The sequence below is a fragment of the Arvicanthis niloticus genome, chromosome 7, assembly GCF_011762505.2.
Source record: "Arvicanthis niloticus isolate mArvNil1 chromosome 7, mArvNil1.pat.X, whole genome shotgun sequence".
Classification (NCBI taxonomy): Eukaryota; Metazoa; Chordata; class Mammalia; order Rodentia; family Muridae; genus Arvicanthis; species Arvicanthis niloticus.
In genome coordinates this window covers 25153767-25275662 of record NC_047664.1, presented here as the reverse complement: position 1 = coordinate 25275662, position 121896 = coordinate 25153767, and the positions used below count along the sequence as shown (strand labels likewise).

General features: G+C 40.2%; 2 protein-coding genes across 6 annotated transcripts; one reads left to right on the top strand and one right to left on the bottom strand.

The window, feature by feature from the left end:
• Positions 1-205: 205 nt before the first annotated feature.
• Plek (pleckstrin) lies at positions 206-79230 on the bottom strand. Of its 5 annotated transcripts, none has more exons than XM_076938099.1 (11): positions 79093-79229; positions 55666-55803; positions 23609-23764; positions 23115-23296; positions 21299-21390; positions 18338-18522; positions 16153-16257; positions 14077-14160; positions 12582-12651; positions 11152-11284; positions 206-2738 (listed from the first exon to the last, which is right to left on the bottom strand). In XM_076938099.1, the coding sequence occupies exons 3-11, from the start codon at positions 23735-23737 to the stop codon at positions 2735-2737; spliced, it is 984 nt and encodes a 327-aa protein (XP_076794214.1). In that variant the 5' UTR covers positions 23738-23764; positions 55666-55803; positions 79093-79229; the 3' UTR covers positions 206-2734. The 5 variants fall into 5 exon arrangements, with proteins under 5 accessions (XP_076794214.1, XP_076794211.1, XP_076794215.1 ...); XM_076938096.1 differs by lacking the exons at positions 55666-55803; positions 79093-79229 and adding exons at positions 28468-28860; positions 35996-36401; XM_076938100.1 differs by lacking the exon at positions 55666-55803 and having other exon boundaries at positions 79093-79230.
• On the top strand, positions 78674-105521 carry Cnrip1 (cannabinoid receptor interacting protein 1). The gene is made up of 3 exons (XM_034509503.2): positions 78674-79258; positions 81501-81651; positions 104564-105521. Exons 1-3 carry the CDS (start codon positions 79080-79082, stop codon positions 104726-104728), a joined length of 495 nt encoding a protein of 164 aa, XP_034365394.1. The 5' UTR covers positions 78674-79079; the 3' UTR covers positions 104729-105521.
• The last annotated feature ends 16375 nt before the right edge of the window (positions 105522-121896 follow it).

Genomic DNA, 121896 nt, shown 5'->3' with positions numbered 1-121896 from the left:
CAAACCACGAGTTAATATAGAATCTCAAATTAAGGGCATAATCTCACAAGAATGTATTACAAAACCCAGAAAGTGACTTCTGTACAAATGCCAGTTTATTATAAAAGATTCTATTCAAGAACACCAAGATGGAGACATACACAGTACATAGGGAGAGGACTTGGGGGCTTCCACACGATTGACACAAAAAAAGACAGCTCTTACCTTCAAAGGAATAAAAGTTTAGAGTTTATTCTAGAGCAAAATATGAGTGACTATGTCTTAGGAAAGTACATTGAGGTTTCCCAAAAACACTACTACAGTGTTGTATCACTTACATGAATTTTCAGAGTAACAGAACAAAGTCCTAAATCAAGGCATTTTTTTTCAAATACATTTGTAGAAACATCAGATAGATTATAAGGATTACAACAATGTAGGCATTGCATTTTGTCTGAGGACATTCTTAGCTTTGGGACTCATGAGATGAGGTCTTTTCAAGGGCAATTTAATAGGCACAACGTGTGTATTTCACAAAACAATAGTAACAGCCTCCCTGGTAGGGCTTATGTCCTCCCCAGACACAGGCATCTGACCAATAGTACTAGACATGAATTGTCTTCTGTGGAGTGGGCCTTAGATTCAATCAGAAAGCCATTGGTTATCCTGCCCCCCACCACCAGTCATGTCTCTACAGCACCAGTGGACACTACTTGCCTGCCCAGCTAGTTGTTTACTTTTTGGTTTTAATATAAGATCTTATTAAGTTTTCCATCTTACTCCTGAATTTTATGGAAATTAATGTTTGACAAAACAAGGACACCTCCTTGTTTATGTGCTCCACTTGATGCTGGGACAAAATGCCCATCATTTTGTTTAGAAGAAGGAGTCATTTTTAGATCATAAATTTAAGAGTTTCAGTCCACCAGGGTCACTGAGTGTGGTGAACCAGGAAAGGGCACATTATAATAGGGAGGAGTCATTGCAGAGTGATAACAGGAGTGACCATGATATAGCTCCTTAAGGATACACCCACATTGGCCTTCTTCCTCCACCTTGCAGAGGTCTACCTCCTCCCAATAGACTTGAATCTACCAATGGATTAAACTGTCCACTCACTTGGTCAGAGCTATCATGAATTGATTATGGTATGGTACAAACAATGGAACAGTTGGAGATGAGCTGAGGTTTAGAAGATAAACAACATTAGATATTTAAGGGTTCTTCATTTCATATGGAGTTTAGTGATAAATATATGTAAAGTAGATTGGAGCGTAGTTGTGGGGTATGGAAGCCCATTTGGAGACTTTTAAAATGAACCCAGACAATAAATGGTAGGGTTCTGGTCTAAACACAGAAATATGGCTATATAAGAAGGATGATTTTAACATGAATTAAGAATTGATAACTAGTGAGCCAGGCAGAGGCTCAAGGAAATATGACTGAGGGATGTACTAGACCCACAAAATGGATCTATTTCCTTCTCCCAACTACAATAGCTATCTAACTAGACATTATAGTATATGGACCCTTTGTCTATAAATAGAGTACTCTGAATAAGAAAGAGAAATTCACAGCTAGATTCAGCATCTGTTCTTGCAAGGACAAAACATTCAGAATGAAATATAGCCAACTTATCAGAGAACTTGTTAATTCCCTTGAAGAATACCACACAGTGTTCAGCACTCGTCTTCACTGCTCACATGCTGGACATGTGAGCACATGGTGGCAATAGCTAAATGAAGTTGAAAAGTTGAAGCCAATGCTGTTGTCCTTGTATGTGGCCTCTATAGCTACCACTGTGGCCACCCATTCATTTGTCCTTTGTTCTAAGGCTTTGGTGATTGCAGGCCAAGTGATTTGGGGATGGAAGCTTCTGGGATTTAGAATATGGCATATATATCCTCACACTTTACACCCACTCCCAGATGTCCATCCTTATGCTTCTTCCCAAGAGTTCCTTGTCTCTGATCTTTCAGTCTTTTTTCCTTGTAAGATTCTGTGTAATTAGAGAAACCATGCAGTACTGTTCATTAGTCCATAAAAATATTGTCACTTTGGGTCACTTCTCCACATAAGACAGAGGACCTGATATACTGCTCAGTCAGGCGAAGATGGTCCCTTGCTATTCTTTCTAGGCCAACCCTGTTGTTAGATTTTTGTTGGTTTCCTTACCCAATTTCTACTTCCTTTCACTTTTGTCTGTTTTAATATCATTCTTTTCCCTTCTTAATATGTTTCTTTCACTCCTTGTTCTATCTCAGGCTCAGCTTTTCTAAGGACCCAGCTGACATCCTTGTACATTGAAGAAATGACATTGAGCAAGGGACACAAGTAGGCTGAGGCCTTCTGTATTGTGTGGAGTATCATGGCAATTGTTTTATTCAACTGAGAAAAAACAGTAGGGAGAACTCAGAATACAAAGGGATGAAAGGCCTCGTCCTCCTCCAGCCTTGATATTTTCTGGACTATCTGTGAGGTCTCCAGACTTCCCGTGGCAAGGCATACAGACACAATATTGTTTTCTTTGAGTGCTGGGGTCGGGGGAACAGACCTACAAAGCTTGAGAACTCTTGCTAAAGTGAATATTAAATAAACAATACATTAGAATGATACACCCCAGAAGCATGTGAGGAAGGTGAGGACAAAACAGAATGCCAACTAAAAGTTCAAAGTCTGGCCTTGATGTCCATCTCCATTATCCTGGTTGTAGAATCTTGGCCAATCAGATTCACCTTGATGATTCTTGACGTCCTTATCTGTACAACCATAGTAAAGAAGATTTGGTGTGTTTAGAGTTTGAAATAAAACAACACTTGTAACAACATAATTGATATGGTTCCTGGTCTGGGATACATATCATATAAATGGCCATTGGCAAATCTCAGGAAACTTGTCATTCCTCAAGTAATAATAATAATGCCCAAACAAACTATATCATCATTAACCTTTCAAACAAATTATTCATTCCACAAGATAACTCCAGCACCATACCAATCCCCCAAAGAAGACAAATGATTCTTAAGAAGGCAGATTGGATTCGTCTCTATTCTCTCACACAGAGATACAGCATTGTTATATTTCAAGTACAACCTACAGATAAACATTGAAAAAAGAATATGTTTACCAAATGCGTAAGTGAGTATGCAGTATTTCTACCCTATGTGTGCTTGCCACCTGACACATTAATGCTGATCATTTTGGACAGCATTCTCCAGTGTTCATTTAAGTCTGTGCCTGTGTCACAATCAGAAAAAGGAGGATCTCAAAGTCGTTTAGCTCCTATTAAAGTGCAGTTGGGGAAACTTGCATTTGCATCCTTGATTTGGGGGCTTATATGCACAGTGTATTATAGCAACTGTCATCATATTGGTGCTGTAAACACATGTGACAAAGAGAAAAACTGTATAATGTAAGTAACAAGTATGAGACTCTGGTAGATTCTTGTATTTTACCTCAGAACCTGGGCATTTGCCCTACAGCTTTCTAATTACCCATATATAAGTACATCTTATTCCTCTCTGCTGAGATCACAGCTTTCATTCTTCAAATGGCAATTTGAGGTTGGGGTATCTCTTACTGACTTCAAAATCAGCACACCCCTACATTGGATCCAGATATACTCAGTTCTCCACTAGAAGAGGCATTTTTCACTTGGTCCTTACCATTTCTCTGAACCTACCCTCTAATTAAATGGCTCAAAGCATGTCATATGTAAGAAAGCTAGCCCCTCAGCCCTAAATGCTACCTCTCTATATAGAAATATTATGAGAAACAGATGAATAATTTGCTTAAGAAACAACAGTGACTTAGACTAGTCGAGGTAGCCCTGCATATGTAAGAAGTCTCATTTGAAATACGTATAGGTGGTAGTCTTCATAAGATGTAATAAGTAGTCTGAATCTCTGCATCTTCCTACCTCAGCAAACAGTTCCACTTTTTATACAATACTCAAGGTAATGTGTGTCACTCTTCCTTTGTCTTTCTTCTTACCCATCCTTCCCACATTACTTAGTATGTCCTATTAATGAGATTGCAAACAATATGTAGCCCAAATGGGACAATGTTCATATGCAAGGCTTCCTTGTCTGGCCTAAGTCAGTGTTGTTTCTTGAGTGAATTATTCATCATCGTATTTCTAGCTTCAGCTTTTACCCTCTTCAGTCTATTCTTTACAGCCAGATAAGGAAAAAGAGCACAGTGGGTGGACAGATACACAGCCAACCATCTAGGTCAGTCAGCGAGACAAGAAATAAACGAGCAAACTAGGCCCTGAGTCCTCTGGTTTTACACTACCTCCAATGAAATCCACAAATAAGACAACCAGGTGTTACTTCCCTTGTACGTCAAGACATTGACAATAAAGGAAAGATCCACAGGGACATGAGACATGGCACTTTCATTCTGACATGACACTGGACCCTTAACAAGGTGGTAAAATGAGCTTCTGTCTGACCATTCTGCTTATATTTGTCAGACTTGAAGATGCAGAATCTAAAAATGAAACATAGCCGTTCAGTGCAATGTCAAAGAGTAAGATCACAAGTTGGTTTCTGCTCTCTTCTTGCAAGGTAGACAAATCAGTAATTTACAATACATGATGCCAACCAGAGAAGTCAGATATGGGTTGTCTTTAAAAGTAACCGTTTTGGGTGGTGCCAAGAATTGAACCCAGGCTCCTGCACTCTATATAAAGTACTTTATCACTGAACCACACATATAGTCCCAGAAAACCACCCCCTTCTCCGTTCTTTTGTGTCCTTTCCTGTGTAAAAGAAATAACCAGTCCCTACTGCAGTAAAATCTTTAGTAGGTAAAGGAGACCCTCAAATGTCTTTATAACAGACAAGAAATCTTGAAAAGGCAAGAAATTTCAGGCTGAACACCATGCTTCCAAAGCACCCTGGTTTTTGCACATCTAATCCTCAGATACATCCTACCACACCAAAGATAAGGGATGGGGCTATATATGCTGTGGCCTTCCCCCAAACCACTCCCAAAGGAATGCCAAGTGGGACATGGCAGGCTCACAAGGCAACTACTCTTGCTGAACCCAAATACAGAGCGTCTACTGTGCAAAGCCTCCTGGCACACAACACATAGCATCTGCAATGCACAACTTAGCAGGTATTAATATACTTATGTACCCGTAACACTAATGCAACCTTCTAGACAAAGGTTTTTATCCCTCTCAAATGCTTTCTCCTTCCTTTGTGTTTCCTTCTGCCCACTTCTTTTCGGGCTCTTTCCAATGCCCAAATACCCACTGATCTCTTTTTTATCACTACAGATTAGTGTGCAGTTTCTAGAATCTCATGTCATTACAGTTACACAGCATATACAACTTTTTGCCAAGCCTATTTGTCCTGTTGTACATACAAAGAGTTTACTCCTTTATTGTGTGAAGTATGTCATTGTATGAATACATATGATTTGCTTTTTTACTACTGTATTTTTAAAAAATATCTGGATCATCTTTCTTGTTCTAACAACTACAAATGATGAACACTCATGAAAGTTCTGTATGGACATGTGCTGTTATTTCTCTTGGATATGGATCAAGGAATGGAGTAGATAGTATATATTTAATGCTTTAAGTCTTCCCACAGGTTGTTATTCAAAGTGGCTGGCTAATACCACTGTACTTTTCACAGAACATTGTACTGTACCACTGCAAAGGTTCAGGTGTTCCATTCCCTGGTTGAAACTCAGGACGTTATTCTATGTTGGTTCAGGGAGCCCCCCAATTCTATGGAGATGTCCTGCTGTGACCTCAATTAGCACTTCCCTGATGACTGATGACACTCCACACATGTTTTTTTTTATCTAGTTATTTATGTGTGTATTGATTTCTCACACGTTTGGGTAAGTTTTCTGATTGTTGGCAAACCATGGGTTTTATTCATGCAGCAGGGTTTTCCTGTGTATGTGTGAATGCTTCTTGCTGCTCATCCACAGAGGGAAGTTTAAAACAAATGAGTACTCAGTGTGTGTGTGTACAAATACATCCTAATCGGTCCAAAAAAATGTCTGCAAAAACATATCACAAAACCTCAAAACCAGTGCCCTTTGCTGAGCTATATTTGACCATAGAGGTTTCCCTTAGGCCACGGAAAGCTCAGAACCCAGAGTCAGGGCTAGCTGTGTGCTAACAGGAAATGCTGCTGTAGCTGATAGGACAGGAGCCAGGGCACAGTTAACAGGGTTCCAATGGAAACAAGATATATACCAAAAGCTAGGACGGTGAGCTTAAGAACATAGATTCCGAAGTCAGGTAAGCTGGGCTTTGAATATCCTACAATGAAAGGGCAAGGGGTCTTGAACAAGTTTTATACACCAATGGCCAACAAAAGAATTCTAGGCAATTGTGATTAAGGTTTAGAAAATTGAAAACCATTGCCCACTACCTTAGATTACCATGAATGCCTTTGATGGAAGAAGAGACAAAGGAAGGGAAGCTAGGGTTTGTGGTGTGTCCACACATGCCAAGTAGTTCATACATGTTGCTCTGTTTGGTCCTAACAGCAACACCAATTTTATTTTAATAACCAAGAGGCTGCCAAAATCGTATGTGGATAGAAAGGCTCTCGTGGCTACAGCTTGGGCTCCCATGTAGCTCTGTTAGGAGGCAGGAGAACCTCTCAGAGGTCCAGTAGTAACTCTTTTAGTCGCTGGGAACATGTGCTTGAAGAGGATGTGAGTGTCTCAGAATATTTTCCATTCCTAACCACAGCCACAACCAGAACCTGCTCTCTGCTGGTATAAGATAGTCACCAGAAGCCCCAAACTAGAGGCCAGCCAACCGTTAATGGAAACTGCGAGCCAAAATAAACCTTTCTCTCTCTAAGTTGGTTTATCTGAGACATTTGTTGCAGTGATGGAATGCTGACTAACACAGACGCTGATACTAAGGAAGGCTGTAACTATGTAAGTCATGAGTTTGCATCTGAGCCCCAATCTCAGGCTCCAGCAGTGCCTTCCCCACCATATCGAAGCCTTGCCACAAGCATCCCTGTGTATTTCTCCTCAGAAGAGCAACCCCCACCTGCTTTGTCTCCTCCAGTGACCTCTAAATTTTATGTTCATTTTGCCCTGAAACTAGACCAAACACAGCAAGGGTATAATTTCACTCTATTTTTAAGCAACTTTTTAACTTTTTGAACTTCCCCCACTATTTTCTTTTTTCGTTACTATCTTCTGTACTGCTAACGCATCCTGCATGGCTTTAAACCCTGTATTTAAAGAACACAGAATACAATCTGAACTGTTGTGCGATTACCCTTCCTGTCTTCTTTTTGTCCTAAAAATGGGGGCCAGAGGTGTTTACATCATTCTCCAAAGAGTCCATAGGCAATGGGCTCTAAGCCTTTGTTTAGCTTTCTTTACTATCTTCTGACCAGCACCAAATGGTTATCTATGTCTTCATTTAAGTAACTTCCACATTCTGCTTTGAAAGTCACTTGCTGTGGTGTAGTGTGCGTGTGTGTGTGTGGGGGGGTGTGTATGTGTGTCTGTGTATGTGTGTGTATGTGTGTGTGTCCCTGTCTGTGTGTGTGTATGTGTGTGTATATGTGTGTGTGTCTGTGTGGAAGGGGTGTGCATCTGTGTGTGTATGTGTGTATGTGTGCATATGTGTGCATATGTGTGCATCTGTGTGTGTATGTGTGTATGTGTGCACATGTGTGCATATGTGTGCATATGTGTGTGTCTGTATGTATGCATGTGTGTGTATGTGTGTGTATGTGTATATGTATGTGTCTGTGTGTGTATATGTGTGTGTCTGTCTGTGTGTCTGTGTGTGTGTGTGTGTGTGTCTGTCTGTGTGTCTGTGTGTGTATGTGTGTGTGTCTGTGTATGCGTATCTGTGTGTGTGTGTCTGTGTATGTGTGTGTGTGTGTCTGTGTGTGTGTATGTGTGTGTCTGTGTGTGTCTGTGTGTCTGTGTGCATATGTGTGCATATGTGTGTGTCTGTGTGTATGCATGTGTGTGTATGTATATATGTATGTGTCTGTGTGTGTATATATGTGTGTCTGTGTGTGTGTATGTGTGTGTCTGTGTGTATGCATGTGTGTATGTATATATGTATGTGTCTGTGTGTGTATATATGTGTGTCTGTGTGTGTGTATGTGTGTGTCTGTGTATGTGTATGTGTATCTGTGTGTGTGTGTCTGTGTGTGTGTGTTTATTAGAAACCAAATGCTGCATTTCATGCTGTGAGATTTCACTATCTCGACTTCTAGCGAGTGTTTCGGTTTTCAGACTGATGTTTTATTTGTCTGACTTATGTGAGTTGTATAAGGCAAGAAGATCTTTGCCTCCTTTTATCACCTTGTCTTCTGCTCCTTCCTTATTTTTTTTCTTATTTCCATGGTCTCACTGTGTCGCTAAACTTGCCCTAAACTTGCCATCCTCCTACGTACCTACCATGACTCACAAGCTTTGGCCTTGCATGTGTATGCCACTATACATGGCTTATATATTATTTCTTAAACCTCTGTGGTTGGTAATTAAGCAACCTGTTTCCTTCCCACTTTAAGTTTGAATACTGAGGGAAAAAAAATGGCCAGTCTTTCTTGACAGCAACAGCCGCCCTGCAAGAAGATCAGCTTCCACACACTTCACATACATCCTGAGGGTGGTGGCTACCATGACAGTGTCCAAATCATGTCTGTTATCTTATTGTGGTGCCCAACAGGATCTGAGTTTTATTTGTAGGCCAAGAAATTTTTCAGATATAAATAGCACATTTAAATATTCCCTACATACTTGTTTTGTCGAGAGACAGCTTCTACCAAAGAGAAGGCAACTGTTTACATTAGAAAGCCTTCACAATGCTACAAGCCGCTGTGCCCACCTGCATTACTATGTACCTGAAGTCCCAGGGGAAAACAGTCACTAGGCTGTAGCAGAGATGAGATTACAGCATCCTTAGCAGCTCAAAGAAGAAAGCTTAGGTGTATACCTAATGTGTATGTACTTAATGGGTCTTTTCATTTGTCTAAGGATTATAGTTGAAGTGATATGTGTTAAAAACAAGAAGTATACTCCACCTTATCCATAACCATGTCTTCAGTGTGAGTGTATTTTATTAGACCCTAAAGTAAACTGGCTTTAAAAGATTTATTTAATTTTGCTTTATGTATGTGAGTACTTGCCTGTATGTATGCACTCATGTATTCCACATGTCTCCAGTACCTTTGGAGGCCAGAAAAAAGGTGTTAGATCCCCTGGAACTGGAATTACAGACAACTGGGAGCCACCATGTGGACCTGGGAACAGAATCCCAGTCCTCTGCAAAAACAGCAAGTGCTCTTAACTGCTGAGCCACCTCTTCAGCCCATGGTGTTTGTTTTGTTTTAAATGACAAGTATATGCAAATGATTTGAGAAATAAAATAAAACTATTCAGAACATAAAAGCGAATCATATAAAGGGAAAGCCATTTCAAAGTCGGCGTGCCCAAACAACGCGAAGCTAAACCCTACCTATTCCAAAACATAATGCTGACTCCATGTTAATAATTATTTGAAGACTAACTGTAAATAAAATGTTGTGTGCATTCGATAAAGACAGTGTGCTGAAGAATCAAAGAAAGGATAGTCGTTGGCCTCTTGGCCATCAATAAAATAACCGTAGCCAGAGCCGCATGACTGGCACAAGGGAATTAACACATGAGTACAGGGGCTATGTGATCAGGGAAATGTTCGCTCCTTCCTTTACCAGCACCACAGAACTAAATATGGAGTTAGAAAAATATTCATAGTGCTGACAATATAACTCAGAGCTAAGAACACTGGCTGTTCCTCCAGAGGATCTGGGTGCAGTTCCCACCACACACACACATAGTGGCTCAGTCACCCTTAATTCCAACTGGAGGAGATCCAGTGGCCTCTTTTGGCTTTCATGGACCAGGTGTAGCACATGGTACATACATACAGGCCAAACAACCATACACACAAAAATAATAATATTTTAAAAAATATACTCCGTTGCATGAATACCTGGTTTTATACTTTGGGACACGAGTAATTAGACTGAAAAATTATAGACAAGTTCCTATTTCGAAGCAGCTCCCACTAATAACCAGACCAGAAAGCCCTCAGAGCCCAAATGGGAGCTGCTTACTCTTAAGACCAGAGAATTGCATGGCACTGAGATCAGAAGACTTAAAGGAGATTCATGGCTTTGATATCCTTCATCAAACACTCTGTATAGATTCCAGGCCCTCGGTGTTGACCCTGGAGAGGTCTATCATCTATCTATTCAGCTTGCCCCTCAATCCAGTCCTGTCCTCTCCCTGCAGATCGGGGAGACATGCTAGCCAGGCCACTGCCCATGGCCTTCACACATGCAATGAACTAATTTTCTGTAAAACTTAAGAGAAACTCAAGAACTTAGGGATAACCCTATAATTTGTAAGAAATGATACATCATATTCCAGAAAAGACCAAAGGGATGACCCCATCCCACCTCAGATCTTGATCTAAGCAGCTTTGGCATCTAGCAAGACCCTCAGCTGCCCCTGGTTTCCTTGGGTCTGCTTCTCAGGAACTACAACCGCAAAAGCTGAAGGCTGAAATCTCCTCTTGAGAAATGCCTGCATGAACTACATGACCATGAAGTTGTGAACAACAGCTACAAGATCAGAGACCAAAGGAGAATTCTTAGTATTCTCAGAACACTTTGGCAACCGTTTCAAAGACAGGTGATGTCTAAAAGAAACCAGGCACATGTGAGGAGAGGCAAGAGCCCACTTGCTGACCCAAAAGAGACACCAGCAGAATAGCTGGACACAGTTTCGCTTACATGGGGATTATAATCACAGAGCATTATAACCACAGAGATTTGCTGTTTGGCTTTTTAACCTATATAGGACCTCAGAGATATCCTAGTTCATGACTTCATTTTCCACAAGAGTCCCTAAGGCCTGGAAAGGCTATGTAGCCTACCGACATAGCTCATTATATGGCTTATGGACACAGATAGGGTGGCGAGACCAGAGTGAGTGGAAGGGCACAGGCAACATTATGTGGCACCTAGTTGGTTACATGCAGGCAAATGCCTCCTAGTCCTACGTTCTTCTTGGTTGAATTACCACAGATAAGTCACTCACTGAGCTTATCTACACATGGGCTTCCCTCGGGAGGGATGAGGACTTGAACATTGTCCTTACTTCCCAGTCCGTGAGGCCACCTGGATGGCTTTGATCCACTCAGTCCGCTCCTTGGAAGTGGCCGCCTGCAAGTAATAGTGAACTTCATCTGCTGTGATGATCTCAAAGAGGTTCTCTTCATCACTCTTCCTCCCTGGTGAGAGAGAAAGTGAAATACCCTGTGGGTACCAGAAGCTCACCTGTCCCTTTTCCTTCCCCAGATCATGAAACGCCTGTCTCACAGTGTCATATTGCAAACATGCATACATGCATATTCCTTGTCTAAGGATACATGCAATGTTTGTAAAGATAGCTACATAGTATGATTATTAAAAAGCATGCATAATACTCAAGGAGAAACATTTTCTTTCATCATTAGTAAGTGTGCCAAATTTCTTGCCTTTGCACACCAATAGCATCTACTAAGTAACTTCTGATGGTGTTTAAGGAGCTCCTTTCTTTTGCTCGTAATATAAACCTAGAGCCAACCTCCATATGCATTGCATTAAAAGGTACATATATTTTTATCTGCAAGCATGAATATATAATAAACCCAAACCATATCTAACATCAGTCTTGTAAGTATAGTCTAAACTAAGACCTAATTCTGAGCTCTTAATAAAAGATGAAAAGGCAACTAAACCCAAAATGTAAAGCCAGAGTGATTCCATGGTTTGTTCCCCTTTAAATGGTATGTCTTCATTTGATTCAAGATAAATTATCAAGAGATGAAGACGGACACGCATGCATCAAACAAAACAAATTGTATGGTTACTTCTGTTGAAATTTGGTCATTGTTACATAGTTTTCTGTATGATTTTATGCTCAAAAATATGATTTTAAAAAAAAAATAAATAAAACAACACAGAAAGAAAAAGTCTAGCAAATGACAGGGAAGAAAAATTAGAGCAGGCTGTTAATGTCACATCTCAGTGACTCCATGTGTCCTCTGGCCTGACAAGATACTCAACAGCCTCATGGTTAATCCATGTGTCAGTAAAAGGCATCTGGTGCAGCCCCTTATTTTCAGAGCAGGAACTGAGATCCAGCAGGGTGGCATGGCTCACGGTGGGTTTTGTGGCAGACTAAGTAGCACAGACCCACCAGTCGTGCCTTGTGATCTTCCCACTGAGTATTCGGCATCACTGCATTGGTGTTCCCTTTATTGCAGAGCATTTCTTTATATGGATAAGTACATGATCTCCTTTAAGGAAAGCCACAGCATCAGAAGTTGTGGTCAAGCTCTCTGTAGAAGCCAGTTTGGAGGTAATAGGCTTTTCTATCATTATTTAGTGGCATACTCAAGGCATGCACAAAAACACCTCTTTTCCCAAGTTCTGAAAGGTGGATCAGCTCATGGGAAGAGATGGCACTTAAATACCTCCAAAGTTTTCAGACAGTTAATGTATGCATGTCATAAATATACAAGCTATAAAGAAGTTCATTCTTACCATCAGGATTACTCTCTACCGAAGTCACCACACAGCCTCTCAAGTGGACTGCTCCCAGGGGATCTTCACCCTAGAAGAGAGAGGGGCTACCATGTCTCCAAAATATGTGGTGCTAGACCTGCCTGGTCTAGCACAGGGTCAGTCTGTCTGGTAAGAGCAGAGAGAGATGGAAGAAAATCCTTTTCAGGATGTCTACCCCCCCTTTCAAGATGATGTTTAAGAATGGGCTTCTTGGAAAGGACTCCAGCAGCAAAGGAAATAACAAAATTGACAAGTGGTGTGGAGGACATTGAAACCCTTCTCCACATTGGTGGAGTAAAATCAGCAGAGTGAAGAGATGCCTGCAGAACAGGAGGAAACCTTGACCAATTCTACACCAAACATGATATTCGTTAGTATCTGGAATATATTAAGAACTCCTAAATAAAATACCAAGAAAAACAAAGCAACAAATTAAACATTGGGCTAATGAAATGGATAGACAGTTCTCAAAATAAGAGCCACAAGCAGTCAGTACATTTGAAGTACAAATCAAAATCACATTGAGGGTCTATTTCACCCCAGCCAGAATGGCTGTCACAGAAATAAAATAGTAAATATTGGCAAGGATACAGAGAAAAATGAACCCTTACACACTGCTGACGGGAAAGTAAACTGTGCTGGCCACTACATAAAACAAATGTGGAGGCTTCTCAAAAGGATAGAAGGAGGAAATACACTGCCTGGTCTAGCACAGGGTCAGTCTGGCAAGAGCAGAGAGAAGTGGAAGAAAATTCATTCCAGTTCAACCTGGAAGTTGGATTGGATGGATGGGTAATGAAAATGTGTAACATACACAGCGGTAAAAATAGAAAACTATTGACACGTGTAGAAAAATGGTTGGGACTATAGACCATTTTGGTGAAGCAAGATAAACCAAACTCAGAAAGTTGACTGTTCCTCATGTTTTCTCCTGGGAAGCCCTTAGAAAGTAGACTGGGGACTACAAATGAGGAGAAAGTGTATAAAAAGAAGAAGAGTAAGGGTGTAAAGACTGTATGGTACATGAGAGCAGAAAGACTTTCTCAAGGGAGGAAGAATGGAATGGGAGTGGAGAAGATGGTACACGAGAGAGCATTGAGGCAGAGGAATGACAACAAAGAAGGCAGATGTGTGTGGAAGTGTCACAATGAAACCTATTATTTGAATGCTAAAAGAAATTAAAATGGTGTGTGTGTGTGTGTGTGTGTGTGTGTGTGTGTGTGTGTGTAATTAAAATGGGACAAAATAGCTTCTACTGAGTTAACCAAATACATATAATATGTATGTTGATATTGTCTTCAACTCCTGGAGGCACAAGAACTCATACATTGCCATGGGAAATGGTAGAAAAAAAGTAACAGACTTAGAAGAAACCTGAGAATGGAAACAGAAGTGATCTAACAGCAGGAGTGGCCCCAGCTCATGCACACTGCAAAGCTTCTATTTGGATAGACTTATCTACACAAAACCTCACCCCAGCAGGGTCATAATAGTGCAGGTAGGCTGGGTCTTCTCTCAGAATGAACTTTCTCACTTTCCAGTTTTTTCTCCGGTGCCCCTGTACCAAGAAACAGCATAGAGAATGGAAGGGTGAGTTGGTAGCATCACTCTGTACACAGTGCGTACAAAAGAAGTGTACTGAGATGCAAGGTAAAAGGAGGTCATGGTGAATTACTGGGTCCTGAACCATGTCTTTCTCGGGGAGCCAGCACCAAGACCAGTTATAAGCTAGATGTTATTGAATCATGTGGATAAGTTAAAATATTGCTCTGCAGTCTTCTGGCTGTAGAATTATGTGAAATGGCACACTACTGTACATGACATGTTGAGTAGTGTTAGGCATATAACTCAGTTCAAGACATGGCCCTATTCTTTGAAGAGTTAACAATCCATAAGGAAAGAGACTGACAGAACGCAAATAAAATACTAGATATATGTGAACTTCAAAAGAATTAAATGAGGGATATGTTATAATAAAAAAAAATTATACAGAAAGGATTAGACCAAATATAAGCCACAGCTGTTCATTCATCCCTGTACTGGTTCCGTTTATCTAGTATGACTATTTCTCTTGAAATAAAATTGAGAAGCAGGAAGAACACAGCTCTCCAATTAGACGCAGCTTCTTCCCACCTGTGGAGTGTGCAACACGGGTATCCTTTTTCACGAAAGTGTAAACCTTCTTGGCAGGTTAACCCTGGTGAACTCCCAGCAGCAATGGAAGGAAAGCTGATCTTTTGAAGAACATAAAGAACATTTTTACATTTGCCCCCAAGTAGTTCTGATACGGACCAGGGTTGCTCGTGGGGTAAAGGATTGAGGCAGGCATGCACGCAAAAGGGAAACTCAGTAACTCGGGCCTCTGCTTGGCTTCGGCTACAAACACACCTCTTCCTTTACAATGGATGCACTTGGCAACCTGGATTCTCACCTCCCTAAAGCTGCACAAACATACTCTTCCAAGCAATAAAATAGGACCCGCCTCCCCTAGCAGCCCCTTGGTAATTTCCTTTTTGTGGCTGCCTTCTGCCCAAAACGTACTGAAACGCATGTGGGAACTAGAGACCAGACAAACGCAACTTGAGCAGATTCTGGGTTCATATGCCATAAAGTGAACTTTTAGGCAAAAATCTCCTATCATCATATCTTTGAATTAATGTGATTAAATTCAGAGGTTATAGCAAAACCACATGCAACAAAGAAAAACTTAGGTAACCCAAGATCTAAGCTTGTCAGTTAAAACGGAACCACCCAAACTATGCCCCCTAGAAATTAATACTTCCTCCTTCTGAACTCCTGGAAAAGAAGCTACATTGTACCTGAAATTGCACAAAACACCCCCACACACCTGCACACATACCACACATTTGTACTGTGCCTGTCCCCATGCCCTTGAACAGGACCTGACTTTAGCCTACTGTTGCTATAGAGTTGGTCTCACGCCATTGCTTTAGGTCTGACCAGGCTTCTCCAGTATGGAATGGCACCTTTTTGCTCTTAAAGGTTACCAGAGAATGTGGCCTGTTCCTATTTTCTGGTCACTTTGAAGTACTTTATCATGAACTATCTTGATCTCTTTAATGGCAACTCTTGGCCAACTTCCTTCTCCCTATTAAAAAAGAAAGGGCAATATTTTCTTAAATCACCTTTCATCATTATGAGATTGTCAAAAGAAGCGGTTCACTGTCTCTTGGGGCATTTTCTGCCCTGCCTGTCCCAGTCCTAACCCAACATTATCTTCATCATCTACTTAATGTTTCGTCTTTCACTCTGTGGGTTTCATTTTCCGTTTATTATTGGTCAAACAAACTAAATCCTATTTAACAACTTGACTTTTCTCATTTGTTACTTGTGCTTTGTCTTTTTAAGCTAAAGTCTCACTGTTTAGTCTAGGCTGGCCTTGAGTTCACAGACATCTCTTTAGCTTTATGAGTCCTGGAATTATGAACATGCATTACCATCCTCTGCTCATGTTAATTATTTAGAAGAAAAAATATTAGAAGGCTTGAAGAGTGAGGAAGGCTGGGGTGAAATCATGGCAGTCACTCACCTGCTTCAGTAAACATCCCTGCTTGATGATAACCCCTCTGAATTCTTCTCTCAGAATGACGTCATCATCACTGGAGTTTTCCTCACAGAAGAATCCACTGTCTGGCTGTTGGGAAACCACACAGCAGGTTCTTACTGGTCTTAAGCACATTGTTGTACTGATATCACATCCCTCCTGCCAGCCTCTGTGCCTCTCTGCTGTTGCACATACCCTGACCTGAAACTTCAAGGTTACTCTAGATTTGCTGTCTAAGCCTCTGCCACCCTCTTGTACCTAGTTGCTGCTCCTTATGTGCCTCTAGTCAAGTGGGATCTGACCTTTCATTTTCTGTGAGTCTCCAGGTAATGTCCTAAGTCTGGCTCATCAACGTCTCCTTTCTCATGGGACGTCGTGGCCACATCTTTGAAATCAGACAGCACTCCGACACAACACTCTCCACCATGATTTGTCACCCAGCTCTACCCATCTGTCGCCTTGAGAGAAGCAAGGGCATGTTTACCATCTCAGCCCCTGAGGTCAGTATAAGTGGGTGGATTTTCTGAGCTCTAAGAGAGTGACAAACCACACAGGGGAGGAGGGAGCTGCTTTGGGGAGTTAATTTAGCACCCTTCATTTAAATGGCTATAAAAAGCTAGACACAAGGGCTGAAGCAGAAAAAGTACTGGTAGTGGAACTTCCCCAAAAGTGAAATGAACCCTGTCTGGGATGTTGTCTTCATTTTTACAAGTTGGATGGTTCTCAACAGAGCTTTCTTAACTTCTACATTCTGATCCAAAATAGAAACAAAACTGTCTAAAATCCCCCTAGAAGTCCACAGTTGCTGAAATTGTCATGTGATCGCTAGTTAGGCTCATGTTACATAACGTGGGTTTAGCAATCTCCATAAACAGCATAAGAAACATACAAGGTGATGGGTGGAACAAAAGCACAGTGAATATTTTCTTGTATCTTCGAACACAGACAGACAGCCCATCACACTGAGGTTTCAGGGACAGCCCTCTGAAAAGGACAGACGCTGTTGTCTTTCCACTGCTGTGTTCCCTTTGTCTGGGACAACATGTGCTAAGCAGTGGCACACAATTTAATTTTAATTAAAATATTAATTAAATGATTGCTTAGAACATTGGTTCTCAACCTGTAGGTCCTGACCCCTGTGGGGGTCAAACAACACTTTTACAGGGGTCACCTAAGACCACTGGAAAACACGGCTATTTATGTTAGATTAATAACAGTAGCAAAATTAGAGTTATAAAGTACCAACAAAATAGTTTTGTGGTCAGGAATCCCCGAATCAAGGAGAACTGTATTAAAGTGTCACAGCAATAGGAAGGTTGAGCACCACTGACTTAGAACAAAAATAAGATTTCAAAGGTGAGTGACAGAAAACTATTCAGATAAACAATCATTTCCTTTAAACTATTACAGCTCTGCTCCAAAACATATCCTGGCAGTTGAGAGCCAAGTAATGCCACATTCACAGGGCACAACAAACCTCACATAAGAGATTTATCGGGAGGTAAAAACCCAGAAGGGTGACTACCTCTGCTAGGGAGGAAGCAGCAGAAAACTGGGCAGAACACAGAGTTTCTATAGGGTTCCTTGCCAGGGTGAGAGGGTGGCTTGCATAGGAGGGATTATGTGGCCTGATCCTTGGGGTAAACTCAGGGGTTGGTGGGATTTTTTTTTTTTCTAATTGGGTGTGACTTGGCCTCTGGGCTGGGAATGGCCATTACAACTCTTAGAAAATAACCCTGATGGCTGTTGAGGGAAGTGTGGAGGTGGAGTCTGGTCACCAGAGCTCATTAGCTCTGAACGCCTAGCCATTTTCCTTACAAAAGTATACAAAGTTTACAACATTCAGGAGGGGAGTTCATAGCAGGAGAAAGCTTAAGTTAGTGAGAAGAGCCAACAATTGAAGGACAACATGCAGGAGTTGGTTCTCCCTTCTACCATACAAGTTCTGGGGACTGAACTCAGGTTATCAGGCTTGGCGGCAAGCCTCTGTACCCTCTGAGCCATCTCACCAGCTTGTTATTAACTTCTCTTCTCCATCCAGCCTCCCCATCCGTCAATTCTTTTTCCGACTAGACATTCTGTTTGCACGTGTGGCTATGAACTAGTTACCCTTAGAAAACCTACCCCGATCCTATGTCAGGACCACAAGTGGGTAGCTTTTCACACTTACAAAGTAATAGAAAGCATCAGGGTTGTCCAGAAAAGGGTTTTCAGCTATTCCATCGGCTGCATTCTTGGACAGATCACCAGCAGGCTGTAGGTACCCTTCACTGAGCAGGGAGGCAGAGATCATGAGGCCTTCCTGGCGATTCCGAACTTGCTTGTTAGAAACCAGCCAGTCAATGACACCATTACCTGGATGAGAACATCAGAGGGAAAGCTAATTCTCTTTACCAAGCCACGAGCCACTGACTACCAACCACACACTGGCTCCAGTGGACACAAGAGTCCATCTGGTCTCATCTTCCCCGTGACTCCAAGAGGAAAAAAGAAAATCAGTGAGACAGATATTTGGAAACAAAAGAAATCATGCAAAAGTTAAAGCACACCTTGACACACAGGCACACACACACACACAAATATTTATGTATATATGCATATATATATACTTATACAATACTTTTAAAATTATTTTTACTACCTCACATATTAACTGAGCTTGTACAAGATACTAAATTACTAGAAAAAAGATAGTAGTGGGCAGATTGACTAGTGAAACTGTAAACGTTAAAGTTAAAGAATTTTTCTATAAGTGGTATATTGTGGTATTGATGAATGACTGCATCAAATCAGAAACTGATTTATAGAGAAAGTAACTGGACTGTGATCTAAAATATAAGAAGGTTTTGCAAGTGTTTGAGATAGGAGCTGAGGATCCAGAATAGTCAAGGAGCGGCCATGTGGACAAGTTCAGAAGCCCATCACAGTCCTTGAGACCAGAGATGGAGCTGGTGAAAAGGTACAAGATGTCGAGAGGAGGAGAAAGATGTGGGTCAGTGAGGAAAGTCTGATGCTACATTTAAAAGCATCTGTCAACAAAGGACACTTCAAGTTATTAATTATGAAATAGCACAATGGGATATGTATCCTAAATTGAAATTGGAGTATATTACTTGTGTTTATCATCATGCCTTTTAAAGGCTCAGGCAGGGACACTGAATAGTCATGTTACTTAGCTTTTTTCTTAAGAGAACATTGCACAGGCAATGAAATGAAAAAAAATTATCATTTTTTACATCTTATTCTCAAGCTAAAAATGAAGCTTCACGTTCATAAAGTGTGTTCTTTATGACATCACACAGTGACACTCAACATAGCAGCCTACTCTTCCTGAGTCACTGGAACTGGAACATTGAGTGTGGCACCCCTGAGAAACCCATGACCCCTTTCAGAAAGTGAGCACCTCATGAGTGTCACACGTGGAAATTTTTACCCCCATTTCCTTCTCTGAGAAGATAAGCACTCCTCCCTTCAGTCCTCACAGCCTCACAAATGAGGTACCAATTGCTAGCTCCCTTTGAAAAATAAAAAGCTTAAGACTCAGCGAGTTGAAGTAACCTTGGACCTCAGTTGAGTCTGTCATGGACCTTCATTTTGTATGTCTCACATTTGAGTGGTGCTTGTTTGACTGGGTGTGTTGGGGTCTGAAAGACAACCTCAGCCCAGGTTCCCTGTCATGAGGTAGTCAAGGCACTCCATTGCATGTGAGCACTGAGTGCTTCCTAATCTCTGCCTCTCATCTGACTCACATGAAGACTCCACTCATGGAGAGTTCTAGAACCTATGGTGACCATCCATAGGAAGGACTTGAATCTTAGTGAATACTCTGAGACTTTAGGGACATATTCAACAGAAAATAAGTCTAAGCCAAGTCTACATAGGGACCCCTTCTTATTCCTTTGGCCTGGGGTTCTCTCATAGTGACCCCAGTCCTACAGCCTTAGAGTCCTGCCTTGCTTTTGCTGTGTCCCTTAGTAGCTAGATGCCGTGGCTTATTCCTCACTTGATGCTAAAGGGCTATGGCCTTCATTTCCTGAAGCCCATTCTGTGAGATACCACCCCATGGTGCAAATTCTCATCCTCTCCTCTTCACCTTCCTGACTCTGACCTAAGCCATTTTCATGGATTTTCTGTGGACCAAATATCTTATCAGATGCTTAAACTGTTATAATTTCAACAAGCTGTATCTGTGCCGTCTGGTGCAAGCATGCTTACTATGTGGAGTGTCTGACAGACTCCCAAACAATACATCCCATTTTGCTTCCTATAATGAACCATCAGATTTTCCAGGTGGTCAGTTTATTCTTCCAGATTATATTTTTGCACATTTCCACCATAACTGATCATCATAAATCTTCCCCACAAACTCCCTCTGCTTTGAGGTCAAATTGAGGCACCACCTCCTGTTCACCTGAGGCACCGCCCCCCGTTTACCTCAGCAATTCTCTTGGTTCTTCACCTTTTCCCAATTCATGGTGCTGTTACTTAGATATATAACCTCTTTAATCATAGTAACTATTTGAAAGCTTAGCACTCAAAACGCTTTGTCTGGGTCAGGTACTGTTCCACTATAAAACAACAAGCCTGGGAAGTAGGTGCACTCTGCTTTTCCCCACTGTATAGATGGAAAGCACAGAATGACTGACTATTGCCTGGGGGTTTGTGGGTAGTACGCTGCAGATCTAGGCTTTGAAACCAGGCACTGTGTTTTTAGTGAATGTGTTTTCACAGCTAAGCCACACGGCATAAACACCTAATACCTTACCATGTACAGTGTCTGACACTCTAACGTTACTATTTAGATTTTTATACTATGTATCCGAATTCTTGTTTATCACAGCATGGGTTGCAGTACATCAAGTTGTGCCCTTTTCCAATACTTTTTCAACATTATGCCAAATATTAGAGAAAAGAGATGCTGGGTCGATATAGCTGTGATTCTGGAGTCTTGAATGAAAACAAAGGCTTTTTCTCCCATTGTTACTCTTTCAACACAGGCAGAATCCTTTTCTCTTGTTCACAGGTCTGCACTCCTCAGTCGTGTGCACCTCACCCCACTGCACATAGATGGCCAAGGGAGAATGCCACATCCCCTCCTAGCTGCCCACTTTGGGAGGGCACATCATTTTACCTGTGAAGCAGTGATTAAAAACCTTCTTGTCCTTCTCCAGATTCAGTTCCTTTATTCCTTTTTCAGGGTCTTTCATAGACAGATACAAAGCCCTGCGCAGATAAAACAGAGATGAAGGCGTAGGCTTTCAGAACCATGAATCACATTAGATAGGCCTTCACAAGCTAAGTTTCCCCACTCAGGAGCATAGCCCTTAGCCTACTGTGTCAGAAGAGCAGTAGTTAAAAGGCGGTGTTCCAACTTGCATAATCAGGTGGCCTACAAAACCAAAACATTTAACAGATGTGCTTAATATCCCTGAAATTCGTTAATCTGCTTGTTGAGTTCATCCCGGTGCCTGAGATGAAGAGTTGCCCTATTATTTGCTAAAGGTTGGGAGTTCCCAGGGCCATGTCTGCAGGAACAAAGATCTTTAAAGGCCCTGCAATAGTCTGGATCTGGCATGTCCTGCAAACACCCATGCCTGAAAGGCTTGTGACCCAGCTTGGTGCTGTTCAGAGGTGGTTGAAGCTTCAAGAAATGTGGCCAGGGAAGGGGTGGCTCTTTTAGTAAAGTGCTTTCCAGGGAAGCAGGAAGACCTGAGTTTGGATCCCCAGCTCCCATAGAGGAAGTGGGACACAGTACCTTGTAATATCAGCACTGTGGGGATGGAGACAGGAGGATCACTGTGTCAGCTAATCTAACTGAGTGAGCCAGTGGTCTCCAGGTTTAGTGAAAGATCTTGGCTCAATAGTCAAGAGGAGAGCACTTGAGAAAGGTGTCTGAAATCAGCATCCAGCCTCCAAATACACCTGTATATTTTTTATGCACATGGACCCACATACAGGTGCACACACATGTACACACACATACACACACAGTGAGAGCTTTTTAAGTTATTTGTGAACATTCTCCCAAAGGAGATATAGGAATCCAAATACTTTCTTTCATACCTCAGCTACAAAGTAGACAGATTCACTATATTAATTATGTATGCCATGACGCTGGCCCCAACCACCACTATGGAACTAAAGGCAAAAGTCAAATGAGATACTTTGACCGGCATAAATCTCTCCCTTTCCTAAATTGGTTCTTTTAGATATTTGTTAAAGCAATGGAAAGATAAGTCTCCCAATTCCTCACAAGCTATTCAGCAGGCCATTGGTTACCCTACAGTTGCCTTTAAGAAGATGATTTTTTTAAAAAGCTTATCTTTTTTTTTCCCCTGAAAGTGGTAAGGTAAGAGCGGCCTCTTACTTTTTGTCCTCAGAATAATAAACTAAAAGTACCCTCATTGGAATAATTCTAAGTCTCCATGTTCCCTTGTAGTTTGAGCATCTTTTCCTCCTTAATTCTGACAGTGCCAGCCAATCACATGATGTCTGAAACCAGCAGCTATGACCAGGCCAGATTTCTTCTCTTGGGACCTTACCTAAGTGAGAGAAGTGCTAGGTCTCATGAAGCTTTATATGACTCTATTCCTGTGACATGCCAACTCTTACATTAGTTGTACAGAAAGTATGTGTTTTGTCCCCTCTCAGAGACCGCTTTCAACTCCACCCTACATGAACTAAATTCTTATCAGACATTTAAGCAGCCAACGTGAAATTCTTTCTAATGAGTCTCTTGTTTCAGGCCATGCTTAACACAAAAAGAAAATATACCAAGAGGAATGTCTGTCCTGGAGAAAGAAACACTTGTGATTAGAGCAGATGTAAAGAACACTGCAAAGAACCCATTTCCCAGTCTCTATTGGGGCCTAGGATTACCCGTGCTTCCCTCCCATCTCTCTATTTCTACTATCAAAGAGTGGAGAAAGCCAAACTCAGAAAATTACCCCAAGTCGATTGTCTCTGGCAGACGAATGGACCGCCTTGTGGATTTTCTTGCAAACTTTTGGCCTCCTTCAATGCATTTAATGGCTTTCTTGATGTCCCGAACCCAAGCATCCCTCTCCTCCAAGAAGGCTGCCTGGAAGAAGTGGTCCTGTTGTTTGGTTGTAGTGATTTTTAACACAAACTGAAAATCAAAAGATATTCCATTAGAAATGACCCCCTTCAAGGTCTAAGGATCTTCATGAAACAGCAGTTCATACAAACCTGTTCTAGCAAAAAGAGAGCCCAATGACAGGATAACAAATGGATGCTGACAAGAGGGAATACACTGCTAACATCAGACAGACTCCAAGGTCAGCAGGTGACACAGCTAGGACCGTAAACTGAGCTTTAAGAATGGAGAAAGGAGCAGAGAGCTAGGAGAGGCAGAATTTGAAAAGAGCATCCAAGGTAACAGGTGACACAAGGGTCTTGGTGGCTCATGGTATCAACTTACCATCCGTTTGCCAAAGTCTTGACAGGGGCTAGTGAGAGTGCTTCCTTTCAGTGGGATCATCCCCTTGGGGCTGTTGTCACTTTTCTTCTTATAAAATTCAATTCCGTCTTCTAACAGTACAACCCACATGGGTTTCCAGGTGTTAAACACGCTTCCCTGTAACAACAAGAAAGAGATGAGAAGCTGGCATAGACAGGAAAATTTGTGACTTGTACTTTCCACTCAACAGGACAGAGTCATGCCTTCCTGGAGTTGACTTTGAACGTGTTTTGTGACAATTCCTGTGGTTACAACATGAATCCTCCCAAGGTGCCGACTTCTTGGGACACCATTAAATCTCTTACCTGTTGCCATTTGCTTCAAGCTGGCCACTCTGACTGCCCCTCCCAAACTCTGCCTCCCTTAGCTCTCTCCTCCCCATCTCTGTCTTTCCAAACTACCCTTTGTGGCCTTGATCTGAAGGTCATCTCCCTCTTTTCTCACTGACTGTTCTTTGCATCCTAAAACCTGGCTGTATGGTTCCATGTAGAGTCAGTCCAGGTAAACTTTCTACTACTGTCATAAAAACACTGATCCAAAGCAATCTGGGGGTGAAAGTGTATATTTTACGATCTATCATGGAGAAAAGTCAGGGCAGGAGCTTAAGGCAGGAGCCTGGAGGCAGGAATTGAAACAAAGATTATAAAGGAATGCTGGTTATTGGCTTGCTTTCCCTATCGTGTCTAGCTACTTGTCTTACATCCTTCTACTTTTTCAGACTGAGACCTTCTATATCAATTGCCCACAGGCCAATCTGATGGTGGCTGTTACTCGACTGAGATTCCCTCTTCCTAGACATGTCTAGATTTGTTGACAAAGCCTAAACAACACCTACAGTTCTGTTGCCATCATGGGGTTGTATTTTCTTGCCAGAGATTGACATTATAGGTCCTTTCACTCCTTCATGTCATTGAGTACATAGCTCATGTTCTTTAAAATGATGACAGAGAAGACTATTTCAAAAATGCCAAGTTACTGAGAAATATGACTGGCCCTTCTCATTGTCTACCCATTACCCAGAGCCTTTGCCTTCCACCACCCTTTTCTAAAACCACACTCTTCTTACCTAACTGCTATGAGGAGGAACTATCCTCAAGCCTCTCTCTCTCTCTCTCTCTCTCTCTCTCTCTCTCTCTCTCTCTCTCTCTCTCTCTCCCTCTGTGTGTGTGTATATATGTGTGTGTGTCATTGTGTGTGTATGTGTGTGTACATGTGTGCACATATACTGTCACAACATTTGTATTGTGGAGATTGGTTCTCTCAAAAAGAAAAAGAAAATATTTTCAATACTTATGGTTGCCTTTTTTTTCTTTCTTTTTTTTTTTCTTTCCATGACATGGGCAGAAAGTAGCATCATTTGTATTTACTTTGTATATTCTATAAAGTAGAGTTTTTGAGATTGCTCAGCTGAAAGGCTCTTGCTTCCAAGACTGATGACCAGAATTCAAACACATGATAGGAGAGAACTAACCAACGACTGCCTGATTGGACTTTAAGATTCACTCTTAGGAGCAAAGGCATGTCTGGCACTGTAATCAGATCAAAAACCTATGTTTGGGGAACTCACAGGCTCCAGGGTTGAACCTACTACTGTTAGTCTACTAAATGAACAAAGTATCAAAGTATCAAACTGCCTCTTAATTTGTGTCTCTCTTCCTGTAGATCAGTAAACTTTTGTGCAGTGGGCAGTGGTTAATAAGAAACACACAACTAGTTAAAGTGCAGAGACCAAGTGTGCAGAGAAAAGTCACACATTTGTCTAGCCACAAATGGAACATTGATGTCACACACCCCCTACCCCGGGCTTAAGCACCCCTGTAGAAATGGAAGTTCAAAGATTATAAGAGTCTGAGGCCAGGGAGGACCAGAGGAAACAGTGGCCTCTGGACATTCCAGGGACACGGAACTCACAAATTCACAGCAGCTATGGTTGCCTGCAGAAGATCTTCAAGGGATCGAGCCAGTCAGTGTTCTAGCATAGAGTAGAAAGAGTTGACAAGCCTCTATTTATCACTGCGGAGCTATAGACATCCATTACCTCTCAGGAGGGAACAGTCAGTCTTCCTTTAAAATGTGGCTCCTGGTGGGTGAACCCCACTTTGGTGGAAGGGTAGAATAAATTTGAGTTAATGAACTACAAAAAAAAAAAAAAAAAAAAAAAAAAGGACAGGGCAAAGATGTGGAGACAGATGTGGAATGGCCCAAGGAAGGAGTAGGGAGTGAATATAATGAAAATATATTATATAAAATTGTCAAAAATTTAATAAAACTATGTTTTTAAATTAATCATTGTGCTAGACCAAGGAAGCCCTTTCTGGTCTCTATGCTCAGAGGGTTTAGAAAGTAAGGTAGTTGGTTCTTAGCCTCTATCCTTTGACTGACAGTGACACCCTTTTGTAACTTCCAAAAATAGAATTATCCACCATTACACAGGATATCCTGGGAAATGCACATCGTGAAACACAAGGCCCCGTTATCAAGGTCTGTTTGTCAAAAGGAAAACTACATATGCCAAGAGGATATACACTGACGGGATGGGCACTTCCTTTATTTGAGGCCTAAAATAAATTTTTCTGCTAAAATGTGCTATCTTTTTCCACCCTGGAAGAAAAGCTGACCCGACAAGCAATGATTAGGCTTTTCCAAAAATGAACACTATGACAATACATGAAATAATTGTAATTAAATTTTCTCCTGGCTTACAACTTCAATTATTTTAATTTACAAACCATACATTCTGCAAACTAATAAGTAAAACAGTCCTTTTTTTTAATGGACCACAGCATTAAATAGTTATGCTAGTCAACAAGACACACAAAAATCCGACAAAAAAAAAATGTCCAACATCATTATTTATCAGGGGAAGTGGGATTCGAGCACAGTGAGAAGTACCTAATGCTTATAAAGGGTGGGGACCTCCTCACTGAACAATGAGGTGAAATAGTTGGAACACATGCCTGGGGCCAATAGAGAAATGTCTGGCAGTTCATGTGAAAGCTAATACGAGGTCATTATGACAAAGAGAAGGCAGTGCTTTGTACAAAAAGAGTTACACTGTCACCTATAAAAATTTAACTTTCTTCCAAGCTCAAAAGTGATGTGATGAGTTATGATGAAGGGATTTGGGGTAGCTTCTGTCTGCTTGCAATTGCTACAAGCCACCAGTTTGTCACTCAGACAGCCTACTCTTGTTGATGCCCTATACCTTTCTGTCCTCAACTTTCTGTTCACGCAAAGAATAAGCCTGAAACAGAAGTGACTTGTCCTAGCACCCTTGCCCAGGTAATGTGAAATTGCAAGTAGAATCCTTGTCTCTCAGTTCCTTGTTCATGCTCTTTCCCTTCCCCTCATATGTCATCTTCATTTTGGTTCATGAGTAGCTGCTTAATTCTGGAATCTGGGTCAATTTCTTAATACACTTTAGCAAGATTTTGCAGTTTAATATAGATGAAAGATGAATGGATAAGTAGGTAGGTAAGTAGGTAGGTAGGTAGGTAGGTAGGTAGGTAGAAATTAGAGAGAAATGATAGATAGTACTCTTCAAAAATGATGTCTTGCTCCAGATTTTCTATTTTTTAGATTTTAAAATACATATGATATATTTTGAGGATAAGAACTAAGTCAAAACATAAAATCGATTTGTGAGCCATATACACACAGCTAGGAAGAAATCTCATATAATATTTTAATCATTTTAGGTTTTAGGTGATGAACAGTATTTAAAGTTCTCACTGGATAACCAGTCATCCTCATAGGACCTAGTATAATGTATCTCGGTGCATTACATGACACAAAAAAGAAATGAAAGATGAGACATATGATCGTATTTAAAATGAATTTTTGTGAAATAATTATCAAAACTGAAAACAAACTGAAAGCTCGTGATATTTATAATATACCATTATTGAGCCATTTATATAGAACAATAAAATTCATTAGAATACAAAAGCCAAGCCAAAGAACCAGCCTAGATGTCCACTACCAGCTGAATGACACATATATAATTTATTGAAGCTACAAAGAAAAATGAAATTATGGCATCTGTAAGTATGGATACAACTAAAAACTATTGTGTTAAGTGAAATAGGCTAGACCCCAAAAGTATCACATGGTACCTATATTTAAAGTTATATGTGTGTGTTGTACTCTCCCTCTCTCTCTCTCTCTCTCTCTCTCTCTCTCTCTCTCTCTCTCTCTCTCTGTGTGTGTGTGTGTGTGTATGTGTGTATGTGTGTGTGTTTGTATGTGTGTTTGTGTGGTGTGTGTCTGTACATGCATGTACCCACATATCATGAAACTAGAGAAGACACTGTAAGAAGGGAGGAAGAGAATGCAATAGAATTGTGAAATAAAGAAGATAAGGTAAGAAGAAGGGAGGGGAGGATGTGCGAGAGCATGGAGGAGAGGGTGGGGGAGGGGATGGAAGAAGAAATGAGTAACAGCAAAGTGTAATGATGTAATAACAAAGTGTACAAAGATGCCACTACTCTGTTGGCTACACTAAAAAAAAATCCATTTAAAAGTAGCTGCGTATGAAGTATTCACAAGTGTTGGGCTGTGGAATACTAGGTGAATGAGCTGGAAATCCCTGAAATAAGGAAAACAGAAAGTCAAGAAAGGTGTCTAGGACAGGAGAGATGCATCAGAGGTTAAGAACCCCAGCCGCTCTCACAGAAGAATTTCTGATCGATGCAAAGTGAATGAGCAGTCCATAGCTTTAAAAACAGATCTAGACGTAAAATGGTGGGCCACTGCAAAGCTTATCCCTAATACTGGACATATTTGTTTCAGTTACAGACATATTTCAGGAAATTTCATACCAATTCCTCAAGTAGAAATTTCTGGTTTGTTTGGAGACTCAGTTGCGCCATGTGATGTTTTTCTGGAAGCTGTCTTATGAGAAGATGCTTTGCTGAAGCAGACATGTAAAGGGGAATGTGATGTTTTGCTAGAGTAGGAGCTTGAGAGGCTGCCTGATGTTTGGGGAGAGTATATGAATGGAGACCCATAAACAGTGAGAGGAAGCTTTGCTGGGGTTCCCCGGGCTTCACTGATGGTGCAACCCTTAGCTGGTCTGCACTGGTCTTCACTGGTCTTCACGTTGAAGAGAGAAATGACGAAGAGAGAAATTAGCCAAAGAACTTCTCATGGTGTTCTGGCTGATTCTTGCCACTTCCGTTGACTCATGCTGATTTGGCGGGGCTGTTTGGTTCCTGCTGGACAGAGCCGATGCTGCTGATTCATGTTTGGTGATTGCTATTAGACTGGACTGCTGGTATCCTGACAACAAAGAGTGGAATCACGCACACTCTCCCCCCTCCCCCATGATCTACTTCTAAACAATTCCATAAACCCCTTTTCCTATAAACCTTCTTTCTCCCTACCTCTGGTCAGTGGGCTAGAAGGAAGAGTAAAGTGTTCAAGAACCCTAAATAAAGTAGGTTTAGAGAAAAATCCAAGGCTGCAAACCCCAGCATATCATTCCAGGACTAAATTCCTCAAAACTGAAATCTAAAAACAGAGAGGAATTGTAACTAATATGACAGGAAAGAGTACTTCTACATATTTTCCCTCCCCTTGGCTGTTAGACAGTGGACCTCAAGCAAATAAGATGTCCATGGGCATCATATGCTGGGGGGTGGGGATGCTGTGCTCCTGTGCCAGCTTAAAGAAAAGCTTGCCAGTCTGGAAGAGATTTCACACCGTTTTGACAACAACCATCCATCTTCCAGAACATCCGAGATCCCAGACAAAGATGGTCAGTGATGGGCATGGTCGGTGACACTGCTCAGCTGTATATTGTCCTATTTACACAGACCCTCATGTCATGACAAGAAAACAGACTTGGGCCTGTGCTGCACTGAATGCAATGTCTGCACTGCTTTTCACAAGAATAGACTACTAACTGCAAATTCCACGCTTCTTGGGTATGTTGGGGACCCTTCATGCAGAGATCCTGATAGCTACACATTAACTGGGGCCTGTTTAGAAGAGAATGCCATGGTGGTACTATCTCTTGAGGAGAGTTATTGAAGAAATTGAATCGTTTTAGCCTAACAAGTAATAAGCAAATGGATAAGTATTTTCTTGAGAGGGGTTTAACTTTTAGATTTTTTTGTTGGTGGAAGCAGTTAGTTTGTTTTTTTGGTTTTGTTTGTTTGTTTGTTTGTTTGAGTCAGTCCAAGCTGACCTCAAACTTACTACTTAGCTGAGGATGACCTTAGAAGTTTCATTGTCTTTCTCTGTCCATACCTCCAGAGTGATGGGATCAAAAATATGTGCCCCAACATTCTTTTTGTTGTTTTGTTTTGTTTTCAGACAGGATTTCTCTATATTGCTCAGACTCACCTTGAACCAGTGGCGATACTCCTACCTCAGCCTCTAGAGTACTAGGATTATACACACGAGACACCACATCCAGCTACTAGGTTTTTAAAAAGTTCTCCTAATTAGAAGTTTTTAGAAAACATTTTTTGCGAATCAATGGAAAAAAATTAAACATGTGAGCTCTCTGACAATAGTTGTATTAAATGTTAATTGTATATTGGTCAAAGTATACAAGGCACAAATGGAAAACTCGATGCCATACTTCACATGTCTAGATTTCCACCCACTTTCTACACACCTGTCCTGTGGCACTGCTATCCCTCTAGTCTTCTATGACCAGGTCACCCTGGCAACTCCGTTCCTTTCCCTTCATACCAAAGTAATAGTAACTGCTAGGAGCATGCGTAATGTGGTCATGTAACGACCAGCTTCACTGAGCTCTCTTCCCCTTTTTCAGATACCTTAAATGTTACTACAATACGGAATCTCAATTCTCTAGTCTTTGTAAGTCTATTTAAGACACATTACTTCCTTGAGAAAAGTTCAGTCCAGAAATGAGAGGATGTTTCTTATGTTTTAGACCTGGCCTGTGTGTTGTGAGTAAAGAAATGAACACGGTGCAGTCTGCGTGCTCAAACAGTTCAGCTCCAACAGAAGAGAGTGTAAGCTCTTATTCGGCATGTTCAGCTTCACTGACAGAAGCCAGCACTGGAGGCTCAGTGCTGAGGTAAGCGGACTGTGTGTGCAGTGCCTCCCAGACACTTCCTGGAATGAAGATCTCTTTTAACTTCCCCTTTCCTTCAAACTCTCATGTCACATGCCTATACAGAGCTCAAGTTCCAAGAATTGTATTATGACTCTAACTCTGTAAGAATTGTGTGTCATTATACCCTGCCTCTACACCTATGGGGCATTCTGTCTTAAGTGAGATCATATTGAATCAGCCTTTCACTTCTGCTGCATTATAAACCATATCATCTAGTTCCCTACTTGTACAACTTCTCAGACACTTTTATGGCATGTACATAAGTTCTTGGGGAGCACGAGAATGAGCCTACCAGTACTGTATTTTTGTAGGGATAAGTTCTATCAAACTGGACTTTCCCTAACAAAAACATATCAAATAAACAGCACAGAACGGCAGTGTGCTTTACCAACTGAATTTTAGATTTGTGGTTACATTTCAACTTTGTCTTTGGGCTCTGTAACCTTAAACAAACTTTCATTTTTTTTAAACATCAGTACCTGCTTGTCCTTATAAATATTAAAGGATATGACATGCTTCAAAAATATTAGCACATTGTTAGCTTGTGGTAGGGCTTCAGAAACGGACACAATGCGGTAGGTCAGAGTCCAATTTTGTGAGCAATACAGTTGGAATAATTCTGGCCTGAGGTCTCCCTGGTCCCATCTTTTTTCTTATCAGAGAAAAGAATTCTCTGGAAAAGGAAGTCACTGCAAATTGAACCCATAAGGACCACAGGAAACACTGCTATAGCTGTTACACACAGCTCTGGGTTATACTAGTGCACAACCACACCAACTCCTGGTTCCATATCACCATGCCATGCATTATCTTGGGGACCTTAGACAAGATCATCTGCCACTGTGTACTTCAGTTTCCTCATCTGCAAAGTAATGGATAATTGTATCCATTTCCTAGGATTAGCTAGCCTAGAACTGTCTTAGAAATACATTAATGCACTAAATGCTTATAACTGTCCCTAACATGGTGGACACATGTGTTAACTGCCACAGGAAGGGAACACAGACTTGTGGAGACTATTTCATTCTGTTCAGAAGGCAAAATGGCTCTGGAAAAAAATTTCTGGATAAAATCCCCAGTCTGTTCTATTCTCTTTATTCCAGACTTGCCCACTTCTGGTTCACTTACTTCTTACTTTACCCTACTTTAACAGTGTCATACATCTAAAGTACTTTGATCAACATCCTCTCCCCTATCAGCCTCTCTCATGTCTCTCCTACTTCCACCAAACCCTTTCTCTCTTCACAACATCAGCTCAGTACTGGACCGAACAACATATACACCATCTGCTATACATTTGTGGAACACCCTCCCAGGCCCCTGTCTGTCTTTCTCATGATCCTAGTTTCTGGGTTGTCTATCAACCTCACAGAACATTCAAGTCTTAAACTGCTTTGAGTCTGGCCTTCAGTACCTAGTAATTGCTGTATTGTTGTCACGGAAACTAGTTTTTGGCAGTGAGAGACATAACATGAAGGAATATTCTCTTGTTGCAAAGTTGTGGGTATAAGAACATCTGATCATATGTATTTTATGACAATATTTACTCAAAATATTTATTTTGAATAAATAAAATATTTATTTCTCAAAAACTAATCCCATAGTCAGAAAGAAAGCTAAAGTTACTACATCCAGTGTTGTTTGTAATATAGCTATGCCTTTCAGGGCACAAAGGCATCATGGGATAGGGGTTTTGCTATTAGGCAAGCCTGGGTTTGACCCCAAACTTACAGATGCTTGATAATGAGTTACCTATTCTCTGTGAGGTGATAGGACTGTACCTACAGGGCCACAAATGCTCCTTAAAATTAGCACAAGTGACAAGACCCAGGGCAAGGAGTGCTATTTAGAATGAAAAGATAGACAAGGACAGTCACTTTTCTTCTCCCCTTCTTAGCCATAATCTCTATTTAAAGATCTTAGCCAGGGGGCAAAAGAGGAAACATAAGTTGTGAAATATGGACAGTTATCTCTAACAGAACCAAAGCCATCATTCGATGGCTCAGCAGGAAATGCACTTGCTGCCAAGCCTGGTGATTTGAATCTAATCTCCAGGAGCCATGTGGTAGAAGGACAAAACCCAGCCCTGCAAGTTGCCATTGAACTGTTCCCTAATCCTCTGACCACTGACCACTGTGGTGTATGCCTATACACACAGGCAGACAGAAAGACAGAGAGAAGAAGAGACACACAGAGAGACACAAAGAGAGAGAGAGAGAGAGAGAGAGAGAGAGAGAGAGAGAGAGAGAGAGAATAAAGAAAGAAAGAGGGGGAACAAGAGAGACATGTTAAAGTTTGTGTACTATTGGCCATCAACCTGAAGACTTGACAAAATTCCTATATCAGAATTTTCTGATGCTATATTTTTTAAACCAAATATCCTACCTCAAAATAATTATTTCCTAACACATAGAGACGAGTGTGTTTAATTTCCACACCAGATTCTTCAACTGCATAGAAATGGAAAGAGCAGAGTAGGCAATCACTTCCGTTAATATTACTTCGTTGCTTGCATCTGAGCAGCCACACTCATGCATCCTAAAGTCTCCACAGAGGAGGGTCTCCCAGTTCTTTCCTCAGGAGTTATTGGAACCATCACTATTCACAGGCTGTTGGAGTGTATGTACTTGCTGATATCTGTCTTTACTTATGGGCTACCCTCTGTATCCTAGGTTCTCAGACAGACAGACAGACAGACAGAGAAAGTTTAACCGACATGTTACACAACTGAAAGAAATTTAAAAGATAAAGAAGTTAAGAATTTTGATGCCTAATTTGGAAATCCTAGTTTCAGGTTTACACCCACAATGGACAAAAGCACCAAATGAGAAGATTGGAGGGACAGTTCAATGACAAACATCTGGAGGCATAACTCAATGGTAAAACACTTTTGCCTAACCATATGCAAGGCCCTGGATTCGAGATCTGACACTGAAAGAAAATTCAAAGTGCCAAATAAGATAATCATCATATATCACAAAACAGACCGTCTAATTGACCCTGAGGAAATGCAAAGCACCATGAAAAGATGCATATTGGATTAAATGTAATGTAAATTTAAGTGTAATATTAATGGGTATTTCCACAAGAATGATGGGAAGTATACATTGGGGAAATATCAACATGAGGTTTCACTATGCTCTCTTCTAGAGTCTTTCCTTGACTGATACTTGTTGGTCATAATCTGAGAGAATTATTGTGACTAGTTAAAGACTATTAAATCTAGATGCTCCACAGTCCTGAATCTGCTTCCCCTTTCTAGTGAAATGGCCTCACTTCGTGCAGATTGAATCATCTATATTTTTGTAGTCTAGTGACTGCAAAATATAAGCATGCAAACTTTATAACAGCAATCTTGTCAATTTGTATTAAAACAAGACCTGGCCTGTGAGGTGACTCAGCTGTTAAAAATCCCTGCCAGCACACAGAACGGCCTGGGTATAGAACAGATTGCTGCAAGTTGTCTCCTGACCTTTAACAACACACACCATGGAAGGTGTGCACCTGCTCAAATACACAGACAGAGGAACAACAACAACAACACACACACACACACACACACACACACACTACTTTCCAGTCTGATCAGGAGAGAGCTCATTCAGCAGCAGGTCCTATCATTTATCAGATAGGAAGGACATGGATGCCAGTTACCAATAATCTACACCTAGATTTTTCATTTACAAAGGATGTTTCAAAATTCAATTATCCTAAGAGAATACACTGAAGGCCCATGTGTTCCCCATAACTTTCACCACCACAGATAAACTCTGAACACTAATGGAGATTAGCATTCATTCAGAAAAACCTTAGGGTGCTAAACAGAGAACTCAGTGCTCAGAGGCTAGAGAAGGTATTTCTCCTGACTCTGTTATACCTCTGGGCCCTGGCATCTTACTCTCCTCACAGATAAATAAAAGTTCCTTCTAATCTGAAATAAGAATAAAACCAGGCCACCGTGATATGTACCATTTAAGGTCCTATGTCCACAGACATAAGACATTTTAAGCTAGAAGAAAATAAGTGAGGACCTAAAATAAAGATGCAGATAGACCAGATTGTTCATTCCTGAAATCCCAAGGTCTGGGAGACTGAGGCAGGAGGCTTACCACCAGTTCAAGGTTAGCCTTGAAAAAATATTAAGAGCTATGTAGTAAGACCCATTCTCAAAAATTGATTAACTAGCTAGTTAATTAACTGCATTGCGTTTTAAAATGCTAAGAAACACATTGGCTGCTCGTTTGGTTAGAAAGCTACTTGTGAGTTTACTCAGAAACAATATTTCTAAGCTGCTGAACCCACTTGGCTCTATGCAAGTGTGTTTGTGACCAGAATATTGCCCACAGGATGCCAGCAGCTCCGATGTGTGAATTCACCAGGCAAGGAACTTTCCCAACTCAAAGCACACACAGCAGCAGCAGAAAGACTAGAAAGAGCATCAAAATTCACTTTGCCACAACACTAAGCTATTTTCAGGATTCTCACATCTCCAATTCTGTTCTTTAAGATGATACTTCTACCACTTCAGTGGTCTGCTATACAAATTCATTAAGTTGTGGCTAAGAGATTACAGCCACCACCCACTGTTACCACCTAGAACCACCTTCACACCCTTGAAACAGAAACATAAAGTCTTTTATGAAGTAAAGTGGAAGAATGCCCAAGAAATTAGCTATATTGTTTTGTCTGCTTGCTGCTCATGCCAACCCTGGCCACCCCTAACCCCTCTACAACCCTGGTCACCCCTAACACTTCTACAGCCCTGGCCACCCCTAACCCCCCTACAACCCTGGCCACCCCTAACCCCCCTACAACCCTGGCCACCCCTAACCCTTCTACAGCCCTGTCAATTTAAATAAGAGCTAAACAGTCCTCCAAGCAACTTCTCTAACAGGTCAATTGGAGGCTTTCCCCTCAAGAAAGCAATGTTTAGCTGTTACAAAGTGTTTTAAATAAAGAAAAACTAAATCTAAATTTTCATCTTCCACACTGAATCATGGTCTCAGTCTTGTAATGGCAAACTGTGTTGAAGCCTGAAATACATTAATTCACTTTTAAGAAAAATAAAGGGGGGATAGGGAAACATGGAGTCAGCCCCACCCCAGCACACTGTCTATATGATGCAATCCTCTCATCCCAACCCAATAAATCCAACATGGAACATCCCTGGAAGGGAGGGGCAGAGTATGGAGCAAACAGTAATCCTCTGTAAGCCCCTCTCTAACTCCAGCCTTGTAAGTGACTTTCCTACTTACCTTCTTCACAAGGTAGCCCTCCCTGATCCGCTTTGGTTCCATGCTTGGTGGACAGACGCAAGGGTCCGCTCTTCAGTCACGTCCTCTGAGGAGCTCAGTCTCCTCTGAAGGCTGAGGTGCTTGTGGGCTGCCTTTTTTACAGTGAGGTCTCTTTCACAATTTCTCTTCTGCCGGTGACTTCCTGATGACATCCTTTTCCCCCTCTCTAGGGTGACGAGTCAGAAAAAGGAACTAGATAGCCAAACAGCCCATGCTCTCCTAATGATAGAACTAGGAAAGCACGGCTTAGTCAAATACTTACCCATATGTAGAAGCCCTGTCCTAAACAGAGAGAGGAACAATAAAACTTTATTGGTTGAAACTGTCCTGCTCTGGAATCGTTCTTGAAATATTAAAAAGTACCTAATAAAAAATGCCAAGAAGCTGTCTCCATCCCCACACTGGCATGTACACCAGCCAGCCAGGTGAGTGCTTGTCACTCCCACCCCCTCATTGTTCCCACCAATCCTAGGAGGCCCAGCTATAAAGAAAAATGAAATCATGAAATGTTCAGGTCAGTAGATGGAACTGGAAAATATTATACTAATGTTAACCCATCCCCAGAAAGACAAATGCCCCATTTTCTCTCTTGTTTATGAATCCTAGCTCCAGATCTTTGGATTTGAATATGTAACCTCTTGTATATTCAACACATTAGTAACTTTTTTTTTGCTAAATGATTAACAAAAGGAACTGTTTTAACTTTTTGTGTCACAGCAATTGCAGAAGCAGTGGTGCTAGCAATTAATGTAATTAAAGCTGTTATACCAGCAATAATCAAGCCCACTATCCTCTTGCTTCTGCTTAAAGCCTGACTCACTTCTTCCAGTACTTGCAAGCTTTTCTCAGAATACCGAGGTTCTATGCTACTCAGGGGAATAAAATAAAATCTGGTTGATAGATGTCCATAACTGACTTGCTGGATTTCAACACACTAACACAATTAGAAAGTGTACAACCAATGCAACTTACATTAAATACTGTAGAAGAAACAAAAGTAATTTTAACTTCACAACTGAAAAAGCCTTAACACATGTGCTAACACCTGTTTGAAATCCAGATCCTGTCTCAACTTTATCTCTTGCTAACATAACATCATAGAGAACTGCAGCTAAATTCCAAATAAGTCTCTGAAAATGTCCAGAACCAGACTTCCAAATGAAGACTGTTATTCCCAATATTGGATTGATTTCTAGACCAGTACATGATTGAGTCTGAATAACTGGTCATATTTAAGAAAAATACAAAAGTCATTATAACTTCTCTTTAGATTCTCTGTTCCACAAGGTCTAAAAGCTTGAGGTAAGGCAGCTTGTTCCATCAACAATAGTGGGTCAGGAACATATGTCCAATACAGTTTCCCAGTCCCCATTGTCAGAGAACTCAGCAAGCTCACAGGTCAGTATGAAAGATGGAGAATCAGAATCCATGTTCTCCAGGAATAAGCCCCCTGATAGGTTAGTCTATCCCAAGTGGTCAGACCTAAACACACACACACACACACACACACACACACACACACACACACACATATATATATATATATATATATATATATATATATATATATATGCATATATATATGCAACAGCAAATAATAAATGGACTCAGTAGGATTTTATGGGTGTTTCTGTTGTTTTGGGGGTATTTGGGGGTTACAATAATAATATAGAGGAAGATGTCATCAAGTTGAGAGGTTTGGGAAGAATATTGAAGAAACTGAGAGGGGATTAAAAAGAGTAAAAATTATTTAAATATTGCCCATACATAAAATTCTCTACAAATAAAAAGTAAAACTCTTTGTCTATCACAATGAAAGGGCCTACTCTCAAGTGCATACCTGCTTCTATAGCAAAATTTGTTCAGTCAACCTCCTTTAACTTAGTTATAAGAGAAACCCATGGGGGAAGTACAGTATTGTTACTTGAAAAAAGGAAACTAGAACTCTGAGAAAAAAACTGTTAGTCTCAGGTTACACAATAGGTAATAGCTAAATCCAGAAGGGAAGGTACCTGTACCATGCTCAACCAGTGGGTTGAGAGCAGACTAAGGGACTAGCATTATTCTACCCCAGGTTTAACAGAAGAAAAATCTTTAATACTGTGTCTCAAACTTATTTGACTGCAGATTATTTTTGAGCAATCTTTAATGACATTTTATTGTGAATTAAATTAAAGAAAGTCTAACAACCCCATACCTCAGAATGCAATTTATTTAGAAAAAGAGTCAACATAGATGAGAGTAATTATGGAAAATGAGGTCATGCTTGAATAGAATGGCACCAAACTATTCATATAAGGAAAAGAGACACACAGAAAGGAATTGTGAGCACAGAGGCAGGATTATAGCCATGAGTTTATAATCCAAGGATTGCCAAGTGCACCAATTAGAAGACACAAGCAAGGCTGTCTTTCAGAAAACATGGTTTCTGGTAGAAGCATGAGATAAGGTGTTTCTGTGTTTTAAGCTACCCACTTAGAGATACTTGCTTATGGCTGCCCTAAAAAACTAAACGCAGTTTTGAAAAGCTATTGTGTGGAATATGGTCAAAGTCTGTAAATGTTAGTTATTCATTACCTTCAGGCAAGTCACCATCATCCTGAGATGAGATCTTCTCAGCAGTGATTTTAACAGATATTGTAGAATCCACTGGGGTGGTTTCTGAGGAGTTAAACTAGTTAACCAGCTACATGGTAGACTAGTTACGATCTGATGGCTGCAGTGGAAACCAACCTTGACTAATGGGTGTGTGAAGGAGATTTCATAGAAAGAAGCTGTATCTGCAAAAAGTCTCATAGTCTGATAGAACTACAGTGCTGTGGAAAGGTTGGGAGATTGCAGATACAGAGACCCTGATTTCACCTAATCTTGGGCTAGCTTTGACTCCCTAAATAGCCATTCTCTTTCTTACTGACTGACAGACAAAAACCTTCTATAACTTATCAACTCAGCAGACCAAACTAAAAATGTCACCAGGTAGCATCAGAGGCTCATAAGAAAGATTTGACCACCCTGTGTAACCTCTGTGATGTTCATGCCAATGTATTTTTGAAATGGCCTTGATTTGTAACTCTCTTTGCTCTGTTGTTATTATAAAAAAACTTCACAAAACTGCTTCCATATTGGAAAACTATATTTGGGGAGATCTAAATGTATGTTTGTGGACCCATGTTCTCTCATAGTTGCTCCAGAATAAACCATGGCTTTTATTCCTTTGAGTTGGGAGCTGTTTCTTTTGATGACAGAGGCAAATGGGGATTTGCTGAAAAAAATAAGTAAGATGATTCATAAACTTGAGGTGGGAATGAAGACTCAGGAAGTCTCAGGAAGGAAGGGAACGTGGCAACTCTGGGCTTCTAGGAAGCAAAAACTACCAGAATGGCATTTGGGGATATCAAGAAGACAGTAAGCCCAAGGCTTCTAATCCCCACAGTTTCTGAGCACCAGACTTCTGATGGGCCTCACCTGACCTCAGACTCCTTCTTTTGGTCACTGAATTGAACAGGCAGCACAAGAATCGAACGCATGCAATAGGTTTTGAACAGTAGAAAGAATGGACTGTTTCCCAAGAGATAGCTCCAGGTGCCATAAGCACAGGAGGTAATGGAGAAGGGGAAAAGAAATCTGAGAGCCTTCAGAGTGGGGAAGAAACCATTTGATATTTCAAGGGGAACCTTCCAGTCCATTCCCTTCCATTTTCTGCACTGTCTCCAACAGAAGTCACTACCTCTATTTTCAATGTTTTATACAAGTACTCATCACATAAAATTCAAAGGGTTGCTAACAGTTCCCCATTATACTGACATTAATTAGAAATTATTAGAAAATATAGCTGGATGAAAGAATCAACATTTGATGCCTCTTGCACAAAACAGAACATATAAAGATGGTGATTTGTGTTGTCTGTACTCAGACACTTTGGTACATCTAGAGAGACAATGAAAGTCATCTTTCTTGAGTTTACCTGTATCCGTTAATGACCATTTATGAGTTTACTGGTCTGAGTTTATGTTGGATATGATGTTGCCCTGCCTACCCTCCTCATGATTTCTTAGCAACACCTGCTGGTCAGTACAGGAAATTCTCAATGAATGTCATCATCCAAGATTTCAATTTCTAGAAAATCATCCATTTCATCTAAATTTTTCAGTTTTGTTGAGTATAGGTTTTATAGTAGGATTGATAAATTTTCTCAGATTTTGTTGTTATGTCTCCCTTTTCATTTCTGATTTTGTTAATTTGGATACTGCAACTGTGCCCTTTAATTAGTTTAGCTAAAGGTTTATCTAGTTTGTTGATTTTCTCAAAGAACCAGCTCTTAGTTTGGTTGGTTCTTTGTATAGTTTTCTTTGTTTCTAATTGTTTGATTTCAACTCTGAGTTTGATTATTTCTTGCCATCTACTCCTCTTGGGTGTATTTGCTTGTTAGATTCTAGAGTTTTCAGATGTGCTATTAAGTTGCTAGTGTAGAATCTTTCCAATTTCTTTATAAAGGTACTCAGTGCAGTGAATTTCTCTTAGCACTGCTTTCATTGTGCTTCATAATTTGGGTATGCTATGCCTTCATTTTCATTAAATTCTAGAAAGTCTTTAATTTTTTCTTTATTCCTTCCCTAACCAAGTTATCGTTGAATAGAGAGTTAATCAGTTTCCATGGGTATGTGAGCTTTATGTTGTTTTTGTTGTTATTGAAGACCAGCCTTAGTCTGTGGTGATCTGCTAGGATGCATGGGATTATTTCAGTCTTCTTCTATCTGTTGAGGCTTGTTTTGTGTCTGATTATACAGTCAGTTTTGGAGAAGGTACCATGAGGTGCTGAGAAGAAAATATATTCTTTTGTTTTAGGGTGAAATGTTCTGTAGATATTTGTTAAATCCACTTGGTTAATAACTTTTGTTAGTTCACTGTGTTTCTGTTTAGATGCTCCAACATATAACAAGGACACATGCTCCATTATGTTCATAGCAGACTTATTTATAATAACCAGAGGCTGGAAACAACCCAGATGTCCCTCAACAGAGGAATGGATACAGAAAATGTGGTATATTTACACAATGAGATACTACTCAGCTATTAAAAATGATGACTTCATGAACTTTGTAGGCAAATGGATAGAACTAGAAAATACCATCCTGGGTAAGATAACCCAGACTCAAAAGGACATACATGGTATGTACTCACTGATAAGTAGATATCAGCCCAAAAGCTCAAAATAGCCTTGATTCAACTCACAGACCATATGAAGCTTAACAAGAAGGAAGGCCAAAGTGTTGAGGCTTCAAGCCCACTTAGAAGGGGGAAAAAAATAATCATGGGAGGTAGAGACAGGGAGGGACCTGGGTGGGAGAGGGAAGGGGAAGGAAAAGAGATGGGGAGGCAGGACCAGGTATGGGAAGAGACGGGAGAGAAGTCCAAAGGACCAGGAGAATGAATAGAAATAAGTAGCAGTATGGGTGGGGAACCTGGGGAACCAGTAGAAAGTCTCAGATACCAGGGGTGCAAGAGGCTCCCAGGACCCAGTGGGGATGACATTAGCTGAAATAACCAACAGCTGGGAGACAGAACCTGAAGAGACAACTTCTAATAGGCATGGTCCCCCAATGGAGGGATGGGGCCACCCAGCCATTTTAAAAAAATAACCCAGAATTGTTCCTGTCTAAAAAAAATACAGAGACAAAAATGAAGCAGAGGCTAAAGGAAATGCCATTCAGACATCCAGAGACTGCCCCACAGTGCGATCCATTCCATCTGCAGACACTATTGCTGATTCCAAGATGTGCTTGCAGACAGGAGCCTGGTATAGCTGTCCTCTGAGAGTTTCTGCCAGCATGTGACTAAGACAGGTACAGATACTCACAGCCAACCATTGGACTGAGACTGGGGACACCAATGGAAGAGTTAAGGGAAGAACTAAATGATCTGAAGGAGATTGCAACTCTATAGGAAGAACAACAGTATCAATTAACTGGATTCCTCAGAGCTCCCTGGGCCTAAACCACCAACCAAGAGTATATATAGACCAGTTTGTGGCTCCCTCTACATATGTAGCAGAGGACTGCCTCATCTGGCATCAGTGGGAGAAGTGGCACTGGGTCTGGGGGACCACCCTCTTAGATGCCCAAGAGGAAGGGGGATGCTAGAGGATGAGTTGTTCATGGAGCGGGAGTGGGTGGGGGACCACCCTCTTAGAGGCAAAGAGGAGGGGGAAAGGATGGGTTGTTCATGGAAGGGAGACTGGAAAGGGAGATAACATTTAAAATGTAAACAAATAAGATTATTAATAAATAAAATAAAAATGTTCCAATTTTCCTAAAGAGTTTGCATTTGAGCAAACATTAGACCCTACCCCTAGACTGGATCACCAGAGTCTCTTCCAGTATCTCTCTTACCTAGGTGTCCAGGCTTCTCTTTAGCACTCTTCCTTCTGAATCTACCATATTTCTGTTATAATCTTGGCAAGTGTGTAGGACATGTAATTGGTTAAGACTTTGAATGATAAAAAAAGATTATTATGTGTCTAGAGTATAACACTATCACATACAGCAAGTCTTCTGGGTTATGTGTTCTAGAATGTAACTCTCCTTGTCGAGCAGTGTTTTTTATAAGTGTAGATAGTTAATGGCAACCCAAATCCTATGACTGGAATTGCTTTTCAAGAGGCTATATCAAGCCCCATTTTTCTAAGTTTTTGTCAATTTATGACTAGATTTTAACACTTCTTTACTCTGAATAGATTGGTCCTTGGCATCTTTGAACAAGTTAGGATGTTGAGCTCCAATTCATTTTATTTATTCTTTATGATAGTTGCAATAATATCTCTCTTTGACTTTCATCCATTAGCTCTGGTTACTCAAAAAGACCTTAAATTTACCTGAGAAATATCACAAAATTGCTAGTACTAATCTTAAATTGAAGGGAGAAATATTCGAATCTTGATGGGTTTGGGATTTTTATTCTGTTGCAAGCAAACAGCTGCTCTGACAGTCTCGTGGATGCAATAGACACACTTTTGAACTTTTGGATGGGACCAAGAACATTCCTCTCTCTCTTTCTCTCTTTCTCTCTTTCTCTCTTTCTCTCTTTCTCTCTCCCTCTCTCTCTCCCTCCCTGCCTCTGTCCCTCCTTCTCAAATAGATTGTCATTGTAAACATATCAAAAGAGAGTGTCTTTGTTTGCAAGGATCTTTAACTTAGATATCAATGAAAATACCTAGAAAAACATCATTTCCTCATTTGTTTAAACTCAGTAGAGAGTATATAGTTGGCACCCAGTAGATCAACAGGCCAGAAAATTCACATGGAATGATTTTGTATGCATATAATGTGTGCATAGAGGTGTGTCATATATATGTCCATTTGCCTCAAAAAAAAAGGTTTCATATAGATTTCCCTTGCTTTATCATCTATGATGACCTGTTGTTACACTCTGGAAGTAGTGACAAGTTCATATTGATCTCAGATATTGATTCTTAATATTCCTTTCTAGTAAAAAGACTAGAGCTCTTTAAGGAATTTGATGATTCTAGATTCTAGTATGAAATATACAAGGTAACCCAAGATTATCTTGTACTGTCAAAAAATAAGATGCTTTTAAGAAGTATTTCATTTGGGACTGGAGAGGTGGTTCAATGGCTAAGAACACTAGCTGCTCTTCCAGAGGACCTAGGTTCAATTCCAAGCACCTTATGTGACGTCTTACTACTTTCTATAACTCCAGTTTCCAGAGATGCAACAGATGGAATCATAGTGCATATACATGCTTGCAGTCAAAGCATTGAAACACATAAAGTAAAAAAAAATAATAATTTAAAATATTTTTAAAGAAGTATTTAATTTGAAAAGGTAATAAATGAATCCAAAATTATGTGTTGTGTCAGAGATAAAAAAAAATTGCAAGAGAAAGCAGTGGGACAGAGCTGAAACCTCTAGAGAAACAACACACTGGATCTACATCTAGAGATGAAAACAATCATTGAAAGAAAATATTTAATAATATGTAGCATACAGCATTCATACTGAATTAAGTATCATAATCAATCTATAGATAATTTTAAATATACAAGAATAGTATATAGATTATATGCAAATATCATACAATTTTACATATAAAGAACTGGGGCAACCTGAAGCCAATGCCTGAGGGTACTTCTGTCTTAGTTAGGGTTTTACTGCCGTGAACAGATGCCATGACCAAAGCAACTCTTAAGAACAACATGTTATTGGGGCTGACTTACAGGTTCAGAGTTTCAGCCCATTCTCATAAAGGCAGGAGCATGGAAGCATCCAGGCAAGCATGATGTAGGGAGAGCTGAGAGTTCTATATATTGTTTTATACAGGAGAAGACTGGCTTCCAGGAAGCTAGAATAAGGGTCGTGAAGCCCACGACCACAGTGACACATTTCCTCCAACACAGCCACACCTACAAGGCCATATCTCCTAATAGTGCCACTCCCTGGGCCAAACCACCACAGTATTCAAGAATAACTGTATTGGATTATAGATCAAAGTGAAAGCGAACAATTAATGTAAACTTCATAAAGAAAGAGACATCCATTCTAAGAATTGCAAATAATTTATGTACTAGGCTATCAAAGGAAATAAAATATATTTCCCCATTTCATAATGATTTTTTTCACCAAATAGAGAGTGGGGAGAAAATAATTTTACTGGAGAGAAATATGCCAAATACTTGCTCAGCCAGTGCCTAGCTGAATGACAACCGTTAATTTTAATAGTGGTTATTCAAGTTGGTAGAGGTAAATATTTTAATATCCTATCATGTGTCAGCAATTAGATAAAACTCCAATTAATTTATATTCTACAAGATTTCTGACTAAATTCTTCAAAGTTTCAAGGTCATAAAAAATGCATTTCTGAGAAATCACCAGAGCAAAAGGAGCCTAAGAATACATGACAGTAAAATGTAGTGTAAGAAAGGAAGAATGTCCATACCCATTAATAAAAATTTATCAATAGTGACTATCTAGTAATGACAAATGTGGCACACTAATGTAAATGCTAACAGTGAAAAAACTGGTTTCAGAACTCTATGATATCTAATTGTCTATGAATCTAAATGATTCTATAAAGGTTTGTTTTCATAAAAAGAAAGAATTTGTGAACCATATTCCACTCTTTTTGAATATGTATAATGAGGTTGTCATACAATCATTTTATGTCATTCTCTTCACAATATATCTGCTCAGGAAGGTTTGCAATTGAGTGAATCTGATTTTTGCAAAAGGAGCTATGCACAGTAATTCCTCAACACCTAAAAGCTGCTGAGACATAGATGAGGCTTTTAATAACTCGGCCTTTGCCAAGTTCAAATTTTTAAGTCTGAACATAATTTAAGCCAGGATATGTCATAGATAAAAACATCCAGCTCCTCAACTAAATGCTAAGTTGTAGGCCACAGACCCAACTCGGCTGGCCAAGATGGCGCCGGCCTAGGCCTCTGGTATCAGCTACCAGTGCACTGCGCATGCGCAACTCAGTTTGGCGCCAAACCCCTCCCGAATGGGGTATGCTAATGAGGTACCACAAGGGTACCACGATCCTGACCAATCACCCCCTCCTGGGCGGGGTTTGCTAATATGGTATGCTATGAGGCACTGCAATCTGACCAATCGTGCACTTCCACGAGCCTCCCTCCCCCCCCCTGCCCAGGGCTGAGGGTATATAAGCAGCTCGCCCTGGGCATTCGGGGTCTCCTCCTAAAAACTAAAAGAGCACTTCTACAATAAAGGCTGTTGAGAAGGATCCAGTTGTTCGTGTCTTCCTTGCTGGTCCAGGGGGCGAGACACTAAGTGGTTCCTTTGGTCTTGTTTGATCATTCTATGGATTATAATTTCAGAGATAATGACAGTTGAATGGGAACTGGTCACAATGGAATCCTGAAAAATAATTAGAATGAGATTATTGATAGCATTAACAATATGAAATTAAGGGAGTTTAAGACTCTTCCTTTTGGAGAGATTCACCAAAGGATTAAATCTATGTGATTTTTCCAAAAATGAAATATGGGTATTTAAATTCCGTTATGTCTTTTCACAATATCAAACTAATATTTTGGTAACAACACCAACAATAAAAACAGATATTCAATTTGAACTCTGATAAAGAAGGAAGAAGTAACCTTTAAATTCTCAATTCAAGGCAGAGTAGACTGGTTCACTCGGCTATATGACTTATATGTCTCAGTCTCAGGAGCATCAGTTAGCTGGTCCCACCTACATTAATTAACTATCAAGAAAATGTCATACAGACATGTTCATAAGCCAATCTGATTGGTGTCAATATCTCATTGGAGGTTTCCTCTTCCCAGATGACTGTTGTTAGTGATAAGTTGATGAAATCTAATAAACACAACCAATTGTCAACTCCAAACAGAAACACATCATTATTAAGCTATAACATGTCTTTACTTACTTATCCCCAAGATCTCATGTTAGGATTACAATATAAATTATACTACAACTTTAAACGTTTCACTGTCTTTAAATGATTTCAACCAGTGAAAAGTCCAAGTTTTCATGAAAAATCCAAAGTCATTTAATAGTGTGCCCATGTAAAATAAAATGCAAGTTATAGACATTTTTATTCTAAGAGAGAAGTAAAGCATTGGCTACAGCCAAATCAAAGAAACCAAGTATCCAGCAATATAAAAATGCTCAGTGTCTAACATCTGAGACTCACTTGTGATCGATCACCTGGGCTTCAAAGTGCTTAAGTAGACCTACCTCTCCAGCTCTGCCATACACACAGCTTGTCAAGTAAAATCAGGAAGGTTCTAGCCACCCCTTCTACTGTCACTCTACAGTCATGGAATCTCCAGTATACCAGGGTATCCACTACAACTGAAGCTATCCTTTCAACCTGGCCTATTCTGGGTTGTCCAGGAACTCAGATCCTGCCAACATAGTGCCAAGCCTCAGTCTCTCTCTCTATGACACCTTCAATCCAGGGGCTTCTGCTGCAACTGAGAAAAATTAAATTACAAAATTATCAAAACATGAATGGGACTAGAAAAATTTATATAGAGTGTGGTAACCCAGACACAATAGAAAAATGTTAAATGTTATTTCATATGTGTAAACTTATTTTAAAGTTTTCGACTTCTGTTTGAGTGGCATGGAGAAGCCATAAAGCTATAAAAGTGGCATTGATTGAGGGGGAAAAGTTTTAAGGGAGGGAGCGTATATGTAGAATATATGTGATATGACAGAAGAGTTATAAATACTTGGTATCAAAAAATTGAAGTAGAAATAAAAGTGGGGGAAAGAAGGAGAATATGTGGTAGAGAGAAGGATTAATGGAAACTAAGGATTATAAAAACTATATTACAAGCTAATTTTAAATGCAATTTTAAAAAGCTTAAACTTCTTATAAGGTACCCTATATGGATATATAATGCAGATCCCAGAAGCCATAGGCTATTAAATGAAAAGTCCCAATACTGGGGATATCTCTCTATGTTATATACTTTGTCAGGGAGGTCCACAAAATGACACAGGCTTTTGTAATTGCTCTTTGTTTACCACAGGAACTATACGACAAGACCCCATTTCTGAAGATACCAAAGCTTTTATTACAAATTGTAGGAAATTAAATTGGAACTGAGAAGGAAGCTTCCTTCTTACTGAGTAGCTTTCATATGGCTAGAAGATGCTTTTCACCCTTCTGGAAGAAATAAGCCATCAATGGCCTGAACTTGCTTGAAACACTTTGAGCTATAGTACCAACCTTCCAGGCAATCTTCTAGGTGCCCACTGGTAAAATAATGACATGGTTGTCATGGGGTAACTAACTTCTTTCTGCTTAGATTGGATGTCTGCTCCTCAAGAGGGAAGTTACAACTTGTTCTGTCAACCTAGTCAAAAACACATACATGGAGAGGTCCTAGACCTTAAAGACAACTTTTTGTTGTTTCACTAAGTGGACATGGTATCAAACTGCTATTTTATTTCTATTCCTGGCTAAATGCTTCTCTCTGTCTTATTTATAGATGCTTTTCTGAAGCAGGTGATGGTTAAAACAGAGACTTATACCTGAAAGTGCTGAGGATAAACAAGTATTGGGTTCTCAGCCCTAAACAAGACAGAATATACATATTCTCCTCCAAGGCTCAGGGAACATTATGTAAGAGAAGCAGAAAATGCAGAGGAGTGCTACAAAATACTATCTTCTGAACATGACATGACCATTGTACTTCTGAACTCACAGCAATTGTTACATACACAGGACATGCACAGAATGAGGTTTGTCAACTTTCTATCATCCATGAGTATAATGCTCATGGGCACCTACCCCTCACTGAGGAGCTAATGGTAGTTATTTATTGCAGGAGTATGGAAAATCCTTTCCTTTAGTACCATAGCCACTAATGACTAGTCTCTGTGCCAGTAAATAACCCCTCACCCTTGCTCATGCAAGCATCCCTTATTAAACTCAATGGTGACCAGAAATGTAGGAAAGGGACTTGTGAAAAGAAAGGGTTGTACCAGGGTAGGAAGCATATAAGAGAAACATATGGTGGGGGTGAGACGAGCAAAATGCATTACATGCACTTAGGAAATTGTCAAAAAGAATTAAAATGTAAATGAATATTAAAAAGAAGAAAGGAAACAGTCTGTAATATGACAGACTTTGGTTTGACAGAGTCATTTGCTGAATCTCCAAAATATTCAAAAGACACTGAAGGGGGTCAGAGTTGTCATCTCGGAAAGTGCACAGAACTTGAGAAATACCTGCTCCTGATAATGTTCCCCAGACCACACAGCCAGGAACATATGTCGACATCTGCATGGTTGTCACCAGATACTAAGGGTGTCCTGATTCTTCAACGTTTTCAGACAAGTGATTTCATAAAACTGGCTTCCTAGGACGCATCTGCTTGGAGCTCCAGGTATCACTTGCTCGTCTTACATTTCCCCCTCACATCAACATGACCTAGTGGGATTAAGTGCAGCCGAGGTCACTGAACAGTTTTTTGAGTAAGCTATTTTAGAAGCCACTGACATCATCAGCTCCAAGCTAGTATTCCTGGGTCAGCACCTCATCCTCCTCACAGCAACAAGAGTTACAGTTTTATCTTATTATTGCCTGGCTGCCAAGGGCCATGGAGAGCTGGGTGTGGTCGCCAGGCACTGGCGAGACCTAGCGGTGAGACTCTCACAGAAATAGATAAGAGTTTCTTCCCAAATAAATCCCAGTGAAATGAGGCATCAGAACACAATTTGATTATGAAAAATGTTAGAATGCTAAAATTTAAATTATGTATACATAATTTATTATTACTCAAATCACTAATTTCTTTAGAGGATAGGTGGGGGGGAGTTAGTATTTAGATTTATTTAAATAGTTATGACATACGGTCGCAAAGACTACTGGATGGCCTGTGAGGTTCTTTCCTATACCCAAATTCTGCAAGTCCCATGAAGTGATGCTCCCTAATTTTAATCCCATCTCGTCTCTCAATCTAATGAGGCAGTGATTACCATTGTTGTTATTCTCCTTGTCTTATAGTTGAGGCAGCAAGATCAGAGACGTTTAATAACTTGCCAAAAGGCAGCACAATTTGGAAGGATAAAATTTGAGACTTGGCTGAGCTCTGCCTCACTCAGGAGATTACAGATTCAACAATACCTGACATAATGTCACTTCTAGGCCACCCTGATTAGCACCCAAGATAAATCGTTCATGACATTGACATTCCACCTGTCCATGGAGGAAATAAAGCTCTCTTTAACTTTTCGTTTTTGTGTGGTATTCCCTACTGTGGAAGGAAATACATACATACATCTATAGAAGGCACACAATAAAATATTATAGAATAGTTTAGATTTTTTAATAGATTTTTGTGGTACAGAGTTTTTAATCTTTCAACAAATCTGAGAGAGACAAAGTACATCTTTCCTCCAAATTGGGAAAGACCCTCATTCCAAAGACTGTCAAGACAATAGGAAATATATAGAGAATGCTAGCCATCTGTCTTCATAAATAAGACTTGTAAATCTGAGAACACACATGTACACATGTGTGTGCATGCATGCACATGTGCATGAGCACACAGAGACACACCCACACACATCTCAGGAGATAATACTTTAAACATTCCTCCTTGTAAATGCATATTCATTCCAAAGACTAAAATCAAACTTGAGTTTTTGGCAAAGCCTTAGAATGTATGTTCTAGAACATAAATTAAGGATATATATATCCTTAATATATATATCCTGAAGTATATATATATATATATATATATATATATATATATCCTGAAGAATAATATATATCCTGAAGTATAGTCAAATTATTGTTCAGCAAATGGTGGCATTTCAGTAGTTAACCTTTAAAACACTTGCACAAATGACAAATATTGTATAGGAGTAGCTATACAGGAGTCTGTCTTTTTTTACTATAAGTTCCAAATGCCACTTAACATTGGTCTGATATTAGTGCAATTCTGTGAAAATATAATAATAACAATCAAACAACAGGCAGGACTCAGGGCACTCCTTTTATGTTTCAAGATGAGTCTTATGTTCCTCATCCTGGTTAATGCAAACCGCATTTGTATCTCAGCAATTAGTAGCTGGACCACTGATGTTCACATGCTTTTACTACCAACCTATTTCTGTTGATAAAATTAACTTAGCACAAAGCACAGTCTCATTATGTCTTACCAGTTGGAATTTCAGATTTTAGATGGTAATTCCAACTAGTGATGAAAAAATGCATCATGTAAGGCAGACTGACTCAACAACATTCAAAACAGGATCTGGCATATATTAAGAGCAGTGTGTGTGTGTGTGTGTGTGTGTGTGTGTGTGTGTGTGTGTATGTGTGTGTGTAGATAATAATGATGGATGAACAAAAAGAAGAAGGAGGAGGAGGAGAAAGAAGAAGAAAAAGAAGAAGGAGGATAGATAGATAGATAGATAGATAGATAGATAGATAGATAGATAGATAGATGATACATACATACATAGATACACAGACAGACAGATGGAAAGATAAATAATAGATGGGTGGATAAATAAATGTGTGGATGTGTGGATGGGTGGATGGATAGATAGACAGACAGATGATGTATAAATGGATGGGATGAATGAACAGACAGGTTTTGTTTTGTTTTGAAACAAAATTTTTCTGTGTAACCTTGACTGTACTGGCACTTACTCAGGCCTGCCTCAAACTCAGATCTCTGCCTGCTTCTAATTCCTAAGGTCTGGGATACTTCACCACACTCAGCAAACATATAATTTAAATAATAAATAAATAGATAAGATCCAAGGTGCAGAATGATAAGACTGCATGACTCTAATCCCCTGCTACACATGCAGTTACCTCTTCGCTAATATTATGCCCTTAAATTATTTTTAATATTTCATTAGCTACTTGAGAATTTCATACATTGTATGTTGATCATGTTCTTCCCCGTTTCCATCTCCTTCCAGAAACACCCCCATTACAATCGCCCAACTTTGCATCCACATAAAAATTTAAAAAAAACTAACAAGACCTATTAGTATTGCCTATATAGTCTTAAGGGTGTAGCCATACACTGGAGTATCTTAGACCTACTAAAGGCTACTTTCTTAAAGAAAGCTAACTCTCCTTCCCTTAACAAGTATTAGTCACCAGTATCTCTTCAGCTAGAGTTTGCACTTCATGCCTACCTCCCTGACCCTCAGTGGATTTTGTCTAACTTGGGTTTTCACAGATTCTGTGCATGTTGTCAAAACTGCTTTGGGCTCATACATGTAACAGCCTTATTATGTCTGGAAAACACAGCTTCTTAGAGTCATCCACCACCTCTGGCTCTTATACTCAGTCTACCTTCCCCCTCTTCCAAAATCACCTCAGAGCCTTGCAAGGAGAAGTGCGCATAACATAGAAGTCCCACTTAGGCCTGAGCATTCTGCACTCACTTGTTCTATATATCTTGACCAGTTGGAGTACTTTATTACAAGTAGAAACTTCTCTAGTGAAAGTTGAGTGATGTATTAAACTATGGGTATAACATAAGCCATTAGGAGTTGATTTAGTGCTATGTCCCATGAGCAGAGTGATAGTAGTAGTTTCTTCCCTAGGCTCATGGACCCTATCTTGGTTCATGGCCCTGATAATTTGGCCAGGTATAGATTCTCTGTTGTAGAACTGCCCTTAAAGCCAATCAAAATGTGATTGGTTACCCTCATGCCATCCACATCGCTATTGTACCAGTTGGCGTATCTTGCCAGGAAGGTTGTTACTAGAGCTTGTCGTGCAAATTCTGCTTATTTATTAATATGTGGTTGGGTATGTGTGTGTGTGTGTGTGTGTGTGAGTGTATATGTGCTATGGTGTCCATGTGAAGTGAGAAAGACAACTTGCAAAACTAATTTCTTCTCAACCATTATTATTCTGTGGATCACACACAAGCCTTCAAGTTTGGCAGCAAGCCCCTTTGTCTACTGTGGCACCTTGCTGACCCAGCTCATGCCCTCTAAACTCCTTTTATATATATATACTTTTGCTTGATGCTTTGTATCACATCATGTACCCTAGTCCTACTCATCTCCCTGTCCCCTCATATCTACCCTCTGCCCTTGCAACCTCTTCCCACCCAAAGAAAATAAGATATGATAAAATATGCATTAAACAAAACAAAGCATAGAAAACATCTGCCTTAGTTAAGAATTTACTGTGGTGAATAGACACCATGACCAAGGCAACTCTTTTTGTTTAAATTTTTTATTGGATATTTTATTTATTTACAATACAAATGTCATCCCCTTTCCCCATTTCCTCTCCCTAAAACCCTCTATCCCATCCCCCTCCTCCTTTTTGCTTTTATAGCATTTTAATTAAATCATGTATTAAGGTCAGTTCTAGGTTGAGGGTCTAGCAATGCAATAGATGCAAATAGTCAAGGAACAAGCAAGACAATAAACGCAAATAGTCAAAGAACAAGCAAGGCAATAAACAAAGTCCTGTGATCACTGTTTCTAAGGGCTTATCAGGATGACTAAAATATCTGAGCCTACTTCCCTGTCCTAGCTTAAAGTTATTTTCATGTCTGAAGCCTACTTCCTTGTTCTGGACTAAAATTTAGATTCCTGTCTGAAATTACTTCTTTGTTCTAGCCTAAGAATTAGATTGCCTGAAATACTTTTTTGTTCTAGCCTAATGTCAGATTTCTTCCTGAAGCCTACTTCCTTGCCCTTGGCCAATGTCATATTCCTGCCAAACAGCCCATTTCCTTGTCCTTGGCCCATGTCAGATTCTTGCCAAGCAGCACCAAAGGCTCTCTGCCTCTCCCCCTGTTTTATTTCATTAACAAGACTGAGCCTGTCTTAGATTGTTCTGACAACAATGTCTTCCTTACCCATCATGGAATATGCATTATCCAAAGCATTTTACTTCTGTCTTAGGTTGGTAAGGCTCTATGCAGACTCTTACCATCCTTGGTTTGCCAGCCTGTTAATTTAATAGCTCTGGCTGGGGGTCCATTTTCAGGTTCAAGTCATGTACTTTGGCTGCCAACATGTTAATGTTGTTAAGACAAGCTTTAACATGATGGGCAGGAATAAAAGCATTCCCAGGACAAAAAGGGCTAGCATGATCAAGCTATATATGCCATTCTTGAAGCTTAACCAAAATAGAAATACTGACCTCAGGCCATGGGTAATTTTATCAGTAGTATCTACTGCATCAACGCTCAACAGAGAAGCATTCTTGAAATTCATAAGCTCCCTATGTAGTGTTAAAACATCCAGAGAGGTGTTAGAGTTATACCAAATACACTCTAAGTGTTTTTAAACTTTTTCCTAATTATAATGACTGTAATTATTAGTACTAACATGAATCTAATGGTATTTGGCATGACACTCCAGATGGCTCCTTACCCTTAAGTTCTGAATCTCCTTCCAATAATTTGAATAGGATAAAGAGCATCAATCCTTTGTTCCAAATGCCTATCTAAATCCTCATATATATTCAACATATTAGTAACATTTTTTGCTAAGTGATTAACAAAAGTAGCTGTCTTAACTTCTTGTGTCACAGCAATTGCAGAAGCAGTGGTGCAGTGGCAATTAATGTACTTAAAGCTGTTATACCAGAAATAATCAAGCCCACTACCCTCTTGCTTCTGCTTAAAGCCTGACTCATTTCTTCCAGTAAACCAAGGCAACTCTTATAATGATGATGTTTACTTGAGGCTGACTTACAGGTTCAGATGTTCAGTCTAGTATCAAGGAAAGAGCATGACAACATCCGGGAAGGCATGGTTCAGGGGATCTGAAAGTTCTACATCTTCATCTGAAAGCCACAAAAGACTGGCTTCCAGGTAGCTAGAACTAGGGTGTTAAAGCCCACACCCACAGTTGACACATTTTTTCTAACAAGGCCACACCTTTAAATAGTGCCACTCCCTGGGCCAAGTATATTGAAACTACTACAACTCATTGTGTAAGTAGTATGTCACAGTGTGTACCACACTATATCCCTCTGTCCACACATCTTGACTTGCAAATGTTCATTGCAATGAGTCATTGGTCTGGTTCAAGGTCTATGGCTTCTGTGACACCATCAGGATTGGCTTCTCATCAGAACTCCTGGTTATTTTAATGTTGCATCGGGTCAGAGAGATCTTACACCTCTGGATCAGGAGGACTGGCCCTTTCTCAAGATCCAGCAGATGATGTAGATTTGGGCCAATTTGAAACCCTGGATCTGGACCTGGATGGTAGCTGAGCTGGCCAGCACACCAGCTCTCTCTTATCTGCACCACCAGGGAGAGCTCTCCAGCACTGCTACAGCTAGGCCACTTACGTGGCCACAGGCAGGAGGCAGAGTCAATTCTGCTTTCATGCCCTGGGGGGGCCAGCTCACCCTCACCAGGTCTCCAGAGTCAACTCTACTATGCTGCCCAGTCCTGCAGAATACACTCTCCCAAATGCTGCTGTGGCTGGGCCAGCTTTCCTACTTTCACACCCTCTTGGCTGGTTCATTCATGACTTTGTCATCAGGGCCAGCTCCACTGTGTTACCCAGGCAAAGTGGCCTTGTAAATACTTAAGAACCTCCGTTAGCCTTTGATATTTGCTTCACTGCTTCAGTAGCTAGACATATTTTGTTTCAAATTTTCCTGCCCTATGCTATGGAGTTGTCTCCCAACAGTAAGCAGAGACCATCACAGAGTTCATAGGTTTTGTTGTTGGTATTGTTGGTCTCACTACACATCTTTGTCTGAACTGAAACTATATATATAGGCCAGGATAGCTTCAAATTCAGAGAGATACACCTGCATCTGCCTCCCAAGTGCTGTAATTAAATGCATGTGTGTCTTCATTCCCAGCCACTCATAGGATTAATCTTAATGGTGTTCCTTCTGTGATCATTAGTTTCTCTGTGTGTGTGTGTGTGTGTGTGTGTGTGTGTGTGTGTGTGTGTGTGATTTTGTTTTTACTGAAAATAGACTCTTCTCACATAATGTGTCTTGATTGCAGTTTCCCCATCTTACCCTCCTCCCAGTTTCTCCCCACTTTCTAATCCACTCCTTTTCTGTAGGTGTATTAATCAGGGTTCTCTGGAGTGTGTGTGTATGTATGTATATAAATGGGATTTATTAGAATGACTTACAGGCTGCAGTCTAGATAATCCAACAATGATTGGATGTGAATGGAACGTCCAAGAATCCAGTAGTGTGCTGAGTCCAAGAGGCTGTAAGTCTCAGATGCTCTTCAATATAAACTGGAGTTCCAAAGTAATCTCCAATGCCTGTGAAGGGATGGACTGGTTGATGAGGGGAGAGTAAGCAGTCAAAGAGCAAAGCTTATATAAACTTCCAGCAGAAGGTGTGGCCCAGATTAAGGGTGTATCTCCCTACCTCAAGATCAGGATTAAAGGAGTGTCTTCCTAACTCAAAGATCCAGATTAAAAATACATCTTCCCACTTCAAATTAAGAAAGAAAAAAAAAAGAAAGAGAAAGAAAGAAAGAACAAAAAGAAAGGGCAAAAAGAAAAGAAGAAAAGAAGAGAACAGAGGTGACCTCCATTTGCAACAAAATAAAAGCTGCCACGTTAGAGTTAGACAAGAAAAACAAATAGAAGGAAAGAGCCCAAGAGAAGGCACAAGAGTCAGAGACCCACACTTGAGAATCCCACAAAAACACTAAACTAAAAGCAGTAATATGTGTGCAGAAGACCTCCTTCAGACTTATACAAGCTCTGTGCATGCTCCCTCGGTCTCTGCGAGTTCACATGAACTTTGATCATGCTGATAAGAGAGTCTCATTTTCTTGGTGTCCTCCATCCACTCCAGTTTTTACACTATTGTTAACTCTCTTCCATGAAGTTCCCTAAGCCCCAGGGAAAGGGAACTGATAAAGACATCTCACTTAGGACTGAGTATTCCAAGGTCTTTCATTCTCTGTATAATGTCTGGCTGTGGGTCTCCGTATTCTTCCTATTTGTAGCAGGAGGACGATTCTCTGATGATGGCTAAGCAGGGCCATCATCATTACTGCACACATATTATTGCCTGTTGGTTTGTTTAGACTAGTAGTATTCGCTTTTTACCCTAGGTCCCTGGACTATCCAGTCTCTAGTTCTTGGCTACCCAAGCACTGTTGAGTATGGGTTCCATCTCATGAACTGGGCCTTAAGTTAAATCAGATACTGGTTGGTTACTCTCACAAACTGTTTGCCACGTTGGCATGAAAACAACTTGCAGACAGGACACCATTGTAGATCAAAGAGTTTGTGGCGGGCTTGGTGTTTATGTTTCTCTTTTGGTAGCATGCAGAGTACTGCTGTTTACCAAAGATGCTAGAATATGGTGGAGTAGGGGAAGGTGTGAAGGCCCCATGCAGGCACCAACTCAACTTGTCAATGTTCACTAAATTGTATAGGTATTGTCTTCGGTAACCTACTCTAGGCAACTGGGATTGCTTGGGGAATTCCCATAGGACCTCATTAGCCAACAACTCAGTTAGATGCAATCCATTCCCAGTACTGGAAGCTTTATTTAGTGACAAGAAATGAGATGGCCAGTTTTGACTGTCTCTCTCATTATTTGTCAATTGTGTTTAGATTGCCTTCATATATATACATATTTCAGGAAGTCTTCACTGTATTAGGCTTGCACACTACCCCTCAAATGGTCCCAAAAGTTAATGGTCTTTTCCCATAGTCTCTCCCTCCCTCCAGCTCCCCTCTTCCTCCCCATTTGATCCCCTATATTAAAAAAATTACATCATGAAATTTGCAAGTAAATAGTTAGAACTGGAAAAAAAGTTATCCTAAGTGAGGTATCCCAGACCCAGAAAAACAAATATGGCATGTATTTGCTTATATGTGGATGTTAACTGTTAAGTCAATGATAACCAAGCTCCAATCCACAGAAACATAGACAGGTATAGAGTAAGAGACTAGTGGGGACAAATAGATTTTTTGGTTTTGGTTTTGTTTTTATGTTTTTGTTTTTGAGACAGAGTTTCTCTGTGGAGCCTTGGCTGACCTGACACTCGCTCAGTAGACCAGGCTGGCTTCAAACTCACAGAGATTTGCCTGCCTCTGCCTCCCAAGTGCTAGGATTAAAGGTGTGTGCCACCATCATCTGGTGACAGATAGTTCTTGTTAGGGGAGAGAAATGTAACAGATAGTTGTGGATGGCTTTGGGGGTTGATTGTCAATTTAACTGAATCTGGAAATAACCAAGAGACACCCATGAGGGATTTCTTAACTGGGTTAATCAAAATGGGAAGACCCGCCATAAATTTTGGTGGAAATTGTGTGATGGCCCAGATATAAGGAATGCCAAGGGAAACACTTTGTCTTTTTGTCTGCTTGCCATTATATCTTGCTGGTAAATGATTTAACACGCTGATGAGTTAATCTACCCAGTTAATGTCACTGCCACTGCTGCAGATGCTGCCACATCTATCATTCATTGGCATCAGAAACTGGCTTCTTCTCCCCTCATATGTGAACAGAAAACCCATGACTCTCCAGGAATCTACCAAACCACCACAGCAGATAGTACTACTGAGGCATCCTGCTTCATGGATGAAACATCTACCAGTCCTCAGCCTTTCCAGAGTGAACAAAACCATTGTTGGACTACCCAGACAATATCATATAAGTCAATCTAATAAACTCCACTTTTAACTTGCAGTTACTCTATCAGTTCTTTTCTCTATGGAACCTTGACTAATACAACTCTTTATCTTATAGTGTGTATTGCCTTCTGTACCCAGTTATGACATGAATTTTATTTAATTTTATAGTTATAATTTCTATAAGAAAGAAATTCTTGCAGCAATAGAAGCCTCATGTGAAGAAGTACAGGTAATAATTATATTCTCTATAACATCTCCAGAACTAATAAAGGATACCACCAAAGTCAATATAAATAGTGACATCAATATGAACACATGGTTTTACATTTTAGGGTTTCATTTCAAAGATTGATGGATTAAGTGGTATGATTTCTTGTATTTGCTTCAGAAACATGAGCATGGACCCCAAAATATCATGAACACTCCACGAATGAAGCCAGAAATTATGTGATCTCCATATCGAAGCCTTAGCACACCACACTGCACCATGTAACGTCTGCCTGAGAGCTCAGCTGCATGAGTGACCCACGGACCCCATTCCTAACATACTGTAACATATGATGTAGACAAAATCTATGAGCTCGGAAGCCATCTGAACACACACACACACACACAGCACCAAATTGTCCCACTCCAAAATTTGAATCATCTGAGAATGGTTGGGATGTGAGAGGGGCAGTAGTCCTGTTCCAAAGCTGCAGGGTCTCTAGGACACAGGGTAGCAATAGAATAACCAAGAGGAGTTCTGATAAAGACCCAATATTGATAGTGTAACAGAAGCAAAAGATCTCAAACTAGATGAATTATTCATTGCAATGAATATTTGCAAGTGAAGATGTGTGGACACACTGTGGGACACACTGTGACATACTACAGCTTCCATGATGAGATGTTTTCTATGTTTGGGGGCTTTTTGGTTTTGGTGGTTGTGGTGGTGGTGGTGGTGGTGGTGGTGGTGTGTGTGTGTGTGTGTGTGTGTGTGTGTGTGTTTTATTTGAGGGGAGTAAGTTGCAAAGGAGGGGACAGGGAGATGAGCAGGACAGGGATGCATAATGTGAAACTCACAATCAATAAAAAGTTTTGTTTTAAAAAAGACATCATATACTGCTAATTCCTGCTTGGTGTCACAATTGCCTTCATACCACTAATGGAGGTCAAGATCAAGTAAAAATAAGACCAAAAAGCTCATCTGATGTCAGTCAGATGATAAACCAGAATTACATGGAACCCCAAAGGTATGGAGAATAAAATGTGGAGAATATTCAAAGGCCAGATCCTGATGTTCAGCACCAGTTGTGGAGCAACAAGAAAAGAAAGCACATGCTGCCCGGTGGATCCCAGAAGTTCCTGGTCTACAAGAATGGGTCTTCAGCTGGTTCAGTTATTGGTTGGCTATTCTTTCAGTCTCTGCTCCATCCCCTACCCCTGCATGTCTTGTAGACAGGATAAATTTTGGATTAAAAGTTTTGTGGGTATATTGGGGTTTCTGCTTGACTACAGGAGGTGGCCTCTTTAAGTTCCATGTTCCCAATGTTGTGAGTCACAACTAAAGTCACCCCCATTGATTCTTGGGTATCTTCCTTATCCCAGGTCTCTGCCACATCCTAGAGATGCTTCCCCCACCTCCCACCCCCTCTAGTTGCAGATTTCTACTCATTCTCCTTAACATCTGGCAATCTTCCTTATCCCTCCCCACCTGATCCTGAGCCCCATTCCCTTCCCCATCCTGTCTCCCACCCAGTTCTCAGTAAAAGAGGATATGCCTAGCCTCACAGAGACTTGATGTGCCAAGGTGAGGGGATACCCAGGGGAGCCCCACCCACTCAAAGGAGAAGAGGAGAGAGATGGGGAAAGGGTTGTGGGAGAGGTTGTCCAGGAGGGGATCAGTGAGCAGGATGTAAAATAAATAAGTAAAAAAAAAAAAGAAGAAGAAGTAACCTATGGAACAGAATAGAGTCTTCAAAAGAAGACATACAAATGGTTAATATGCTGTTTCAGGAGGTGTTTGTGAACCCCAAAAGACTACCTAGGAGCTGTTTCTGATGTATCACATTAGGGTCTCTTTATTACAAACTCAAGTCTGGGCTTACTTACAACAGGCCCACAGGATGGTTTGGTGAAGCAGGCCCAAATTCTCAACAGGACAAGGTTTTATAGTAAATAGAAGTAAATGAGGAAGTAGGTCCACCCTGGCAAGCATCTAACTAAATATCTATTGTAAACCAACAGGTAGGTGCTCTGAAACAAGACTATATACAATTAGGAACATTCTGAAAGTATATCTGAAACAATCAGACTAGGGAGTAGCTCTAGGGCATGGGCCAAGGACAAGCCATGGGGTCCTTCCTGGTACATGAGTACTACTTGGATTCAGCTGTGGGCCAAGATCTCAAGGTTCGTTCTTTATTTATTTATTTATTTATTTTATCCTTTATTATGGAGGCTGGTCCTAAGATGGAGTAGGTTTGGCCTCTCAAGTAAATATGTTTTAAAGTGTTCAACATCTTTAGTTCAACATCAGGAAAATACAAAGGAATTTAAAATACACTGAGTATCAGCCTCAGCCAAGAATGGCTATCATCAAGAAGCAATGACAACCAATGCTGGCTGGAGGGTGGACAAAGAGAATCCTTACTTAGTGTTGATGGAAATGTAAACCAGTCCAGTTGCTATGAAGCTTGATATAAAGGTTTCTCCAAAAGCCAAGACAGAATTACTAAATGACCTAGTTATTCCTTTCCTGGTCATATACCCAACGTACTTTACATCCTAAAACACAAGTACTTGCAAATCCATGTTCACTGATGTCCTGTTTACAATAGCTAGAAGATTGAGTCAACTTAGATATACATCAACTGAGAAACAGATAATGAAAATGTGGTGCAAACATGTACACAATGACATGTGTCATTGTCTCTTCAGCTACAAAGAAAAATCAAATCACAAAACTTACAGTAAAATAGACAGAACTGGAAATTAACCTGGGCCCAGAAAGACAAATGTTGCATACACTGTCCATATGAGGATCTTGTTTACAAAGTTTTAACTTTGAGAGTTTAACCTGGAGTGTCTATAGAGGCCAAGAAGCTCATAAGAGGTCATGAAGGAATAAGATGAATGCCAGGCTGTGTGTCTGCCTTACCACGGGCGTACCCACAAAGCATGCTGCTCTGGAAGGCAGACACAGTCCATAATAGGGTCCTCAGTCCATGTCTTCCCAGGTGGGAAACAGCAAGGTCGGGGACAATTGCTGTGGTTCCCAGTCTCTGGTGTACCCAGGCACCCCTGCAGTACTGCTGGGAGTTGGTTCCTGGTCTGAGCTTCCCCTCTGTGTGTCCACAGCCAAGAAGGAGGGGGAAAGGCAGAGCCCAGGATTGGGTGGAACTCAGTTTGTTTCCTAGTGAATGTCAGGAGTAAAAAGGAACTGGAAAAGAGGAGGCCTTCTCCAGGAAATTTAGGCTCTTTATGACAACCCCCTCCCCCCCCACCCCCCCACCCCCCCACCCCCCCCACCCCCCCACCCCCCCCCCCCCCCGGCCATTCTTAATGAACAGTCAGTCAGTGCTTGTTCAAACTGCTTTGTTTTGTGGTGGATAAAAATGTATATACCTTACTCAGAATCAGAGAATGCCCAGGAAAGGAACTTCATTGGCTGAACACTCTGAGTCTATCTAGATACCCCATTAGCATAGAGAACTCCAGGTTTTTGTGCTATGTGATTGATTGCCATGGTCCTCTCAGTAGGGTGTCATTGTTATGTGTTCCAGAGCAGGTAGAGTTTGGCAGGGAGCTGGCCCCAGGCCTACCGTTCTCAATTTTGTGTTTTACAGGGTTTGTGCTCACTCAGTCTTACCAGTTCTTCTTCCTGGTAGCATGATCCACTTGACTCATAGAAAAATACATTAAAATGGGCAAGCATAGAACACAGTGGTGAAAGGATCAGAGAAGACTCAGAGTTAATCAGGGATCAGGGCAGGGGATGGTGAAGAGGGATTGAAAAGGATTAACAAAATGCAGGAGATATGAAAATACCACAAGACTACCTTATAAGCTAATTGTGTGTGTGTCTGTGTGTGTCTGCGTGTGTCTCTGTGTGTGTGAGTGTGTGTGTGTGTGTGTGTGTGTGTATGTGTGTGTGTGTGTGTAAATACATGAATGGAGGTACCCTGCATGGATAGATAATGTGGCTCCCAGAAGCCATGGCTTCTTAAATGAAATAAATTCCTGTGCCACTATCCCATTGTAGGGTACCTCCATGTGCATTGTTGGTCAGGGAAGTCCCAGAAGCATCCCAAATAGACTATTGTCAACTGAATACCAAGATGACATTGCTGAAGACACCAAACATTTGTTTGCAGGACATAGAAAACTCTTGGTGGATCTGAGCTTGAAGCATCCTCTTTGTGAGTGAGCATTGACAGTGTTGGGTGCTGCACAGGCACTCACTCGGCTGTGAACACCATCAAAGGTCTTGCCCAGCTGGGAAGTTTGCTGTGCACTACAGTGTTCACCTGTCAGTTATATGTAGGCTTAGACTTTTCAAAACTTATGTTAATAAGGGTTCTTAAATGCTTTAATCTCCCCTCTAGCCCACCACCTATCAGAGGCAGTGAAAAGGAAAGGCTAATAGGGCAAAGGGGGATGTGGACCTGTTTAGAAATAGTTCTTTTGAGCTATTCCAATCTTCGCTGTCAAGATGTCAGCAGTTCAGTTCACATGAGTCAGCAGCGGTAGCTCAATCCACTCACAAACACCATTCATGAAACAGCCACAGCAGTTCTATCTAGAAGAAACCTACAGGCACTGCCAATTGGCCCCAGTCTGCAGAAGCAGCAAGAAGCCATCAGAATATCACAAAAAGTTCTTTGGTGCATTTCTCTCTATGAAGTCACAGCAAGTGATGATCAGTAAAGGTGACAAGGTGAACCATTGCTACAGCATAGTCAGTGAAGACCAGCGTCAGCAAAGCCCAGTGGAGACTAGCAAAGAGTGGCAAGGAGAACCAATGCTTCAGTGTCATCCACTGTCTGTTGGGTTATACTTATCCTCTTTCCAAACACCACGTGTCCTCTTAAGCATCCACTCCAACAAAACATCGCATGCCCCTTTTCCAGGCAGATTTCAGAAAAATACCAAGTCTGTTCTTAGCAAAACATTCTCCCAGGTGTCTGCTTCAACAAAACATCCTCTCATAAGACAACTACCAAAGAAACATCACATGACACAACCGAGTCTTTAAAGAAACCAGAAATCTCCACTTCAGTTGTATGTGCCCAGGGGTACAATAGTTGCAAGAACTTTATGAGAAGAACCAGCTGCTTTCTGGTTGGAATTGAGGATTATTTCTAAGAGGATTTATGCCTTAAATTGTAAATATCCCATGCCTGGGAAAATCATTATTCCTGAGGGGAGGGGAGATAGACTGTTGTCTAGATGAAGGAACATGGTATCAAACTGCCTTCTAAATATGCATGTTTATACCTACAATTTGTGCTGTTCTCTATCTTGGTGTGTTGCAGTTAGCAACAGTTAATGCAGAGACTCACAACTATTAACGTGCTAACAATAAGTGACTTGGGAGTGCTGAGTTCTACATAGCACAAGTCTATTACCCTCCCCGAGGCTCAGAGAGCATCATGGAATACGGAACAGAAATAATGTAAGAGTTGGAAGACAAGAGGAAGTTAAATGTGATCTGGACATTCTATGGCCATTGTATTGTGAAGTCAAAACAGCTGTGGTTACGTGCACAAAACATGCAGAATATTAGACCTATTAATACCCTATCACATATGGAACCTGTTAAGAGCCTACCTCCCCCCAAGAAGTCATTGGTAGTTAACTATTGCTCAGAAACGAGGAGTAACATTTTTCAGTGGAGCATCCTCTAGTAACTTACATATGTTCTGGTAAATAAGCCCCAACTCGTGCTCATGGGACAACCCAAATTAAACAGTAGGTGACAAAAAAAGATACACAAATAAGAAGAGAATTTGCACAGTGAGAGTAGGGAAAATAAAAAGGAAAGTAAATGAGTGTATGGTGGAAACATATCATATAGATGTATGAAATTCTAGGAGAATAACTTTAAAAAAGAAACTAATGTAGACAATGTAAAATTGAATGGGATATGTTAGCCAAGAATTAAGATTTATTGAATTTGGATAAAAAGCGCAGCCTACTTTATCATATTTGAAATTTTCTTAAATAATGTTATAGAAATGCTTGTTTAACTCCTATTAAATTAGTTCAGTGTCAAGGTAGTAAGAATTAAAGGCCTAGAAGCAGATATTTGATGGTAGAAAGAAGCAAAACATGGGGGAAGACATGAAGCATAGAAAGAATCCAGAAAGACCAGGCAGTGGTGGTACACACATTTAGTCCCAGCACTCAGAAGGCAGAGGCTGGTAAATCTATGAGTCAGAGGCCAGCCTGGTCTATAGAATGAGTTCCAGGAAGGCCAGGGTTACACAGAGAAACCCCCCCCCAAAAAAAATTTAAGTAGAAGGAAACTTCACAATTGATGACAGTCTTATGACTGATAGCTCACACAACTGTTCTCTGATGAACCTGGAGAGCCAGAACCCAGGTTCTACTCCTGGTTTTTCAGATTCTGTGTTGCTGAGAGGTAGCAGAAATTCTACCCATCCACCATTGTCAGTATCACTGTGAATTCCCAGTCCTTATATTTAGAGTGTGAGATTTCACAATTCTCAAAGCCAATCTGTCCTGTCACTTCTTCTAAAATGAACCTGGATCACCATGGTAACAGCAAAGGCAGTCAGTGAGGTGTTCATGTTTTAATACTACTAAAATAGCAGGTGAAAAGCAAAAGTCAGAGAAAGCTTCCACACTGTCCTTTAGAAACCATCCCAGTCACTCCTTAGTGGATGAGTGGGTGCAGCACTTCTCCAAAGAGCCCGGTTTATAGTGCCCCATCTGTACATCCAAGGTAACCACCATTATCTGTATTTTGTAGAAGGGTAAAATAAGGCATCAGAGAGCCCACCATCTCTAACATCTGGTAACTGTCAAAACCAGAATTCAAGCCTGGATTCACCTGGTGCCAAGGCTAAGATCTCTATGATACCAAGGCACTAAGGTGCTCATTCAGAAACTGTCTGTGTAATCCTTTATGTCATAAAAGAAGCTCAGCAGAAAGTCTGATGAAGGCAAAGGTAATCAGAAGTTTAAATTGTATGCACTTAAAACCCAGGGTGTCTTGAAAATTTGTATTTACTTCCTTTCCTCTCTCAACTTTCTACCAATAAAAGAATATAATACTAGTAAACAATAAGAAGAGGAAACATATTTTTTACAGAAACCTATGAAGAGATAAACAAAAAAGTTGTTTATGAAGGAATGGGTCATACAAACAATATTCATGGATAAATAATAATTTTACCACGCTTTCAAATATTCTCACATAATTCTTTGAAGAATTTGATGTCGAACTGAGTGGCAGACAAAGTGATGAATCAGAAAAAGATGGAGCAGATCCTAGGCAAGCAGATCCCGGGCAGCAGTTCTGCCCCCAATCTCACAGAACCCAGAGAAAATGGGCCTCCCGGGAGCTCTAACCCAGGCAGTATCTTAGGTAAGGAGACAGCAACACCTGCCCCAAACAGGTAATAACTGGGATCCACTAGGACCCAGGAATTCACTCCTGGCCCAGAGCACTGGTTCCTTCCAGTCTGAGCCCAAACACTGAGCAGATCCTGGGTGAGCAGATCCCAGGCAGCAGCTCTACCCCAATCTCACAGAACCCAGAGGAAGTGGGCCTCCCAGGAGCTCTAACCCAGGCAGTATCTTAGGTAAGGAGACAGCAACACCTGCCCCAAACAGGGAGTAACTGGGACACACTAGGACCCAGGAATTCACTCCTGGCCTGGAGCTCTGGTTCCTTCCTGTCTGCACCTGAGCACTGAGCAGATCTTGGGCCCTAGCTCTAACCCCAGTAGTAACACCCATACCACACAGTTCTGAAACAACCAAGATAGGCTCCAGTCAGAGACAAGGCAGGTAGCACTAAGGAGATCCAGTGGCTAAAGGCAAGCACAAGAACATATGCATCAGCAACCCAGGGTACGTTGCATCATTAGAACATAGTTCTCAATGACAGGAGGACTGGAGCCATTACAAGGTCCCCTTTAATCACTGGAGGTCAGGCCTCTATCCCCGCCTTGGCAAGATTAGAATCGCCACAGCCCTTCTATACTTGGAGAAGGGAGGAGATGTCAGGGGCAGCCCTGCTTATACACTGAAGGCCTGAAATCAGCCATAAGCCTAGAATCAGCAATAGGCCTGACTTACATGCCTGCTAACACAAAGTCTTGGGTCTCTATGGAAAAAACACTGAAACAGAGGGCTATGGACTATTGTAATCAGGCAGCTTTTGTTGAAATCTACCATCAGAGTAGTCATAGACCTTGTAAATAGGCAGCCTTTGGCATATAGTACCAAATTAGATAAGGACAAGTGAATCATAGGCAGAGTCATAGTGACCTGACCCCTGAACCTTCACCTAGCTGATACCCTGTTCTGAAAGATATCTGTACTCCCTCTGAACACCTATGCTCCTGTGTCATCCCCTCCCCTACATCTTGCATTTTTGTGTTTATAACCCCCATGTTAAAAAGTAAAAATTATGATTTGATTAAAAAAAAACACACACAGTGTACCCCTGGTTCTGCTGACTTAGCTCCTGACAATCTATTTTCTTGTTCTTAGAAATACTTTGAATTATAAAACATTATTGTGGTTTTTGTTAGTATGATGGGTAAAATGATTTTTATTGATCTCACTTTAAACTTCAAAGTTTGTAGTGAGTTAAAATATCCTTTAACATAATTATAGGTCATATTTATTTTTGTATTATAAAATGCTAGTTGATCTGTTGAACATTTTAAAAAACTGGATTCCTTTTTGAGAATTTCATATATGAACACTGTATTAGCATAATTTTCCCCTTTCTCTCATTCCTCCCTCCCACTTTTCCCAAATGCCCATACTTTTTAAATACATCTTATTATTTAATTATTGTTTATATATGTATATTGTATAAGTATATATGTTTATACAAACATTGATAAATAAAGTGTTATAAAAAAAAAAGAACATAGTTCTCCCACACAAGAAAGTCCTGAATTCCCATATCACTAGGAAAGCAAGATTCAGATTTTAAATCACTTCTAATGATGATGTTAGAGGACTTTAAGAAGGACATAAATAACACTCTCAAAGAATTTGAGGAGAACACAGGTAAACAGGTGGAAGCCCTTAAAGAGAAAACACAAAAATCCCGAAAAGAATTACAAGAGAATACAACTAAACAGGTGTAGGAATTGAACAAAACTATCCAGGACATAAAAAAAGAGAAGTAGAAACAATCAAGTAATCACAAAGGGAGACTACCCTGGACATAAAAAACCTAGGAAAGAAATCAGAAGTCACAGATGCAAGCATCACCAACAGAATACAAAAGATAGAAGACAAAATCTCAGGTGCAGAAGATACCATAAGCATAATAGGTATAGATGAGAGTGAAGATTCCCAACTTAAAGGGCCAATAAATATCTTCAACAAAATTATAGAAGAAAACTTCCCTAATCTAAAGAACGAGATGCCCATAAACATACAAGAAGCCTATAGAATGCCAAATAGACTAGACCAGAAAACAAATACCTCCCATCACATAATAATCAAACACCAAATGCACAAAACAAAGAAAGAATATTAAATGCAGTAAGGGGAAAAGGCCAAGTAACATATAAAGGCAGACCTATCAGAATTACACCAGACTTCTCACCAGATACTATAAAAGCTAGAAGATGCTGGACAGATGTCATACAGACCCTAAGAGAACACAAATGCCAGCCCAGGCTACTATACCCAGCAAAACTCTCAATTACCATAGATGGAGAAACCAAGATATTCCACGACAAAACCAAATTTACACAATAGCTTTCCACAAACCCAGCATTACAAAGGATAATAGCAGGAAAGCTCCAATACAAGGAGGGAAATTGTACCCTAGAAAGAGTAAGAAAGTAACCCTCTTCTAACAAATCCAAAAGAAGATAGTCACACAAAGATAACTTCACCTCTAATAACAAAAATAACAAGAGACAACAATCACTGTTCCTTGATATCTCTTAACATCAATGGAATCAATTCCCAAATTAAAAGACATAGGCTAATGGACTGGATACATAAACAGGACCCAGCATTTTATTGCATACAGGAAACCCACCTCAGTACAAAGACAGACTCTACCTTAGAGTAAAAGGCTGGAAAACAATTTTTCAAGCAAATGGTTCTAAGAAACAAGCTGGAGTAGCCATTCTAAAATCTCCAGCCTGAGAACACAAAGGGAGGGACCCATGGCTCCACCTGTATAAGCAGTTGAGGGTGGCCTTGCTAGGCATCAGTGGAAGTGGAGGGCCTTGGTGCCTGAAAGTTTGGATTCCCTAGTGTTGGGGAATTGCAAGAGCAGGGAGGCAGGAATGGGAGGATGCTGGGAGCATACCCTCATAAAAACTCCCAGAATTATATGGATTAGACATGACAGAGGCAAGTTGCCAGAAGACTAGATTCCAAAATTCAACCAAAAAATTATCTTGATACAAAAATTTGTTTTGAGAATTATATATTTCAGAATACACAGCCTTGGTGTATCTACTCATCAAGCAAGCTGAGCAAACCTGCTCAAACCTCTGATGTCCTGGAATTTCAGCTGGATTCAGTGAAGACACAGCATCAGAGGCTTATCAATTTATTCTTCCCCCAACCCCTCTTCTAATATCTCAACACCCACAATCAGCTTGAAGAAGTTAATGAGGAGTCGGCGCCCCTATTCCCTGGGCTTGGGGACTGAGGTGGCTAATATTGAGCTGTCTTTCTAGGGAAAAGTAGTGGTTTTTTTGGAACAAGAAGAGATAGCTAGGACTTATTGGATAGCCATAGCCTATTGGTAGAAATATGTATAATTGTTATTAAGATGGAGTTTTAATTTCTTAAATGATACAAAATTTATTTTCATTTCAAATTCAAGGTTTTCATTGGGATGAGTGTCTTATTGATATAAAAGTGAGATTAATATTGTTACTCTCATAGGCATTGTGACTATATAAAACATTTAGGAATACAAGGCTTAGACCCAGTCCTTTAACTTTTTTAACTGATTTGAGATGGTTAGCCGGTGAGTTAAGGGCCTATAGCAAATTCATAGCTTTGAGTTTATTGTTAGAGTGTTTTCTATATTTTATTTAGAAATAGCTGAGAGGAGTTAACAGACAACAGTCCAGATTGCTTTACATGGATGGCTGATTTTCTAAACGTCATACATCCACAGAATTGACGTTACAAACATATCTGTATTAATGTTCATTTTGATTAGAGACATATCTGCTCATGACAGCTTCTTGTCTTGGATTCTAAGAAGAAATTCAGCATTTTTGGCGTTAGTCCAGTTGTGGTGAGACAGCCACTAGCCAAGAATTGCCTCTTTTCATCTACAGACAAATCACTGTCCAGAAAAGGACACACTTGCAGAATAGTTGACTGATTATATCTGCCAAGACAGAGTAATCAGCCCTTAATAATTCTGCATCACTAGGTCTGTCAGATGATCCTGGGCCAGAAGGCTGAAGATCAGATGCTCCAATGTTTTGTAGTATAGGGACTGTCCAGGTGTTCAGCAGTCTCTATAAATTGGCTAAGTTTTAGAAACTATGCTTTGTGCTTCCCATAATTTCAGTTAACTCAGTCATTCTGGATTTCTGACTGGGTTGAAGACTTATAATCTCATAACCAATCCTGGCTACTTACTTTGAGAGAAAAAGATCTGAGTGGATGGTTTTCAGCTGACATTCATTCTAAAGCCAAGAAAAAAAGCCAGGTTCAAAACTAAGTGTTTTAGTTAGGAGAGATGACAGAGGTTCTGGTTAGTCAACAAAATGATGGACTGGGTATTAGGTCTATCTTGTACCTTACTGATACAAATTGGTATAGTTATGTTCTAATTGTATTTTGAGAGAAAAGTTTTATTTTAACAGGAAGGGTGACATGTAGGAGGAGCTAAGGTGAGAGGAGTAAGGAGAGGAAGAGGAGGAGTAAGTAGAGGAGGAGGAGAAGAAGAGGAGGAGCTAGATGACAAGGGGGGGGGATATGGAGCCAGATGTTCGAGTGTCTCCACTAGTCAAAGATAGTTGATATATATAGGTTGGGTATTGGGTTACACTTCTGATTGCATGGACATCTTGTTATTGAGCATTACCAAACTTATAAAGCCTTTGATCAACATTTTAAAAAAATTTATAAAAGCAAAAAGGAGGGGGGCTGGGATAGGGTTTTTCTAGGGTGGGGAAATGGGGAAAGGGGATGGCATCTAAAATGTAAATTAAAATATTCAAAAATAAATAAATAAATAAGAAAGAAAGAAAGAAAGAAAGAAAGAAAGAAAGAAAAGAAAAGAAAAAGATTTAACAGACTAGGATATGCCCAACTCAGAGAAAAAAAATGTGAAGCTACTCAAGGGAGCAGTGCAAAGAAAGAGAAAAAGAGAGAGGAGGCAGTTTTAATGGAACAATTGTACAAAGATAGGTTGCAGAGAGAGAAAAGTCTAGATACAGTAGAAGACAAAATGAGCTAAAGAATGAGAAGAAGCCAGAAGATTGGAACAGATTGCCAAAGTTAGTATGAGGCCAAGCAGAACAATTGAGGTAAAGCTGAGAAAACACAGATTGAATCAGTCAGCTTGGAGAGGAGTTTGAGCAATAACAGCTGAGTTGAACCATCCATCCAGAGCTCAGAAAGGTCTAGGAAGTGGTAAGCTTATTCAGCAGCAAGTTTCAGAGGGTGAAAACATTTTAGGCTTAGATTGTATGGAGGCTAGACGCTTCCTGGATTAGGCCTAGGTTAGCAAACTGAGGCAGTAAACCTCAGAGACAACAATTACAAGAGAATAAAATAGCCACACCAATGTACACCTATGCACATACAATATATCTACAGAGTTGTAAGTGGTACTTTGCTAAGACAGAACCCTCAGGTAATATAATGTCTTAAGTAAAATGTCTGGAACACAGGCCTATGTTTATAACACTTTTCTTTAATGTCTCTGAGGATGAGATCCCCGGCCAGCTATGAGTGGAAGCCAAATTGTATCTTGGTGGTATCCATACTTTTGTCTATCTTGGGTTCCCTATCTGGGGTGAGTAGACATATATGTTGCGTCTCAGGGAAAGTTTTGTCACATAGCAACACCAACAAACATGTCAAACCAGATGAGAAAAAACCTACTAGGTACCAACCCTACATAAAGAATCGCAGGCAACTGAGTAGAGAGCAGGAGAGGCAGTCCTTCCCAAGAAAGAGCACACCAATTGGTTGTCCAGTGATAAATAGTCACAGTCATCCCTAAAAACAAACATACAAGTGAAATGCCCTTTTTAAACTCTTTATCTATGATCATAGCCAACTGCCTATAAATGTATGGGGTCCTCTAAATATTACCACTACTGTCAGAAAGAATTCTTTGACTCATGGAAGATTTTGGGTATAGGCCTCAATTGCTGGGACTCTTGCCTCCATTTTTCTTCCCAAAACTTTCTCAACTGCAATGTTGGATAGTTGGAGGAAGGAGAAGTGGAAGTCTATCTCCTCTGAAACTGCTATATATTGTCCTCAATTATAGTTCTATTGATGTGAAGAGACACCATGACCAGGAAACTCTTTTAAAGAGCAGCATTTAATTGGGGCTCGCTTATAGTTTCAGAGATTTAGTCCATGATTATCATGGTGAGAAGCAGACAGGCATGGCACTGAAGGAGTTGAAATATGATCTGCAGGAAGCAGAGAGAGAGTGACAAAGATAGAGACAGAGAGAGAGAGAGAGAGAGAGAGAGAGAGAGAGAGAGAGAGAGAGAGAGAGAGGGAGGGGAGGGAGGGAGGGAGGGAGGGAGAGAGGAGAGGAGAGGAGAGGAGAGGAGAGGAGAGGAGAGGAGAGGAGAGGAGAGGAGAGAGAGAAGAGAAGAGAAGAGAAGAGAAGAGAAGAGAAGAGAAGAGAAGAGAAGAGAAGAGAAGAGAAGAGAAGAGAAGAGAAGAAGAGAAATACTGGGCCTGGTGTGGGCTTTTGAAACCTCAAAGCCCAACTCCAATAACCCAGTTCCCAAACAGTTCCACTAAGTGGGGACCAAACATCTAGATATATGAACCTATGGAGACTATTCACATTCAAACCACCACATATATAATTAGAGCAAAATAGTTTTCATTCTTTTAAATCTAAAGGTAAATCGTGGGTGGTCTAATTCTGCTTTGTACTTTCACTAAGTGTTATTTAGGGATATCCTGTTACTTGCCTAGTGTTATGTTTCTCAACACTTATGTAAATCGTAGTTCATGGAATACTAACTCCCTCTTTCATATTATTTTTTCAGAAAGTGTTTTGGACAGCTAAAAAATGTGAAATACTGCATGCTACACTATGGTTTTGGCAATGCAAAAGTCACTGCGTCAAACTAAAAGTATGAGACACTCAATGGTTTGTAAGTATTGTGTATATATATCTATATATATCTATATATCTATATATATATATCTATATATATATATATATATGTACAAAAATATACCATGGTATTTTTAAATTATAATTTTAGTTAACCAAGACAATTTTTACCCAACAGCTGATAATTCTCATGGAACTAGCATTCTATTTAAATATATAAAACACTAATTTAATATCTTAGAATACTTAATATTCATAAAATTATCATTATTAAAATATGAATTTTAACTGGTGTTGACATAGAAATAATAATCAACATTATTAGAAGTTAATGTTCATGTTTTCATTGGTTATTGTTCATCCCTTGCCTTGAAGTAATGCAGTATCACATTTAAGCTGTTGTCATACACAAGTATTCATCCTTCTTAAGTCATTTCTTTCACATCCTCATTACTGCCCGGCCCAGCTCATTCTCCCCTTTAGCTGCAATGTACAGAAAGTATTATATGATTCTTAATATGTTCATACTCACTGAATACTTCATAAAGTTCAAAAACTGTCTTTTATCCCATAATCTTATTACTTAAAAAGACTAATACCAGTGTTGTGACAGTGTCAAGGTAAATCAGGATCATTACAAATTTTATGGTGGAGTAGTTTGACATGAAGGAGATTCTGAGGGAAGTCATCCAAACCTCAATGGGCAGGAAACATTTTAAACTGTCCTTCGCTCTGGCTTCTCCTGGTTCTTAGACTAAGGCTTGAAATGCTAAAAACTCTTGCCTTTACTTCTCCATCACATGGCTCTTTCAAGACTCTAGACAAGGTTTTATTTTCCTAACACACCTGGATCTTATACAAATAGAGCTACCTATATACTTCCCTTAGAAAGTCCCTTAGGAAGCTTCACTGGCAAAATATTTCAACTTCCGCACCCAGTGACCCCACCCAACTCTAAGAAGCCAAAGAATGATTGATTTCCCAGTTCTCTAGATAGCATTTAGGATTACCTGTTAAGATGGGGCAGGGGATAAGGAGAAGAGAAGATAGAAAATGTTTAACTGTCCTTAGATAAAGGATTCCCAAAACCAGTAGTTTCAGAGATGTTCTTGTTTTTCTGGCCAGGAACAGCAAAGTTTGGGTGTCTTATTTCTTCCTAAAAGAGCACTACTGCCTACTGGTAAATTCAAGGGTGAGGACAAGAACAGCTCTGAAAATGTAGATTTCCTTGTGGCGATCAGCTTTGAAAGGGAATCTCTAGCTGTTTTGGTGAGAATGGGTTGTATATCATGCTCAATGTCTCCATACCTCCTAACTGAGCTTAGAGTTACAGCTTCAGAGGGAAAATGATGCAGTAAAGAATGGGGTCTATCTCCTGGTAGATACTTACAGTTGTCTCTTCCCTTAAGAGTAAATCCAGTAATTTGAATAAGATAAAAAGCATCAATCCTATCCAAATTATTGGAAGAAGGTTCAGAGTTTAAGTGTAAGGAGTCATCTTGACTGTCATACCAAATACCATTGGATTGATTCACATTAATTCTAAAATTTATAGTGGTAGTCATTATAATTAGGAAAAAGTTTAAAGACACTTGCAGTGTATTTGTTATAATTCTAACACCTCTCTGGATGTTTTAATGATACATAGGGAGCTTATAAATTTCAAGAATGCTGCTCTGCTGAGTGTTGATGCAGTATATACTGCTAATAAAATTACCTATGGCCTGAGGTCAGTATTTCTATTTTGGTCAAGCTTCAAGAATGGTATATATAGCTTTTTGTCCTGGGAATACTTTTATTCCTGCCCATTGTGTTAAAGCTTGTCTTTAACAACATCAACATGTTAGCAGCCAAAGAACATAGCTTGAACCTGAAAATGGACCCCCAGACAAGGTTATTAAATTAACAGTCTGGCAAGCCAAGGACAGGTAAGATTCTGCATAGAACATTACCAACCTAAGACAAAAGCACAATGCTTTAGATAATGAATATTCCATAAGGAAGGCATTCTTGGCAGAACAACTTAAGACAGCCTCAGTCTTGTTTATGAAATAAAACAGGGGGAGGGGCAGAGAGCTTTTGGGGCTGCTTGGCAGGAATATAACATTGGCCAAGGACAAGGAAGTAGGCTTCAGGTAGGAATCTGACATTAGGTTAGAACAAAGAAGTAATTTCAGGCAGGAATCTAAATCTTAGGCTAGAACAAAGAAGTAATTTTAGACAAGAATCTAAATTGTAAGCTAGAACAAGGAAGTAGGCTTCAGACATGAAAATGACTTTGGGCTAGGACAAGAAAGTTGTCTCAGATATTTTGGTTATCCTGATAAGCCCTTAGAAACAGATCACATGGGAGTGTTCACAAAATTATGTTTATTGCCTTGCTTGTTCTTTGACTATTTATGTTTATTGTCTTGCTTGTTTCTTGACTATTTGTACCTCTGTGTCTCCTCATGAGGTAAATCCCCAGTTGGACTGGTTACTGGACCACCTTTCCTTCAGTCTCTTCTCCCTTTTTGGTATGCAGTTCTTTTCAACAGGAAAATTTTGGACTACAAATTTTCATTGAGGGTTGGTAACATCATCCCTCCTCTTGAAAAAAATCTTCACCAACCCCACATCTGATAGATCTAAAACATGTAAAGAACTCAAGAAGCTAACCTCCAAAAAAACAAATAATACAGTTAAAAAATGGGCTACAGAGCTAAACAGAGAATTTACAACAGAGGAATCTTGAATGGCCGAGAAGCACCTAAAGAAACTTTCAAAGTCCTTCAGTCATCAGGAAAATGCAAATCAAAGTGACCCTGAGATTCCACTTTATACCAATCAAAATGGCTAAGTTCAAAAACTCAGGAGACAGCACATGCTGATGAGAATGTGGAGAAAGAGGAACACTCCTTCATTGCTGGTGGGATTGCAAGCTGGTACAACCACTCTTACTGGATATCAATCTGGATCAATCTGGTGGTTCCTCAGAAAACTGGAAATAGAAGACCCAGCTATACCACTCTTGGGCATGTACCCAAAAAATTCCACACCATGCCACAGGGACACATGCTCTACAATGTTTATAGATAGCAGCCTTATTTGTAATAGCCAGAAGCTAAAAACAATCCAGATGTCCCACAACGGAAGAATGGATACAGAAAATGTAGTACATTTACACAATGGAAAACTACTCAGATATTAAGAATGAGGACATCATGAGATTTGCAGGCAAACAGATGGAACTAGAAAATATCATTCTTAGTGAGGTAACCCAGACCCAAAATGGCATACATTGTATGTACTCACTAATAAGTGCATATTGGCAAAAAAAAAAAAAAAAAAAAAAAAAAAATACGGAATATCTAGGATATAACCCACAGAACTTAAGGAGTTTAACAAGCAGAAAGGCCAAGTGAGGATGTTTTGGTCCCATTTAGAAGGAGAAAAAAAAAAATAATCACGGGAGGCATAGGGAGGAAGGGATTTGGGTAAGAGAGGGGAGAAGAAGGGGAAAGGGGGAATAGGATCAGGTATGGGGGTGGGGCAGGAGAGAAACCCAGAGAGCAAGCAGAATGAATGGAAATATGCAGCCCTAGAAGGTGGGAGATAGGGGAACCCGCTAGAAAGTACCAGAGATCTGGGAGGTGGGAGACTTTGGTGACTCAGTGGGAGTGACCTTAGACTTTATATATTTTTATGCACTTTCATTGGGTGCTTCTCCTGTACTCAGTTTCTCTTTGCTTGCTTTCCAGTTTTGTTGTTGTTGTTGTTTGTTTTGTTTTTTTCTTCTCATAGGTAGAACATGGTGTCTCATGGAGCTCCTGTAAATAAAATACAGCAGAATGGGGTAGGCTTGCAACTGGATCCTTCAGGCTTGGCCTGAAGCCTCAATTTCTAATTATAATTTGAAATTATATGGAGCCTTCAATTTCTAATTATAATTTTTTGTTCTCTGAAGTACATTACTGAGGTTTCTGCCCTGTCTTGACTGAGTTTTCTTATCTTCAACTTTGGGCAAAGAAGTTTATATTGTAACATTACTTCTCAGACAAATATAAGAATATTGCTAAGATGACGGAGGAAGACGATCCAGATTCCACATAGCTATAAATAGCCACAGGTAGCTATGAAAATCATATAAGGGATGGATAATTATAGGATAATTTGTCTTATCTAGGTAGGCAATTTATATCGATATCAATTGGCTCTGAGTAAATTGTGTGGACATTTTGTGAGGTGAGAATTTACAGATATAAATCTGACATTTAAAAAAGGAGTATTGCTGATTTTTCTAATGCTGAAAAGTCCAAATAATAATGCATCTAGTGTGATGAGATATGTGTATATACGTGTGTGTGTCTACATCACAACATGATAAAGGTACCACGTGGTAGTAATATGCAAGAGAAAGAGAAAAAATAGTAGAATCGAGAGATTGAAGGTCGAATGCTGGGCAGTGATGGCACATGCCTTTGTTCCCATTACTCAGGAAACAGAGACAAGTGGACCTCTGTGAGTTCAAGGCCAGCCTGGTCTATAAAGTGTGTTCTAGGACAACTAGGACTATACAGAGAAACTGTCTCAACACTCCCTATCCCCAACCTCTCCCCCCCCCCCCAAGGGAAAGAAGTAAGAAAACAAAGAACTTGGTATCAGTCTTTTATAGCAATAGTTCTCATGACTATTAATTTGTTCCTGTCAGATTATCATTAATCTCACAAATTTTGTTTGTCCCCAATCACCCACTAATTCCTGCCTCTTAAAGGTTCTACTTTATTACCAATGCATGGGGATTTTACCTGGGGACTGGCCCTCTAGCTCAAGAAACTTTATGAAACAAATCATATCGAAACCATGGAAATATGAGTCTTTTATGGATTTAATAGTTCCGTTGATTAGGGTCTTTTTTTTCAGTGCTGCGTATTTTCTGGATTACTATAAATGTATAGCAAACCTTAAAATTATATACTAAAAAAAAGAAAAGAAACTATGGTATAGATATGTGAGAATTTATTCAACCATTCTTATGGGTCTTTTTTTTTTTTAAACCATTGTTTACAGAGTGACAGTCCATTTAGTTTTTGTTTTGATTTTTGCTGACATGGTTACAGTAAACACCAATACCTCAGAATCATTTTTATACATATATATAGCTTATTAACTCTAAAGATAAGTAGTCTAACCTGGGTGAATACAACGTTGCAAACAAGCTTATCTGTCCCAAAGGGTTACTTCAATTGGATCCAGCATTTCCCAGGTAAGAGGAGGAGCCTGTGGTACTATCCACCTGTGTGGTGCTGAAGAAGGAACACATTTTCTCCACCAGGAACCCATCTCCATGCATCTAGTCTCCCTTGGCTGCTTGGAATCATCAGCTGCCAACCAACATCTACGAGAAAGCCTTTTAAAATCATATCTAGCATGCAAGCACAGACTCTGCGTTGTCATATGAAGTGTTCTGCGGTAGTTCTTTAACTCATCCTTTAACTCCTTGGACATCATCCTTCTTCTTGGACATTGTCGCAAACTATACCTAACTCGCCAACCTTACCTTTTACAGAGTTGGTTAGACTCGCCCTTCCAGATTTGTGCAAACATATGTGATTGATTACAGTGTCAATTTTGAGCCAAGATATGTATAGTGAAAATGAAAATGTAAGATTCTCTCAGTCTGTCCCCGCCCCCCTCTCTCCCTAACCCGCATCCGCATCTTTCTATCCCCATCTAATCTAGTGTAGTTTCAACTCCACATGAGATGAGCTCTGCCATCCTGGCCATTTGCCCTAAGCTCTCAGTAGGATACACTCATTTCCTGAATTTAAATCACTAGCTAGCAGTTTCCTACCCCGATTCCCGCCACTTGCTTCCACTGTCAGCCACTTCACACCCAAACCGCAACTCAAACCCTCTAGAAAGTGAATCCACATCCCTTGGCGCCTAGACTCTGGGGTCTCTGCTCCTTGTTGTAGCAATTAATCTTGGCCCCAGTGCCTCCCCGCCCCATCCTCCTCGTATCCGGTGCTGTTCTAGGAGGAGCCTAAACGTCAGTCCTGCTGAAGGGGATTGTGGTGCGTAAACAAGATTAACTCTCTAGCCCCCAGCAGTGCTGATTTGCGGGGCAGCCTGCCAGTCGAGTCACTGCGAGCCCTCGCGTGCGTGCAGGGCCCTGCGTGGGGAGCGGGGGATGGGGCAGCCTGCTGCCTCCGTGCTGTCTCTGGATCCCGCTCCTTGTCTGAGTGTGCTGGAGGGCCATAGCCTCGCCAGCTGCTTCTCAAAATCTGGGGTGGACAGAGGCGACCGCTCCTAGCTGTGGCCTGAGTCCATCGGCTCTCTCTTTCTCCCTGCTTATCCCCTCCGCCCATCGCGCTGCAGCAGCTCCCTCCAGCCCTCACTGTCCACCAATCCGTCCACGGTTGCCAGCCCCTTTACCAGCTATGGGGGACCTACCCGGGCTCGTGCGCCTTTCCATCGCGCTGCGCATCCAGCCCAACGACGGCCCTGTTTTCTTCAAGGTGGATGGGCAGCGCTTCGGCCAGAACCGCACCATCAAGCTGCTCACCGGCTCCTCCTACAAGGTGGAGGTGAAGATTAAGCCCACAACACTGCAGGTCGAGTGAGTGTGGGGCGTGCCGGGTGGTGGCAGGGCAATAATATCCCGGGTATGGGAGGAGCATGGCGGCCCCAGGACATCCCTAGTCTCCACTGGGCCCTTCTAGACTCTCGCATGCCCAGCAGGACCCGAGGTGAGGGCAAGAGGTGAATGCCCTGCCCCTAAACTACTCCCCAGCCTTAAGCTTGTAGTCTTACATTCCTGATTCCTTCCAGCCATCTCAGTAAGTCCCTTTAAATCTGCGACAAGAATCCAGGGTTTGTGGGCTTTTGTTGCTGTTACTGTATTTTGGGTTTTGCTTTGTTTTGATTTCTTGTAGAGAACCGCAGGTATACAGGGTGGGGCAGATGGTAGAAAGACAGAGGGTTTCAGCAAACACAATCCCATCTCTCCTCTCCTGGATCCTGCAATCTCTCCTGCTTCTGCTGACAATACGGAGGGGGAAGAGAGGCTGAGGAATGAGTAATCTCAGTGGACAGATGGTCACTGGGTTCCCTGAAGGATGTTCTCCAGTTCCCCTTTCCAGGGTTAATGACAGCTGAGGCATCAGGCCGAAATTAGAGGGCAGTGCCTGTGCTGGGCCCACCTTTATGGTTTTCCATATGCTGTGCCTTTTCTTTCCTTCCTGTCTGCATTTTTGGGTCAGCTTAGTGCTGATCTCTGTGGTGGTTAACAGCATCTTCACAAGAGGACTGTAAAACAACATGGTGGCAGTTAGAAAAGAGATCACTTAGTTTCTTTTCCTGTGGCTGTGATAAAATACTCTGCCAAAAATCAGTTTACTGAAGAAAGTTTTTGTTTGCCTCAGTTTTGATGTTACAGTCCCTCAAGTGAAAAAGTCAGGGCAGCTGCAGCTTGAAGCAGTTTGTCATATTACATCCGTAGTCGAGAGCAGAGCGTAGTGAACTGGGGCATGTACATGAGCCTTCATCTGCTCCCTCCTTTCCATTCTGTCCAGAGCCCAGCTCACTTTTAGGTGGGTCTTCCAACCATGATTAAACAATTTTTTTTTTAAATCCCACACAGATATGACCACAGGCCAACCCGGGGAGGCAGTTCTCAGTGAGAATCCCCTCCCAGGTGATTCTACACTCTATCAAGTTGACACTTGAAACTAACTGTTGCAGGGTCCTCTACTCTCCACCTTTCACCCAAACACTGTGTGAAGACTAGCTTGTAAGAAAGATTAAAACAGTATTTATGACCCCTAACGTTTGGTGAGGGAAGAAGAAGCTTTGAAGCAATCAGATACTTTTAGTTAGTTTGAATTAAGTAAACTTATTTTATTTAGCCCCTACACACAAAGATCTGTAGCCACACGTGGGTGGTTTCTGGTGTTCCCTCAAACCTCCACCTCCCAGCTCCCTGTACCCATTGTCCTTAAAGTCCCTAACTGTCCCTGCACTGTGTCCAGGCTGTCCCCTCTCTTCTGCCCTGTCAACTGTTGCCCTGACTTGCACATGTTATTTTTCTCTTTCTTTGGAGGTAGTTTACTAGATGTCAAGCTAATCTGAAAGCAGATTCAGTGCTGGTAAACTTTTCTCTAATTACATTTAAGTTGTGGTAAGGATTTCTTCAGTGGCCTAATCCAGTGACTCCCAAGTTGAGTTTCTATCAGAATTAGCTGAAGAGCTTGTTGAACCAGTCAGTTTGGGCTCACCAGAGTTTCCAGTTCGATATTTCCAGGGTGAAGCCTAAATATTTATATTCTGATGGATTTTCAATTGATACTTGGGACTTCGAATGGAGAACATTTATCTTCATATGAAGGGATGACTCCACTGAGAATTTCTAGAATGCAGTAAACCTAAGGGAAAATCTTCAATTGTTGGAACAAAAATTAAAAAAATATTAAGAACTGTTTTTTTAGGTCAGAGGTCTTTGAAACTAAATACATATATGCATCACTGAGATTTGTCAGTGCCAAATTACATCCCAGCCTAGTGGGGTCCTGGTCTCTGGAGGGTGGGGTAGGTAGGTAGAATTTTAATTCCACAGATTATTTCAACGAGCAAAGAGATCTTATCCATGAGAATACTGAAGATAGTCTAAGGAGGGGAAGTGGTTGGTCTACGATCACGTTACTGTTTAGCTGGACAACTGTAACCTCCTGAACTTTCTGAAGTTTCTGTATGTCTTCTTTAGCCAAACCTTGTTAGGTTTTCTCTCCAGGATTTTGATTTAGAATAGAACAGGATGACTAAGATAATCGCTACTATCTATGCTCAACTCAAGTCCATTGCAGGAACATTTCCATTGGTGGTGTGCTTGTCCCACTGGAGCTGAAGTGTAAGGAGCCTGACGGAGACAGAGTTGTCTACACCGGCATATATGATACAGAAGGTGTAGCCCCAACCAAAAGTGGAGAGCGACAACCCATCCAGATCACCATGCCGGTGAGTCCAAGCTGGGGATGTGGGGATGTGTTTTCAGAACAAAGAGAAACTACAGGGAAAAAAAATCACTACCTCTTTAGGAACAAGCAAAGATACACTGGAGCCAGTTACTATGGAAATAGGGTTCAGTTTCCCTCATGGACCTGTAGAGAGAGACAGTAATATTTAATTACTGATGCTCTTTTGCATAAAAAAAAACTGACCTTCCAGACATTAAGGATGCCAGATAAAGGGTTCTAGGAGAGATAGTAGCTACATTGCCATTTTCTCTGTTGGGTTCTATACATGGACTTTTAAAATAATTCACTCTTAAAAGATTGTGATTCTACATGGCCCACAGTTCTTTGCTGTGAAGAAAGTTCTCTAAATGACATTTTGATTCTTAATACACTCTCACATGAGGAACCAAAAAGTGACTGCCATTGTAAACAATAAGCATTTTACTCTGACCATATCGAATGCAGCCAACCCTCTGTGCCTATAGGGATTGATTCCAAGGCCACTCATCGATGCCACAAGCCCTTATATATGGAATTAGATCCCTTATATATGACAGTACAGTATAAGGCAGGCATACACTTCAAATAATTTTTGGATTATGTTTATTTTGTAAATATTTCTTGTATTATACTTTTTTAGGGAATGATGATAAAGAAGTCAATACATGTTCAACACACACACAAGATTTTCTGAGTGTTTGAGGCCAGCCTGGTCTACAGAGTGAGTTCCAGGTCAGCCAGGGCTACACAGAAAAACCCTGTCTCGAAAAACCAAAAAAAAAAAAAAAAAAAAAAAAAAAAAAAAAAAAAAAAAAAAACTGAGTGTTTTCAGAAGGTTGGCTTACCATGCAGAGCCTATTAACTTAGAGTGCATGTGTATATTATTAGAAAATATTAATCACCAAGCAATATTGACATCAAAGAGATTAAAGGATAAAGTTGACAAGTAGAGTTAAGGGTATGTGCATACTCTATAGATGATGTAATAACCTTACTAAGATATAAGGAAAGGTCTACAGACAAATTACTGTCCAGAAAAGGACACACTTGCAGAATAGTCGACTGATTATATCTGCCTAGACAGAGTAATCAGCCCTTAATAATTCTGCATCACTAAGGTCTGTAATATGATTCTGGGCCAGAAGACTGAAGATTTGATGCTCCAACGTTCAGTAGTATAGGGGCTTTCCAGGTGTTCAGCGGTCTCTATAAATTGGCTAAGTTTTAGAAGCTATGCTTAGTGCTTCCCATAATTTCAGTTAACTCAGTCATTCTGGATTTCTGACGGGGTTGAAGACCTATAGTCTTATAGCCAATCCTGGCTATTTACTTTGAGAGAAAAGATCTGAGTGGATGGTTTTCAGCTGACATTCATTCTAAAGCCAAGAAAAAAAGCCAGGTTCAAAACTAAGTGTTTTAGTTAGGAGAGATGACAGAGGTTCTGGTTAGTCAATAAAATGATGGACTGGGTATTAGTCCAGTCCATTATTTTATTGACTAACCAGGTATCTTGTACCTCACTGGTATAATTAGGAATAATTATGCTCTAATTGCATTTTGAGAGAAAAAAATTTTATTTTAACAGGAAGGATGAAGCTAGGTGATGAGAGAGAGAAGGGGGGGAGGGGCATGGAGGCAGATGTTCACGTGTCTCTACCAGTCAAAGATAGTTTATATATCTAGGTTGGGTATTGGGTTACACTTCTGATTGAGCATTACCAAACTTATAAAGCTTTTGATAAACATCTTTAAAAAAATGTATAAAAGCAAAAAGGAAAAGGGGGCATGGGATAGGGGTTTTCTAGGGAGGGGAAATGGGGAAAGGGGATGGCATCTGAAATGTAAATAAAATATAAAAATAAATTAAAACAAACAAAAAAGATATAAGGAAAGGGAAGATCGCCTAATAGACTACTATAGAAAACAAAGGCATTCTTTTCCTTCTGAAAGAACAACCTTGAATTGCCTGCTGTCCTCCTTTATAGAGGAGATCACAGACTTTCCCAAATATCCACATAAGAAAATTTCCTCTAATGATTGCTTAAAATTTCAGATGTAGGTCCCATATGCAGGGATTTTTTTTTATTTTAATGATGGGTACATTAGGACTGATGAAACTGACATACCTACAGAAAATCCACCCTATTGAGGATGGTCTGTATTATCCCCTTCCAGAAACATTGATCTGAGACCCAATTCAACTCATCTGAAAAATCTCAAGACCACTCAGTGTCTGATATATTTAAACCAGCTACAATGTAAGAAAAAAATTAGGAGTCTATTATTTGGAGTGCAATATTTGAACTCCTTTTATAAGGAATTCTGTTTTCCTCCAGAGAGTCAACTGAGTAAAATATAAACTGCAGAAAATACCAATTTCTCTAAGAGACAACTGTTGTCAACATTTAGTCTCTGTTCCTAGAAAGAAGCTTACTTTGTCTTTGGATACATGTATATACTGTGCATCATTCTCTGCACAGTTTCCTATGAACATATACATCCAAAGATGTAAATATGAAGCATCATTTTGAAGTCTATTATGTGAGTGTGTCAATATCTCCAATTACCTATTGGTGGTTTTCATTTCTTACTACTTTAAGTTTTACTCACTTGTAAAAAACTTATTGTTTACTTGAGGTAGATTTCCAGAAGGAATATGTATGCTAGAGGATTTTACAAACACTGGCATCTAGGAATGCAAGGAGAATCTGCATAGACGGCTGACGGTCTTGCCACCCAGAAAAACAGTCTGAGTTCAATCCCCAGAGCTCCTGTGGTGGAAGGAAAGAACCCATACTTAGGGTTATACCATGGCACATGAAACCGCATACCAAGACACAAGCAATAAATAGCAGTTTACTTAACAATAATAACAACAAATAAATATGATTAAAAACACTTTTAAATGTTCCAACCCTCATAGACTATTTTAACTTCCATGTGTTGAATTACTGTTGGCTTGATGTTTGCAATTTGCACTTCCTTTATATAATATATATGCAGTTTTTATCCCTATTTCAACCTGGGTGTCCTACTGACTTTAATAAATCTTTAAGTCATTTTTATTGTATTTTGAGTGTGTTTATCATTTGTCATTTGTGTTAACTTTGATTACTATGTAAATTTAAAAACATAGCCCAATGTATTTTTCTTTTCTTCTATGACTTTTAAAGTTACTGTCAATTCAGAATTGAAAATCTTTCCTAATTCTGAGATTATTTATGTACATATACACAACTACATTTATACATTTTCATTTGAATTCTTACAGTTTCATTTGTTAAATTTCAGATGAAACAAACTCAAATTCTATTTCAGTTCATATCACTCCATTGGAGAATAATGTAGAAATTAATTATTAAAATAAGCTGACCTTAAATATTTTATTTTATTTAACATATTAGTAAGTTCAATATAATAAGATTACATTTAGAATTTTTATATTCATCGCATCTCAATCTTTTTTCTGAGATCTAATGTAGGATTTTTATATTACTAGTTTTTATTTATTTTCCTTATCAGCAAATATTTGAAAATTTTTTTGTATTTTGGATACATGGGGAAGAGCAGTGAAAAATAAATAAATATTCCTAACTTTATAGAGCTTCTAATCTTAAGCAGCAAAACCAGGCTTTGTTTATGACTCTCTTTAATGATGTGAACATTATCCATTACAAGCCAACCGTGATGGGACACATCTACAGTCACTACACTCGTGAGGCTGAGGCAGAGTTGTGAGTTCAAAGTCAAAGGATGCCGCATTGTCAGATCCTATCATAACAACAAAAACAGCTGCTATTATAAAAACCTATAATAAAAACATATAGTCCCTGTGGAGGCTGTGACAAGTGTTTTATTTTAGTTCTGAATTAGGAAATAAATAAGTAATGGGGTTGGTGGAGGGGCAGCTTGGCAGTAAAGAGCAATCACTACTCTTGAAGAAAACCTTAGTTTGGTTTTTAGCTCCTATTTCAACTGCTTATACACCAAGGGATCTTTTCCAGAGCCCACAGGCACCTGCACATAAACTCAGGTAGGCATAAATGCAGACACATAAATAAAAATAAATAAATCTTGAAAGAAAGGAAGAAATCTTCCATGAAATGCAGATTTAATAATGCTACTACATATGTCAACTCTGCCATTGTGTGTTGGCTCCTTTATCAGTGTATAAAACACTTTACTTTAAAATTCATTTATCTCTTTATACACAGGCATAGCTGATTGTTTTCAGCTTTTGCCATTACATATAAAGCTACAGTGAACATCTAAGTATAATTCTCAACTAGGACAAGTGTTTTCATTTCTTTTGAGTTAATGGTTAAGAGTTCATTTCTAAGTCATAGAATAAGTGTACATTTAGCTACATATGAAATGTCCATGTTGTAGAGGTGATGGCTTGGCAGTTAAGAGTACATGCCACTCTTCCAGAGCACCTGAGTTTAGTTCCCAGTACCAATACCAGATAACTCACATCTGCCTGTACCTCCAACTCTAGGAGGTCTGATGCTCCCATCCCTTGCAGATATCTGTACTCATGTCACAATATCTCTCTCTCTCTCTCTCTCTCTCTCTCTCTCTCTCTCTCTCTCTCTCTCTCTCTCTCTCTCTCTCTCTCTCTCTGTCTCAAATTGAAAGTTTTAAGGGAGGGTGCCAGAGATATGGCTAGCAGTCAAGAGCATGTAATTCTCTTACAGAGGACCAAGTTAGGTTCCCAGCACTCACATCACATTGCTTACAACTGTCTGTAAGTCCAGCTCCCAGGGATCTGACATTTCTGAGCTACAAAGTACCTATATTTGTGTGCACATAATCTAACACACACACACACACACACACACACACACACACACACACACACATTTACCCACTCACAGTCCCAAAGGCAGGCAACATATTCAGAGACAGTTCCTGCTCCCACTGTTAGGAGTCACACAACAAGACTAAGCTACACAACTGTAAGATATGTGTGGAGGGCATGCAGGCTCCCTGGTTGGTGGTTCAACCCCTATGGGCTCAGGTTAGTTGATTTTATGGGTTTTCTTGTAGTGACCTTGACCCATCTGGCTTCTGCAATCCTTCTTCCCCTGGTTCCATGGGATTCCCAAGCTCTGCCTAATGTTTGGCTGGGGAGTCTCTGCATCTGTTTCCATCAGATGCTGGGTGGCGCTTCTCTGATAAAAATTGGCCTAGACACCAATCTATAACTATAGCAGAATATCATTAGGAATCATTTCATTGATTTTTCTTTCCATTCCTGTTTGGTTCTATCACAGGTCTTTGGACCAACAAGACTCTGGCTCTTGACCATCCAGGCAGTGTTAGTGATGAGCTCCCTTTATTATGGCATGAGTCTCAAGCAGGACTAGTCATTGGTTCTCCACTCCTACAATTTCTGCACCACCTTTACCCCAGTCTATCTCATAGTCAGGACAAATTGTAGGTCAAAGATTTTATGGCTGAGGTGGTATCCCAGTCTCAGTCCCTCCACTGGAAACCTTGCCTTGTTACAGGAGATGGCTTGTCCAGGCTCTATATCCCCCATTACTGGAAATCTCTAATGGCTAAGGAACACTTAAAGAAACATTCAACCTTAGCCATCAGGGAATGCAAATAAAGATGACTCTGCGATTCCGTACACCTGTCAGACTAAGTGAGTACATACCATGGTTGTCTTTCTGAGTCTGGATTACCTCACTCAGGATGATATTTTCTCGTTCCATCCACTTTCCAGCAGATTTCATGATGTCATTGCTTTTAACAGCTAAGAATTACTCCATTGTATAAATATATCACAAATTTTACATTGTTTACCTTTTTTTTTTTTGGTTGAGGAAAATATAGGCTTTTTCTAGTTTCTGGATGTTTTCAATAAAGTTGCTATAAACATAGTTGAGCAAGTGTCCTTGTAGTATAGTGGAGCATCCTTTGGGTATATGCCCAGGAGTGGTATAGCTGGATCTTGAGATAAACTGATTCCCAATTTTCTGACAAATCGCCATATTGATTTACAATGTGGCTGTAAAAGTTTGCACCCCAACCAGCAATGGAGAAGTGTTCACTTTGTTCCACATCCTTACCAGCATGTCCTGTCAATTGTTTTGCTGATCTTAGCCATGCTGACAGGTGTATAAAATCTCAGGGTCATTTTGATTTGCATTCCCTGATGGCTAAGGTTGAACATTTCTTTAAGTGCTTCTTAGCCATTAGATATTCCTCTGTTGAGAACTCTGTTTAGGTCTGTATCCCATTTTTTAGTTGGACTATCTGATTTGTTGGCATCTAGTTTCTTGAGGGTTTTTTTTATGTAATTTGGATATTAGCCCTCTGTTAGATGTGAGGTTGGTAAAAATCTTTTCCCAATCTGTAGGTTGTTACTTTGTCCTTTCAATTGTGTCCTTTTCCTTACAGAAGCATTTCAGGTTCATGAGGTTTCATTTATTAATTGTTGATCTTAGTGCCCACACGATTGGTGTTCTGTTCAGGAAGTTGTCTTCTGTGCCCATGTGTTCAAGGTTATTCCCACTTTCTCTTCTATCAGATTCAGAATATCTGGTATTCTGCTGAGATCTTTGATCCATCTGGACTTGAGTTTTGTGCAAGGTGACAAATATGAATCTATTTGCATTCTTCTACATGCAGACATCCAGTTGACCAGCACCATTTGTTGAAGATGCTTTCTTTTTTTGTTGTATATTTCTGGCTTCTTTATGAAAAAAGCAGGTGTCCGTATGTGTGTAGATTTAATTCTGGGTCTTTGATTCAATTCCATTGAACAACCTGCCTGTTTTTATGCCAATGTCATGAGAGTTTTATTACTATTTCTCTGAGTACAGTTTGAAATCATGGCTGGCCAAATCTCTAGAAGTTCTTTTATTTTACAGAATTGTTTTAGCCATCCTGGACTTTTTGTTTTTCTATATAAAGTTGAGCATTGCTCTTTGAAGGTCTGTAGAGAACTGTGTTGGAATTTTCATAGGAATTGAATTGAATATGTAGATTGCTTTTTGTAAGATGGCCATTTTTACTATGATAATCCACCTATCCCTGAGCATGGCATACCTTTCTATCTTCTGATATCTCCAATTTTATAATGTCTATTGTTTCTCTGTTTAGTTTTGTCTGGATAACCTTTCTATTGGTGAGAGTGGGGTGTTGAAGTTTCTCACTATTGATGTGTGGGGTTCAGTCCATAATTTAAACTTTAGTAATATTTCTTCAACAAATGTGAATGCCTTTGCATTTGAGGCATAGATGTTCAGAATTGAGACATTGTCTTGGTGGATTTTTCCTTTGACGAGTATAAAGTGTACTTCCCCATCTCTTTTGATTAATTTCGGTTGAAAGTTTATTTCATTAGATATTAGAATGGTTACACCATCTTGCTTCTTGGGTCTATTTGCTTGGAAAACATTTTTTCCAGCATTTTATTCTGAGGTAATGTCTATCTTTGGTGTTGAGGTGTGTTTCTTTTATGCAGCAGATGGTGCATTCACTCTGTTAGTCTATATCTTTTTAATGGGGAATTGAGTCCATTCATCTTGAGAGCTATTAAAGACCAATGATTGCTAATTCCTGTTGTTTTGATGTTGGTGGTGGTAGTGTGTGTGTGTGTGTGTGTGTGTGTGTGTGTGTATGTGTGTGTGTGTTAGCTTCCATTCTTTTGGCTTTGCTTGTGTGGAGATATTTATTTCCCATGTTTCTTTGGGTGTGGTTAACCTCCTTGGGTTGGAATTTTCCTTTTAGTATTTTCTGTAAGGCTGGATTTGTGGATAGATATTGTTTAAATTTGGTTTAGTCATGGAATACCTTGTTTTCTCTGTCTATGGTAACTCAAAGTTTTGCTGGGTGTAGTGGTTTAGCTTGGCATCTGTGGTCTTTTACAGTCTCTGTTGAGAAGTCAGGTATAACTCTAATAGGTATACTTTATATGCTAATTGGTCTTTTGTGTTGCACCTGATAATATTCTTTCTTTGTACTGTACATTCAGTGTTTTGATTATTATGTGGTGGGGGAGTTTTCTGGTCTAATTTATTTGGGGTTCTGTAAGCTTCTTGTACATTTATAGATATCTCTTTCTTTAGGTTAGCAAAATTTTCTTCTATGATTTTGTTGAGAATATTTTCTGGGACTTTGAGTTGGGAATTTTCTTCTTCTATTCCTATTTTTCTGTGGTTTAGTCTTTTTCATTGTGTTCCAAATTTCCTAGATGTTTTGTCTCAGGAACTTTTTAGCTTTAACATTTGTTTTTGACTGGTAAATGTATTTATTCTATCATATCTTCAACCCTATGTTTCTTTCTTCCATCTCTTGTATTCTGTTCCTGATGCTTGTGTCTGTAGTTTCTGTTTACTTAGCTAGATTTTCTACTTCCAGAATTCCCTCAGTTTCTGTTCCCTTCATTGCTTCTAGTTCAATGTTCAGATCCTGAACAGAATTTCTTTACCTATTTTGTTTGTTTGGTTCGTTGGTTGGGTTTTGGGGCAAGGGTGTGGTTGTTGTTTTGCTTTGCTTTGCTTGGATTTCCTGGCATTCTTTAAGGAATTTATTGATTTCCTCCAATTTTTTATTTGTCTTTTCTTTGATTTCTTTAAGGTTTTTTTTTTTTTTCATTTCTTTTTTAAGGCTCTCTATCGTCTTTATAAATTTGGCTTTAAGGTTATTTTCTTGGACTTCAGCTGCATTAGAATATTCAGGTCTTGCTGTCATAGGATACCTGGGCTCTAGTGGTGTCATATTACCCTGGATGTTGTTGATTGTGTTCTTACACAGGCATTTAGGCAACTGGGTTTGGGATGATTATAAGTCTAGGTGTTGATTTCTGAGTTTGTCTTTGTTGGATATATGTTTCGTTCCTTCATTTGTTTCCTTTTTGGTCTTCCGGGTCTTATGACCCACGTTCCTGGCAGCCTGCTTGATCTCTGAACCACAAGAGTCTCTATGACCAGGTGTGGGGCTTGACTTCTGGCAACTTGCTTTGTCATTCATGCAGCTGGAGAGTCTCTGCTTTTCTGATTGGTGTGGGCTGCACCTGAATAGCTGGAGACTGCCAGAATTGAGGGTGGGGTTCACCCAAATGGCAGGCAGTGATATAGAGGTAGGGGACTTGAGGGAGTCTAGGGAGTGGGGCTGGCAGGGGCTCAACTCATCTGTTCTTTGAATAGTATGGTCTGCATCTGAGCAGCTGAGTCTCAAAAGTTCAATTTTTTTTAACAGTATAATAGTTATATAGCTCTCTCTATAAACCTAGGTATGGTTAAAGATTCCCTTCTGCTTTACTGAGCATTTTCATTATGATGTTACAGAATTTTTTTTTTAATTTTGTGTATTTTCAGAGTTTATTATTAGGTATTTTCATTTTTGTTTTGTTCATAATATATTACATAGCTTTTCTTCAATGTTAAAATACCTTGAATTCCAAAGCAAGCAGAAATTGATTATGATATGTTTTCTATATGAGTAGCTAGACTCTGCTTATTAATATCTTAGTGATGATTTTTCAATCTATTTCTGGAAGTGATTGGTCTGGTCTTTTCTTGTCATATATTTGTCTGGTCTCACTATAAGGAAATTGCTATCTTCATAAAATGGTTTGGAAAGAGTTCACACATTTCTGGGAGAGCCCTTACAAATCTGATAATACATTGGGGAGAATTCATCAAAAGCTTTCAATTAAACTTCAGTTTCATCAGGCTAGTCACATTTACAGACTTTGCCTTTGAAATAATTAATTCTACCAAGTTGTCTTATTTGCTACAATAGAACAGTTTATGATAACTCTTAATTTTCATATTTTATTTCAATTTCTTTTCACTGTCTATGAGAGGTGATGGAGACATCACTATTAAGAGCTCTTGCTCCTCTTCCAGAGGACCTGGGTTTGATTCCTAACACCCACTTTGAGAAGCTTACCTGTGTTTCCAGTTAATGGAGATTAAGTGCTTTCTTCCAGCTTTCACACACTTACTTGCACAATCACACAAACAACACTCAACACACTCATGCACATTACTTAAAATAAAAATAAATATTTTTTAAAGGAAAGAATGATACAACTAATTCACTTCAGGTGCATATTTCCCAACACACACACACAGGCAGACACACACACACATTAAAAACAAAACAAGAAAACATGTCTCTTTCAAAACTTATTAATTACATAATAATGAACCCCAATGAGAACAACCTGGAAGAACTTCCAGGAAAAGTATTTGAAACAGTTGTTTTAATTAGTTCAAACAAGTCAAAGAAAACATGAATATCCTACAAGAGAACAGAAACAAGCTGAAATAAGGAAATCAACACAAGGCAGGAAATAGAATTCATAAAGAAGAATTAGAAAGAAAAAGAAAGAATAAAAAGAGGGAGAGAAAGCTGAAATGATCCTGGTAATTAAAAACCTTGATAATCAAAAAAGAAAAAAAGAAAGAAAGAAAGAAAGAAAGAAAGAAAGAAAGAGAAAAACTCATCAACATAAATGACTGTGTAGAGAACAAAAATATCAGGGCTTGAAAACAAGGTAGAGGGGCCAAATAGCTCATTAAAACCAATAATAAATTGTTAAAATATAGATTTGGAACATAGCAGAGGTTTGGAATACCACTAAAAGATGTAGCTTTAAGATTGTGTGTATAGAAGAATAACAAGAATGCCATATGAAAGGCATGGAGAATATTTTCAGTAGAAGCATAAAAGAAAAATTTCCAAACATAGAGATAGAAATGCCTGTCCAGGAACAAGAGGTCAACAGAACAAAAATTGGATAGGACCAGAAATGAAATTCCCATAGCTTTACAGTTAAAACATTAAAACCACAAGAATAAAGAAGGAACATTGAAGGCTGAAAGAGAAAACGGTCAAGTGACTTATAAAGGCAGACTCATCAGAATAACAGCTGGCTATTGAAAGAAACTTTTAAAGTAGGAAGTATCTGCATAGATCTCTTCCAAGTTCTGAGGACCACAACTATCAACTCAAACTATTACACCTAGGAAACATTATCTATTAAAGTTAAAGGAGAAATAAAAAAAAACTTTGTATAATGAAAACTGATGGAAGGAATCTGTGATCATTAAGCTAGCTCTGCAAAGGACATGACAAGAAACATTTCATTCTGAGGAGAAGAATAAACACATTGTGGTGGTTTGAATGGAAATATCCCCATAGACCCTTAGAGAATGGCACTATTAGAGAGCTGTGACCTTGTTGGATGGAGTAGGTATACCCTTGTTGGAGGAAATGTGCCACAGGCAGTGGGCTTTGAGGTTTCAGAAGTTCAAGCTAGGCCCAGTGTCACTCTCTCATCCTGCCACCTGCTGATCCAGATAGAGAAGTCTCAGCTACCTCACCAGTATTGTGTCTGCCTGTATGCTGCCATGGCTAGCTGACATGATGATAATAGGCTAAACCTCTGAACTATAGCCCAGCCCCAGTTAAATGCTCTCCTTTGTAAAAGTTGCCATGGTCGTGGTGTGTCTTCATAAAGATAAAAAACCTAAGACATCCACTAAAGAGTACACAGGACATAAATAAACAATAGAACACTCAATCAAAGACATTTTGGAAAGTACCACCAATCAATAAAACAACGGGAATTAATACTATATATCTTTTGGCAGTGACTGAATATTAACAGTTTCAATTCCCCAATAAAAAGGTACAGAACAGCACACGGAAACAGAGAAGAAGAGCCATCATTTTGCTGCCTCCAAAAATAACACACCTCACTGCCAGCGATAGACACCACCTTAGAGTAAAAGTATAAAAGGGTATTCCAGAAAAATAGAATCAGAAAAACAAGTTGTCGTGTCTATTTAAATATCTGATAAAACAGACTTCATGAGAAAGCAAGTCAAAAACAAATAACAAAGGTCACTTCACACTCATTAAAAGAAGAGTATGCTAATAAAGTATTTTAGTTTTAAAATATACTCAAAAAATACAGGTGCACCCCACTTGATAAAACAAATGCCACTAGATATAAAAATCACAGATTAACCTCAACACAGTGGCAGTGGGTGACTTCAAGACCTTTATTCTCATCAATAGACACATCATCTAGATTAGAAAGAGAAATTGGAGTTAAATGGCATCATAAATCAAATGTGCCTAGCAGACATTTACAGAACGTCCCACCTAAACAATAAAGAACACACACACTTTCAGCAGCCTCTGGAGTTTTGTTCTAAATTGACCACATGATAGGAGAATTGGAATTACATCCTATATCTTATTTGACCATAATGTGATAAAGCTATATATCAAAAGTAATAGTAGCGGGAAGATCTTTGTGATTTCAAGGCCAACATGATTTACAGAGCACACTTCAGATAGCTGGAGCTACATAGTGAGGCTGTATCTCCAAATAAATTAACCATTGTGATTTAAAATCTAACTTTCAGTTGAATTTTGTTTTAACTTTTGCCTAACACGTGGAATGCTTTTTGTTGATTAAAGATACTACATCTTTAAGTTAATTATTAAGTAAAATTGTCATTTGTACAAACCACTGCTATTTTATTTTGAACAAAGCTGTGATATTTTCATCAGAATAAACATATTCTTTTTTAATTAATCCTTTTTTATCTTTATTGAAGAATTTAACTCAGGACCTCTGGAAGAGCAGCCAGTGGTCTTAACCTCTGAGCCATCTCTCCAAACCAGAATGTATATATTCTTAATATAATTTATAACATATCAGTCTTAAGTTTTGAGATAGGATAAATCAATTTATTTTGAAAATAACACTTTATCATAGAAAACTCTGAATGAAAAGAACCCCATGATTAGTTCAATGGTTAGCTACATATCCACCTCTGTATATGTCAGGCTCTGGCAGACCTCTAAATAGACAGCTATATCAGGCTCCTGACAGCATGCACTTCCTGACATCCACATCAGCGTCTACCTTTGGTGTCTGCACATGGGATGGATACCCAGGTGGAACAGTCTCCAGACAACCCCTCATTCAGTTTCTGTCCCACACTTTGTCTCCATATTTGCTCTCATGAGTATTTTGTTACTCCTTGTAAGAAGAACTGAAGCGCCCACACTTTGGTCTTCCTTCGTCATAAGATTCATGTAGTCTATGAGTTGTATCTTGGGTTTTTCAAGCTTTTGGGCTAATATCCAATTATCAGTGAGTACATATTATGTATGTTCTTTTCTGATTGGGTTACCACACTCAGGATGATATTTTCTAGTTCCATCTATTTGCCTAAGAATTTCAAGAATTCATTGTTTTTAATAGCTGAGTAAGTGCATTGTGTAAATGTACCACATTTTCTGTATCCATTTCCCTGTTAAAGGACATCTGGGATCTTTCCAGCTTCTGACTATTATAAATAAAGCTGCTATGAACATAGTAGAGCATATGACCTTGTTATATGTTGGAGCATCTTCTGGGTATATGCCAGGAGTGGTGTAGCTGGGTCCTCAGGTAATGCTAAGTCCAATTTTCTGAGGAACTGCCAGACTGATTTCCAGAGTGGTTGTACCAGTTTGCCATCCCACCAACAATGAAGGAGTGTTGCCCTTTCTCCACATTCTTGCCAGCATCTGCTATCACCTGAGTTTTTTATCTTAGCCATTCTGACTGGTGTGAAGTGGAATTTTGGAGTTATTTTGATTTGCATTTCCCTGATGACTAAGGGTGACTAGGTGCTTCTCAGCCATTTGAGTTTCCTCAGTTGAGAATTCTTTGTTTAGCTCTGTACCCCATTTTTAATAGGGATGTTATGTTGTCTGGAGTCTAATTTCTTGAGTTCTTTGGATATATTGGATATTAGCCCTCTCTCAAATGTAGGGTTGGTAAAAATCTTTTCCCAGTCTATTGGTTGCCATTTTGTCCTATTGACAGTGTCCTTTGCTTTACAGAAGCTTCGCCATTTTATGAGATCCCATTTGTCAATTCTTAATCTTAGAGCATAAGCCATTGGTGTTCTGTTCAGGAACTTTTCCCCTGTGCCCAGGTATTTGAGGTTCTTTCCCACCCCACCCCATGTTTTCTATTAGTTTCAGTGTGTCTGGTTTTATGTGAAGGTCCTTTATCCACTTGGACTTGAAGGTTGTACAAGGAGATAAGAATGGATCAATTTGCATTCTTCTACATGCTGACCTCCAGGTGATTCAGCACCATTTGTTGAAAATGCTGTTCTTTTCCCATTGGACGGTTTTAGCTCTTTTGTCAAAGATCAAGTGACCATAGGTGTGCGGGTTCATTTCTGGGTCTTCAATTCTATTCCATTGATCTTCCTACCTGTCTCTGTACCAATACTATGCAGTTTTTATCACTACTGCTCTGTAGTACAGCTTGAGATCAGAGATAGTGATCTCCCCAGAAGTTCTTTTATTGCTGAGAATAGTCCTCTCTATCCTGGGTTTTTTGTTATTCCAAATGAATTTGAAAATTGCTCTTTCGAAAAGATTTGAGAGGATGGTTTTCAGCTGACATTCATTCTAAAGCCAAGAAAAAAAAAGCCAGCTTCAGAACTAAGTCTTTTATTTAGGAGAGATGACAGAGGTTCTGCTTAGTCAACAAAATGATGGACTGGGTATTAGGTCTATCTTGCACCTTACTGACATAAATCTGTATAGTTATGCTCTAACTGTATTTTGAGAGAAAAGTTTCATTTTAACAGGAAGGGTGATATGTAGGAGGAGCTAAGGTGGGAGGAGTAAGGAGAGGAGGAGGAGAAGGAGAGGAGGAGCTAGGTGATGAGAGAGAAAGAGAAGGGTACCAGACATGGAGGCAGATGTTCACAAGTCTCTGCCAGTAGAAGATAGTTGTATTTGGTTACACTTCTGATTGATATTGAGCATTACCAAACTTATAAAGCCATTGGTTAACATTAAAAAATTTGTATAAAAGCAAAAAGGAGAAGGGGGTATGGGATAGGGGTTTTCTAGGGAGGGGAAATGGGGAAAGGGGGTGGCATCTGAAATGTAAATAAAATATCCAATAAAAAATAAATTTAAAAAAAAGAAAATTGCTCTTTCTATCTCTATGAAGAATTGAGTTGGAATTTTGATGGGGATTGCATTGAACCTGTAGATTGCTTTTGGCAAGATGGCCATTATTACTATATTAATACTGCCAGTCAATGAGCATGGGAGATCTTTCCATCTTCTGAGATCTTCAATTTCTTTCTTCAGAAACTTGAAGTTCTTGTCATACAGATCTTTCACTTGCTTAGTTAAATTCACTCCGAGGTATTTTATATTATTTGTGACTATTGTGAAGGGTGTCATTTCCCTAATTGCTTTCTCAGCCTGTTTATCCTTCGAGTAGAGGAACACTACTGATTTGTTTGAGTTGATTTTATATCCAGCCACTTTGCTGAAGTTGTTTATCAGGTTTAGGAGTTCTCTGATGGAAGTATACTATCATATCATCTCCAAATAGTGATGTTTTGACTTCTTCCTTTCCTATTTGTATCCCTTTGACTTCCTTTTGTTGTCTAATTGCTCTGACTAGGACTTCCAGTACTATATTGAATAGGTAGGGAGAGGGTGGGCAGCCTTGTCTAGTCCCTAATTTTAGTGGGATTGCTTCAAGTTTCTCTCCATTTAGTTTGATGTTGGCTACTGGCTTGCTGTATATTGTTTTTACTATGTTTAGGTATGGGACTTTAAATTCCTGATCTTTCCAAGACTTTTACCACGAAGGGATGTTGAATTTTCTGAAATGCTTTCTCAGCATCTAGTGAGTTGATTATGTGTTTTTTTTTTCCTTTGAGTTTGTTTATATGGTGGATTATGTTGATGGATTTCTGAATATTGAACCATCCTTGCATTCCTGGGATGAAGCCTACTTGATCATGATGGATAATTGTTTTGATGTGTTCTTGGATTCAGTTTGCAAGAATTTTATTGAGTTTTTTGCATCAATATTCATAAGGGAGATTGGTCTGAAGTTTTCTTTTGTTGTTTTTCTTTCTGGCTCTGTGTGGTTTGGTTTAGGTCTGAGTGTAATTGTGGCATCATAGAATGAATTGGGTAGGGTTCCTTCTGTTTCTATTCTGTGGAATAGTTTGAAGAGAATTGGTATTAGGTCTTCCTTGAAGGTCTGATAGAATTCTGCACTGAAATAATCTGGTCCTGGGCTTTTTTTTTTTTTTTTTTTTTTGAGACTTTTAATGACTGCTGCTATTTCTTTAGGGATTATGGGCTTCTTTAGATAGTTTATGTGCTCCTGATTTAACTTTGGTACCTGGTATCAGAAATATGTCCATTTCGTCCATATTTTCCAGTTTTGTTACATATAGGCTTTTGTAGTAGGATCTGATAATTTTTTGTAATTTCCTTGGTTTCTGTTGTTATGTCTCCCTTTTCAGTTTTGATTTTATTAGTTTGGATACTGTCTCTGTGCCTTCTGGTTAGTCTGGCTAAGGATTTATCTATCTTGTTGATTTTCTCAAAGAACCAGCCCCTGGTTTTGTTGATACTTTGTATAGTTCTTTTTGTTTCTACTTGGTTGATTTCAGGCCTGAGTTTGAATCTTTCCTGCTGTCTACTCCACTTGGGTGCATTTGCTTCTTTTTGTTCCAGAACATTTAGGTATGCTGTCAAGCTGCTAGTGTATGCTCTCTCCAGTTTCTTTTTGTAGGCACTTAGAGCTATGAGTTTTCCTCTTAGCACTGCTTTCATTGTGTCCCATAAGTTTTGGTATGATATATCATCATTTTCATTAAATTCTAAAAAGTCTTTAATTTCTTTATTTTTTCTTTGACCAAGTTATCATTGACTAGAGCCTTGTTCAGCTTCCACGTGTATGTGGGCTTTCCATTGTTTTTGTTATTATTGAAGACCAGCCTTAATCCGTGGTGATTTTATAGGATGCAAGGAATTATTTCAGTCTTTTTCTATCTGTTGAGGCCTGTTTTGTGACCAGTTATTGGTCTATTTTGGAGAAGATACCATGAGGTGCTGAAAAGAAGGTATATTCTTTTGTTTTAAGATGAAATGTTCTATAGATATCTGTTAAATCCATTTGGTTCATAACTTCTGTTAATTTCACTGTGTTTCTGTTTAGTTTCTGTTTTCATGATCCGTCCATGGCTGAGAGTGAGGTGTTGAGATCCCCCACTATTATTGTATGAGTTGCAATGTGTGCTTTGAGTTTTAGTAAAGTTTCTTTTATGAATGTGGGTGCTCTTGAATTTGGAACATGGATGTTCAGAATTGAGATTTCATCTTGGTAGATATTTCCGTTGAAGAGTATGAAGTGTCCTTCCTTATCTTTTTTGATAACTTTTGGTTGAAAATCAATTTTATTAGATATTAAAATGCCTACTCCAGCTTGTTTCTTGGGACCATTTGCTTGGAAAATTGTTTCCCATCCTTTTATTCTAAGGTATTATCTGTCTTTGTCACTGAGGTGTGTTTCCTGTATGCAGCAAAATTCTGGGTCCTGTTTGTGTATCCAGTCTGTTAGTCTATATCTTTTTATTGTGGAATTGAGTCCATTGATGTTAAGATATATTAAGAAAAAAAATGATTGTTGCTTTCTGTTATTTTTGTTGTTAGAGGTAGAATTATGTTTGTGTAGCTATCTTCTTTTGGGGTTGTTAGAAGATTACTTTATTGCTTTTTCTAGGTGGTAGTTTCCCTTCTTGTGTTGGAGTTTTCCATGTATTATTGTTTGTAGGACTGAATTTGAGGGAAGATATTCTGTAAATTTGTTTTGTCATGGAATATCTTGGTTTCTCCATCTACAGTAATTGAGAGTTTTGCTGGGTACAGTAGCCTGGGCTGACATTTGTGTTCTCTTAGGGTCTGTATGATATCAGTCCAGAATCTTCTGGTTTTTATAATCTCTGGTGAGAAGTCTGGTGTAATTCTTATAAGTCTGCCTTTATTTGTTACTTGACCTTTTCCCTTACTGCTTTTAGTATTTTTCTTTGTTTTGTGCATTTGATGTTTTGATTATTATGTGACGAGAGAAATTCCTTTTCTGGTCTAGTCTATTTGGAGTTCTGTAGACTTCTTGTATGTTCATGAGCATCTCTTTCTTTAGGTTAGTAAAGTTTTCCTCTATAATTTTGTTGACGATATTTACTGGCCCTTTAAGTTAGGAATCTTCACTCTCATCTATAATTATTATCCTTAGGTTTGGTCTTCTTATTGTGTCCTGAACTTCCTGGGTGTTTTGGGTCAGGAGCTTTTTGCATTTTGCATTTTCTTTGACAGTTGTGTTAATGTTTTTCATGGTATCTACTGCATATGAGATTCTCTCTTCCATCTCTTGTATTCTGTTGGTGATGCTTGCATCTATGACTCCTAATTTCTTTCCTAGGTGTTCTATCTCCAGGGTAGTCTCCCTTTGTGATTTCTTTCTTGTTTCTACTTCCATTTTTAGATCCTGGATGGTTTTGTTTAATTCCTTCACCTGTTTGGTTGTGTTTTCTTGCATTTCTTTAAGAGATTTTTGTGTTTTCTCTTTAAGGGCTTCTACCTGTTTACCTGTATTCTCCTCAAATTCTTTGAGAGTGTTATTTATGTTCTTCTTAAAGTCCTCTATCATCATCATGAGAAGTGATTTTAATTCTGAATCCTGCTTTTCCAGTGTGATGAGGTGTTCAGGGCTTGCTATGGTGGGAGAACTGGGTTCTGATAATGCCAAGTAACTTTAGTTTCTGCTGCTTATGTTCTTAGCTTGCCTTTCGCCATCTGGTTAACTCTAGTGCTACCTGCACTCACTGTCTCTGACTGGAGCCTGCCTTTCCAGTTATCTTGCTTGTGTCAGAACTCCTCAGGGTCCAGATGTCTCTGTGATCCTGTGATCCTGTGATCCTGTGATCCTGTGATCCTGTGATCCTGTGATCCTGTGATCCTGTGATCCTGTGATCCTGTGATCCTGTGATCCTGAGCTCCAGCTGCTCTGAGTACAGTGGCTCCTCTAGGATTTCTCATGATATGGTGTCTCCACGGTAGCAGACTAGCTATGTGTCCACTGCTCTGGGTGCAGTGTCTCCTCTAGGATGTCTCAGGATAAGGTATCTTCACAGGAGCAGACTAGCTAGGTGTCCACTGCTCTGAGTGTAGTGGCTCCTCTAGGATGTCTCAGGATATGGTGTCTGCTGCTCTCGGTGCAGTGTCTCCTCTAGGATGTCTCAGGATATGGTGTCTTCATGGGAGCAGACCAGCTAGGTGTCTGCCCCAGCTACAAGGAACAGGCGAGGGGCGGAAGGTGAGTGGTATTCCACTGGGGCAGGATTTGGGTGCCTGGTGGGTCCTGAGCTACACTCCTGGCCCAATGGCATGCACCCACTATTGTACTGTACTTGATTCATGGAGGAATAAAAAATAATAAGAATGTTAAATTGCTATACAGTAGTTCGCTCTCAAAGTAAGCATTTCCACGTTTAGTTTTTCTTTTTTTTGTTTTTTTGTTTTTTTGTTTGTTTTTGTTTTTGTTTTTCGAGACAGGGTTTCTCTGTGTAGCCCTGGCTGTCCTGGAATTCACTCTGTAGACCAGGCTGGCCTCGAACTCAGAAATCCACCTGCCTCTGCTTCCCAAGTGCTGGGATTAAAGGCGTGCGCCACCACCGCCTGGCTCAGTTTTTCACTGCTCTGAATGTTACAGTGTTGTTGTAGGAAGCACGACTTCTGGACCCACATACACTCTACCTTTAATCCAACTTTCAAAAAAACTCTTAATTAAGGTCTCAATCACTACCTTCCTGTGCCTAACTGCAAATGAATACTGATTTAAAAGGCAATCAGCTATGTGACATGCTTTGCAAATAATAAATACAGTAGCTTGAACATTTCCATCAAACTCCTCCATCTCAGGCCAGATACCCACAGATATTTTCTGTCAGTATAGCCTGTATTGTATCATATACTTTTCAGGTCATTGGAATCGTATGGTATGTATTCCCTAGAATCTAAATTGATTTGTATATACTGTCTTAAGAACCATCCCTGTTCTTGTCTTAATCTACATATCCTATTGATGGATATGGATCAGTCACATATCATTTAACATATATACCAAAACTTGCCTCCCGTCGAATGAAGAGTGGGTGGTTTTCAGTTAATTCCAGGCTGAGGTTACTATATACGAGCTCATAGGTTTTTAGGCCATGACTCTGCAAGTAGAGATACTCCTTTCATACCCAGGCAATGTGTAGACTCTAATGGTATCATCCCCTGCTTCACATCAGACAGGGTTCCCAAAGGGAAGCCCAGATCTTGCTTTGGGACCAAGTTAGCAAATGAGGCAATGGTGAAAGTGCTGAGTACTGCGCCCTTTGGAAAGCTCTCTGTGAAGCACCCGATCACCCTCCTCCTGTATCAACTGCAAAGCATAAAAGCTCGCCTTGCTCACTGCCCTTCTCTCTATGTCTCCTGGCTCTAGAAGAGTCTAAGATTCCTGCCAAGTCATTCCCTGCCCCTTCCCATCATAGGAGGATCAGAGAAGAAAATAACCACCGGCATAATGCTGTTTAGTGCCAGATGCTCTAAATAGCTGTGGTAGGCAGTCGTCTTCAGGCAAACCCCAGGCCACTTGAGCACCTGCCCGGTGGCCTTTAAAGCATTCTGTGCCCTCTTTGGCTGCAAGACAAACCCATCCTTCCAGCTCAGAATTCTGTGCAGTGATTTTCACTGAACCTAACTTCCAACCCTCTAGTGAAATGATAGCATTCATTCACATGGTAGTTGAGGCTAGCCTTGAACTCATGGCAGTCTTTTCCTCTCGACCTTCCATATGCTTGGATTTCAGTGTAAGCTATCATACCTGGTTGGAACACAAACATCTTAAAAGCAGTAATCACACCTTATACAATTTTTATATTACAAGGTACATAAGAGGCATTAAAAGTTTGAATAGTACAGATCGTATAATCCATGGGCATAGACTTGCTGAATTGAGACTAATTACAAAAAGACAATTATTTATGTTCAGATACAGAATATAGTACATTCTTGTACGACTGTCTTTTGAAAGAGAACCCAAAAGATGGCCAGTCGACACTATTTCCTTTCTTCTCGGTCAGAAGCCATCATTAGGAGAGGCTGGAAACTAGCAGGTGATCTTCCTGAGATGAGTCCATCTTGGGTTAAAAATCTATGATGGAGTTTCTCCAATAGGCAAGGCCCAGGAGAAATCTATTTTAAGAAAGATTCCTGCTATTAATATACTTTCCCTGTTATTATCAAATATGTAACAATCACTAGGTGTTGACCCACCCTTTTGATCAGATTTCTGTAGACCTAAAAAATGTGCTACCTTGTAGTGATGCTATATAGACAAATATAGAATGATTCTATAGAATTTCTGACTTGATTCAAATAATTTTAGGAAGAAACTTTTTAGAGACAGCTGCTAGAAAGAAGTAATAAAGTTAGAATCAAGACAAGAATGTGCTCATTCCTCAGACTACTAAGTAAAGGCTGCATAGTAAGAAATGTAATGAGTTTTCATAATCATACTAAAAAGATAAATAGACTTGAGACAATTTTGTGGTCAAGGAAAAACATTTAGATCCAAGGATAAAGTCACAGGTATGCACTATAAGACAAGGCCATGTAAAAAACTGTTGCTTTGAACTTTTAATGAGTACATTATAATGAAACACTGCTTTGATGTTAATACCAACATCCTTCTGTAGCTCCCATTTTATGTAACATTTTATCTCTGAGGTAATTTTCTAAAGAACTTTTTGTCTAAGAAGATATAAAAAAGACCAGAGAAAAGGAATAAAGTTATTAGTTGAATGGTTTGGCTTGAGAAGCTTTGCCACATCCACCCAACCATCCATCCATCCAAATGTGTATGCCTGCTTGTCTGTATGTTTGTGTGTAGGTATATGTGCATGTATGTAAACATGAATGAATATTTGTAAAGTTGATTGTGACAGACAGTCAGGCCCAGCCAGAGTGTAGGTATATGAATGCTTGAATGTATATGTGTCTGTGCATTTTTGTATACAGCATCTTGATTCTCTTTCTTTCCTTCCTCTCTGGTTCACAAAGAGTTAACAAGCTTAGCCAGAGAGGTTTCTGGCTGATTCACCAGAGAAAGGAGCACCAGCAATAAATCCTTTTACTTAATTCCCTGCTGCTAAACAGTATGTATTAATTGCCAGATATTAGTGCTCATTAAAGCACAAGTAAGAAAGAGTTAAGTTTTAACACTTAATGAAGTGTGGCACAAGTAATAGTTAGTTTTTTAGTGCTTATTGAAGCATAGCACAAGTAAGAAAGACTTAAGTTTTTAGTGCTTAACAGAACTCAGAACAGTATGAAAGAGTTAAGTTTCCCTAGCACTTATTTAAACATGAAGAAATAAATAAAACACAGAGAGTTATGATGTTTAATAAAGCACAGAGTTAAAGAGAAAAGAAGCCAGTGTTTTTTAACAATAGAATAAGCAAGAAAGTTGTTAGAATCTTTTAGAAGTCGTCGGCAAACATTCAGTATAGTCAAAGAGCTAGAAGGCCAGAGACCAGCAGTCTTTAAAGCAACATCCTATGTCTTTAAAGCTGTGGCCCACCTACTTCAAGCCCATTCCAGGCCCAGAAGGTTCCCTGCACTTCTCTTTCCAAATACTTCTGTGGCAAGGAGAAATTTAGAAAAACCATTGAAATTGTGAAAGTCTAAGGTTGGCTTTTTAGAAAACTAAACTTGGAAAATAACAAAAACTCATGAAACAGTCCGATGCCAAAGAGATCTGGAAAAAAAAAAAAATATCTCCAACAATAAAGGAATGCAGCTCACAAAAAAAAAAAAAAAAAAAAAAAAAAAAAAAAAAAAAAAAAAAAAAAAAAAAATGTGTAACCTTTGCAGACTAAGCGAGATGTGGCTTCTGAGTCCGGATTACCAGGGGCTTGTGTCGCTGAATTTAGCAGGCATCCACTGCTGGTGGCAGGATGAGAGTTTCATGAATGTCTCTCTTCCTTCAGTTCACAGACATTGGGACCTTCGAGACAGTGTGGCAAGTCAAGTTCTACAATTACCACAAGCGCGACCACTGCCAGTGGGGAAGCCCGTTCTCCGTCATTGAGTACGAATGCAAGCCCAATGAGACCCGCAGCCTCATGTGGGTGAATAAGGAGTCCTTCCTCTGAAAATGGCTCCTTCTGATGTTGCAAGACAATCTCCAGAAATCGACGTTTAGACAAACCAGCACAAGCCTTAACAAAGGCCACACCACACCATGGCTCTATCCTAATGACCTCCTACCCCCAATTACTGTGAAAATGTGATTTCCCTCTGATGCAGTACCGATGACATCATGTGTGATGTCACACCCCTCAAAGTTCTCCCTCCAACTATTGTGTGCTGGTGTTCCTGCATCTATCTTGTCTGCTAGTGTGACAGGAGCTCAGTGGTAGTAGCAGGTTTGTCCTATAAAAAGTTCCACAGAAGGACCATGGTGTTTTGTTTCCAAGACAAGCAATTTCTCCCTCTTGTGTTTATTGTCAAATTAAGATAACAGTGTGCTAGAGTCCCCCATGTGTGACTTGTAACATGTAGCATGCAATGTTTGTGAGCATCCAAAGCTGGCTTTGTGAAAAATGTTAACAACACTATCTGCAGTAAATGGGACTCAAATGTTGTGCTTCTTACCAACAGCTCAGCTCTTTCAGAGAAAGAAAGATAATGAAGGAATTAAAAAGATGAATATATGAATAAGTATTTATAACATATTAATAGTCTTTCAAGCAGCTATTGCTGTGATCGAGTAGAAATCAGGGAAAGACATTGTTGTGGAGTTGGTCACCCCTTTGGCAAGCTACCATAGACTTTAAAGAAACATAGAGATGGCATCCCTACCTACCCTTTCACTTGAACTTTGTACAACCGTGTATGGAATGTTAATCAACTTTTGATACTTCTTAATAAAGACAATGAAAATCATGCCCCAACTTGAACTTTGTCTAGAAACAGCTGTCTAGCACGACAATCTCTTTTCTAAGACAGTGAATTCAAATCTCTATGCTGAAGGGTAAGGACAGTGTACGGAGAGTAGGGGCCTCCAGCAAGGCTCAACAATGGTAACAGGAGTCTAAGCATCTACTAAGCGATCAGCATAAGTTTGTCATTATCTTTGTTCCTTACTCTGTGGCAACTGCTCCACTAGTGAGCTAATGAAAGCAATGGCATGAGGGCCTCATACTGGAGCAGAACATGTGCACCGCCAGCATTCAGACTTCATTGCCTGCTCACATGGCACTTCAAGGAACTTGGCACAAAGCCTGTGCTCCATATGACTCCATAAGAAGGAATCTCCTCTTAAGAAATAATGTCTTACCTTCTACATTATCATTTACTTGAACATAAAGAATCCTACCCTGTTGGGGGGGGGGGGAGTCAGCTTGAGATTGTGTTTCCCCTTCTCTACCTGTAAGCCTTTCATGTGAGAATATGGTGGTCCCCACATGCAATCCCAGAACATGGGAGGATGAAGCAAGCGTATTGTAAGTTCAAGTCAGACTGTACCACATAGCCAGACCCCGTCTCAAAACACCAATAGCATGCAAGGTTAATGAAAGTATTTATAAAGGGTTGATTAGTTACAGAACTAAATTTGGAAGCCTTTCTTCCACCAGTAAGTAGCTGCTGTGCAATGAGTCTGTGCCGCCACCAGGGAACAGCAATTCCCCAGTTTTGGGGCTAATAAAGAGCTCAATGTGTTTCTCAGTTAGCTCGTTCAAATATAATAACATCTACTACATTTGCCAAGTAAAAGCACGGTCCTGTTTCTAATTATCATATTTTAAAAGTCTAACTTCAATTACTGGCCAGACATTGAACTATTTTTAAAAGTGGGGTTTTCTCTGGAATGTGAAGCAATCTGAATGCAATAAAAGAGGGAGAGAGGCACAATGGAAATCTTTAGAAATATTTGATTCATAAATGTTATGTTTGTGAAATAGGAGTTTCCAGCCTGTAAGCAATCTCAGAGCTTTAGTGTTTGTTTGGAGGTTGTACATGGAATCACAATGCTTGCAATAATATGTGCCTTTTGAGGGAAGAGGCTTCCCTGCAAGTTGGAAACCAGTCAACCCAGGACTGGAGGAAATGTGGCAAGTCTAAACACAGAAGCCTCACACAGAGGTTCTGAAGGAGCCTGGGTGAAAAGCCAGGGTATGAGCCCCACTAAGACCCCTTCTGAGCCCGTGGTCACCTCAGCCTAATCTAGAGTTTTATCGAAATCTTTTAAAATCTGACTTGCACCTCTCTTTGTTTTTAAAGTGGTTTGTGTGTGTGTGTGTGTGTGTGTGTGTGTGTGTGTGTGTGCGTGTGTGTGCGTGTGCGTGTGTGTGATTCCTGTAGGTACCAAGGCAAGGTAGACTCAGAGAGGTGGATGAGTGGTGTAAATGAAGCAATAGGAAATCTTACCAGTTCGTCTGCCATGCTGAATGATTGCCCCTGGCATCTTACGTTCTATTTAGTATTGGACTCTAGCCCAGTCTCTCTGGCTAGTTTTCTCTGGTTCTCCTCCTACTCCAAAATATAAGTGCTCAGCTATATCAAGCAGCTGAGTGTAACTTTGTCCCTCAACCACCTGGGAGAGTTATTTTTATACAAGTTGTAGTCACTCGTTTTACTTCCAGCCTCAGATGGCTCCCTCCCTAGAAGCCCGAGGAATGAGGCCATCCTTTTAATTGGGGTGATGATGAAAATACTTTGAAGCAAGCAGAAGGGGAGAAATGTGTGGGATTTAGGTACGTCTCTTGAGAAGTCATTGATCTAGCCATGTAAAGTGCACAGGTCACAGGTGGGAACACAAGACGTGACAAAAATAAAGATTCTGCCACAGACGTGGCAGAATCTTTTCGATACAGACTGTGTTTCCTGTAATGGCCTTCGACTCCGAGGTTAGACAGTTCTGCCATGTGCAATGATCCAGCTTCTGGCTCTTAAGAAATTAAAAACAGAACAAGTGGAGGAAAGGGGACAATCTGTAGAGATTAGTTACAGGCAGAATAATTTTTTTCACAGAAGAGAAGGCAAATACCACAGTAAGTCAGAATGTATACGAGCAACATCCATTTACAGTAGAGACTTAAACTTCTCCTAAATCGAGGAGTGGCTACAGATACCAAACAAAAACTGATGTACATAATCATGGTTCAGATTAAGGACACTGACCCACGGTTTTCATTAATGTATTGTACATGGTTTGGTGCTTGGGAGCTCAGATCCTGGAACAAAATACCTCATTTAAATCCTTATTCAGGGCAGGAGTAAGGAGTCCTGCCTCCACCTCCCAGTGCTGGAATTGAAGGTGCCAACATCACACCTGACAAGACTCTGCCTTTAATAAAATGCAAAATCGGGACAGAATCGGAGCATTCCAATTCAGTAAAGGTCAAGAGTCATGTCAAATTTTCTATGTAGTATTTCTTTCAATCACCTTGTCCTTGTGAGACAGGCAATGTACATCCTCTTTCCGTTTCTCACAGAAAAATAGTCTGAGATTGAAAAGCAAGATGCAAGTTTATTTTATTACAAGAAACCCCTTTATTTGACTTTTAATTTTTCTATTTGTAAGTTGGTAAAAAATAATAATAATAATACCTACCTCACAAACTGATTAAGAGAAAGCCTCTTTTCTCCCCCTCACTCTCCCCTTGACAAGCAGAATTCATCTAAAATATCTTCTTATATATCCACACCCCTGCACTGTTCTGGCAAAAAAAAAAAAAAAAAAAAAAAAAAAAACTGTTAGGTTTGCTATGCTTTGGTCTGTTTTAGCGTAGTAGATCACCTGATGTTCCCAAAGAAATTCTGTGTGAGTACATGTGCCTGTGTGTGTGTATTTCAACACCTATAACATGACAATTTTTCCAAGAACAGAAGCATTCTTTTCCTGGGAGTTCATTTAATATACTGCAACTGTCTCTCATATCTCCATGGGGTATTTTCTAAGACCCCTAGTGGATACCCAAAAACTTGGATAGCATGAAAACCTATACATTCTATTTGCTTGTTATACCTAATTTATGTAGTAAAGTTTAATTTATGAGTTAGGTACAAAAAGAGATTAATAACATCAATAATAATATAGCATAATTGTAAACGTAGAACCTAATATCATAAGAGAGATTACATCAAACTGCTCAGAACGATGTGCAGTTTAAAATATATGGACTGTTTACTTTTAGAGTCACCTCTTTGATCCTTTTGGGCCACCACTGACCATGAATAACTGACCTTGTGGAGAGCACAAGTTTGGATAAATGGATACCACTACACTTCCTACAACAGATTACACGGTGATAGTCTTTTTCAGTGAGACCTACGATGAATTAAACATTTTATTTAGGAAATAAGGCACCTAATCTTCTGGCTCCCAACAAATGAAATTTTTTGGTCCTGCACTGGAATTTCTGGGCATTCCAGATGTGCACAGTAGCCCCAGCTTCCTTGCGCATTGTAAGCCCAGCAGTTTTCTGGGCATCGTACAGCCTGCTCCTGCTAGCAGTGCTCTGACAAGCAAATGTGACGTTTAAGCTGTCACGCTTAAGGCTGTCAAATGGCTGAGTGAAGAAATGTCCAGATTTGAGTTTATCCAGGGGTTTGATTTTATTGTTTCATTTCTTTGAAGCCTCGTCAGCCTCTCTCCAGCTAGCATCTGCTTTTCTGTCTCATGACAGCTTCCACATCTCCTCACATGACTCGTTGCAATGTCGCTGACTCAGCCAAAAGGGTGTTGAGAGTCTAGAAAGAGCTGGCTAACTGGCCACAGCAGCAGCCAGCAAGAAGTTTGGAATAGATTAGTTCTCGGCAGGCTAAAACTGGTTCATTTAAAAGAGATTTTTGAAAGGAAGAAAGAAAGAAAGTAAGAAAGAAAGAAAGAAAGAAAGAAAGAAAGAAAGAAAGAAAGAAAGAAAGAGGATGGGGGTGGAGTGGAGTCTAGATTGTCTTACTGGCATCACCTCTAGTGAGCTTGTTTTTTGTTTTTTGGGTTTTTTTTTTTTTTTTTTTTTTTTTACAATAATTTTTTTCTTGAAGAAAATTATGCATTTACTCCTGTCAGGGTAATGTTGCTGGTCAAACATTTCTTACCTTCCCCCAACTGAGCACTGAACAGGATCTGTGATAGAACACAGGGCCAGTGGCTCAGGCCAATGGGTTATAAGCAGATACAGTCTGAGTCACTTCCACACAGGACAATCGAGTTGTCTCTTCAGTGGCCAGCAGATAGCCAGTTGCCCTTCCATGACAACCATAGATACCTATCATCTGGGTCCTGCAATGGAAGAAGTGGCTCCCTAGTCAACCTTTCTTTCCTACATTGTAAGTGAATAATAAACTTCTTATCCAAGATGTTTAATGTGATAAATGTTAAATTATATAGAAAAATTGAAGGCCTGCACAAGCATCCCACAGACTCCCCAAGTAACGTGTCTTTGCTTTATGACATGCCTGTGACCAACCCTATGAGGCTTCTCCCTTCCCTCTCAGTCACAGGAGCTGTAGAGGCCTTTGAAGTGGACTTTCCCCACCTCTCTAACTAAATCCCTCCATCCCTGGGTTGAGACATGACTCTGATCTGCAAAGGTTTAAACATCATATCCAGGTGTCTTCTCACTTTAGAGTTAATCCAGCTTGGCTGGCTAAAGAACCACCCTTCAGGAAGGCTGGCTCACCTAAAGCTGTGCTAAAGAGACAAAGGGGAGATGCTCGGTGCCCTGGTGTCAGGGGCAGCCCTGCTTGTACACTGAAGGCCTAAAATCAGCCATAGGCCTGAAATCAGCAATAGGCCTGACATACATGCCTGCTAACACAAAGTCTTGGGTCTCTGTGGAAAAATTCTGAAACAGATAGCTATAAGATATTGTAAACAGGCAGCTTTAGTGGAAATTAACCAACCTGGATAAAAACAAGTAGTAATAGGTCTTGTGGATAGTCATAGACCTTGTGGATAGGTAACCTTGGCGGATAGTACCAACTTAGATAAGGACAAGTGAATCATAGGCAGAGTCATAGTGAACTGTCCCCTGAACCTTCACTCAGCAGATACCCTGTTCTGGAAGATATCTATACTCCCCCTGAACACCTATGCTCCTGCATCATCCCCTTCCCTACATCCTGCCTCTATGTACATACAACCTGTGAGAAAAAAGTAAAATTAACGGTTTGATCAGATTATAGACAAGCCGCTGTTCTTTGTGTTCTCCTGTGTCCCCCATCCTCTCTTTCAGGTGACCTCTCCAGACCCCTGTTTAATGCCCTGCTAGACGGGGCACTCTGGCACTTCTCCTAGGCCAATTTGTGGAAGAAGTGGCTGTGCACTCTTCCAGGATGTGCAGAAGCCATCTAAAGATGAATGGGGTAAAAACCCAGGAGGCCATGGAAGCTGTCTTGGCCCTGGAGAAGAACCTGAACCAGGCCCTCTTGGATCTGCATGCCCTGGGATCTGCCTGCACAGACCCTCATCTCTGATTCTTGGAAAGCCACTTCCTGGATAAGGAGGTGTAGCTCATCAAGATGATGGGCAACCAGCTGACCAATCTCTGTAGCCTGGCAGGGCCACAACCAGCACAGACTGGCGTGCCACAGGCATCTCTGGGTGAGGATATCTTTGAGCACCTCACTCTCAAGCACGACTAAGATGCCTCTGCACGTTGTAGGGGCTCCTTCCTCTGCTCTGCACCAGCTTACCTCAGGACCTCCACCTGAATGAACCTCTCAAACCACTAGGCAGCTTTGTAACCACCCTGGAGCCTCTCCCAAGTCTTGGACCAAGTAAAAATAAAGCTTTTTGAGAAAGAGAGAGAGAGAGAGAGAGAGAGAGAGAGAGAGAGAGAGAGAATCCCTTAAGGAGGTCAAATCCTTCCCACATCCTCAATGCAGTTGTTTATGGAGCTGAAGCTGCACACCTCTGGTAAGTTTAAAAAGTATATCTTCTTCTTCTTCTTCTTCTTCTTCTTCTTCTTCTTCTTCTTCTTCTTCTTCTTCTTCTTCTCCTTTCTTCTCCTTCCGTCTGCTTCCTTCTCCTTCTCCTTCTCCTTCGCCTTCTCCTTCTCCTTCTCCGGCTCCTTCTCCTTCTTCTACTCCTTCCTTCTCCTTCCTTCTCCTTCTCCTTCTCCTTCTCCTTCTCCTTCTCCTTCTCCTTCTCCTTCTCCTTCTTCTCCTTCTTCTTCATCTTCTTCATCTTCTTTTTCTTCTACTTTCTCCTCCTCCTCCTCCTTCTCTCTTTATTCTTTTCTATCTCTTAGCCAAAGGCTAAAGATGTATTCTTTACTACCCTGGGCTTTCTCACTCTTTCTCTGAAGTAAACACACTTCTACCTTTGCCACTTGCTTCTTGCTCACTTCTATTGAAGGTGCCAGACGTAGTCCATGGGAAGATTTAGTAGAGAAAAGTAAGAACAACTTCTGAGAGTTTGAAGGTGCTCCAAGGAATGTCTAGGGAGGAAAAGTAATTTTTAAGTCAGTTCTAAATCATTTTCTGCCAAGTAAAGTCAAGTCAGGGGATAAGGTGTTTATATTGACTTATGACTATAATGCCAACACTTGAGAGATTGTGGGGCTTATAGCTCATGCATGGGCGCAGGCGTGGGTCCTGTTGGGTTGAGTTGTTGTTCCTGATTGTCTGCAGCCCAGGCAGTTGGAACCGCGACTCTGGGGAGCAGAAGCGCAGAAATTTGGCTGAGTTCCCTCCACGTGGCGCCAGGTGGATGCTGGGCTGAGAAGCCGCTCAGGACTCCACCCTGGCGTAGAGCCAGGGGCAGGGCTCCTGAGTGGGAGTCTCCCAGCCAAGGCAGCTGACACAGAGGCGGGTGGTCTCTGTCTTGGGCTCCCAGATGCTGCTGGGGGCCACGGAAGAATAGAGACACGAGAGGAACAAGGGGAGAGACAGAAGCCCCAACAGTGCCTGCTGGAAGCAGACTTTTGGTTACTGTACTCTCTTGGCTGACTCAGCAGCTTGCCTGAATTGGCGGCCCTTCGAGACTGAGACTGAAACACAGAGAAGGCCTCCACAGGAGATTAGGCGGAGGCTTGATACTCAGAGGTCCCCTCCACAGTTCTCCATGGCAGGCCCCCAAAGACACTATGAAGTCCATGGTTTTACAAGAGTTATTATCATAGTAGAAAGTAGATGAATCTGGCTGCACCCCCCCCCACCCATGGGGGGGGGGGGGCACCTGACTTAAATAGGGAGGGAGAAGGGCCTGGAAGGAATACTTAATTGGCTATGCCCTCTGGCCTTTAGGTATTTTATTAATATGGAAATCTCTTGAGGCTGAGGCCTATAGTCACGACCTCCACCTGTGGAGGGGTTGGTAGAGGCATTGCCTTACGTGACTGAAAGGCGCGGATCAATGAAGGTCTTTGACCATGTGTCAGGAGCCTGGGGTCTGGAAGCGTGGGGAGATATATGCGGTCCCTCCCAGACATGTACACCTGTTGGGTTTCCAGCTATCTCTAGCCAGTGCTCTACCAGAAACCTAGCCATCCTTTCGTGGTCCCACAGGAGATGGAGGCAGGAGGATCTCAGTGAAGAGGACAAATTGGCTTATAGAGCAAGATCCGGTCTCTAAAAGCAAGCCCTAGGGTGCATTACGAAAGCGATTACTCATTTTTCTCTCACACAGTCTTAAAGAACAAGATAAACTCTAACTTGTTTGGGCGTGTTCTATTTAGTGTTAGGATGGATCGAACAGAAAGAAAAGGAAAAATTAGTATGTACTGGTGGATAAAATTTTGTATATACTGTGTCTTTAGAGCCTCCAGGCTTCTCATCTATAATATGTATGCTATGCATTTCAGTGATGGAGCAATTGGACTGGAGAGATGACTCAACAGTTAAGAGCATTTGTGGATGTCCCAGAGGACCCCAGTTCACTTCCCAGCACCTTCATTAAATGGCTCAGAACCATCTATAACTCCAGCTCCAAGGGATCTGATGCCTCTGACCTCTGTGGGTATCTACAAACAGACACACAAGTGCATGTGCTTGCACGCACACACACACACACACACACACACACACACACACAGAGAGAGAGAGAGACAGAGACAGAGACAGAGAGAGACAGAGAGAGAGAGAGAGAAAGAAATTGATTTTAAAAATAGTAAAAATAAATCTCCCAAACAATGGGAATAATAATCTCTGAGAGGTGCATGCCTGCCCACAGAGCTAAAGTAAATGGAGGAGACAGAATGAGAACTCAAGTCAGTGTGATTCCAAGACACTTGCACTTTATTCCCTAGAACTTGCTAAACCCTGGGTCTCTGATAACTCCAGCAGTTGACAAGCCTTCCATCTAAGATGGCCATTCCTGTGGAAGCCATGGCCTGGGCAATACCAGTGGTGTTAGAGGCAGTGTCTCTACTGCTTGAAGCCAACTTTAAAATGTCAAAATTATTTAACTAGAAAATTTTCTGCCTGCTCAGGAAAAGTACAACAACAGACTAAATATAGAAACATGTGAACTGTCTAAAACTGACATAGCTGACCTGCCCTTTGCCTTCATTGTAGTCACTATCTCTAACAGAAGCATATAATTTAAAATACTAACTTGTTTTCTTCTTGTGGGTGTGCATACATCCGTGTGTATATAAACACGCACATGAGTATGTGTGGTAGACAGAGGTTATATCATCTGCTGCCTCTCTCTGTTCTTCCCTACCCTTTTTATTCGTTTTGTTGTTGTTCCTGTTGTTGAGACTATGTGGTCCTGGCTGTCCTGGAACTCACTATGTAGACCATGCTAGCTTCAAACTTACAGAGATCCTCCTGCCACTGGAAAGTCAAAAAAGATATAATCAGGATCCTAAGTGACCAGCTCCAAATAAACCAAGGAACCATTAATCAAAGGGGGTCCCAGACCAACTCTAGGAGTCATGGGTTGGCACAAGGAGCCCATGCTGTTACCTGGCCCCTATCCTACCGACTCCTCCAGTTAAAAGTGGACCGTCTTCAGGGTATCACATTAAAAGTACCATACCTGACATTATGGTTAAAACAGCTTGTACCCCAAAGGGGACAAGAGATAGTTTATTTGGGAGCCTACTCTAAATGACTATGGCCTGGGAATAAATTCCATGCTTTCCGATGACAGTTTTTAGCTTTGGGGTTGATAATGATCTGTTGGGAAGCTAGTGATTTATTATCACATTCCAAAAGGTTTCTCACAATAGTCATGCAGACGTTAGGTCCAACACAGAAGTGAGCAATGAATGACCATTAATAACCTAAAAATGGCCCAGATCCAAAATCTGTATCTTTTCAACCTCTTTACAATCACTGAAGTTCTAATCAGTCAACAAATGCTCAATGGAGGGGCAGCTTCTTCTCAGGACCTTTAGTTCACAGATGTAATTAATATGAAAATGAAAACATCACAAGTCAAGAAATTTATGAAAATCAACATTAAAGTGTAGTCATATTAATTAAATTTTAATGTATAACCACCTATATTACCCTACACACATGTATGTGCTCTCTCTCTCTCTCTCTTTCTCACAGACACGCACACACACCCCTCATGCATTAAAGCCAAAGCTTAGATAATAAGCCATTAAAGACAGAGATTCTAGCTGAGCTCACTACATGTAAGTTAAAAGAAAATGTTAAAAATAAAGAAGAAAATAAAATTTTAGGGGTTATATAAGATCTAAAGAAAAATTCTGAGAATCTAACAGTTCTCACTCCCCCATTCTCATCTGTCCTCCCGTGACCTTAGCTCTCCCTTCCTGATTACCCAGCAGGGTGGATTCTGTATACAAGGGGAAGACAGTGATGGCACAGGGATTGTCTTGGCCCTCTGTCATCTAGACTCAAGGGACTGAGGATGAGGATGTTATGAAGATCACAGCCAAGTGGGAAAACAGAACATTTGGAGTGAGAGAAACACTCAACCCAAAACTTTAACTAAATCGGGCTACCCTCACTGGAGCTGAGGACAAATGTGTTTGTTATGCAGTAGGCAGTGGTAAAACTCACAACTGTTCAACGTGCAAAGAGGAATGGTAAACACATCCGGGAAGTGTGTATTGTAAAACCACCCCTCCCCCAAGGTTCATCATGGAAGAGCAGGCAGGGAGACTGTGAGGGGCAGAGGTCACAAAGAAGAGTGAAATAGTGTCCTCGGGACATGTCAGGACCAGTGCACTCACAGACTCCTGACAGGGGTGGTCACCTGAACTAAATCAAGGTCACCATTCTATCAACGAGGTGAGAAAGGGGCTCATGAGGCCCGGACCCTAACTGAAGTATTCTGCACAGGTGATGGTTTCTCGGGGAGGGAAAGTTAATTTTCTTTAAGGGTGTGACCTCTGGTAGATTGATCAGGCTCCAGTGCTAAACGGCACAAATAAGACTTAATGAGTTATTTACACACACACACACACACACACACACACACATAAACACCAAAAAACAAAGTTGTGGGCAGGGAAGAGTGAATGTATCCAGGAGGCATTAAAGGAGGAGTGGAAGGTGAATGTGATCAGACTACCCTGAGTGAAATGCCCAGAGAATTTTCTAATGATGTATCTATGTTTTAAGGCAAACAAACAAACAAACAAAACAAACAAACAAACCCTGGAAAATGCAGCATTGAGAATTGAGTGGGGGTGCACAAAAGGTAAATTTTAAGATTGAGGAACTAAGGTATGTCCAAGCATATCCAAGTAGTTACTGTTGGGCTCTGCCTGCACCTGGTAGATGTTGCCCCACAGGCCCATGGAAAGTGGCACTGTTAGGAGATGTGGTCTTCCTTGTTAGAAAAGGTGTGACCTTCTCGGAAGAAGTGTCACTTTGAGACTTCAAATGCTCAAACCAGGCCCAGTGTCAGTCTGTTTTTCTGCTGCCTGCCCATTCAGATGTAAAACTCTGGGCTACTTCTCCAGCACCAAGTCTGCCTGCATGCCGACATGTTTCCTGCCGTGATGATAACCTAGACCTTTGAAACTGTAAACCAGCGCCAATTAAATATTTTTCTTATTAAGAGTTACTGTGGCCATAGTGTCTCCTCACAGCAATAGAAGCCCTAAATAAGTCAGGTGCCTGACATAACCTCTGTTTACCACTTTCTGAAAATCTTTTAGACTAAAACTGTTTGAGGTTCTCTGCCTTGCCTGGTGTGGTTTTTTTGTACTGAGTAAAACCCGGGAACCCTTTGGGATTTATCTCTCTTGGAAGGAAAATTGTTTAAACAGCCGGGAAAGCACCTGCTGCAGATAACACGAGCATTTGGTAAGGTGGGTGGTGGAAATGAGACAGAGCAGAGGGGAGGGGGCTGGAAATTATCCCACATTCTCACTCCTTGTAGCTGGCGCCCCACGAGCTGCTCCTGAGCAATGCCTCTCCAATGAGTTGGCGGGAACTTGTACTTTTTCCTCCTTCAGGGAACGAGGGAAGACAGTCTTAAATCTGCTAAAAATACTTGGAGAACATCCAGAGAGAAGTTTGACAAGCACGTCATTTTAATGGGGCAGAGGGCAGGGGCTAAGGGTGGGGATGAGCTTGGCCAAATAGCTACTTACTATTCTAACAAAACAATAATGCCATTGACCTGAAGAAGAACCCATGGAGCCCTTGTAAATAGAGCATGAAGCTTCACTTCACTGAGGTTTCCTCCAATTTGGCTGATATCTATTTATTCTCAAGACTGCAGAGAACAACCACTTCCAGGGATCCCTTGAGGGAACAAGCACTTTCCTCAGTGTGTGCCACCTCCAGGAACAAATGTTCTTTGCTGTTTTTCCCTTCAAATTACTTTGTATTCTAAAGGAAGCTTTCCCCAAATCATCTGAATTGTCTGGGTTGCTTCCTTAAATGTAGATCCATAGCTGAATAAATGTCTTTGTGGTATAGTGAAGCATCTTTTGGGTATATGCCCAGGAGTGGTATAGCTGGATATTGAGGTAGAACTATTCCCGGATTTCTGAGAAACTGACAAATTGATTTCCAGAGTGGTTGTACCAGTTTGCACTCCCACCAGCAATGGAGGAGTGTTCCCCACTCTACATCCAAATCAGCATGTGCTATCTCTTGAGGTTTTTTTATCTTAGCCATTCTGATGGGTGTAAGATGGAACCCCAGAGTTATTTTGATTTGCATTTCCCTGATGACTAAGGACTTTGAACATTTCTTTAAATGACTCTCAGCTATTCAAGATTCCTCTTGTTGAGAATTCTCTCTTTAGCTCTGTGCCTTATCTTTTTTTTAATTTGGTTATTTGGGTTGTTGGTGTCTAACTTCTTGAGTTCTTTATAAATTTTGAATATTAGCCCTCTGTCGGAAGTAGAGTTAGTGGAGATCCTTTTCCAGTCTGTAGGTTGCCATTTTGTCCTATTGACAGTGTCCTTTGCCTTACAGAAGCTTTGCTGTTCCATGAGGTCCAATTTATCAGTTTTGATCTTAGAGCCTGAACCATCAGTGTTCTGTTTGATAAATTGTCTCCTGTACCAATTTGTTTAAGGATATTTCCCACTTTCTCTTCTATGAGATTTAGAGTATGCGGTTTTATGTTGAGGTCCTTGATCCACTTGGACTTGAGTTTTGTTCAGGGTAATAAATATGAATCAATTTGCATTCTTCTACATGCAGACATCCAGTTAGACCAGCACCATTTATTGAAGATACTTTCTTTTTTCATTGTACGGTTTTGGTTTCTTTATTAAAGTCAAGTAACACCAATTTCTGACACTATTAATGATACTCTGTTTTGCATGCAGACAGAAATGTAGCATGGCTGACCTGAGAGGCTCCACTCAGCATCTGACTCAGACATACACACTCATAGCCAAACAGCTGATGGAGCTTGGGGACTCTTAAGGAAGAATAGGAGGAAGGACTGCAGGCCCTGAAGGGAATAGGAACTCCAACAGAGTCAACTAACCTGGACCCTTGGGGCTCTCAGACACTGAACTACCAACTGAAGAACATGCACAGGCTGGACCTAGGCCTCCCTGAACATAAGTAGCTTGGATTTCAAGCGGGTCCCACACGATTGGAGCAGAGGCTCTCCCAAAAGTTGTTACCTGTCTTTGTGATATGTTCTTCTAGTTGGGCTGCCTTGTCTGGCCTCAGTGGAAGAAAATGCACCTATCCTCACAGAGATTTCATGTATCAGGATTGGGGAATACTCAGGAAGGTCTACCTCCTCAGAGGAGAAGGAGAGGGAAGATGGGGGGAGGGAGTGACCTAAAGAGGGTCAGTGAGCAGGATGTAAGTAAAATAAGTAAATAAATAAATAAGTAAATAAATAAATAAAAATTTAAAATGCAGATCCATGAGCTTCTCTTTGTTGACTTGTTTATTCAGGTGGACTCTCAGAGAATTATTCCAAAGCATCTGCATTTCAATAAGCACATTTAGAGATTCTCACCACATTGTAGCTTAGAAAGCATTATTCTAGGATTTATTCACTACAGTCCTTTTATATGTGTGTTTATTCATTCAGGCAGCATTGGTATATCTAGTATTCTGGGGTAAAATACAATCATTGGAATGTAATGATAGGTAACCAAATTGCTCATAAAAATAATAATGGTAAAATGTGCTTAAAATGTTTACAGTTGAAAATTCCCAGAGAGGAGACATACCTATCTAACAACAGGCTGATAAAAAGTCCAATAACTGAGAAGAGATTTGAATGTTATAGGTTAGGGGCCTAAATACAAATTACCTTAGGTCATCTTAGTCCCTTTAATATCCATTGTTCTCCTCTGTGGGTAACTTCTTGATGTCCATATGAGTATCACATGAAGCCATTTGGGATGCATTAGCAGATGACTGTCTTCTAACTAACACAAAGGAGAGTATGGTGGACTAAAACAGAAGTTCCCCCATCTTTCTATAATGTGCCAATCTTGTGTTACCACCAATGTACCGGAGATGTCATGATTTATTGTTTACTTTCAGTTACTATAAAACATCATGAAACTGCTAACAGGTTACAACATGGAATTGGGGTAACCTGAAGTTGTATTCCTGGGCCATGTCCCTCATATTTGGCTCTAGCATAAACTATCTCTTGTCCCCTTGGATCTAAGAGATGTTTTTTTGAATCATCAGCTATGGCGCCCAAAACTGGAACCTCAAAGATGATCCACATGTCACTGGAGGAGTCACCTGGGTTGGTATTAGCATAGGCCCACTGTGCCCAAACCAGTTGTCTCTTCAGGGAGCTTTTTGTGAGTTCTTCCTTGACACCAGCCCTCCCTTGGTTTGATCAAGAGTCCATTTATTTATTCTCAGCTGGTTGTTTAAGATCCTATTTGTTGTGGGTCTGGAGAGATTGCTCAGTGGTTAGGAGTACTTGCTGCTCTTCCAGAGGACCCAGAAACAACATGGCAGCTTACAATTACCTCTAATTTCAGTTTCAGATAATCAAACTACTTCTGGCCTCTCTGAGTAGTGCATGCATGTGGTACACAGACATATTCATTTGTAGTGCCACAAAATACCCATTATATGTGTTTTAAAAAACTTTTTTAAAGATTCTATTTGTTGAATACCTTTATTTGGTTCATTTCCAAGTGTTTGGTTTAAGATGTGATTATGTGTTTGCTTGTTTGCTTTGAAGGTATTGTTTTCTGGCCATTTGGTTTGTCAATTTGCTTACACTCTCGTTTTCCTCTGGTAACTTCTATACTTGACTCAAGGAAAGTGTTTCCCTTTTCAGAAAAAAAAATTATTTGGTACTTTAGTTGGTTTTATGCATAATGAGCTTGTGATGCTACTTTGTGTGTGTTTTTAAAATGAGAAAAATCTAAACAGAAACTACATAGCTTTCCATTTCTTTGAATGTGGAACATTTACTAACTATGAATTAGTTTAACTAGAAGTTCTAAGCAATAGTAAAAAAAATAAATAAATAAAGTCAGAAGTGACCAACCTTTTTCATTGGAATTCTAAAACATTTAACATTATACAAATTATAATCTGCAAATTAATATGAGTTCTAGAAAGTATATCTAATTGAGTAGAAGGATATATTGAAACTAATTAGAATATTAATGACTTTAAGGGAAGTTCCATACCTTGCAGTAGTATCAGTGGAAGCTGTAGGCCTAGAGAGTAAACTTGATTTGACTTTGGATGGGATCCACCAGCACTGAGGCAGTTCTGTCTCTCCCAGTGGCTTCAGAGAAAACTGTGGTCCCTGGGTATGGTCCAGCCCTGAACTACCATAAAGCCTATTGGTACTTGGGGAGTTCCACATCTGCAGCTTCAGCACAATAAATAAAATTAAAACTCATTAAAAAAACACAAAAGACTCAGAGTAGACAAAAATAGTAAAAATGCCGGGGAGGCAACACCAATTCTTATTTCACACACAGATCAATGAAATTGATTTGAGGACCCATATATAAGTCCATACTCTTACACTCACCTGCTTTTTTACAGAGTCACAAAATACATGATCTTCATCTTCAACGAATGGTGTTGGTCTCACTGTATAGAAGTTCATCAAATTGACTTTAGGTTCACTTACTTCTGGTGTGTGATGGTTTCATTTGCAAGGGATTTTAAAGAATAAGGTTGTTGAAAATATCTTAAAGGACATAAAGTGGGGTGAATAAGGAGATGGGGTGAGTGTGGGGGAGGTTGGGAGAAGAAGGGCTCAAAGAATTAATAGAAATATTATCTTAAAACCTAACTATTGAAAGCAGCTAAGGGTGGAAGCAGGCTCTGGACAGTTCCTCTTCAACCTGCACCCACACTCTTTTTTGAAACTGTTTTAGCCATTGCTGTACTCCAGCCATTGCTGCAGCTGTCTATCAGACTGTCTCAGCACACCAGGAGCCACAGGCATTGCTCACAGACTGGTGCTCTTCTTAGGGCACTAAGGCAATTAAGAAGAAACAAAGAAATACGTTTGTGTTGAGTTAAAGTGGGGTGTCCGACTTCTGACTTCCGCCCTGCTACCAGGCTCAGGTCGCTCAGGGAGGGGGCAGGTGGGACCCTGCTCCAGGGGTGAGGGAGAGCAGTCCCCTGTGACTGCGCTGGGGATGAGGGGATCCCCGGTTCTGCGGTTCTGCGACCAGGCAGAGAATCTCAGGCTCTTGGGCATCCAGGCACCACTAGAACCTGTGGAAGGACCGAAAACGAAGTGAGGGCCCAGGGGCTGGATTGGCCCGTGGCCGAAGGGGAGAGGGGTAGAGTGCTCCTGCTGTGCCCCGTGGGGAGGACAGTTCTTGGCTTGGTCGCAGTGGCTTGCTTGGGTTGGTGGTCACTGTGGCTGGGAATGCAGAGAGATCTTTTGCAGGAGATTAGAAGGCGGCTCCGTGGTGAAGGCCTGCTCCATTGTTCCCCACAG

Excerpts from the sequence above, each read along its gene's own strand:
- Plek (XM_076938097.1), bottom strand. The coding sequence starts at position 28,656 with ATGGGTCTCCATTCATATACTCTCCCCAAACATCAGGCAGCCTCTCAA. Across the intron at positions 18,523-21,298 it reads TTTTAATCACTGCTTCACAG|GTAATGGTGTCATTGACTGG; the intron begins GTAAAATGATGT and ends GTTCTCATCCAG. Across the intron at positions 14,161-16,152 it reads AGGGATGTTTACTGAAGCAG|GGGCACCGGAGAAAAAACTG; the intron begins GTGAGTGACTGC and ends TTCTTGGTACAG.
- Cnrip1 (XM_034509503.2), top strand. The coding sequence starts at position 79,080 with ATGGGGGACCTACCCGGGCTCGTGCGCCTTTCCATCGCGCTGCGCATC. Across the intron at positions 79,259-81,500 it reads CCCACAACACTGCAGGTCGA|GAACATTTCCATTGGTGGTG; the intron begins GTGAGTGTGGGG and ends AGTCCATTGCAG. Across the intron at positions 81,652-104,563 it reads CCATCCAGATCACCATGCCG|TTCACAGACATTGGGACCTT; the intron begins GTGAGTCCAAGC and ends CTCTTCCTTCAG.